We start from the raw sequence: 112,500 nt of genomic DNA on the forward strand, positions 1-112,500 counted from the left end.
GACCTGTTTACTGGGATGCACTGAGGCATGGTGGGCACCAAGCTGGTCTGAACCCAGCAGGCCGTGCCGCGAGAAGGCCGAGGAAGGAAACCCATCTCCACCCTCTGTGTTAACAAAGGCTCTGCCGCCGACAAAACACACTTCCTGCTCTGAGCATGCAGGGTCACTGCTGCTACGGCCCATACACACACACACATGCCCGCATACACACACATACACACACTCACATGCTTGCATACACACACATACACACACACATTTGTGTATACACACACATACACACACTTTTTTATACACTCACACACACAGACATAAATACACCCCCCACACACACACACACACACAAACAAATATAAGAACACACACAAATATGCACATATATCACTGCACATGCACACATACCCACACACACTAGTGTATATACAATCACACACACACACACACACGCACGCACGCACGCACGCACGCACGCAAGCACGCGCACACACACACACAGACACACACATAAATATATATACACACACAGACTTTGTATGCAGAGTATATGAAATCCAACAAATAAAATATAGCAAATATTCATGTCCTTCAGATTTCCTATGACTGCACATCAAGAAAGGATGTCCTTGTGTGGATATAACTAAACACTACTTTGCTGTTCATACTGAATCATGACACAAAACGTCTGAGGAAAAATCGGGCTCCTTGATAACTCGAAGCCTGAAAAGTCAAAGAAATTAAAATGATAGAAAGTGTTTGAAGAGGAGCAACAGGAGGAGAGAGCGAGGGAGAGAGAGATGAATAGAGAGGGGTGGGGGGGGGGGAAAGAGAGATTCATATTCTTTAAATCTAGAGGGAACCGTTTCTGTGAAATCTTCAGCGATAAACCCTTTTTCTTGTCTCTTACAGTAACATCTGTGACCCAGATCAAAGTGTAGCGTTCCACCCCTGACCCCCCCGGCTGAGGCTCAGTCTCCAGCGGCCCCGTCCACATGTAGTTCCTCAGCTGTCATAGGGTCCGTACTCCCGTGGCGATACCGACGTCTTTATATTCCTGCTCATATACATACCAGACAATGTCAAGAACGCATTCTCAAAGTCACCTTTTTATCAACCATCCTGCTTTTTAGCAACCACATTCAAAACATTGATTTTGAAAAAGCGTGTGGCTTTCAGGATTCCATCGATGAACGCCACATAACGTTGGTATTATCGTGCTGTTTAACATCAGTCTGATGTGGGGACAGGGGCGACAGAGCAGCTCTGCCCGCCTGGAACAGGACAGGCGCTTCAGATAAACAAGCAGGGCCCTCAGGGACCTGTGGCTCCTCTCAGTGTCTCCGGACTGGAGCTAGACAGTGATCATGGGAGAACAGCGGTCCAAACAAGGATGAAAGCAGATCTCCATGGCCGGGGTCTGGGGGAAGGTCACTGTTTACGTAACTCTGTGAGACGCTCCTTGATCTCGTCTGAGTACAGATGTCTTCTTCTTCTACCGTCCAGGAGAGCAGCGATCTGGCCGCCATCGTGAAGCGGTCTGATATGAACCAGGCGTGTCTGCTTGGAGGCACGTGTACAGAAACATAGGCCAGCTTCAAAATATTCAGGATAAAACACTGAAAGGCCGTTTCATCCAGGGACAATCTAGCTCTGTGATTATCAAAGTGACCAGACGGCATTCAGAAATCACACTTGGAAAAGGTCACTTTAGAGATTGTTTATTTTGGCAAAATGGTGATTGTTTCTAATATCAACTGAAAGTCCTATTCATTGAGGCCTTTCAGCCACATTCAGATCCTCTTCCTGCTCTGCTCTCGTGGCCCTCTCCAGTGGGAGGGGGTGGGCTGTGACCATCAGTGGGGCCTGGTGTGGGTGGGGGGGGGGGTGGGGGGGAGGTTATTCTAAGGAAATGGACGAGGCCAAGGGAGGGGCGAGAGTTCCTCCTCTCTTATCGTCGTGTCCTCCTGTCTAACGGCTCGCTGTGCGTAGCTCACACCCGTCAGATCTGACGCCCGGCCAGTGAGGGCAGGGAGGGGACAGATTAGCAGTTCACACACTCGATGTTTAGGGACAGCTTGACTGCTCTCACACCTCTCCAGGCACGGTGCTTACAGACGTCGTAAAAGTAACGGCTGAGGACAGAGCTTCACACGTACGGCGCGACCGTTTCCGCAGGCTCTGCTAAGGAGACTCAAAAAGGAAAGCCCTACAGGTTATAATAACCGGGGGAATGTGAACTGATATAGGCACTGACATAGGTATGACATGAGCGTTTGGTAGCTTTCCTGGAATCGGTCGCTGACTTTTATTGCCTCGTATTGTCGGGAACTGGAGAGGCAATAAAGTGCACAGCCGTTTCAGATGGAGAGCACGGTCCAGATAGTTTGTAACTTCTGGGAGCTCTAAGTCTAGGAGGAAGGGAGGGAGTTGGGGATCACAGGGCCAAGGGGAGGAAGATGGGTTTGGAAGCAAAACAACCATTCTGACTCAGCAGGGTCAGAAGGCAGCCATCTTTGGGTCTCGCCCAGACCCTGGTCTCAGCACGTCGATCCTGTGCCCGTGACATCACGCCGGCTCCTCGGGGGAGGGGGGAGGGCAGGATTTGGGTAATTACGAGGCAGGAAAGGGCCACTGATTGGATGACATGGGATCAACCAGGCCTGGTGCATCCCCTCCCTCCATCGCTCAGACTCTTCCCTGGCCAACGTTCCTGGAAAAGGGCTGGAGCCCAACCTGTCGGTCCACGAACCCATACCCACAGGTGCCCCCTCTGATGGGATGTCCGGACCCCCAGACCTCTGGCTCTTGATGTCCACTCACCACTCAATCAGATAGGTTAAAGATATCGCTCAACATTGAAAATCCCAAAGGGAAATTCGGTGTGAAAACAGTGTTTTGGTAGACCTACAAATTATGAAATAAAAACATAAGGAATATAGGTAGGTTCCCGACCCGTCTTCTCCCAGTTCAGGCATCTGGTAAGGCTGCCCACTGTGTGCCCCCCTTGGGAGGTGTTCCAGGCACGTCCAGCGGGGAGGAGTCCTCTGGGAAGACCCAGGACTAGGTGGAGAGATTATATCTCAGCACTGGCCTGGGAACGCCTCGGGATCCCCCCGTCAGAGTGGGTCAATGTTGCCGGGAAAGGGAGGTCTGGGGCCCCCTGCCAGAGCTACTGGCCCCGTGACCCGACCTCCGCTAAGCAGTTTGAAGAGGAGGATGAGGGCAGGTTCCCACCTTTTCTGCCCGCTCCTGAATGTCAGAAGGCCAGGGGGCATGTTGGAGTCCAACTTTCATTTGAGGAGACTTAGAGAAGCACGCGAGATCATTGGGTGTACAGAAAACATACAAAAATGTACATCTAAAAGAAAGACCTGGTACTTTTTCTACTGCTTATTGAACAATTGAAAAAAAAAAGTATATAATATATATAAATATATAAATAAATACGTATATATTTATATGATATATAATTGTGCCTCATTAGCCATGCGTGCCATGGAAAACTAACTTACTGTTTTCTATATTCCTGAATAATTTATTGAATAAAACTCTAAATAAAACTAAAAATAAAACTGCATTTCAAATAGCATCTGAGATAGTTTCTGATCTAACAGACTCTCTAACAGATCCTGGAACAATGTTTTGCTTTGGAAGGACTTTTTGCTCACATATTTCATCATATAATTGAAAGAATGTGTCACTGGCAACAATTTTCAGCAAAGGGTGAATCACTGTACGCATGCACGCACACACACAGACACATTCAGACAATATGATATTTAGTGTTTCTATTTTCTAATACTGTGTACACTGTATCTGATCCACAACACTAATGCCATTAATAGTTTCAAACGATGCAGTCGCGTTTCAACTTCAACCCACTGTCCTCAAGGTTGTATTTGTTGGCGCACACGCACCCACACACACACTCACACACACACACACACACACACACACACACACACACACACACACACACACACACACACACACACACACACACACCGCTTCCTTCCTCTTGTTTGTGCTTGTTATTGTTCTGAGAGGGTCACATCTTGCTGGAACCAGAACTGGCAGGGCGCTATCATCCAACACAACGCTCCTAACGAACCAAACAACGTCCCCCACTGTTCCCAGTGCCCATCTCTCAAATCGATGGGTAGACTGGAGCTATAGCTGGCTCCTCACAATGATGACGTCCCTTCGTTGGCCCTGTGCCATGTAAAAACGTTTGGTGTATTCTCTGATGTAAACCATTAGTTTAGACCACTAATTACCATTAGTAATTAGTGGATGGCAATTCAAATTGTTTAATATCCCCCCCCCCCCCACACACACACACTGCTTGAGGCATCCTTGCTTCGTTGACTTGGACGAAAACATGTTAACCATGTTTAGAAAAAGCTAATTGGAAAAATGTGTCACAATTGGGTGAAGTGAGCGAATAGAATGCGGCCGTCCCCACCTTCACTATGCTGAAAGGACGCGAGGAAGGAAACACGCGGCACCGCCTCCTGTGTCTTATTGTTGCTTTATTTATTCCGAGAACAAATTCAATCCATCACATAAATATTAATATCCTTCCAAAAGCACACACACAGCGAAAAGGGTGAAAATCGGCCACAGCATAAAAACCTTTATTTTCAACATTAAGGCTTCATTTGAAGCAATATTTCCAATATCCTTTTCGTATTACAACCATATACAAAAACTTTGCTGAATTAAAAGTTCAGAGTAGGGCAGGACCGGTAAAGTGCATTTTGATTTGCTCTCTCTCTCTGGCTGGGAGGGATGACAGGCCAACTAGAGCCGTAGAGAGTGAGGCTGGTGATAAACTCACACCTTGCAGTCTATCTGAGACTATATCCTGTGATATGAGATACATCGAGGCTACAGACAGCTGGAGGACCTTCCAGCGAGTCTTCCAATGGAATGTAAACATCTGGTCTGTTTATAGTGGACAACATGGAGGCCGTTCACCTCGGGCTACAATGATTGACATCTGCAACGTTTAAAGTCCGCTCTTAGTTTTGCTCCCGTCTTGTGCAATCTCCGAAGAGCTTTGGTAAAAAAAGAAAAAAAAGGGTCTCTAAAAATGCACCGCAGGTGGGCTTCTGAACCCTCTCTCGGACGCGTGGGACACCCCAGGGTGTGTTCTCCATGGTGGGCACCGGGGACCAACAAGGGGCTGTGTGACAGAACACTTTGGCGTACTCATGGAACATGAGGTTCAGCTTCACTGAGTCTGCTCAATCAAATCAAAACATTGAGGCCGAACAAAATAAATCAACACTATCGGGTTTCAGAGAGCAGAAGATGGACAGTGTGCTGTTTGGCCGGGACTAACAGCATTGGACCGGCTCCAACCAGACCACAGGGAGGGGGAGGGGGAGAGGGGGGCTCTGGGTTCCTCAAAGGCAGAACTGATCTGACTTCAAGGGGTTGATCTGTGGATAAAACAGGAGAGCCCCTCCTGCAGCCTGTTCAAGAGCTGCACCAGGTCACGTTTCTCCTGCTAGGGGGGCTATAGGTCACGTTTCTCCTCCTAAGGGGGCTATAGGTCACAGTCCTCCTCCTAGAGGGGCTATAGGTCACGTTTCTCCTCCTAAGGGGGCTATAGGTCACAGTCCTCCTCCTAGGGGGGCTATAGGTCACGTTTTTCCTCCTAGGGGGGCTATAGGTCACGTTTCCCCTCCTAGGGAGGCTATAGGTCACAGTCCCCCTCCTAGGGGGGCTATAGGTCAGGATTAGTCTCCCTCCCTAAGGGGGGCTATAGGTCAGGATTAGCCACGTTTAGGAGGCAAAGGTCCCCTTGAGCCCAAGGCCCCCTTCCCGGATGTCAGTTCGTTAACTGTTATCATCAGAAAAACGATGTGTCCCATTTTCCACCCTTTGTGGGCAGGGACAAGGGGGATGGGGGTGGGGGTCTTAAGCAGCGAAGACATTCACCCATCCAAGCATTTCCAACGTAGCAAGATCTGTGTCTGGTCCTTGCGCCCTGGAACTGCCACGGAAAAGCGTGAGGAGCCCCAAAGCAAAACGCCATCCCCGCCGGCGCCACCACCGCCGCCGCCAGCACCACCGCCATCATCTGGTCTTCTTCTTCTGCTGCCGGAGGGCCTTCCTCCGCTTGGCGATCATGGCGTGCAGCTTGTCCACGCCCTCCCTCAGGCCCTCCCCGATGATGGCGCAGGCGGGCTGCAGGTGCCAGGGCGTGGCCGCCCCTAGCTCGCGCAGCGCCAGCAGCCGCTCCATCTCGGCCAGGCCCAGGGCGTCCCGCAGGTCCTGCTTGTTGGCCACCACCAGCACGGGCACGCCCTGGTTCTCGGCCAGCCGCGTGATCTTGTGCAGCTCCGTCTTGGCCTCCTCCATGCGCTCGCCGTCCACCGAGTCCACCACGAACACCAGGCCGTCGGCGCAGCGCGTGTACGAGCGCCACAGCGGCCGCAGCTTCTCCTGGCCGCCCACGTCCCAGAAGTGGAAGGACGCCGACGGGGTCGTCCAGTGCCGCCGCCGTTCGCCGCCGCCGCCGCCGCCGCCGCCGCCGCCGCCGCCTCCCAGCGAGAGCTTGATCTTCTCACTGTTGAAGCCCTTGGTGGGCACGGTGTTGACGAACTCGTTGAAGCGCAGGCGGTACAGGACGGTGGTCTTGCCGGCGCAGTCCAGCCCCAGGATGACGATGTGGAGCGGCTGGAAGGACGGCAGGCAGGGCAGGAGGCGGTCCGACGAGAGCCCGTTCCCCATGGTGGGTCTGCTGCTCCGGTGTCACGTCCACCGTGGACACCAGAGGCTTGAGGCGGGGGGCGGGGGGCGGGCGGGGGGAAGCAGGGCTCACAGAAGATCTTCAACAGTCTTCACTTATTACCAGGGCACTGCTGGCGCAGCAACAGGGGCCTGCAAAAGAAAATGCCAACACTGTCATTGACATTTAAATACAAGCAGCATCCACACAAAACATATGCTGGGTTGGTTCTTTGTTGCAATGGGAGAAGTAAATGATTCGTGAATAAGATTCGGATATCTATTCGTCGTTACAAAGACAGCGCTGGCGATCCTCGTCTCTCCTTTCAGTGGAGATGAATGACACGTTTAACAGTGGGGTGGACCGATCCCTCATTTGCACATGTAGGCGGTGGAGCAAAGGATTTCATACGCTAATTTCTATTCACTGGGTCACATCAGAGGGCCAGGCGGTGGGATGGTTTTTTTTGGGAATGTCTGTTTCGACCACAAGCGTCCACCCTCGCATCTTGAACGGAGGTGGTGCAGGGCACCCGGAGACAGGCATAGAGGTGTTGCTCGGCAACATAGACAGAGGCTGGGCTTCATTAAAACAACAAGTGTTACAAAATAAAAGCCCAGACGTATGCCACGGGGCTGGAGCTCAGTCTGAGTCTTATGATGAAACAGCACGCAGCCTGACAGCACACAAGCCCACCCGATAGCTTCTTAGAATGATTATTAAGGGTTGGTATGTTTAATAAATATTATCCTATCCATGTTGGGAGGACATAAGAGACGAGATGAATCCGAGACACTTACCCTCATGGTGCTGCTTCAGCCATCGCGAACAGAAACGGATCGATAAAAGCTGGAGACCTGCTGGCTGATCCGCCCGGGTCCGTGAGACCACCGATCATGGGGTCCGTCAGACCACTGGATCATGAGGTCCGTAATACCACTGTTTCATGGGGTCCGTGAGACCACTGGATCAGGGGGGTCCGTGAGACCACTGGATCATGGGGCGCGTGAGACCACTGGTTCACGAAGTCCGACGGTCGGCGCTCCTCTCTCCGCACGAGGGGGAGCGCCCGATCATCAGCGCGAAGCCCGATTGGCTGCTTCCGAACATCCCCCAGGATCCCCGTGATGTGATTCGACAAAAGTGCCGCCTGTAGCGCTTCTCCGTGCCACGCCCACACGCAGCCACCTGTCAGTCAACCCGCTCCGAGCAAGGGCGCGCGAGTGTTGATGTGCGTGTTGATGTCCATATCAAACATCAGAGCTCTAAACAATCATGATTCCGATTCCCTTCTGTATAAAATTTCAGACTTCTTAAAGATTATGCGTTTAGACAAGAGCTAAGAAAACGATTTAACCATAGAGGCCGACTTCTTATCTTTAGAACAATTAACAAAAGTTATTATTATTATTCTTCATATTATTAACTATTATTATTGATGCTGAGTAAGAAGTCCTGAGCTAAGCCCGCATCAACCTGAAACACACATCCTGACACGTCTTTAGCCAAAACTTCGAGTGTTGTATGTGGTTTGTAGGCCTATGTGTTTTATGTGCTGTATGTGTGTTATATGAGTGGTTCTTTGTGTGTTGTGTGCTGTGCTGTGCTGTGCGTGTGTGTGTGTGTGTGTGTGTGTGTGTGTGTGTGTGTGTGTGTGTGTGTTGTATGAGTTTTGATGTGTGTATGCAGATCAGCATGTCTGGGGTTAATGGCTTTTGGTCGACGCTACTTTACAACAAAGACAAGTCTGCCTCAACAGTTTATTCCAAGTGAAGCACCGGATACCAATACTGGCATTACATTGTTGCAAACATGCTGGCAATTTCAACTCAATAAACAGTAAGTCACAAGAAGCAGTAAGCATGCAAATAAACTGTGAAGAAAGTACAGTTTCAGCAAAAGAAATCGCGGAGCACCAACGAGCCATGCTGCTCGGGCGCCACCCTGTGGTGACTGCCCTGCAACGACAACTTAGCGATGAATTACATATATATATATATATATATATATATTATATATTATATTCACCGCGCGCCCACAAGCACGCAGACACACAAACACAGGAATGCGCAGGAATCGGCTAAAAACAGCCAACCTAAGAATGCTTCTACATGCGCTTTTTTTGCTCCCAAACGAACATTCCAGCTCGTTCATATTAAACATATCCCAGATCCATTTTATACTGGATTCCTCCTTTAACACACATATATATATATATATATATATATATATATATATATATATATATATATATATATAAATGTTGATTACATAATTATAACATGAGTTTACAACATACGCAACACAACTTTGTCATTCCCCTGGCAGTGCAGATCAGATGGAGCCCATGGCTCCTTTGTCCTCGCTCTCGTCGTCCAGGCGGCGTGCTCTGCTACAGCTTCAGGGAGCTGAAGGCGGTGTAGCAGGGGTCCCAGGCCAGGAACCAGCCGGTGAAGGTGGCGGGCTCGTGGCCCTGCTTCACCGTCACCACGGGGGTCCGGGGGTCCCGGCCCCCTGGGTCGGTCTCTATGTACTGTTGGGCTGCGAGGGGAACGGTACAAAACACAGGTTAGGAAGGCCCTCTGGACCACCCAGACCTGCTGCTCATAGAGGGGGACGCCTCGTGTTTTACTTTTTGTTATTTCATCTTCAAATCAAAAAAAAAACCCAAAAAGGTTGGGTTTTCTGATTGAAACAAATAACAATAAAAATAAATAAAAACATGAATGAAACAGATTCAACTTTGTCGAGTACTAACCCGATCTGGCGGACTCAGTTCTTTCCAGATCGTTGGCGTCCTTTCCAAACCAGAGGAACACCTGTGAGGAGCGAACATTTGACCCGTGAGATATGAGGGGACTGAATGTGATTCTGTGCTCATGGGGTGTGTCCTCCCGGTCCTGGGGCCGGACGTCCCCCTACCTGGTCCCCCACGTCCAGCAGCATCACGTCGTCCTCCGCCAGGTCCTCCTGGGTGAACTCCCCCGGGACCTCCTCCACCTGGGGCGCAAGACGGCCAGGTCATATGGAGAACCACGCCCTTCTCTTATGCATGAATACACACACACACGTGCACACGCACACACGCATACGCACACACACACAAACACACACACACACACATACGCATACACACATACACGCACACGCACACACACACACACACACACATGCATACCCACACGCACAAACACAAACACACACTCACACGCACATGCATGGCCACAGACACCCAAGTGCATACCCCCCCCCCCCCACACACACACACACACACACACACGCACATGCATACCCACACACACACACCCAGACACCTAACTTACACTCACAGACACACACACTGACACGCACATGCATACCCCGCCCCACACACACGCGCACATACGCACACACACGCACACACACTCTCTTTTACTTAAAATAATGATTAAATCAGAAAGACAAGTTGTTAGCAAGTCTGCAGAGCCTAAGGGGCAGCTGTTTGATGAGGCCAAAGGAGCTGTTTTGATGGGAGCAGGCCTACAACATATTTGCCAGAGTACAGATGTAATTATAGGTGTCTTAAGGCTACCCCACACCCTGTCATCTGTCAACATGACAACAATATCTATCCCAGTTTTCTAAAAGCCGATTGCCTGATTTATTTTTCGACGTTGTGGCAGTTGGCCGTGCAAATTAATTTCATAATGGCTGCCGCAGTGGAGCTGGCAGGGTCTGCTCTATGGCATAGCGTTGTTCACAGTTATTTATAGAGCACTATTCAGCACACTGGCAATTCTGGCTCTCACACACAAGTTTTTCCCACTTTGATCATTTTATATAACTTGAGGAGCATGGAAATGCTCATTTTAAAAGTCATCCTAAATAATTGATTGGTGATCAAACTTTTAGAACTGAGGTGGACGGCGTATTTCTCCCGTAGCAGCAGATCAGATGTTAAAGGATATAAGTATGTATAGATATATATATAACAATGTACCTTTACTATTTATAATGGTCCCCCTCATTCCATAGTCGGATTTATAATGGAACCAATGATGTGGAAAATGAATACATATGAAAATAATACTAATGAACTCACCATAAACCTGCCGGTCTTGTTGGAGCAGCCGAACAGACGGACAGGATGACTCATGCTCTGACTCTGCAGGTTCTCCGAGGTCTGATAATCAGACTTCCCGCCCAACGCGTCCCAGAAGTCCGCTGTAATGCAGGAACACAAACTTTATGATCATCGTCGCACACTCGCTTACACACACACACACACACACACTCAAGCGCACATACGCACACACAAACACGCACAAACACACTGACACTCACACACACACACACACACACAAATACACAAACACACACATAAACACACACACACCCATACTCGCACACACACATACACAGACACTCACACACACACACACACATACACAAACACACAGTCTGAGCATAGACAAGACACAATAAAGGTTCTGCAAATTGGGTCAATATATATCGCCCTCCTAGCACCGAACACTGTTTGTGTTCAGAAAGTGCGAACAAAAGCCGGATGGAAAGGCCTCCAGACAGACGGGGGTCCGGTGCCTTACCTGGCTCCTCCCCCTCTGCTATGCGCTTGCTGTTACACACCAGCTTCTCGCTGATGTACTGGGCCCCCTTCTCCTCTTCCCAGCTGGCCCCTTGGCCCACCCACAGATACCCCTGGCCCCCGGGCGTCCTGAGCAGGAAGGCGTCGTTGGCGTTCAGACTGGAAGCCCTGGCCTCCACCTGATGGCCACAGACAAGAACACATTCAGGACCCCCTGAAAAGCATCTGTTGTACTGAATCAACTATTCTTATCTTAATCTTATCTAGTTTAACAATGTACTGAAGAATAGTGTCACTAGAGTTTTTCCCGCATTGAGGATTTATGAATGGAGTTACGTGCGGGGAGTGGAGGGACCATGAACAGTCTAGTAGTCTGTCTGTAAGCAACCGGTGAAACAGGCCTGTCTGTGAGCACCCTGTGAAACAGGCCCGTCTGTGAGCACCCTGTGAAACAGGCCCGTCTGTGAGCTCCCTGTGAAACAGGCCCGTCTGTAAGCACCCTGTGAAACAGGCCTGTCTGTGAGCTCCCTGAGAAACAGGCCCGTCTGTGAGCACCCTGTGAAACAGGCCCGTCTGTGAGCACCCTGTGAACCAGGCCCGTCTGTGAGCTCCCTGTGAAACAGGCCTGTCTGTAAGCACCCTGTGGAACAGGCCTGTCTGTAAGCACCCTGTGAAACAGGTCAACCCTGACCTAGACTCATTTGCATCTCTGAATTCACTGGAATTGTGCTTCGCTTGAAGAAATATGCCAGATGTAAGTTATTTTGCTGAAACCGTCACACCAACCCAGGCCACACCCCTTCCCTAATGAGATAAACAGGCTCAATGATTTGTTTGTGATGCGTTCAATGTTCTAGGAATGTGTATATGTATTAGGAGAGGGTTCCACTAGCTTTGCTTTTCCATTGGACGAATAGTGAAGTACTTGTGAGGGGGTCACTCTCAGAATGGATGAACCAGACATTAAATACATACAGGGCCGGACTACCGGCCTACTTTCAATTTAAATAAAAACATTGTTAATAAAAAAGAATACAAACAAATGGGAATTATAGTTTTTTTAAATGCTTACCTCTGCAATTCTTGTAATGGTGCTCAGATTCCTCCGCACCTGGAAGAGGCGGGTTGCAGGTGGGGTGGCCTGACCCCCCAGGCGGGACGTACCATTCTTGAAGACTATCAGGGGCTTGGTCTTAAAGAGGCTCAGAAGGTGGGGGGGCTCCTTGCCCTGGGAGACCCTGACCTGAAAACACAGAAGAAGAGCCCATTTAGTACATTCTCACATAACACTACTACTACTACTACTACTGCTACTACTACTACTACTATATGACCGTTACTGCTACTATTACTATAAGTAGAACTGATAGTGGTACTGCTTCTACTAGTACTACTACTGCTACTACTGCTACTACTATACTACTACTAGTATAGTACTACTATACTACTACTTCTACTGCTACTACAACTCATTCACCTAATACTAATTCTACTGCTAAATACTACTATGATGAATAATATGTGGATTACTACTACTGCTATAGCTCATAATAAAGTAGATACAGATAATAGATAACAATAATTATCATCATCAACAAATAAGATTAAACTCAAACCTTTTTGGCCAAAAAAAACGTGTATACCTATTTCTATACCAATGCTTGTTTTTAATGAATGGTATCATTTCTAATCTAGCAATGTTGGATAACAGGCATTGTTAACCAAGAAGACGACAGATTCAGGCTATGCCTCTTCTGAATCGTCCTCCCAGAGTCACCATCACAATGTGGCGACAGGAGAAAGAGCACAGTCTACCTAGTTGTGCTTAGCGCTGCTTCTTGCACACGCTGCAGCCTGAGGGGACATATCCCCTGAGTGCACTAAAACAAACCCGCAGTCAAGCTCTCCAGGCATCTGCATTTGCATTTTCCGTTGGATTACAGTCGCCCCCCCCCCCCGGCCCACCTGGACGGCGTTCCCTCCCAGGGACCGGTCCAGCTCCACTGTCAGGAAGGCGGAGGCTGTCAGCTCGTCCAGGGTGCAGCTGGCTCCCTGCCTGGAGGCCGGAGGAGGGAGGGAGGGACATGACAGGACAGCTTGCACACAGCTTGCATATAGCCTGGCAGCGCATGCATCAACACGTGGACACATGGTACATATCGTGTGTGACGGGTGCTAGATGCCTACCAGGTGTAGATGATCTGGCCCTTCCTGTATGTGTACAGGATGATGTAACAGTCTCCGCCGTAGAACTGACCATAGGTGTCAGCGTCCACCGGAACCCGTCCGCTGCTCTCCACCCTCCAGATCTGAAAGGAGATTGAAAGAAGTGTTTTTTCTTTAATGTTTAGAAGAGTATCTGCACATCGGACACACTTGGTGAGTTTGCTGCCATCTACAGGTCACAGGGCGCTATGGATGCGATCGTCCGGTAAAGCGGAGGAAGACGAGCCCACCTGGGTTTCCCCATTCCCGTCGTCCACCATGTTGTACTGGGCCGCCATGTGTGTGGAGCTGTGGAGCTTCGAGGCGTCGAACTGGGTCTGCTGGATCTTGGCGATTCTGTTGGTGACATAGACCTTCCCGAAGCCCTCGCTCTGGTCCTTCTCCCTCCAGTCCGAGAAGAACTGTCTGAAGATGGCTGTTTCCCCAGCCTCCGGAAGAACCTGGATCTGTTGGTTGGGAGGGAAATGCACATGATTTACGGCCTTGACATCATGCTTGGGGAACCATCAGGCTTGGCTATTTTCGGATATAAGAGAGAAATCCTTCATGTGCATGTTGTGAAAAGATCGTGGGCTACAAATTCAACTCTGCTTCGGGAGAAGAGCATTGAAAAGTTGGAACATTGATTTCATTGGTCCGGGAGTTTGGTTCTCTGGTCTTATTCCGGGAAATGTATGATTCTGCGATGATGCAGATGTGTGAGGGTAAGGAAACAGCTGGCAGTACTCTGTGGTGAACCAGTCCTATCTCCACACCACTGTGTTCATGTGCTACACTGTACCTCTCTGTAGTGTACCAGTCCTCACTATCTCTATACCACAGTGTTGAAGTGGTCCCACAGTCCTACCACCTCTCTGTTGTAGATGTATTCTATGTTTGTAAGTCATGAAAAATATCTAGAATCGGTTGCAAAGTGACCGACTGGCAAAGAGACAAGCAAAGAATCTGTGGTGACTGGTTTGGTATGGACGCAATACCTGCCCGTCGCCCAGCGGCCAGGTAGGCACAGTGCTAGCATAGAGACTATGAAGGCAGAATGTTCCTAACCTGTGTGTTTGGGTCGTAGCCCATCTGTTTGATGAAGCCCTCAGCTGTTTTCATAGCCTCTCTCCTCTCACTGGGGTTGGCGTTATGTCCTGTCCAAAGCAAATAGGATCATTAAATAAGTAAGTATATCTTTGTTTATATAGCACCTTATTAAATGATGGATTATGAAGTGCTGCAGAAGCAATACATATACACACACAAGGCAATAGATATACACATAAGGCAAAAACATAAGGGTAAAGAAAGTAAAGAAAGAAGGACGTGTAAAGGGCAGGCGATACAGATGCTATACAGAAATAAGGTTTACATTTACTACGGCTTTGAGAAGATACCTTTCCACACAAAGATCTTCTTGTTCTTGCCATTGTCGAGGATGAAGCATTCGTCTGAGAGCAGTTGCTCCTGGTTGAAGGGGTTTTCCTCGGACACAAGGGACACCTTCATGTCCCCCGATGCGTCAGACACCTGCAGACAAATCACAGAACTAATGTAAAACGTAATGTCTACCAGTGAAAGTGAGTCTTGAAGTGTAACTGGATTTTAGATGCATGTGTGTATGTATGAATGGGTGAATGTCTGTACGTTTTTACATATGTACGTCGGTACGTATGTACGTACCGACGTACGTACGTAGGTACGTACGAATGTATCTATGTACTTACGTATGTATGTATGTATGTTTAGTGTTTGAGACTGCATGTATATCTTGTACCATGTATAGTTTTGCGATCTTTCTATTGGCCATGTCGGCGACTGTATCCTCGCTGTCATCGTCCTCCGGTAATTCTGGCTTTCTTCCCAGAACCTGCCATGTGAAAGGAAGCGTTAGGAGCTTGATACATGTACACAGCACACAATACAGTTAAAGGACCGCGAAGGCTCTGCTGCTGTTTGTGTGATTGGCTGCAATAAGTAACGAAGAGGTCAACAATAACAGCATATTTTTCTATTTATTATGTTTCTCTTCAGAGGTCCACAACGTACGGCAGGAAACCAGAGAAGAGGTTACAGAGTTACGGTCATGGTGGAAGTAGTCTAGTCTCATTAGTCTGTAGTAATATTGCTGATTTGAGAGTAAGTTTTTGGTTAAGAAAGCATGACAAAAACCTTACCTCTGTCAAACTCGATGGCTCACTTCCCTCTTCCACAACCACAAGCTTTGCCCTCCCATTTCTCTCGTTGTCACGGATACCATTCGCTACTTGCATCGCCTTTAGTCGCTCAAACTTGTTGCACATGGAACCACACCATTGGTAAATCACCTAAGGAAGCAGACAATAGAGATAGAAGAGACAAAGTGAAGCTAACCCCAGTGTAAACATTTACTTTTACTTGAATACATGCCTTGCTCCTCCTTTTATAAACATGTAGCAGGAGTTTGTTTAGGATGCCTTCAGGTAAATATTAAGCATTACCATCTTTAGGTGACAACAGCAAACTATTTAGAAGCCCACTGCAATAAACCATTCAAAAGAATTCGGGCATGGCCCAATGGCTTGCGGTGCACAATTAAGAGAAAACGTGTTTGTTTCTCAACCCAGATGGTTAATACAATTCATGATTTGGGAGGACTTTTACTTTGAAGTCTCCACCTCTTCTCTGATATTGAGTCGATGCTTACCGCTCCGAGGTCAACGATGAAGCAGTCGCCCTTATTAAAGTTGGACCAGCTGAGCGGGACCTCAGTCGCCCTGACGACACGCCGGCCCTTGATGTGGAAGAGCCTCTGAGCAGAAAGGTCATTGGTGACCACATGGTGGAAGCCTGTTGACACTCCTCCTGTCTGTCAGGCAGAGAGAAGTCAACAGGGTTAGCATCAAGCATGTAGCCTTCAACACAGTTAGTATACAGTAAGGGAACCAGATATCTGAAAGGATAACACGGGGACATTTTAGTTTGTCGGCCCATCAGCAAAACCTCTGCTGTTGAAGGACTGACATTTTTCCATTTAGCTAAATCTAGTAATTGACTATGCAGTTCTGTAGAACTGTACTATGATGTGTTGAAAGCTTTAGGAAACATCATAAATTGTATATACAGTATATAGCTTTCTACACAGTTAGCATACAGTAAATATCCTCCTTCACAGTAAGTGTACAGTATATTGCTTACTTTGCCCTCAACACAGTATGCAGTATTAAACAGATGATCTACAGTTTATTACTTGTTTGCACCTTTTTTTTTTAACCCATGATGAGTAACTACTATTCCGTGCGCGGCCGCCAAACATAACTGGAGCAGTAATTATGGAACAAAACAGCAACTTAAGGGATATTTTGAGCTTCAGCGTCACTACTTGGGTGTGTTTGACAGGAGCCATGAAAGGCGTACCTTGTATGTGATGCCGCCCTTGAAGAGGCTGGTGAACGCGGTGGACTCCACTCCCTGGAGCTCCCGGTACTGCACCGGTCGGCCCCCCAGGAAGTCGTCCAGCTGGACGCTGAAGATGGCCGCGGCCGTGCTCTCGTCCTGGCTGCACTCCTTCCCTGGGAGATAAGAGGACCTTTTTTTATTCTTATCTCCAATAAAACCGAATCATAAAGCGAATGATGGGAGTGGACCATTTCCGCCCTTCTGTTACCGCAGCAACGATGACCTTGCAAAGATTGAGACAATACAAAACCCGCGGACACTTCTGTTTTCCCGGAGCCAAAGGTCATGTTTGCGTAATATTTAACTTTTTATTTTTTCATATGTGAAATGTTCATAACATGTATGAAAAGTTCATTTTAGAATGAATGTCAGATTTACATTCACATGATGTTATTAAGGGGACAATGTGTGTGAATCTCCCAAGCTCTCTGTATGGTCAGGCTGGTTAGACCGTAGTGTTGATCAGTCACAGGTCGTCATGCCGACCTACAGGCCAATCAGAACCGCTGCTTCTGTAGCACTGGTTCTAGGCTTTGGTCCTGTAACTCAGAACATAGACAGTTCATTCAGACGACATTGTGTACACGTGTACACGTTCCAATGGGTCCGGATAACTGACTAATTTCATGAATCGTAGATAATCTATTTTCTGTTAAGTATATTTTCTGTTTTAGAAATTGAAAAATGTATTTGAGTACTACATTTACAATACAATACAAGTATTAATGATGGACACTCAAATGCTGTAGTGTAGCCTAAAAAGCCTACAAGTCACAACAAGTCATTTATAATGACCAATGGTTTTACGGTAAAGTGTTCCTGTCCAAAAAGCCAGCATGGTATACCAGCATTAATCTGTAGTGAGGGAAGTGTTAAAGAAGAGAATCAAGATATGTGCAGTTTAACTATGAACAGATGCTCTTGATGGTTCAGTGGTATTCAGGAAGGGAGAGAGACATGTGGTTAGAGAGAGAGAGAGCGAGAGAGAGAGAGAGAGAGAGAGAGAGAGAGAGAGAGAGGATGTGAAAACCTCTTAATGTTATTGACTTCAACCGAAAAAGGAAGTTATGTGGGTGGGCTGGGGGTGGGGGTGGGGAGGGGGGGGAATGCATTCAGTGCATTTGCATCTTTCATCTTTCAATAACTCGTACTAAATTCTTAATTGGATTGAGTTTGATTCAGTTTAATGACGTAATGACAGAGCAGCTGGTATTTTGAATGATCAGATTTAATTTGGGAAATTCTAACGTTGGTAGCTAGCTACTTATAAATCATAAGTCAGACAGCTATTAATGGTTAGCTATTTTGATTATGGCCTCTGGCAGTAAGATGTCAGAGCAAACCTGTATAACTGGAGTCCTCTTTCATGTGTCCATCAACACTTTCAAGAAGGAGACTCTTTAGAGTAAAGAGGCAGCAATGTTTCTCAAACATCGCCGACATTCCACAATCAAATTCCATCATCATATCATGATTGTTTAATCCTCTTTTAATTAGATAAATGCTGCTTTACCACACTGCTTTCATAAGATATATCCATATGGAATATATTTGCAATCATTGCTATACACAATATTAAACAAACATTAAGCATGTGGTTTGCGAGTCAACTTCTGGATTTTAATGATGATCATAAAAGCTTAATGGCTTATTGCTTTACTGCCTTGATTGTCTGGTATGCAGAGGTTCCATCACGCCTATTCTGATGTAGCTGAGGTTAATTTCCCCAATACGGTTCATGTTTACATATAAACATATCCATCAATACTGCCTTTCCTGCAACACTCCACGGTACTAAACAGAGGATACACATAGTTGATCAGATATCATAAAATATATCAGCCATACTCAATAGCATAACCAATATAGTCTAATACACAGTACAGGGTGACATCAAATGACTTGCCCCGTCATGCACAATAGACACATTATCATGCCATCTGTCCAGGCCATAGAGCAGCCTCCCATGACTCACCGAGCCAGTAGTGGAGGTCGTAGAACGAGTGGTTCTTCTGCACCGTCGTCCGCAGGATCAGGTAGGCGTCGCCGGTGAAGAAGCTCCCGTGGAGGCCCTCGGGCACCGGGGCCAGCTCCAGGCTCTCGATCCTCCACACCTGCAGGCCGGCCGCGCGGCCAGCCTTCTCAAACTCTTTGTGGTGGAGCACCATGTCTTCAGTGGGGCTGGAGGGTCAGGACGGAGGGCCAGGGGCTGGGCTTGGGGGGGGGGGGAGCTGAAGGGTCAGGGGCTGGTTGAAGGTGGTGTCTGGAGGGCTGGAGTACAGTGCAGCGTCTGTCAGCTGTTGACTGGGGAGGACTGTAAAGGCAGCGCTGTAGGCTGCAGGCTTTTTCGCTCTCAGGAAGCTCAGCAGAGGGTGGGTGTGTCCCGACGTTGACGAGGTACACACACACACGCACACTGAGTGGGACTTGGTTAATAAACAAGACTGACTCATGATGACACGCGCTGCTTCCTTTAACTTAAGTGCTTCACGGCGATAATGAGACAGAGATATTACCACTGTGCTGTTGAACAACTTTGAATATCAAATGCTATCAGCATACCAAGGTAAACATTGCTGCAGCTTTGACTTTGATTTGTACACCATTCTGGTAGTTCCTCGCTTTAACCCTATGGTTTCTTTAATCGAATACCCCTCGTAAATACATAAGTGGATTCACTTTGATGTTTTACATGGTACTGTTTCTCCGAGCATACCGCTGTGTGGGAAGACGCAGACTGCCTCAGCCGGTAATGGAGACGTGTGCAGTACCCAACGTGGTCCCAGGCTCCTGGCCCGTCCTCTGAGGCTGAGTGCTGTTCAATTAGCTAACAGCTTTCATCTCTAAACTCACTCCTCATCTGGGGAGGGGATCTTTATTAAATGATTTATACTGCAGGCAACATACACTTTAGAAGTTGCACAAAATGTGTAACACCCATAGAAAAATGAAATGTTCCACATTCAACACATCAATGACAGTTTGATTTCACTTCCCTTCCTTTTAATTATTTTTAAAACGGGTAGTGAAATCAGACATGCTGGTGGTCAATCTTTACAGGAGACAAGGAAATGGGAAGAATGACATCAGCAGTGTGCAGTCAAACACATGATGGACGGACGTCAGCCGCCTGTGGTAACATCATGGTTAAGTCTGGTGCTTTCATTTTAATAATATATCTCATGTCATTTCGACTTCATTCAGGTCTCTGAGACCTAGTGAGGGATACCAGATGACAAAGAAACACATGTTAAGATAAAAAAACACTTAAAACACATCAAAATGTATAATAATATAATGGATAAAATAGATTGATTCTGTGAAATGGTCAATTGAAAGGACCACATTTGTTCGCAAGGACAGAGCTTTGGTTTGAGCTTTCCTGGGACAAAGAAACCAATTTGCAGAAGGTAGTCAGTAGTTTTTGGATATAGTTATGGGATATTAGAGAATCATGCTGAACAACATTAACCGATTTACCAACCACCACAGCCTACATGTGTGCCTTCATACCAAATAAAGCTTTTTACATATGTATGGTTTATAAACAATAGTATTCCCACAACACCATTATTCCACAACCACCATTGCCTCATCATCATGTTATTGTAGGTTTCAGCTTATTTTGAGAAACAATCATCCTTCAATGAAACTGTTGAAACGCAGGGTAGTACTGTCTTTACTCGTGTTATAGATTCTTTAACAGTAAGTTGATGGAGCCTCTTTAACCATTATCAAAGTTAAATTATCCTCCGGGCCTCACAATGGACACCAGACACCTTTGGTATGGCTGCAACAGTGTACTGCACATATTTCGTTGTTCATTAGTTGTAAAACAACAGCTTATATACAGTGTATAGGCATATATGAGCTCTATAGAATCTGCAGCAAAGGTGTAAGTTTGATAAACTACACAAAATACTGATATGGTTCAACAGTGGAATAAAGAAGAAGGAATGGGATCTAGAAACATACATTAAAAATGGCCCATCCTGACATGCAGATAATTCACGTGGTAATCTTACGTAAATAAGCGGTGTTTACAGCCTTCTCTAACAACATCAATATATTGACAAATAGACACATATTAGATTTACTGGTAATCAACCTTTGAGAAACATGACTTCTGGAGTGTTTTTGTAAGTCACAAATAAGGAGAAAAGAATCTGAGACTGTAGGCCTACTTTACTTGAGTTTTTATCTTTGTTTCGACTTCCACTTTAACATTTTATATTTTAAATTGAATTTTACTTTTACTCCAATGTATTTGAAGTAGACTCATCGTTGCCCGCTACAAATTAAATGTGAAAGGTTAGTCTATGGTGCTAATGTCTGTCAGCTCCAGTGATAGCAGCAGTATGAGGGCCTCCTCTTCCTCCACTAGACGATGAACACGAAGACAAATGCTGGGGACCAGAGGCACTGACAATATTTACCTAGGCCTGGTCATGTGCTTTTTTTTACTTTTACTGTTGATACTAAAGTGCATTTACACCCAGATAAATACTTTTGGTAATTAGGTACATTTATTAGTGATTTTCTAATGCAACATAAATTGTTCTAATGGGACACACATTCTTTGGATTGTAATGCAATGCCTACTGACACAGCAGACCAGTAGAACTAACTGTGTAGACTAATTTACTATTTGTAAATATAATACAGGCTAATTAATAAAATAACAACAGGTTGGTAATCTAATAAACATAAATAGAACAGTGCAATGTTTCCTCATGTTTTTCAGTCATATTTGCCAACAGGTTATTGATTAAACATTGAAAGAGCTTTATTGACATTGAAACGTACATTTACATTAGAAAAGCACCAAAAGTAAAACAACTAATTGTATGTCTCTTACTCTCTCTCTCTCTCTCTCTCTCTCTCTCTCTCTCTCTCATTCTCTCTCTCTCTCTCAATAGGGTGTAAATAAAATAAAATAAGCCTGTGTTTGTGATTCAATTAATTGCTAATACAATTAATAATTCACTTTCAACAGCACATTGACACTAACATATGTATAATTTAGGAGAACAAAACAATTAATTAAATACTTTTTAAATTAAAATAAGGTAACTAGGATTAATTTACCCTTGACTTGTTATTATAATCAGCATGAGACTACTTTCCCTGAAGGTACAGTAGGTATCACAGACGTAATCCTTTACCCTCATCATGTTGTCATATTTAACAATCCCACTCAGAAGTGCCAATAAATAGGAGTGTTCACACTGCTTAGCTCTGCTTAGCTCATTCACTATAATACTACATATGTATTTGCATGGTATACATACTCTAGATTCTACAATCACCAACGCTGACCTGCAATAAACCCCCTTAACGCCTGAAGTACAACAGCGCCCTCTGTTGGCCTCAAGTGGTAGTGCTAAGGTACCACCGTCTAACTTCTATGCAAAACCCCCCATTATGGGGTGGGGGGGGGTGGGGGGGGGGGGGGGGGGGGGGGGCGTGGTGGTGGCAGCCCTGGACAGACAGAAACAGACTCAATAAAGTGGTTGAGAGGGCTAGCTCTGTCCTGGACCGCCCTCTAGGGTCCACTGAGGACGTGGGGAGAGGAGGGTGTTAGCCAAGATGGTGTCAATCATGGACAAGACCTCTGACCTCTGCATGAGACTGTAGGGGCCTGTGAGACCCTGGGGACCAACACTATACACTTTGCTGCACTGCGCTGCTGTCACCCTCAAACTCCAATTGGGAGTCAGTAGGGGAGCCTCCAGGTGCAGTCTCTGTACCTCGAGGGCCTCAGCCTCCTCTGGGCCTCAGCTAGGGCCTCTTCTAGGGCCTCAGCCTCCTCTGGGGCCTCAGCCTGGAGCCTCAGCCTCCTCTGGGGTCTCAGCCTGGGGCCTCAGCCTCCTCTGGGGCCTGCTGTTCATCACAGGCTTCATATTCACCGGGCTGTCGCCCCCTTGGCCCTGGTGACTGGAGGTATGGTGTGGTGCTGTATCGAACACCTATAAGACAATTATCAAATTAAATCTGGAAAATGATTTAGCCTTATACGCTACAAGTGATACATTTTATTTATTATACATTTTTATCACTCAAATAATAATTTTTGTAACCAACAAAAAATAATAATCACAGCACCCCGTTGCTTTCTCTCATCCAATTTGAAAGTGTGAATATGAAAGGCAGACGGTCTGAACAGGTGATCTCATCCTCACTGAAGACAAATACTTATTCATTATTTATAATAATTATAAAAGTGTGCATTTGCTGAATGTATGAAGTTGACTCGGATAAAGATGGGTTAAAATAAAAGAGAGATCTCTAGCAAAACTCAGACCCACATAAACACCTACGTAGGATCTTTTCTTTTTTGGTCTGATGACCAAAAGCCACTTCTCTATTTGATCCGCAAAGTTCAGGGGCTATATCGGGATTTCATTTTTTATTTAAGTACATCATAGTACGTAATACACCTTTATAAGATGTGAACAAAAAAGTTAAACTGGTATCAAAACGTTGTTTTGTGAAGAGAGCAGAAGAAGTACTCATAACCTCACGAGCACTGTTTATTAGATCTGCCCTGTGCCAGTGTTTCACAGAGTACATTCCAGGGATATTCGACCTTAATAAGTGGATAACTGAAACGTGCCAAGTATTTAGGGGATGTAGTAGAGTGTATCGCCAACAGGTGGCAGTATAGGACTATGTGAATGATGACTGAGATAGCGATGCACACGAGTGACGCAATTACAGCGTCTTTGGGCAAACAATATTTATTGGTGATATGACAAAAAAAGATGTAATGGTATAGGACGAAGACCTAAAATCGTCTATGTGGGATCCACTTTTAGTTGCTTATAGTTTTTTAATAGATGAAGATATTAGCAAAGGCCTACATGATTCTAGCCGAGATAAACTGGGCCACGCTATTGTCCAAATGTCTACTGGAATAAATTAAATCACATGCCAAATGAAAAATGTCCAGAGATTGTCTTATTTCAATGAAATTCTAAACGTCTATACTTTACAGCTTTTATAATCTCTTAACCAGCTTTGTTCTCTTGATAATCTGAACCTCCCACCACACTGGGCACATCACACAAAGGTAAGTCTTTTAAATCACATCATGGGGCAGAGAGCCCCTTGTAATCTTTGTTTTATAGCCCTGTTAGTAACGCCGCTGTTGCGGTTGTATGCTTACTGCTAATCCCTGTTTGACACGGAACACGGAGATAAAAAACACATCAAAACGGAGAGTGTTTCTCCCACTGAGTGTTCCTGCTGTGGATTTCGGTCTCAACGGTGACAGAACCACCGCTATACTGTGATGGCTGTCAAACGCGTTTGATTTGTCCTTGACTTTAATTCACACCTCCAGCCAATCAAAGCTCAAATTACAGTGTAGGTAATGAAAGTTGGCCCCAATCAGACCCTCTTCATCCAGTTAATCAGTCTTTACAGGGCGCTAAGTCAATGCTCTTGAGGTCACACACACACACACACACACACACGCACACACACACGCACACACACACGCACACGCACACACGCACACGCATACACATATGCACGCACTCAAAATAGACACTGCCGGCTTGGAGATGTTTAGGTAAAAAAATTCAAATCACTTTTTGCTTGTTGACATGACTTGCAATTCACATCAATTCATGAAACATACTGCAGTCAGTGATCAGGAAATGGCAACCGCTAAAAATAATAAAAAGCTTTCATTTCACTACTAAAACACAGAGGAATATAATATCCTACTACATTTTCATATTTACATTCCCCCCTAGACACATAGACACACACCTCTCTCTTGTGTTTCAAATCTGTCAAATATGCACTATAGGCTAATGTGTGACTGGTGAACTGGGAGGGAGGAATCCCCCCCCCTCCTCTCCAGGGACGGGGGGCAGCACACTGGACAGACAACCGTCACATTCAGCTCTTTGTGTGTCCGTCTCCGTCTCCAAGGTCCATTGTGGAGAGTGGACAGGAGTACCACACACTAACACACACACACACACACACACACGCACACACACACACACACACACAAACACACACACACGCACGCACACACACACACACAAATGTAAACACACGGAGACACACACACAGACACAAACACACACTCATGCATGCACGTACGCACGCACACTCACAAACAAATTCACACACAAACACACACACACACACACACACACACACACACACACACACACACACACACACACACATGCAAGCACATACACACACACACACACAGACCAGACCGACCCCCTAAATGCTGCACTGATCAAGGAGAGGAAGAAAGGAAGGAAGAAAAGAGAAAGAGAGAAGGAGAAAACAATCAACTGCCCTTTTGTTTTAGCGTCTGTAGGAGAAAATAACCGTATGCTAATGAAGGCTTATCGGGCGCCTCAGACGCCAGGGTTGTGATGCGACCGTCTCCCCCCTGCCTCTGTCTGCCCCCTACCTCTGTCTCCCCCCTCCCTCTGTCTCCCCCCTCCCTCTGTCTCCCCCCTCCCTCTGCCCCCCCTCCCTCTGTCTCCCCCCTCCCTCTGTCTCCCCCCTCCCTCTATCTCCCCCCTCCCTCTGTCTCCCCCCTCCCTCTATCTCCCCCCTCCCTCTGTCTCCCTCCCTCTGTCTCCCCCCTCCCTCTGTCTCCCCCCTCCCTCTATCTCCCCCCTCCCTCTGTCTCCCCCCTCCCTCTGTCTCCCTCCCTCTGTCTCCCCCCTCCCTCTATCTCCCCCCTCCCTCTGTCTCCCCCCTCCCTCTGTCTCCCTCCCTCTGTCTCCCCCCTCCCTCTATCTCCCCCCTCCCTCTGTCTCCCCCCTCCCTCTGTCTCCCCCCTCCTTCTATCTCCCCCCTCCCTCTGCCCCCCTCCCTCTGTCTCCCTCCCTCTATCTCCCCCCTCCCTCTATCTCCCCCCTCCCTCTATCTCCCCCATCCCTCTGTCTCCCTCCCTCTATCTCCCCCTCCCTCAGTCTCCCTCCCTCTATCTCCCCCCTCCCTCTATCTCCCCCCTCCCTCTATCTCCCCCATCCCTCTGTCTCCCTCCCTCTATCTCCCCCCTCCCTCTGTCTCCCCCCTCCCTCTATCTCCCCCATCCCTCTGTCTCCCTCCCTCTATCTCCCCCCTCCCTCTGTCTCCCTCCCTCTGTCTCCCCCCTCCCTCTATCTCCCCCATCCCTCTGTCTCCCTCCCTCTATCTCCCCCCTCCCTCTGTCTCCCTCCCTCTATCCTCCCCTCCCTCTATCTCCCCCCTCCCTCTATCTCCCCCATCCCTCTGTCTCCCTCCCACTATCTCCCCCCTCCCTCTGTCTCCCTCCCTCTATCTCCCCCCTCCCTCTATCTCCCCCCTCCCTCTATCTCCCCCATCCCTCTGTCTCCCTCCCTCTATCTCCCTCACTCTGTATACACCACATGTTATATGAGTTAATATATTATACATCACAAGTTATATAAGTTATATAAGTTAGTGCGGGGAGTGAGACGAGTGGGAGGAGTGAGGGGAGTGAGACGAGTGGGAGGAGTGAGGGGAGTGAGACGAGTGGGAGGAGTGAGGGGAGTAAGACGAATGGGAGGAGTGAGGGGAGTGAGACGAGTGGGAGGAGTGAGGGGAGTAAGACGAATGGGAGGAGTGAGGGGAGTGAGACGAGTGGGAGGAGTGAGGGGAGTAAGGGGAGTGGGAGGAGTGAGACAAGCGGGAGGAGTTAGGGGAGTGAGACGAGTGAGGGGAGTGAGACGAGTGGGAAGAGTGAGACGAGTGAGGGGAGTGAGACGAGTGGGAAGAGTGAGACGAGTGAGGGGAGTGAGACGAGTGGGAGGAGTGAGGGGAGTGAGACGAGCGAGGGGAGTGAGACGAGTGGGAGGAGTGAGTGGAGTGAGACGAGCGAGGGGAGTGAGACGAGTGGGAAGAGTGAGACGAGTGAGGGGAGTGAGACGAGTGGGAGGAGTGAGGGGAGTGAGACGAGCGAGGGGAGTGAGACGAGTGGGAAGAGTGAGACGAGTGAGACGAGTGGGAGGAGTGAGGGGAGTGAGGGGAGTGAGACGAGTGGGCAGAGTGAGGGGAGGGGGAAGAGTGAGGGGAGGGGGAAGAGTGAGGAGGGTGGGAAGAATGAGAAGAGTGAGGGGAGTGAGATGAGTGCGGAGAGTGAGGATAATGCCCTGGGGTGTGAGTGGTGAGGTCCAGAGCCATGTCCCCCCCCCAGCCTGAGGCAGCCCTTGCTAACGCGCGCCGCCCAGCGCTCAGCAGGCGTGTGGGAGCCAGGGTCAGCACCCCCAGGAAAGCTGGTGTCATTTGTACAAGCAGCGAGATTACAGCCTCGCCTACGTGTGTCTGTGTAACGTCTGTGCGTGTGCGCAGCGGTGTGAGATGTGTGTGTGTGTGTTTGTGTGTGTATGTATGTTTGAGGTGTGCGTGTGTGTGAGTAGGACACTCCTCTCGTATAGCAAAGTGTGAAAGCGGGCCGGGAGATAAAGATGAGAGAAGGTGGGGGAAATTACAGTGTGCCGCGGCGCTATCAGCCCTCCACAGAGCTCCAGGTGAGAGATAGACCTGTACTAAAAGAGGAAAAAACATTCAAGCAAAGAGGAATGACCTTTCACAATATTATACACAGCGGCGCCGCAGCGTCGTATCGGCCCCGCTCCCAGCGCCACTTAGAGGCCTGCCCTCCCTCACTGTCACCCCCTACCCTCACTGTCACCCCCTCACTGTCACCCCCTCCCTCACTGTCACCCCCTCACTGTCACCCCCTCACCCTTACCCCCTCACCCTCACTGTCACCCCCTAACCCCCTCCCCCTCACTGTCACCCCCTAACTGTCACCCCCTCCCCCTCACCCCCTCACTGTCACCCCCTCACTGTCACCCCCTCACTGTCACCCCCTCAGTGTCACCCCCTACCCTCACTGTCACCCCCTACCCTCACTGTCACCCCCTCACTGTCACCCCCTCACTGTCACCCCCTCCCCCTCACCCCCTCACTGTCACCCCCTCATTGTCACCCCCTACCGTCACTGTCACCCCCTCACTGTCACCCCCTCACTGTCACCCCCTCACCCTCACCCCCTCACCCTCACTGTCACCCCCTCCCCCTCACTGTCACCCCCTCACTGTCACCCCCTCCCCCTCACCCCCTCAATGTCACCCCCTCCCCCTCACCCCCTCACTGTCACCCCCTCAGTGTCACCCCCTACCCTCACTGTCACCCCCTACCCTCACTGTCACCCCCTCACTGTCACCCCCTCACTGTCACCCCCTCCCCCTCACCCCCTCCCACTCACCCCCTCACTGTCACGCCCTCCCATTCACCCACTCACTGTCACCCCCTCATTGTCACCCCCTACCGTCACTGTCACCCCCTCACTGTCACCCCCTCACTGTCACCCCCTCACCCTCACCCCCTCACCCTCACTGTCACCCCCTCCCCCTCACTGTCACCCCCTCACTGTCACCCCCTCCCCCTCACCCCCTCAATGTCACCCCCTCCCCCTCACCCCCTCACTGTCACCCCCTCAGTGTCACCCCCTACCCTCACTGTCACCCCCTACCCTCACTGTCACCCCCTCACTGTCACCCCCTCACTGTCACCCCCTCACCCTCACCCCCTCACCCTCACTGTCACCCCCTCAACCCCTCACTGTCACCCCCTCACTGTCACCCCCTCCCCCTCACCCCCTCACTGTCACCCCCTCACTGTCACCCCCTCCCCCTCACCCCCTCCCACTCACCCCCTAACTGTAACCCCCTCAGTGTCACCCCCTCACTGTCACCCCCTACCCTCACTGTCACCCCCTCACTGTCACCCCCTCACTGTCACCCCCTCACTGTCACCCCCTACCCTCACTGTCACCCCCTCACTGTCACCCCCTCACTGTCACTCCCTCACTGTCACCCCCTACCCTCACTGTCACCCCCTCACTGTCACCCCCTCACTGTCACTCCCTCACTGTCACCCCCTACCCTCACTGTCACCCCCTCACTGTCACCCCCTACCCTCACTGTCACCCCCTCACTGTCACCCCCTCACTGTCACCCCCTACCCTCACTGTCACCCCCTCACTGTCACCCCCTCACTGTCACCCCCCACCCTCACTGTCACCCCCTCCCCCTCACTGTCACCCCCTCACTGTCACCCCCTCACCGCCTCCCCCTGACTGTGACTGGTGACAGTGAGGGGGTGACAGTGAGGGTAGGGGTGAGGGGGAGGGGGTGACAGTGAGGGGGAGGGGGTGAAGGGGTGACAGTGAGGGTGAGGGGGTGAGGGTGAGGGGGTGACGGTGAGGGGGTGACAGTGAGGGTAGGGGGTGACAGTGAGGGTGGGGGGTGACAGTGAGGGGGTGACAGTGAGGGTAGGGGGTGAGAGTGAGGATAGGGGGTGACAGTGAGGGGGTGACAGTGAGGGGGTGACAGTGAGGGGGTGACAGTGAGGGGGTGACAGTGAGGGGGTGACAGTGAGGGGGTGACAGTGAGGGGGAGGGGGTGACACTGAGGGGGTGACAGTGAGGGGGTGACAGTGAGGGGGTGACAGTGAGGGGGTGACAGTGAGGGGGAGGGGGTGACACTGAGGGGGTGACAGTGAGGGGGTGACAGTGAGGGGGTGACAGTGAGGGGGTGACAGTGAGGGGGTGACAGTGAGGGGGAGGGGGTGACACTGAGGGGGTGACAGTGAGGGGGTGACAGTGAGGGGGTGACAGTGAGGGGGTGACAGTGAGGGGGAGGGGGTGACACTGAGGGGGTGACAGTGAGGGGGTGACAGTGAGGGGGTGACAGTGAGGGTAGGGGGGTGACAGTGAGGGTAGGGGGTGACAGTGAGGGTAGAGGGTGACAGTGAGGGTGAGGGGTTGAGGGTGTGGGGGTGACAGTGAGGGGGTGATAGTGAGGGTAGGGGGTGACAGTGAGGGTAGGGGGTGACAGTGAGGGGGTGACAGTGAGTGGGAGGGGGTGACAGTGAGGGTGAGGGGGTGAGGGTGAGGGGGTGACAGTGAGGGGGTGACAGTGAGGGTAGGGGGTGACAGTGAGGGTAGGGGGTGACAGTGAGGGGGTGACAGTGAGGGGGTGACAGTGAGGGTAGGGGGTGACAGTGAGGGGGTGACAGTGAGGGGGTGAGGGGGTGACAGTGAGGGGTTGACAGTGAGGGGGTGAGCTGTCACCCCCCTCACTGTCACCCCCTCACTGTCACCCCCTCACTGTCACCCCCTCACTGTCACCCCCTCACCCCCTCACTGTCTCCCCCTCACCCCCTCCCCCTCACTGTCACCCCCTCACTGTCACCCCTCACTGACAGTGAGGGTAGGGGGGTGACAGTGAGGGGGTGACAGTGAGGGGGTGACAGTGAGGGTAGGGGGTGACAGTGAGGGGGTGACAGTGAGGGGTTGACAGTGAGGGGGTGAGCTGTCACCCCCTCACTGTCACCCCCTCACTGTCACCCCCTCACTGTCACCTCCTCACTGTCACCCCCTCACTGTCACCCCCTCCCCCTCACTGTCACCCCCTACCCTCACTGTCAGTGAGGGGTGACAGTGAGGGGGTGACAGTGAGGGGGAGGGGGTGAGGGGGAGACAGTGAGGGGGTGAGGGGGTGACAGTGAGGGGGTGACAGTGAGGGGGGTGACAGTGAGGGGGTGACAGTGAGGGTAGGGGGTGACAGTGAGGGGAGACAGTGAGGAGGTGACAGTGAGGGGGTGACAGTGAGGGGGAGGGGGTGACACTGAGGGGGTGAGAGTGAGGGGGTGACAGTGAGGGTAGGGGGTGACAGTGAGGGGGTGACAGTGAGGGTAGGGGGTGACAGTGAGGGTAGGGGGTGACACTGAGGGGGTGACAGTGAGGGGGTGAGGGGGAGGGGTTGACAGTGAGGGGGTGAGGGGGAGGGGGTGAGGGTGAGGGGGTGACAGTGAGGGGGTGATAGTGAGGGTAGAGGGTGACAGTGATGGGGTGACAGTGAGGGTAGGGGGTGACCCCCTACCCTCACTGTCACCCCCTCACTGTCACCCCCTCACCCTCACCCCCTCACCCTCAGTGTCACCCCCTCACTGTCACCCCCTCACTGTCACCCCCTCACTGTCACCCCCTCACTGTCACCCCTTCACCCCCTCACCCCCCTCCCCCTCACTGTCACCCCCTCACTGTCACCCCCTCCCACTCACCCCCTCACTGTCACCCCCTCACTGTCACCCCCTACCCTCCCCCTCACCCCCTCACTGTCACCCCCTCCCCCTCACCCCCTCACTGTCACCCCCTCAGTGTCACCCCCTACCCTCACTGTCACCCCCTCACTGTCACCCCCTCACGGTCACCCCTTCACCCCCTCACCCCCTACCCTCACTGTCACCCCCTCACTGTCACCCCTTCACCCCCTCACCCCCTCCCCCTCACTGTCACCCCCTCACTGTCACCCCCTCACTGTCACCCCCTCATTGTCACCCCCTCACTGTCACCCCCTACCCTCACTGTCACCCCCTCACTGTCCCCCCCTCACTGTCACCCCCTACCCTCACTGTCACCCCCTCACTGTCACCCCCTCACTGTCACCCCCTCACTGTCACCCCCTCACGGTCACCCCCTCACTGTCACCCCCTACCCTCACTGTCACCCCCTCACTGTCACCCCCTCCCCCTCACCCCCTCACTGTCACCCCCTCCCCCTCACCCCCTCACTGTCACCCCCTCCCGCTCACCCCCTCACTGTCACCCCCTCAGTGTCACCCCCTACCCTCACTGTCACCCCCTCCCCCTCACCCCCTCACTGTCACCCCCTCCCCCTCACCCCCTCACTGTCACCCCCTCAGTGTCACCCCCTACCCTCACTGTCACCCCCTCCCCCTCACCCCCTCACTGTCACCCCCTCCCCCTTACCCCCTCCCCTCACCCCCTCACCAAGGCGGACCACACAACCCGACCTGTGTGATGTTACTGGGGGAGGACCAGATAGATGCTGTTGTGTACATTTGGTTCATTCTTCTGGTGTGCAGAAATGTTTTACGATGGATGCCGCTTTCTGTTCTCACCGCGCTAGCCCCCCCGCCCACCAGCGGGTGGACGGGGGGCGGGGGGCCTCCGCAGTGTGTCCAGTCTCAGCGTCTCAGCGTCCCGGGGCGGGGGGACGGCTGGGGTGTACGTAGCGCAGGAACAGCGCCGCATCACTCAAGACCCCTCGCAACGCAATCACCCTGACGACGCAGCAGCGGACCCTCGGCTGATCCGTCAACGCAACGGTAGCGTGTAGGGGGGGGCGTCCCGGTTCAAAACCACCCAGTCACTGTTCTCGGGGCCTTGTCAAGCTGTCCCGTACTAATTCAGTGAGGAATCTCAGCAATTGTGTATTTTATGGCCCCCGGAATGAGCCGGGGCCCGCGGGGAAGGGAGTGCGGGCCGCGGGTGAGCAACAAGCCGCTCATAAACAAGAGCCTCACTGACAGATCAGCCAATTCATGGCAATGCAGGAGCACTATTACCTCCACTTGTAAAACCAGCCCTGACCTTTAAATATGTGCCGCGCCGCGCACTCTGCCGCTGCTAGATTGTTATAGATTGCCGACTTTCTTCCGAAGGATCTGACTTTATATTAGCCATCGGTAAGGGAGGAGGGGGGGGCTTCATTACTTCAGAGGGCATTTCCAAGTATCATTCATTTAGAAGATTGTATACCTCAGCTTTTGAGCCCTTCGTGGCAAAAAGGAAGTCATTTTTTGAGTCAGTCAACCTGCAATTAGAACTGGAGGACTATTAAACACACATTTATGTACCCTGCTTTCATCCTCAAGTCTTTCAAATAAGGGGTGAAATAAAAAGTACTTCATTATTCATCTTTTATAGCAAAACATATTATGAAACATCAGTGGGCCTTGATACAGGCCCATTTAAAACATATGCCAAACTGGCTTGTTAGCGCAGACAGAACGGCTTTGCGACAAAGATGGATGAGATCCCTCACGGGGAGAAGTTTAGCTGAGCTACTCTCACTTTCCCACATGTCCCACAATGCACCACTGAATCGGAATGAACAAAGCCACGTGAATGGTTGTGTCTTGTGTTTGTTAGTGTTCAATTCCAACCTTGTGTATCTACCAAAGCGTATGGCGAGTATCACCGTCATCTTCCATTAAGGTTGGTGAAAACTAGGCAATATCTTTCAACCGGTTGGACATATGGGCCACAACTTTAACAACGTGTTTCGAGTTTCCTAATGTTGTTTTACTCTGACAACATATATTTGCGCAAAAAACAATTAGTTTCCAAATTGCCAGCAACCCCACGCTTAGAGTTAAAAGCTTTGGCGGGATGTGTCCCATGTCACGCTGACCCACTTAGTTTCATTCTGGAACCGCAATAAATGTGCTAAATATAGTCTGAATCCCTCCATTCTCCATCGTGGCCCGCTTATTAGACTTGGAGGGTGGAATCTCGAGAGATTGAGAGTACAGAATGAGAGCGGTAAAACTACATTTCAGAGGCCTGTTTGGGCGTTTCCAATGAGATGAGTTCCCCCCCGCCTCACACTCAATTACTGAACTTCAGTGTTCAATCACCTTGGTTTAGTGGGGGGATGGGGGAAGGCTTACTGAAACAGTCGTCAAATTAACAACTTCAACGTTGTTGGGGTACAGGAGGGAGGCGGGGGAAGAACAGCGATAGTCCACGTAGAGTTATGACCAAGGCTTGAGACGTTCTCCAACCAATAGCGAGAGCCGTCCCACACCCCACCTCTCCCTCCTCCTTCTCCTTGGGAGCCAATCAGAAGGGCTATTTTTAGACAGGCAAGTGCATGCGTGGTACTGCTTGGGCGGCAGATGGTATTTCAGAGAAAGAGCGGGGGTGCAATTTACAGTAAACAGATTCTTTATTCTTGGCAGGTCATGGCGAGAAGCTCTGACGCTGCGGCGGCCATTTAATTCCAAGCATGCGAGCAAACGCTTGTACGGGGATCTGAGTTGAGTGAGACAGAGCTACTCGCCTAAGGCTCTGAAGGTGCACTCTCTGACCACCCAGCGACCAAAGCTGGCACAAACTGCTCTCCATTTTGTTTTGCACTAATAAGGATTCTAGGCCTGCTAGTGGGTCAAAAACACAATAAAAACAGATGTGGGAACCAGTCATCTTGTCACTTTGCCTCCCACTTTTTCCAAGGGATGATGGAAACGTCTGGTGGTTAAAGTAACTTCCGGAAGGCGCCGGTTTAGTGTGGTCGATGGGGGGGACGGACATCTTGTGCAGAATCAGCAGCCACCACTCCGGAAGGCATTTACATCAACATCACACTGCTGTTGGCTAAATCATGTTGAAGGCCTATTCCCCCCGCCGTAAGCAGATTGAAACCTGTAACAAAAACGAAAAACATCCCATCATAGTGCGTGTGTTTGTGTGTGTGTGTGTGTGCGTGTGCGCGCGTGTGTGTGTGTGTGTGTGTCCCGTGCTGGTGCTTGGCTCCAGAGCAGGGCAGTGGAGGCGTGCAGCTGGGGAGGAGGCGCGGTGCCGCAGAAAGGTGACACAATAGATGGCTCTGCCCTTGGAGGGAGGAAGAAAGATGGCGGTTATAGTGTCTCTGTCCGCAGAACGGGGGGTTTATGTGGCCGTGATGATGATTTGTGTGTGTGAGTGTGTGTGTTTATGTTTTTGGGGTGTTTTTGTGTGTGTGTGTGTGTGTGTGTGTGTGTGTGTGTGTGTGTGTGGGGGGGGGGGTTCTGACTATGTGTGTGCTCTTTTATTGTGTCAGCAATTTTAACATTTAGTATGAGCTCCTATTTTATTATCTTTATTTATCTTTTATTTATTATATATATATATTAATTCATTACGTATGTTCAATTTCACCTGTTTCATGAAAATTAGGCCACAGCTTACAAAACTATTTCTGTCATATTCAAAGCATAAGGACAACAGGACGGCAGGATTCTTTTGAAGCCAGTTACCACCTTAGCTGGTGTGGAGTTCAACGTTGTTCAGCCGGCCTGCCTCTTTAATGAAGGGTGTCTCACGGTCACGGTGATTCTCCACCATTTGCTTGGCGTTTTAGAGGTTCCTGGGCTCGGCAGCCCTGCTGGGCGATGTCTTTGTGAATTACACCTTCCATAAAGCTGTTGTAATAGTGGGGGGCAATCAGCACTTTGTATCTGTGCAGCCTTGCCATGGTATTTACCTTTTTATGTGGGTGTAAATTCGACACAGACCAAGGACAAGCCCTTTCCCTCCCAGATATCTTTCTCGTTCTGTCTTGCTTTTCTTCCTTCTTGAGTCGCTGGCCTCATGACGACACGTCGTTGAAGGGTTGAAAGAAGCATAAAAACGGGAGTATTAACGACGCAGCAAGGGACACAAGAGAGCCATTGGACAGTCCAGTGTCTGACTGCACGTCAGTGTGCCCCGACTCCTTTGTCCGCCTGCTCCATTTTCCTTCCCCCCCGTTTAATAGGAGGGCATCATACCTGAACATGTTGAGAGGGCCTTTAAAAGTAACAAGACAAGGATTTATAGAGCAAACTATTTCCCTTTTTGTTTTTTAATATCCATAAAACATAAAACCGTTCTTATGCAAAGCCCAGCCCCCTCGAGCCCCTTGGAATACGGCGGGCTCAGCCCTCACCTCTCCGTGTAAGTGGGCTGATTGCTCCTTGTTGCAGCTGTCATAACAGCGCAGGTAGAAGAGCAGACTTGAGCGATGGGCCCTCGCACTAACGAGCTGGGGTTCAGCGTGAGTTCCGTCCGCGCTGCGCGCAGAACAGAAGAGAGGCCCCTCCATTACTGCAGCCCGGAACACGCCGCACGCAGCGGATGAGCGTGGGTCTCTATGGAGATCGCCGTGCGTCATTAATGTCTTTCCATTAATGCGTTGGAAAGTGTTTTCAACCGATCGCTTCAGGACCACTTTCTTAACGAGGGTGTTTGAATCTCAAAGAGTTCGCCCAAAGGGAGATCAAAGAAGACCACATTATTATTTTTTATAACTGCACGCTTGTGTAGTAGACACACACACACGCACGGCCTGCACATACAGACTCACACACACGCACGCACACACACACACACACTCAAAAACAAGAAAGACAGAGATTATGAACACTAACATACAAACATTCAGCTCATAAAAATATGACGTCGTCATATGATGACGTTTGGAGGCGGAGAACCAAAACCAACCCAGTCAGTAAAGGTTAGGTTCTGGGAAATCACACAGAGTTCACTGCTATTCTGGGTCTGGAAAATGTACAGGAGGTTGTTGATGTCCTTTCTGAGTCGGGGGGGGGGGGGGGGGGGGGGGGGGGGGGAGGAGCAGGCAGTGACCCAGAGGGCACCAACGCACAGGGTGCAGCTAGAGGGCCCCTGCAGGGACGCGCCCGGTGACGAGACCCCGGCCAGCTCAGGCTGTTCTGGATCGGACCAGGATGCCGCTTAGTGTGCTTAGAGAGTCTGTGCATCAGGGATTCACAGAGTATCTGTGGGTCCCATGGACCCATGATGGTACAAGCCTGTCATTAGTACAAGACCAGGCTTCACCGTCACCTTCGTCTTCACCGTCGTCTTCGTCTTCGTTGTCACTTTTGTCTCCGTCGCCGTCTTCGAAGCCATCGCTGTCTTCGTCATCGCCTTCGTCGCTGTCTTCATCCTCACACCCATCGTGGCCTTCGTCTTCACCGTCACTTCATCGTCACCTTCGTCTTCACTGTTAACTTCGTCTCCGTCCTTGTCTGCTTTGTTGGGGAGAAGTGTCTGATTAATCCAAACCACCAACGTTACTTTTCAATTTCAAGCTGGTTGGTGTTTTCTAATTGCACTCTTGCTTCAACACAGTGTTTTCTCAGCCACTTCCAATTCGATTTATTAACAAATAACTTTCAAATAAATAATTTTCAAACTAGGACAATGACGTACAATAAACCAAAGTCAGTGTAAAACTATTGATTTGTGCTGCTCAGTCCTGTAGGCTTATATATAATTAAGCATTTAGAATTAACTACTATTATCAAGTAACAATTGTTTTTGATCCAAACCATTGATTCGTATTTGAGGAGAATTGGAGAGGTTCTCTGGGTGGAAGTGGAGGTAGAATTGAGTTCTTACAGCCTGAATTTCCACCGCGGATTTCCCCAGGGTCTAAATAAAGAACTCTTATCTACCTTAAAAAAGTAATTTCCTTAAGAGGAAAAACCGGTGGAGCAATTTGTTAGGAACAGGGGTCAGAGACAATACAAGTGTACCCCCTGTTCAGGCGGGCATTAGCCCCAGACGGAGGGGTTGATTAAGACACCATTAGCCCAGTGGTGTGGGAGCCAGCGGACCAGAGAGCAGGTCAGGGTGGAGCATTTGGAGGTTTGGGCACAGAGAATTGTTGCTCTGTTGGTCCCTTTTTGGTTACACAAATGGACACGATGACCGGTCTACGACTGTGTTCAACCCATGGACCAATAGGAGAGGTCCATTTCAGAGATCTGGACGGACAGAACAGTGTTCCTGATGTAAAGATCTTCCACATAGACTTGTCGTGGAGGATGAGAGGAGTCACAGTTGACTTCGTTTGCCCACAGACCAATCAGTTCCAACATAAAAGTAAAATGGCGTATGTTCTCTATTACCCCTTTTCCACCAACACGGTTCCACTGCGGGGTCGGAGCCAGTGCCAATCTCAAACTGGTTCTTGGCTTTTCCACTTAAAGAATCTTGGCCCCGGGCCAGACAAACAGGTCCTAATCAGCACCAACTCCACACTGGCCAGAAACAAGATAAAGTGACGTCTAGCACTGGGTTAGCTTATTTTTAACATGTTCATTTTACCAGTAATTTGAACGTCCTGATGTGTTTCTAGGGCAACAGGGTCGTCTGCTCTGACGCATTGACGTGGCTCTACTCTAGCCCTAGAGTCTGTGGGAAATCAAGCTGGTTCTTGGGGAGTTGGCGTGCAGCACCAACACTGAACCAGCACCAGCACCAGCACCGGGTTTGCGATGGTGGAATATATGAAACAGGCCCTCCAGGTTAACTGTTGCTCAGCACGCCCTGGAATCCTATGCTGTTGTTGTACATCGGACACGCTTAACTGGGTACTGAAATGTAGAAGAAACGTAATAAAAACGGTTAAAGCATGCATAGGAGTGTTTTATCTGAGTGAATTCAGAGAGAAGCCCTCCACATCGCCGCTAGCCATTAGCGGGCTCTGGCAGCGGCGGAGGGCCGTGGCGGCGTTCAGCGGCGACCGATCATAGCCTGAGTGCGCTGATGGCGGGGCTATAATCCGTGAAGTCACAATGAAGACTTTTCTCCTCGTAACAGCTGGCTGCGGATCGCTACTCCGTTTCCTTTGTGTCGCCAACATTAAGAGCTACTTAGTATGCGGCGGGAATGAATAGGAGATTAGCGGGGGCACAAGGTGCCAGAACGGCCCGCTTGCGCCATTAATGCACCCATCGCCGTTATCGCGCACTTAATGACATCCGCCTCGGATGGCGTGCTGGGAGCGCGGCGGCGGGGAGCCCGGCTGGAAAGCCCGCCGGCACAGCCGGAGCCTTCCGTCAAAACACATCCATTTTATGCGAAGGTTCTGCGAGGGAGAAAATAAATAAATAAAGCACACAGTTCCCTGAATAATGTGTTTCACGGTTCAGTCGTCTTATCGGGATTCCCTCCCGCCCGCCCTTGAAACAGGCAAATGAATAGTTACAGTGAAACAAATTGATATCTCAGCCCTCCACAAGACTGTGTTGTGTCGAAGGTTACCGCTCTGTATTGACGTACACATTTTGTTATACGCTGCGTTGTGGAGATCAAATTTTTTTCTGGATCTGCAATTCCTTGACAGATGTCAGCCGGCTGCTGTATATAAATTGGTGTATTATGTATTGAGTCTGCATCACCAGAATGAGTATGGGCCTTATCCAATATCTGTGTGTCTGGGAAGTTGGAGGTCTCTCACGAAGGCTAAATATAGATACAAAGCATTTAAGGGACCCCTGCTAGCCTTAAAGCAGAACCATCAGGCTCAGCTATGTTCTAAAATAACACAAAACTGCGTCAGACAATTGATAGGAAGACATCGGCACTGCAACATAAAGGGCCGGACAAACCATATGGGCCCCGGGGCCAGTGCCAAGGACCCCGAGATCGCTGAAGGACTGAGGCAGCATGTGTTGTTAGATCTTGTTTGAAGTTAACCTGCTTTACGCCTTTGCGCCTACCCACAATGCAACAGACTGCGAGCTGAGGGACCCAAAATGAGGCCAGATCAACGTCAAGTTGAAACGTGACTCAGCCCACAATCACGTAGCACCAAAGAAAACGATGAAAGAAAACGGGGGCCGGGAGGAGGGTGAAGTGTGAGCGCCAAACAAAATGCTGTAACTGTTATGCATTAGTGTGAATCATAAGCTGTCTTCATTTAAAAGCACTTTAGGAACATATTGAATTATTAGGCCTACAGTATGCCTCTGCATTGAGTTCTATAACAAAGGCTAAGTTGTTGAACGTTTCATTGTAGTTCATCAATAAAATGCACTTGATGATGATGTCCACAATACGATTATTCTTTGGGGGGAGGAGGGGGGGGCAATTTAATGTGGTTGCCCAAAAGTCCCTGGATGTTTGACGGTTAAACGGATGATGTTGCTGAGCGCATCTTTTCACAACACCCATTTGGACCAGTAATGTGATTCAAGAAAATAGCGGAGCTTTAAGATCCTGCTTTCCACTGCATACAACAGCGCTCCAAAACCACACACCCGTTACTTAACTGCCTATTTCACACAAATCCCTATTTAATGTTTAACGTTTATGAAAAATACGGCGTATTTTTAAGTTGTGAGAATCCAGTGTATGTTTATACTAGAGAATTTAAAGTAGTGGCAAAAGTTTGGGGGAAAAAAAATCACACTTCAGTAAACATTTTGGTTAAGCATATATATCTTTAAATACAACAGTGACACTTAAACATACTTACTTCTCAAATGCTGATCTGATCAAGTTACATTTTAGATGTCAAAACTGCATACCCTTCATCTCTGTTAAGTACCTCCCTTTATATTTGATACAATTATTCAGTCTAATAGAAACGTCTCGATAGCAAAATGCTCTCCCAATATAATGTCTGGAAGCTTCGGTATAAATAACAGAGCGATGAACAATAGGCCTTAGAGATTTATTAGCATTTCCAATGAAACAATGAGGACTTTGATGGCCTAACATGTCTAGTTTGGTGCTCTTGTCTGAGCCACTTGAATAAACAGAATCAAAGTGAGTCTCCTTGGTGACATCGCAACACATCCTGGTTCAGGCTGTGGTCAAACTATTCAGAGAGATTGTATAGTGTTCATTTAGGGTGGCTCACAAGATGTTCCCTTAAGTGTGGAGACATGTTGCCTCACCCCTCCACTCAGCGGTGGAGTGTCAGTAAACATTGCGTCTTTGGAAATATCCTCAAGCTACCGCCATGTGATGTAACCCACATGAGCTCACATCGGCCAACGTCAGGCCAGGATAAAAAAAATATCTTCACCTCCTCCTATCACATTTACATCATATCTAAATACAAACTCTGGGATACACAGTTGGGAAAAGGCTGTGTGTCCAATCAAAGCAGCAGTGAAAATAGTATTTCAATCAACGGCAAAAATCAAATCATCAGTTAAAGGGACTTTAAAAAATCAAAAAGGGAAACCAAAAGCCAAATAAAAAGTGAAGCAAGACGCAAACAAGCAACCAGCGACATGAACTAACACATAGAGGTCAGAGGTCAGCTGGGGGAACACATTTAAACTGCGGACATGGTAGTGTTCTCGGCTGCGTTGTCTTGTAAACACGCTGGTTAGAATACTTGAGGGCGTGGCCGCTGTGTAGAGGTTAGTGTAAGGACATAGAGTGAAAAAGGTCTGGTTTACCAGAAATATTGCTTTGAAGGCAAAGCTTGAGTGTCTCCTGAAAGCATTAAAATGTGTATAGCTTGATGTCTCTCAGGATGAAAGGACAGGTAGATCCCTTCGGATTGTGTTGGTCCTTAAAGATGTTAATTGGAAATAAGAAATTATTTGCCCATCGATTCCTCTCCAGCCCTTCAGGCTTGTACCCCTTTGTTTTTAAAAAAATATCATGCTCTCCCCATTTCAAGAAGGCGTAACCATACATTCTGTTCTAAAATATACTGTTCTCTATGGGCTATGTCTGTCATACGTTTCTGATGTATGTGAAACCAAACACTGCTGGTTCTCCAGGAACATGACTGTCCGGGGGACAGCAGTAGAGTAGAGTAGAGTAGAATAGTGTAGAGGAGTGTAGATTAGAGTATTGTAGAGTAGAGTTGAGTAGTGTTTGTGCCGTCATCGGAGAAGGAAACACTCTGGTGTTAGCACACTAGTTAGTCGTGCTCACGAGGATTCACCACTGCCACGGCTCAGATTGGAATCGGTTGCTCAGACATCTCCTCTTTCACAATGCCCGCCTCCTCTTCCTCTCGCTCCTCATCCTCCTCCTCTGGTCGCTCATCCTCTTCCTCCTGGAACCAAAAGAAATACGGTGAGACACCTTTAAATAACAGTTCGGACCTGAGCCATCCTAGAGCACATCACACAAACACGAAATGGTGCCAAACTGTTTTAAAAGGCAGCCCCATGAAATGCCTCCTCTAAACAAATCTTAACAAGAACAAAACTAAGCAGGCACCAACCAGAGCATAAGGAACATGTATAAATACAAATATTAGTATGTTCAGAATAGTATATAATCCAATGCAAATAAGAAGGGTTGTGTTTTTGTTAGGTTAAAGTGAGCCCTTCATATCTACATAGCAGGCCATGTGGCGCCGCCATGTGTCTAAAGTAGCCAAGAACCAACCGGGAGGCTCAAGAGAGTTTATGTTTATGTTAACCTGACGCGCCGGAAACTGTACTGTTGGTTGAACCATCTGTCTATCACCGTCTATCCACCGTCTCTAACTAAACACACAAGCCTGGCGAGATGGATTCCGGCGGGATTGCGATCAACAAACGCGGCGATCGATTTGATCCTCAAAAGAGGATTCAACAGTTCGTAAGCCAAATCTGGATTTGACATTTGTCTTATTGTAACTAATGCGTATGGACTTTTTTTTGCATATGGTCAACTTTTATGTATTTGTGCAAAATGCAAAACTTGGATTCATCTACCTTTGTCCTGAACTGTAGGTCACGACTAGCGTGTTAGAAAGAAACAACTTAACAGGTCCATTAATCTTGGCTTTACTCACAGGCATACCGTCGCTTGATATGATAGTCTCTGCTCGGTCAGGAAAAATGAAAAATAGAACAAATGTTGCTACTTTCCCCCCCTGAACCCTTGAGGTCCTCCCTCCGACTCCATGGAAGGTATAAATCCAGCCCTGGGCTCTGACACCTCATGAACTCCAGCACCATGTACCCTCACCCATCCACCAACTCTCCTCCCTGACAAGGCTGCCAATTTTCCAATTACTTGTAGCGCAATCTGTTATCGTGGGGGGGGAGGGAATCTGGGACTGAACGGGGAGCCAGCAGGGGGCCGCATGCTAACCATCTCGTAAAAGAGCCAGTCCTCACGCGCCACCCTCCGGCCTGCCTGATTAAGTGTCCCTGTTTGTGGTCCTCTTTGAGGTGTCAGGAGTCTATCACCCCGCTCAGCTTTGTCACCTCGGGGCTCACACAAACACACACACAGGGAGGGAGCTCTGCTAGCATTGGGGTGGGACTCCATCGGAACGCTATCAACTGGCTGGTTAAATGATGTGAACCATGAGTAAAGCCCTACATGGCTTTATCATCCCTGAGGTCCACTCATGTACATGAGTACATGTACTCATGATTCATCAAATACATCATCAATCTTAGATCGTTTTGCTAACCTCTCTCATGAAGTCATCAAGCCAGCAATTGTGTCATGTTTTATTTAAGCTTTTTCTGGCGTTATTAAATTGAAACCTTTGTGCTTTATTGTTGTTTTATTGTGTATGGACCTGTTTCGGAAATTAAAAGGAAAAATAACTATTTAGTGGATTCAAATGATTGCCTAACTGTTCTGGACAGCACTACCTGGTTCTGAGTAAGACGGGATGGCTCTGATACGTGGGGGCTCTGACTGAGCCGGGATGGCTCTGATACGTGGGGGCTCTGACTGAGACGGGATGGCTCTGATACGTGGGGGCTCTGACTGAGACGGGATGGCTCTGATACGTGGGGGCTCTGACTGAGACGGGATGGCTCTGATATGTGGGGGCTCTGACTGAGACGGGATGGCTCTGATACGTGGGGGCTCTGACTGAGCCGGGATGGCTCTGATACGTGGGGGCTCTGACTGAGACGGGATGGCTCTGATATGTGGGGGCTCTGATACGTGGGGACTCTGATACGTGGGGGCTCTGATACGTGTGGGCTCTGATACGTGGGGGCTCTTACAGTGGGGCAAAAAAGTATTTAGTCAGCCACCAATTGTGCAAGTTCTCCCACTTAAAAAGACGAGAGAGGCCTTTAATTTTCAGGCCTCAAAATTTCAGCATGACAATGACCCAAAACAAACCGCCACGAAGGAGTGGCTTCGTAAGAAGCATTTCAAGGTCCTGGAGTGGCCTAGCCAGTCTCCAGATCTCAACCCCATAGAAAATCTTTGGAGGGAGTTGAAAGTCCGTGTGGCCCAAAAACATCACTGCTCTAGAGGAGATCTGCATGGAGGAATGGGCCAAAATACCAGCAGCAGTGTGTGAAAACCTTGTAAAGACTTACAGAAAATGTTTGACCTCTGTCATTGCCAACAAAGGGCATGTAACAAAGTATTGAGCTGACCTTTTGTTATTGACCAAATACTTATTTTCCACCATAATTTGCAAATAAATTCTTTAAAAATCAGACAATGTGATTTTCTAGATTTTTTTTTTTCATTTTGTCTCTCATAGCTGAGGTATACCTATGATGAAAATTACAGGCCTCTCTCATCTTTTTAAGTGGGAGAACTTGCACAATTGGAGGCTGACTAAATACTTTTTTGCCCCACTGTATATGTGGGGGCTCTGAGTGAGATGTGGAGGCTGGAGATCTTCACATTCAGGTCTAGCTGTGGCTGAACTGGTTGGGTTACTGGTTCTCAGCCTTCGCCTGGCTGGGGCTGAACTGGTTGGGTTACTGGTTCTCAGCCTTCGCCTGGCTGTGGCTGAACTGGTTGGGCTACTGGTTCTCAGCCTCCGCCTGGCTGTGGCTGAACTGGTTGGGCTACTGGTTCTCAGCCTTCACCTGGCTACGGCTTAACTGTTTGGGCTACTGGTTCTCAGCATTCAGCCTGCTACGGCTGAACTGGTTGGGCTACTGGTTCTCAGCCTTCGCCTGGCTGTGGCTGAACTGGTTGGGCTACTGGTTCTCAGCCTTCACCTGGCTACGGCTTAACTGTTTGGGCTACTGGTTCTCAGCATTCAGCCTGCTACGGCTTAAATGGTTGGGCTACTGGTTCTCAGTCGTGTTAACGCACACGCAGCCGGAGGCGCAGTGGGGGGACGTGATGGGGGGTTGCGTTCAGAGTGGCGCTCTCCACCAGCAGACCCCTGACCGAGTGATATTTACTCTGTTATAACAGAAACAGCCTCGGGCAGGACCCCCTACCAGAGAGAGGGGGGGGGGGGAGAGAGAGAGAGAGAGAGAGAGAGAGAGAGAGAGAGAGAGAGAGAGAGAGAGAGAGAGAGAGAGAGAGAGAGAGACAGACAGACAGACAGACAGACAGACAGACAGACAGACAGACAGACAGACAGACAGACAGACAGACAGACAGACAGACAGACAGACAGACAGACAGACAGACAGACAGACAGACAGACAGACAGACAGACAGACAGACAGACAGACAGACAGACAGACAGACAGACAGACAGACAGACAGACAGACAGACAGACAGACAGACAGAGAGAGATGGAGAGAGGGTAGGGAGGATGCTGATGATTGGCTCTGGCATTTTGGGATATCTCCATCAGCTGGCTCCAGGGAGACAGGTGGGTAGACTCCCAGAGCCTGCGGCAGCAACGTGCACATATATGATGATAAAATGTCATGTCCTTCATATCCTAATCGAGTCTGGCTGCTTGTGAAGCGCTCCCACCGACAACACACACACTGGGCCCTAGGTGGCAACAGAGACCAGCCAGCACTGCTGCTGCTGAGATGGAAGGCTGTGGAAGTTATACTAACCCTGCATTCACACACACACACACACACACACACACACACACACACACACACACACACACACACACACACACACACACACACACACACACACAAACACTTGATCAGCCAGACAAAACTGCCTACGCCATACAGTATGTTTATACAGCCCCCACCCCAAAAAAAAACACACACACACAAAACACTTTAACACCGACCACAAACATCCCACAACACATCATGCACACGCCACTACACACAGAAGCACAAAGCTCACAAAGTCAACCGCATAAAGCAGGATTAAAATAAACGCTTGACAAAGAATTCCCATTCACAGGGAAGCGTGTACTTTAATAAGCCCGGCCTTCTTTATCAAGCCAACACAGTTCTCTAAAGAATTAGCGGCTAATTAGCACCAGTAATATCCTTATCATGGGCTGCTGGCTGCGTTGTTTTTACATGAGAATGCTGTCTACAGGAGAGGCTACTGTGGTGTTTTCCCACCACACCATACCGGCAGCCTCACACACACATCAGGGCCTCTCCCCATCCAGGACCCGATGTTCCCATCCGCTGAAGGAGAACCGGTCCACCACAGCCAGAAAGCTCTGGGTCTTTTGCAGGCCAGAGAACATCTCTAGCTCTAGATGTAGTAGCTACTATGTAGACATTACATTTACATTTACATTTAGGGCATTTAGCAGACGCTTTTATCCAAAGCGACTTACAATAAGTGCATTTGTTACAATTAGTACATTTGTCATAAGAAGTGAAACAATATATCGCTGTCGGTACAGTAAAGATGTTCATAGAACCAAGTGCAAGTATTACAATCGCTAGGCTAACCCATTCCCCGTGTAAAGCAAAGATAGCAGCTACTGTAGATGCTACACAATTAAGTACCTTGAATAAGTGTATGTACAAGTGCCAGGACGTACAACATTCAATGGTGGCTGTGCATTGGTTTCTATGCAGAGTCGAGGTGAACTCTGAACAGGTGAGTTTTGAGTCTTTTGCGGAAGCTGGTGAGCGACTCTGCGATCCTGACATCGGTAGGGAGCTCGTTCCACCACTGAGGTCCCACAACAGAGAAAAGTTGTGACTTCGCTGATCGACCTTTGCTTGCTCTTAGCGATGGCGGTACCAGACGTCCAGCTGAGGTAGTTGAGCGGAGGGATCGAGCTGGTGTGTGTGGCTTTACTAATGCTTGGAGGTAGGCAGGGGCAGTTCCATCGACTGCCTTGTATGCCAGTACCATCATCTTGAATCTGATGCGAGCTATTACAGGGAGCCAGTGGAGGTCGCATGTCTATGCGCATGTCTATGCACACAGATCGTTGGCACTAGTTGTAACCAGAAGTATTTGATCCTTGATCTGTTCTGAAATGCTCTCTACACAGAACAGCTGTGTTCTGTCTGTGTGTCTTTGTGTGTGTCCGTGTGTGTGTCTGTTCTGTGTGTGTGTGTGTGTGTGTGTGTGTGTGTGTGTGTGTGTGTGACACGCTGGCTGAGTGCCTTGCTGCGTGTACGTGGCAGCGTCTCTCTTGCCCGCTGCAGTGTTCCAGTGATGTTCCCTTGGCTCTGGCCCGTAAACAGGCCGCTTCCATTAGCCTGTTCACGCCGCGGCTAACGTGCTACATTTAACCCCCCCCCCCCGGTCCTCCGTCCACCACGTTGGACCGCCCCTCGCTCTGCCGTAGCACAGAACCCAACACAGCTCCATCAACAATCACCACTGGCTTGTGCCTCTTCCTGCTCTCATTTCTAGGAAATGGTATTCAACCATATCATGTTTTCCCATCCCTGTGTGTTTGTTTTGCCGCACATCAAATGGATTTCATTTTAGGGAGGAGATTCAAGCTATGGCTAATTTGATCAGAGCCTAAATGCACAAGCCAGGATTATTAATGTTTTCTTATGTGAGGCCGCTCCTCTGATGAGAGCCAAAAGTAGAAAGGAGCGCACACCTGTTCAGAGCACTCTGCTGGCCGTGTGTGTGTGTGTGTGTGTATCTGGGACATTGTATTTAATGTTCTTTACAATGTGATAGTAATGGCCGTGCGATGCTGAATCGTACACAGGTCTGATCTGGAGACGATGGGGTCGTTTAGGATGTTGGTCCTCCAAATGATCTCCACGGGACGCAGTGGACTGAGAGAGGAGGGCGTAGGGCCAAGCCTAGGAGACCCCTTCACCCCAGAGACCCCTTCACCCCAGAGACCCCTTCACCCCAGAGACCCCTTCACCCCAGAGACCCCTTCACCCCAGAGACCCCTTCACCCCTTCACCCCAGAGACCCCTTCACCCCAGAGACCCCTTCACCCCTTCACCCCAGAGACCCCTTCACCCCTTCACCCCAGAGACCCCTTCACCCCTTCACCCCAGAGACCCCTTCACCCCAGAGACCCCTTCACCCCAGGGAGACGGGCTGCTGGCTCATGTTTCTCTGACGTGAAACAATGTCCCTGTGTGTGTTACACCATGCAGAGAGGAGTGTGTGTGTGTGTGTGTGTGTGTGTGTGTCATTGTGTGAGTGTGTGTGTGTGTGTGTGTGTGCGAGTGTGTGTTTGTGTGGCAGGGTGTGAAGGTGTGTGTGATTGTGTGTGTATGTGCGGGTATGTGTGTTTGTGAGGGTGTGTGTGTGTGAGTGTATGTGAGGGTGTGTTTGTGTGTGTGTGGGTGTGCTAGAGTGTGTGTTTGTGAGGGTGTGTGTGTCTGTGTGTGTCCATGTGTTTGATCCAAGAGGGATGTTAGATTTTGCAGGCTACAGTAGAATAGAGGCTTGTGGAGGCTAACAATCTATGAAGCGTCTCTGCTCCCTCCACACAAACACACACACACACACACGCACACACACACACACTCCCCATTAGTATGATTTATGGTGTCAATGAGGCATACATCCTACACAAATGCGTTGCGTTAAATGGTACAGACTGCGAGCGTGAGAGCTTGCGTCGTGTGTGGGCACAGCGGTGCTTCAAGATAGATGAATTGTTACAAAATTAACTATATTCAATAGCACAGAGAGTACCCTCCGTCTGCTGTACGCTGCGATTCTAACATCAGGCTGACCACGGCCGGCCAGCGCACACTGACACAGACACGGCTCTCTGAGAGACGGCTGAATCACATCTCACACGGCTCGTCAATTAAGTTTAAGTTCACAAGAGACCGTTTCATTTGTGAAAACGACCGCCACGGGACGAATAACTAGTACCTCATCAGCTCATCGTCTCGTTGTTAAAGTGTGTCTGATAGAACCGCTCCCATCCTGCAGCGTTTCCATCAGTCGGGCCGAGATGATAGAGATCAGTACAGATCTACGCACTTATGGTACACTTTGCGATTGAGTGTGACCTATACCCCGTTTCCTAACCTCGTCATTAACGTGAACGTATTTCATTAGAACGGCAAGAGCATGTCTTCAATATGACACCTTCACACCGGCTGAAGAAATCATCAGTGGATCCGAAAAGGCATCAACACTTTTTGAAAGCCATCACAGGAGAGCCCCCATGGAGGGGCCTCACAGCTCCGCTGTTCCAACAGCAGTACAGATGAGCAATCAGACTCTAGAAAGACCAGGAGCAAGGAGCCGGCTGAAGCAGGAGGAACCGTGGGCCAGCACGGCTCTGAGGAGCAGGGAGTGAACTATGTGGCGTGGTTCTGCCCGCTCAGCAGGGGCTTGTGGGTAATGTGGTGTGATGGAAGGGGATGGCCCCTGGGGGTCCGGGCTGTGTTTACGCCCATAAAGAACAGGAAGGGGGTCCCGGGTGTGTTCCCCTGAACCGGCCCCCGTTAAAGGAGGCTTGTTAGCGTCGAGCCGTCCTCTAGGTGATGCGGCGGGGCCCCCGACGGCCCCCCACGTGACGCTGTTTACTGCACAAATTGGCCCCGGAGAGGGAGCGGGTCAGCGGCTAGTTACCGTGATGGAGGTTAGCGCTCAGCATTGATTGCGGCTCCCTGCTCACCGGTCGGTTGGGCTCCGCCCCCCCCCCCTGCCGGTCGCCTCAGCGAAACACCGCTCTTTAAATCAGCTCACGCTGCGGCTAACTGCCTCCGTGTCCGAGGAGCACCGCGTCGGCCACGACTCTATCATGACTCTCTCCTTAGTTAGCGTGCATGCCGGAGTGCAACTCACTCCCTATATGAGGAGGCAGCCTGCTCCTGGTGGTGAAGCGATGACGTCCCCGTATCACTTTAAAACAGAGGGGAGCGCTGATGAATGGGAGCGGACCGCGCGCTGAAAGACACCCTCTGAACAACAGGCTGATGATGAACGCCCCACACCTCTATCGACACCCTACTGTAAGCACCGGGGCGTCGACTGAGTAATGGCACCCATTTCTCTCCCACAATGGAAGCCGACCGAGTGTGACACTACGCTAAGTTAATTAGGCTAACTTAATTACACCGTTTGGCCGCTCGAAGTCTCTGATTGATCGCACCGCTCCCACAAAAACACCAACCGGGGACCAACGTGAATACCTACAGGATCACCTGACTCAACACTTACAACAAGGGAAATAACACAATAAAGAGTATACAGGACTAGCCACCACACACACAGTGCAACTAATGAAACAAGAACCCTCAATCCTCCTTTACACACACACACACAAACACGCACACACAGACACAAACACACAACCTCTAACACTCACACTCACACACACAAACACACACACACACGCAAACACACACGCACGCACACACCCCCAGCCCCCCACGCAGCTGAAGACATGGGGGTCACAGTAGATTGATTAGGTGCTTGCCTCCCCCGGTGTTTCGGAGTCGGCCTTCAAACTTGAAGGATTTAGGGGGGCAGCCATCCTGACAGTTGCCAGCGTTTCTGATGACACGTCCAGAGCCCGGCGTATGAACCACGGTGTGAGCATCCCACGCAACAAAAAAAAAAAAACCCGAGCTACTTCTAACACAACTTTAAGAGCTGCCGGCGTCGCGCTAGCGTCTTCCCTCTCGCTCTGCTCCTCACCGGGGCTCCAGGATTCACCATGGAAGCCCACGCAGCAGCAGTCAGCGCCATCAGGCTGTAAATAAAGGGTAAAACCTGGGGCCCTCTGGCCGCTAACCAGCCTGCGTTGAAAGGCCATTCGTATATTATGCCGGGACTGTCATTTTATTGCTGGAATCAATTGGACAGGGCCCCCTGGTGACAGCCCTGAGGAATGTGGCCTTGGTAGTAAAGTGTTTTATCTGAGCCAGGCAGGCCCAGAGAAAACACAGCCGGCATAATGAACTTGAGCCACTCCAATAAAGCCCTTTAGTGGCACCGCGGCGTCGCCACGCAGAACGTGTCGCCACAGATAGGTGGCGTCAGGCAACACGCTCCTCAATAAACACGAAGGAGCGCTGTGTGTCCAGCCTGACCTTTTAATGGCCGCAGTACAAGCCCATGGCTAATTCAGAGACAATGACCGGGACGAGATGGCTTCACAGAGTGGTGTGGTGGTCAATCCCAACTCGCAGAGAGATGTTGATGTGGTGTTAATGGTTCAAAACCACTCTCTATGGCTAATGAAACACATGTGTAGATTTAGCATACGCTTTAATAGGAGGACATGCCGCTGATCCGCAGTCAAAGCGACACCATATCTGTAAACTGGTATGAGACACCTTGTGTGGTCATTAGCATGCCAGGCACTGCTATCGTACACAGAGTCAGAGTACTGCGGCACAGCTTTCAAATCAAGCTATTTTACAAACGATTATTTTACTTTCTAACGTCAAATCTCTCTCCTTAGACATGACAGTGTACTGCTGTCTTGTCTAGTGCTATAACAGCTTTGACAAATCACCTCTCTCTCTCTCTCTCTCTCTCTGTCACTCTCTCTCTCTCACTCTCTCTCTCTCTCAAGCAGCACTGCCGTTACAATGGTCAGGTAGTTCTCACCACTTAACATTGGCATTTAAGACCCCCTCCCCCCCCCACACACACACACACACCATCACACACACCCCCTCAGCCCCCAACCACAGGCAGAACCCTGTGTGTGGCTTGGCATTTGAAAGCAGATAATAAAACTTTGCTTAAATACAGCTCTCATCTCTGAGTGCTTTTTAGATGCCACGAGTGGACTCCATTATCTACCGCCCACACACCATTAAGGATCCAGGGTCTGTCTGCAGCTATCTCCCCACCTTTCTTTTCTTTTTCTTTCTACAAAAATGTCACAACTTCCTGCAAATAAGAAAGAGCAAAGCGCAAGAACAATGTACCGTGGCGCAGTGCCTGCCGAACGAAAGCTGTTCCCTCGTCCCGATGGAATAACCAGCCGCACTGTTCGCCTGGAACCCTCAGGAACATCTGATCCATCCGGTGTGCTGTTTGGGTGTGTAAGTGTGTCCGTTTGGCTGTGTTTGAGTGAGTGAGTGAGTGAGTGTGTGTGTTTGGGTGTGTGTTTGGGTGAGTGAGTGTGTGTGCTTGGGTGCGTGAGTGTGTGTGTTTGGGTGAGTGAGTGTGTGTGCTTGGGTGCGTGAGTGTGTGTATTTGGGTCAGTGAGTGTGTGTGTTTGGGTGAGTGAGTGGTGATGGGGGGGGCTTTCATTCTATAGACATTAATTCCCTTCCATACATCGTTACAATGCATTTGAACCGAAGCTAGAACATGAAGAGAGGGTTACATTTTACACTTAACGTCCCACAAGCATAAATGAGTCAAGGATGTCCTGGCCAGCGGACGTCTCTTATGCGCTGGGTGCAGGGGATGGCTAGCTGGGTGGGTGGGGTGATTATGTGTATGTTTTGGGTGGACTACCTTTACACTAGAGGCAGGCAGTAAGGACAACGGTAAGATGAAAAAGACCTGCTTAATCTCTGTGTTCCCAACACCTGTACCGCCATAATAAATACAGAAACCCTGCTCCTTACAGGAAACGCAGCCTGCCTTTTTTATGATTTGACTACAGAGAAGCACAAATCCCTGCATATGAACGGCAGGGAGGCAATTTAAGGGCTCCTTACCTTCTCTTACTTTGAAAGCCCCATTGACTTACAACCCACGTTACATTTATGGGCTCCAACGCCCAGAGGATTGCAAATGGACTAAAGCTGGATTTGCGCTCGCTGCTATTATCCTCAACCGCTGTCGTTAGAACATAGTATAAAATTCAATGTCATTTATGCCAGTGTAAAGGAATGGCAAAAACGGGAAAAAAAACAATAATCCAATATCTTTTCTATGTATTTTTTTTCAACATAATTTCCCATCCCCAACGAGCTTCAATCGGCCCCAAACTATGTCTCTAAGAGCGGGAGAACGTGCGACCGGCGCCTCTAATGATCCACCCTCTCACAGTGGAGGAGTTAGTGGGCAGCCTTCACCGTTTCACTGCTAATGAAACGCTTTGCATCCTCCACCAAGCATCTCCAGTCCGGCTTCATGCTGGACTGGAGATGTCTTGTCTTTGGCATCACTCCGCAAGTAGTCCGGTAACTTATCAAACCTGACGTATTCGGTTGCTAAGTGACGTCAACGTCTTTGGCGGACTATTTGTCTGCTGATCAACACTATACACTATACTACACTACACTTGTAATAAGCGGGATAATGTATAGAACGTCGCAGGTCATTATAAGCCCCTTCAGAAAATAAGCCCCTGTCGGGGCTTATTTTCCCGATAATGACCGGCGCTCTTTACATTATCCCTTACATAACTCAGCTTGTGGAACATGATGGAAACCGTAATATTCAAAATGGGAGGGGGTGTTGATGGTCATGATATCATTTCTGTACACTTTGTCTTTAAAAAGCCCCCACCCCCCCCCCCCCCCCCCCCCCCACCCTCCACAGCAAGGTGAGGTGGAGAAGTGGAGGTTACCCAGGACAATAAGACGATCTGTACTCTATCCAGGCTAAGAGTGGGACAGCAGGAGGCTGTTCTAACCTTTTCTGTCTTCCATCAGAACCATGGGGGGCCGTGCTCAGCATTTGAAACGTCTCGACGTCTGCGTCGGAACACGCCCTCCAAATTCTGAATCACACCGATTCAAACCCTTCCCGACGTCCTACAGCTGTCTGTTTACTGACTATGGTAACGACAATCTCAGGAGAAGAACGTCCTTGCTATTAATCATGACGTTCCTATGCTCTCTAGACCGGTGGTTGGGAGGTAAAGGGGGCATGGGGAGAATGGTTGAGGTCAGAAGGTTAAGGAGGAACAGTCTGCTGTTCTCGATTTTATCAGAGTAATGCTTCATACGCAGGCTGGGAAAAGATAACAGCCGACACCAACAATAACGTTTCCGCAGAAAGACTTCGGGAGAAGTTGGACCATTGACGCTATCAGACCATTTTCCGAATCAGACCAATGCTGAACGCAGATCTGGGAACCACTGATGTCAAAGGTCAACCTTCTCTACTCATTTTTGTGTTCATGCTCCGGGCCGCGACTATTTTCCAACCCTTCGACAAAGCAGTGCACTGCATCAGCACGTAGCTGAGCGTGACCCACTGACCATTACCACCAATACCACCATCCCCTTCTCTCCTCCTTCTCCTTGGCCAGCCCCTACCACCTACAACCAGCCTTGGTATCTGCATGTTCAAACACGGTCACGCCTTGGGTGACCAACCGCTCTGGGGTCATGGAGGGGTCCCAGTAGCTGGGCCCAGGGGTCATGGAGGGGTCCCAGTAGCTGGGCCCAGGGGTCATGGAGGGGTCCCAGTAGTGGGGCAGGGGGGGGGGGGCTCTACTCACCCTGGAGGAGGAGTTGTCACACTCCTGGCAGATCCAACCGTAGCCCGTCTGCTTGGGGGACTTCTTCAGGGGGGGGTCCAGACAGCCAAAGTGGTAGCAGAGCAGGCACTCGTCACACCTGGGGTACGGGGGACACAACACACACACACACAAACCACGATCAGGAACCTTAGGCGTTACGGTGTAAAGATGGATTTCCATACTGCTTATTTCTTCCTGAAAACATCTCAACTTATGCTGAAGGCCAAACCGGAATGGTGCAGTTTCAATGTTTCAATTAAATTCCATTGTTGTACACAGAATAGCAACCCTTCCTGTTGGGACACGTACATCACATATCTATCCCGTACATCACCGCGTTCCTCCGTTCCATTCCACTGAACATCCTAGAGGCAGACGCTAAACCAAAGCTACTGTTTGTGTGTGTGTGTGTGTGTGTGTGTGTGTGTGTGTGTGTGTGTGTGTGTGTGTGTGTGTGTGTGTGTGTGTGTGTGTGTGTGTGTGTGTGCGTGCGTGCGTGCGTGCGTGAGTGCATGCGTGAGATCGTGTGTGTGTGTGTGTGTGTGTCCCCAGGGCAGGAAGGGGCCTCAGCTCGTAAATCCCCGGCGGTCTCAGCGGGCTGACGGGACCCTCTCGTGGGGCGTGATGGACGATGACAAGGCATTTAGTTGTCAGTCATGGGATCTTCCCTAATAGATTCCGAGCCCCCCTAACGGCGCTCTACCTTGACCCCATGAGCAGGGCACAGAGCGCGGTGCCACTTCGATGGACAGATAAATACAGACCTTGTTAACGTCCGATAAAAAAGGGACGTCATGGACGCTAAAACCTGCCCAGCGAGGTGTCCTCAGGTAATACGACCGCAGACGACCAGAACATCACGTACAGTAACGACCCCGCACACTTTGAACAGCTCAGGTTTGGCATAATGGATTTATGTGAGGCACTGGATTCATATTTCATTTGAAGTGTGATTTCTGCCCCCTTGTGGTCAGAATTCAATTAATGCAGCTTACACACAGTTTACTTCCAGGGTTTAAGGTGCCTAAATGTGCTTTGTATAACATTATTTGAATCTGAATCTGTAACTTTCAATATTTCAGTCTATACACAATTACTTATGGAAAATAAATGCTACCAAAATGACTTATCCTAGCCTATCAATGTATACTAGCCTCCTAGCCTAGTATACAATGATGATGAAGACAATGTGTAAGACAATGTTTCAAAAAGAGTCTGCACCCACGCACGCATGCACACGTGCACGCACACGCACACACACACACACACACCACAATTAGAACTAATTACGTGCTTATCAATGCGGGACCTTCAGCCAGCTCAATGAGAGATATTGATCAAGGAGATTGCGGTTGGACAGGTCACTGTGTTCCGGCGCTCTATCCACTCCATTATGCGCAGGACGGTGTGTGTGTGTGTGTTTTTGTGAGTCAATGTGGAACCACAAGTCTGCTTTTTAATGACGACAACACACACAGACACAAAGCTATACATCAACGCTGGCAGTATTGTACGCAAATTAATACAGCAGATGGCCACTAAAATAATTGAAAAGAAAGAGTAAAAAGAGTGGAGCGAGACCAGAGAGCGCGAGCGTGAACCCTTGTGCACACACGGCACCGCAGCCCTTTTCAAAGACGGCCCCAACCGACGACCTCCAGCTCTGATGTAAAGGACAGCACGGGCCCTAATGAAGACCCAATAAAGGACACTCTCTGCTCCCGTCAGACGCCAACGGTAAACACCAGGGAGGAATAGCAGAAGCCAAGTCGGCCCAAGTCGTTATAAAGTTATTTTTTAGGAATAATAGGTTCAGAGCAATATTAGCAGATAATCAATGTGTACTTTTGTTGCCTTGCTGAATTTGTTTCCCCCTGCTTCTAAGGAGTGAATATCACTAATGTTCTTGTTTGAATAACATCTTTATTTATAAAAGCTAGGTCATTTAGAGTAACCATACAGAGGAGGATGGTTTTTGAAAGAATCAAACTGAAAAATAACTCATAGCTTCTCTCCCAGGACACAGGACTAGCTCGCTAGCTTTAGCTAGCTTTTGTCGGTATTACCACAAATATGAAAAAGAATGCTTCTAAAATCACTTGACAACCCTCGTTTTTTAAAGGGACACCGTGTTGCGTTTTAAGTAATGTATTAGCTAAAATCAATTTCATAACACATTCATAAATATGTCCTCATTGGTGCAAATACCTCTCCCAATGATAGGATTTATCCTCCCGAGCGAAGAAGACGTGTCAAGTTGTCAAAGCTTCTTGGCACATACTGCCTACCGTAGTTGCAACCAGGTTGCGAAGCACATTTGACAAAGCCAGGCACTTGAGAGCACTAATGCAAATTACAATTTTAACACAAGATGGGAGAAATTCCTACACAGTGTCCCTTTATTAAGCGGATTAAACTAACATTTTAATATACATTAGCTTGAAGCTAATCCCTATAATTAATGTCCCATACATGTGGCCCTTTTGCGTTTGCAACATAAAATCTTGGATCATTCTCTCCAGACCCCCCCCACCCCCCATACGTATACTAACATAATGACCCTCGGCAGCGTGAAGACACGCTCTGTAACATCATGCCGTTTCTGAGAAACACATAATTGGTGCCAGGGTTTGCGTTCCCCATAGGTCCGATTCTGAGGAATGACGCAACGGTCCGACATTCCTGCCACATTCTAAAGGACACAGAGCTGATGTTGCAGACCGTGGTTCTGGCAACCGGCAGATGACTTCTCTTATATTAGAAGATGGCTGAGCGTGACGGTTCCCCTTTAACGCTGGAGCACCACCCAGCGCTGGCGTGAGGATGCCGTCCCTCCGAACCCAGTGCCCCTCCAGGAAGGAGATCATTAAGAGAACCCTCGGAAAGGCCAACATTCACTTTTCTGCTGCAGAGTTGCGTGAAGTGAAGGCAGTACACTTTATTACCAAACACGAGGGGGTTGGTGAGAAAGAAACCATTAGCAAACCCGGGCTATGCTTTGGTTTGTTTAGGAAGAATCCTGATTCAGCTCCACTGATGATGTTTGACGACAAGGTATTATGGAGTGGGGAGAATCAGCATTCGACATGCTGCGGTCCAAACTAACAACACCAACGTAAATGAGTGTGAAAAGGATGTGTGTACTTTTAGCAGGACAAAGGCCCTACACACAAGGTGGAGTTGATGCAGCGCTGGTTCATAGAAGAAAGGTAAATGGTAAATGGACTGCATTTATATAGCACTTTTCTTACCAGTGGCCACTCAGAGCCCTTTACAATAATGCCTAACATTCACCTATTCATGCACACATTCACACACCGATTCACACACCGTCAACCATGCAAGGTGACTTTCTAGCCTCCCGGCTAGGAGGAGATGGGGATTGAACTGGCAACCTTATGGTTACCAACAAACCCGCTCAACCTCCTGAGCCACACGCCGTCCCAGGTAAAGGGCATACAGTGGCAGCATCAAAGCACAGATCCCATTCACATCAACACTCTGTGGAACTGTTTGTACAAGAGCCATGTCAGCCCACGGTGCGAATGACTCGCGTGTAGGGGGAATAAACTAATGCATCTGCCAGATTGACCCCCGTTTGAGCAGGGCTCTAGTCATGGTGCTGGTTCAAAAGAGGACGAGGCGTTTAAGGTTGGGGAGAATCTAGTACAATCTCAGCTGATCCCGTTCCTTTGCTTGCTTCCAAGGCTGCAGAAGGCTGTGTTTGTGGGCCAATTTGATTAATATCTGGCAGCCATATCTGGGTACTCATTCATACCACACAGGCCAAACTAAAACCAACACTCAAACCCTTGACGTTTCAGAGGGGAACAAACGGGCAGGAGCGTTGTTGTTGTTGTCGTTTTAGGAATGAGTACAGTACAATTGTTACGTATAGCTCCTTTAATCTAATTTCTAAAACCAATTTTGGATTGAAAAATGCTGTTAATAGGACCGTTCTTTCTTGCTTTAAGGTTATGGTTCCAATGGTAATTAACCAAACCCGGGTTTGACCACCAGTATTGGAGGCTACTTTTAATGTCTACTTTCAAATCACCCAGATAAAAAAACACAAGGGAGTAACCATAACAACGGCTCATTCGCCCAGCCGGCTCTTGGTGGGTAGTAAATGGTAAATGGACTGCATTTATATAGCGCTTTTCTAACCAGTGGCCACTCAAGGCCTAAAATTCACCCAGCTCGTCGAGAGCAGTTGGGGTAAGGTGTCTTGCTCAGAGACACCTCAGCACTCAGCTAGGAGGAGCTGGGGATCGAACTAGCAACCTTCTGGTTAGAGTCTTCCACAACATGTTGGTCACGAGACCATTGATCCAGCGTATGACAGGCTGGCAAGGGGGGGGGGGGGGGGCACTGTTCCTAATGAGTACATTCAATACACATGTCCAGAGACCAGGACACCATTATTCACAACTACCACGCAATTAGGGGACAATTCACCCTTGTTCGCTGGAGTCGTTCTGGCATGCTTCCAGTGTTTTCAGTAAAATAACGTTTATGATTAATACATATTCCATAGCCAATGCATTGGAATTCATGTTTCTGTTTCAGATGATGCTGAGGTTCTGAACTGTACCAACAAAAGGGGGAGATGGTGTGAATGAACTGGTTTTGGGGGAAATACAGACTGGCAGATAGATGCGCTGGGTAAGAGACGTTACAGTGGTTTATTTATGTGTTTACATTTTAGAATAAAGGCCAAAACAGCTGTTGCTCATGGGATCTGCGTGTTGGTTCAACTCTTATATATAAAGAAGTCTTATTCGTAGTGAAAAGCACAAACATAGTAATTTAAAACACAAATGAGCTTAGTGCCGGGGTAGCCTGTAGCTGTTTGTATAAAAACTATAAAAAGCCAAAGACAAAAGCAGAAGAAAACATCAGCGTTATTATGAATCAAGCAAGGTAGATTTACTCCAAACACGAACAGGCACGTTTAATTGGCACAGATACTCAGTGGTAGAGGCAGGATCTACCAGCTGCTGTGCATTAGCAGGAATATATCCAGAGAGGCACTCCGAAACAGACACACACAAAAACAAGCACGCACTCACACAGAAACACACAAAAACACGCACACACACATGCACGCATTCACAAAGACACACACATACTGACATGCACACAAACACAGATACACACACGCATTCACACATGCACACACACATTCAAACACACATACGCATTCACACACAGATTCACACACACACACACACACACACACACACGCACACACAAAGCTGAGTGTGGGCTTGGATTGGCTGAGCAGGCATATCTGCCTGGAGATGATGGGGAGTTTAAAAGGCCCTGGGGCCCCCGGTGAGAAGTAGACAAACGACCAGAGTGGGCGGCTCCGCTAATGAGCTCAACGCCATTGTAGAGCCCAAACCGCCAAGAGTTAGGAGAAACTCCCGCCAAGCCAGAGCCAGAACAAACCGGTCTTTCCCTTGGATAGGAAGGCCCGTCAAGCTTGCAGGGCTGGGTGTGTGTGGAGGGGGGGGACCTTACAATACGCCTAATGTGACAATGCATAATTATTCTACCTTAATGAAGGACATTGTAGTGTTGTAGTGTGTTAAGGACCCGCTGGGAATGAAACGCACATTGGCACTCGTGTGTGTGTTTGCTATCATGCTACACTTAATTAGAAGGAGCAGAGACAATACATCAGTCAGTCCAGAGGGTAAACTCAACTACCAGAAATACAATTACGCCGTTGCTTAAAATGACAATGGACTCCGTTTCTGGTGACGTCCCCCCCGACTCCCTGATTCCACAGAACAGCAGAACAACACAACAGCCTCAGCCTCCCCACGACGTCTGTGTCACTCTGCTACGGTAGCGCGGCGCTGGGCTGTTAGCCGCGGCTAGCCGCTCCATCCAGGCAGCCGCTCATCCAATTATCAGAACTCTGGGCCTGTACGCTCAGCGACCTCCAAGGGCCAGGGTGGGACCCATCGCCCTCCCCCTCAGTCACTGCAAGGTCCTTGATGTTATCAAAGCAATCGGCCCCTGGTTTAATCGATGAGAAAACGGACCGCCCCACACACACACACACACACACTCCTCCCCCCCACCCCCCACCCTGGAAAAAGACACAATCCAATCACTCATAAGAGGGGGATCGATTGATGTAATCTTACTGGGGGGAGGTGGGGGTCTGAATGTGTGTGGCTTGGGGAGGGGCTCGATTTACTGCTTTTGTCAGCTACACATGTTGCTCTCATGCGTCCCACGATACGAGTCATCGCCTCGTCGCTCATGCGCTGCTCTGATCTCTGATCTGGAAGGACTCTTCCTTCTGGCCAAATAGGGGGGAGGAGACCCCACACCACATCCTTCCCCACACCACAACCTCAATAACAGGTTATTGAGGTTTGGCTGTTGTACAAAGGTTCCTACTTGCATAATTGAAGTAAAACATGCGTTTCCTGTGACTTATGAGTAGCTGCTAAAGAATAGATTGATTTTGATTTGTTGTTATCATGTTTATTGTTTCTTATTCACAGCGGTCAACTATGGCTTTTTCACCGGTTTTCAACGGTTGGCTGAGAGGCTCTGGTCTGTCTCTGATATACACGTCTATCTGCCGTTCCCCCTCAGAGGAGAGGTCCGTAGCCGCAGCTACCTGCAGTACCCCACATCAGCATCGCTGTGGAACGGGAGCCAAAGGTCAGCTGAATAAAAGACCCCACCAACACAGACCCAGAGACCTGGAGAGGAAGGGGGCTCGGGGCAGGGGACGTTACCGCGGGAACAGTAATTGAACCGTCCACGGGGTCTATAAAAACCCTAAAGGGGTGACAAATCATATCGATTGGCTAGAAGTACTCAAGCCACGTTATAATTGGATATTTAACAGGAACCAGGAGAGCTGGCGCTCTTAATCTGCATAAAATCTTCCGCTTCTGCGCTTCTGTGACTGTGGCACCTGCATTACCCTGCTGTACGCCCACCTTTATTAGCCTGCTGCAAGCCCAGCTGCATTAGCCTGCTGTTAGCTCACCTGCATTAGCCTGCTGTAAACCTATCTGCATTAGCCTGCTGTAAGACCACCTGCATTAGCCTGCAGTTAGCTCACCTGCGTTAGCCTGCTGTAACCCAACTGCGTTAGCCTGCTGTAAGCCCACGTACGTTAGCCTGCTGTAAGCCCACGTACGTTAGCCTGCTGTAAACCCACCTACATTAGCCTTCTGTAAACCCACATGCATTAGCCTGCTGTTAGCTCACCTACATTAGCCTGCTGTAAACCCACCTGCATTAACTTGCTGTAAGCCCACCTGCATTAGCCTACTGTAAGTCCACCTGCATTCAGCTCCTCTGTAGCCTGTGACGACTGCTACTGATTGACGCCCGTAGAGAACACATCAAACCTCCATTAAGTCCCTCCGATTGGGTTTGTGGGAGACGTAGAAGTAGTTTGTGAGCAAACAATCAGCGAATATATACAATAATGCACACCAGACGTTGTTCAGGAGTGCACTTGATTCCCCCTGAACCACACCGAGGCCCACAGCCAACAGAACGTAAACATCAGCCAAGACGCCGCTTGTTAAATTCAGGACGTGGCGCCTGGGAGCAGCTTATTGACTCTCTTATTTTACACCTGCTTTTGTCCTCTCATGCAGGGAAGTCCAGGTATCGATGGCAGGGCTGTGCGGCTCAAAACACTTCCATTCTTTGGGAAAGCTGCTGGGCCCGAGCTGAGCCCGGCCAGCTGAAAGAGGAGCCGGTGAATTATCACGAGCGGGGACGAAACAATTACCCTGGGAGTGGCCATGTGAACAGAAATCGATATGGTACAAAGCGCGCCGCCATTGACTAGGCTGCTACGAGCGATAGTGCAGGTGGACTCCCCGAGCGCCTCCACAGAACCCCGGTGGATTATTGGACTCTGAAACGACTGCGCCGTCTCTTAGGTTCTCTGTTGGGTGGGACTGAACATTATTAAGGAGCCATTGTTCTTCCACCAGAGGGAAGTAATGAATGGGCAGAGCTAAGATGTACGGTGGGTGTGGTGCCAGGACAGCTGCCTTTGGCCCTCGTTTGGATGCAGCTCAGAGGGGGATTGGGGCCGGGTTGGGGGGAGGGCTGGCAGGCAGACAGGGTTTGAGTGAAGCCGTCCTCAGAGACACAAATCATTTAACATGCATGGCTGCCCTGCTACCTTACGTTAATCAGACACAAAAACTACATCTGGAACTGAATCACCAATCTAAAATAATGACTTAACCCTCTGAGTTTTCAGTGAATCAAACCCTTTCCCATAGACACATTAAACCATGGCTTCAACAGTTGGAATGACGGACATCATTTGTACAGGACCATTTATGGTCATAACGTTATTTTTCTTTTTATTAATCTCAACCGGTAAACACTATCTTCATAAGAGCCCCGACCCACACTCGGCTGGCGACGGCTTGCTTTTGCGTGACTGATGTCTTCCCCGAGTTGGCCAGCAGGGGGCCCCAGTGAACTGGTTATGCAAAAGGTTAGGAAAGGAACTCGCTTCTCTGACAACAGCAGGTCCCGCAGCCCACCTCTCTGCCCTCTCTGACCGTAGAGCTTCGTGCACCCCTGAAACACCTAGGAAGAACCAGGTGTCTTACCCAGCATGCACTGGGCTGTGGTCGGTACATTAGGGGGCCTCATCACTGCCGGGCCCTGTAGCACATCATAGCCAGACGGTGGTTCTCCGGCTGGTGTTTCAGAGAGCAGCAGAGAGGCTGGCATGTAACGGCACAGACTCAGTTAATTAATGAGGAAATGAGGCAGCCCATTTTTTTTTTATTCTTTGTTCCTACTCTTTAATGTGTAGTCACTGAGAAAGGAAGGCAATGCGCCACCACGCTGCCATGGAGGAAGGGGGAGAAGAGCAGAGGAGCCGGAGGAAGAGGAGGAGGAGGAGGAGGAGGAGGAGGAGGAGGAGGAGGAAGAGGAGGCAGCGGAGCAGAGTGCTGGAATCTGAAGGGGATAAAACAGGCCGAGGAAGGAGGCTGGGGTGTAATAGATTTTAGCTGCTTGGACACACTTGCGACACAGCCTCAGACACCGGGGCTAGCGCTGTTTTCTCCTTTAATGGAGCCGGGCTAGAGGCTGAGGAGGGCTGGTTTTAGGGGGGAGAGTGGGAGGCAGAGAGAGAGGGAGGGAGAGAACGAAAAGGTGAAGTCAGCAAAAACAAAATGCCGCCATTAAATCATCTCTCCGGATCCTCTGTCAGAACAGTAATGGGAAACGCGCTCATCGTGGGAAAAGGTTAGCGCTCTTCCAGAACCTCCTCCCGGCTCGCTCCGATGGCTGCACTTCCTCTCTTCCCCCTCCTTATTTCAGCTCCTCCTGAACTCCCAACACCTTGCCTGGCTTAGTCCCCCCCTCCTCCCGTCCCCTCCCAGGAACAAGAACAGCTCTCTCCCCCCCCCCCAGCCCAACACACACGCACACCAACATCCTAATCTGGACCCAGCGCGGGGCCAGGGAGGAGGGATTAGGGCGTTCTCCCGGTCCCCCCCCAGCAGGCTGAGGCCCATCTGCTGCCTGGGTCTGGCCAGGCCGGAACTCTGCCCTCTGAGGCAACTATCGCTACAGCAGATCCTCCTCCTCCTACGAGAGGTCCTCCTCCTCCTACGAGAGGTCCATCCGCCGTCCGATGGACAGCGCAGGGTTAATGTGACGCGGCCCCCCCCCAGGCTGTCCCTGAAGGGGCTCTGAGGAGGCTGGGGGTGGGGACAGAGGAGGAATGAGCAGCCTGTCCCTGAAAGGAGGTCTGAGGAGGACAGAGAGACAGAAGGGGAACGCAGGGTGAAGTGGACGAAAGAGACGTGTTCGGGTGGTGCTGTTGGTGCGGGTGGTGGGGTCGGTGGCGGTGGCGCCGTAGACGTGCCCCCAGACAACGCCCCCCGCGCTAGCGCTGAGCGTCGTCTCAAAGCTAACCTGCAGACGAGGGAGGGAGAGGGTGGGGGCGGGGGCACTTCCCAGGTGATAAATCAAGTCTGACAGAGGGCATTACACGCACAAGCGGACCGCCGCCACCGCACCTCTGGAACAATTAATTAGCTGGCTGACACTCACTTATCACCGTGGCAATAAGGTGGAAAAAGTCAAGAGTTTATTAAAGCTCCGCTTAATTTGAAGAGCTGGTGGAGGCCAGGGGCCCGGGACACAGGACAACAGCAGCCATGCGCACGCTCTTCACTCTACAACGGCACCAAACACAACGTCAACCAACACCTCTAAAACACTAATGAAAGGTCAGTCCACGGGTCACACAGAAAAGGCATGTGGAATATAATCAGAGAATAAATACTGTACACTGGATCACACCATCACAACACATGGGAGGGCATTCAGACTCAAAACACAGAATGTCATTCATGCTCTCGCTACAGAGAACGGGCTATACAGAGTCAGATAGAAAACAAATAGAAAACACACACACACGCGTACAAAGCAACCCGCAACCGGGCAACCCTGACTGGCAACCCAAGTGGGGATGGGGACCGCCCCAGGAGGGTCCGGGGTCAGGCTGGGGCGGGGAGCAGGGCCGCGCGGACACAGAGAAGTGCCAGTGCCGCTCTGAAACGATGCAATGCATCCTGGGGGTCTTGTGGAGCTGGCAGCCCGCCGGCTGAGTGAGTGACACGGGGGGGGCAGGATGTGACACGCTGTCAAGAACCTGACAAAACTAGCAGGCAGCTGCTGCTGCTGTCCAGGCTGCTGACTGTGTGTGTGTGTGTGTGTGTTGCGAGTGGCTGTGTGTGTGTGTGTGTGTGTTTGTGTGTTGCGAGAGTGTGTGTCAATGTGTGTGTTGCAAGTGGCTGTGTGTTTGTGTGTTGTGAGTGGCTGTGTGTGTGTGTGTGTGTGTGTGTGTGTGTGGCGAGTGGCTGTGTGTGTGTTTGTGTGTTTGTGTGTTGCGAGAGTGTGTGTCAATGTGTTTGTTGCGAGTGGCTGTGTGTGTGTTTGTGTGTTTGTGTGTTGCGAGAGTGTGTGTCAATGTGTGTGTTGCGAGTGGCTGTGTGTTTGTGTGTTGTGAGTGGCTGTGTGTGTGTGTGTTTGTGTGTTTGTGTGTTGCGAGAGTGTGTGTCAATGTGTGTGTTGCGAGTGGCTGTGTGTGTGTGTGTGTGTTGCGAGAGTGTGTGTCAATGTGTGTGTTGCGAGTGGCTGTGTGTTTGTGTGTTGCGAGTGGCTGTATGTGTTGTGAGTGGCTGTGTGTGTGTGTGTGTTGCCAGTGGCTATTTGTTTGTGTGTCTGTGTTGCGCTCGTGTGTGTGTGTGTGTGTGTGTGTGGGGGGGGGGGGGGGACTTTGCAGACTTTGTTACATCTTCAATCCAGCGGGTTTGACTGACAAATTAAAAAAAAAAGAACGAAAACAAGCACATTTCTAAACCTCTACGGGCATTCCCCTACTTTAACGTCTGAGCGTACTACAGCTATTAGTAACATACTAACACTCTACTGTTCATCTTTATGCTTAGCTTTATGCTATATCCTCCTCTACTAAATAGTGACGGTTCCCCGGGCTCCGACCAATGGGGAGGCCCCTGAGCCTCTGTGTTGAGCCTCATGACGGGGTCTGTCCGTAGTGACAGGCCTTCATGTTCCATAGAGGCGGATTGGCTGCGATCCGATTGGCTGTGATGAGGAGGAGCCAGGGGGATATACTGTACACAGGTCTAACACTCCCAACTCACATGGAGAGCGGCTCTGTGGACGGGGTCAGGGGGGCGGAGGGGGAGGGCTGGATGGGGCGCATGCTTTCTTCGGGGAGAGTCCATAGTCCCGTACACGTACCGGTACACCTCGTCAAGAGAGCTGTCACGGCGCCTCACTTGTTAACCCCTGACCCCTAGTGTCTTGATGGAGGATCAAACACCGTCCTCCTGTCCTTTGTCCCAGAGTCTCATTGGTCGTTGAAGGTCCTCTTTTGGGAGGTGGAGTTAGACGTCGTTGGTAAAGGGCGAGGGGTTAGAGGTCATTGCTTGGGGCAGAGGTCAGGGGTTGTGGTAGGGGCAGAGGTGGGGGGTTAGAGGTTGTGGTAGGGGCAGAGGTTGGAGGTCAGATGTGGAGGGTTAGAGGTCATTGGTAGGGGCAGAGGTGGGGGGTTAGAGGTCATTGGTAGGGGCAGAGGTGGGGGGTTAGAGGTCATTGGTAGGGGCAGAGGTGGGGGGTTAGAGGTCATTGGTAGGGGCAGAGGTTAGAGGTTGTGGTAGGGGCAGAGGTCAGAGGTCGTGGTGGGTGCAGAGGTTTCAGGGGTGTGTGTGTGTGTGTGTGTGTGTGTGTGTGGGGCCAGGGTGGCATCTGGTTCTCCCGGCCTGAACCGAAGCGTCAGTCTTCAAACGGGCCAATTCCTGCTCTGCTCTGAGTGTGTCTCCCTCCCCCTCTAAGCCCGGGGCCACGGGGTCATCGGTCCCGTGTTTCTAGGGGAGCAGGTGGAGGTGGCTGCCGCTGGGACTCTCACAACCTGTGCAATGCAAAGATACAAAGAGGTCAGGGCAGCACCCCTCACCCTACCCCAGCCCACCCCCTAAGCCTTCACACCCTCAAACGCTGCCTGAGGCCAAACTACTAGCCGGGTACAAAGAGAGGACACATACTCATGACATCGTTTCTGTGTTTGCCGAACAAACCAATGGAAATGATGGGTTTCTTTTATCACAGCGGTGAGGGGCTGACATGTCGGATTGTTTCAGAGAGGACCGCAGCAGCAGAATCAGTGCTGGCGGACTGCAGGTCTGGCTTTGTAACAACTTTACACTGGGTGTGTTTTAGGAGAGAGAGAAGGAGGGTTCAGTCTGCACACGTGATCTGTGGTCAGACCTAGATTTCTGTTGACATTCTGTTCAAGGCAACATGCAAACTCAAGCCTATGGTAAATATCTATGGTTTGGGTTCTAAAGTTATTTCTCAGTGAGAAAGACGTTTAGAGGCATGTTGTACCACGGGGTAGGGTGCTGGCTGTGGAACCCTTTCCTCCTTAAATCAGCGGTGCAGGTTCTGCGGGCCAGCTGGCTAAAGCAATATGGGGTTGGGATGTGATAATAGAGGACAACTGGAAGACAGCCACGGTGTTAGAAGGAAGCCTGAGCATAAAAGGAGTTTTGTTGTTGTACTTCTTACACAGCTTTAGGGAGTCAAACTATTCTTCCCGTCACATTACTTTGTATTCCTTATGTATTCATAAAAAAAAAAAAAAACTTTGCGCCCCAATCGCAAAAAGAAATCAACTTGTGATGTAATTAACGATTTCACGATACACTGCATCGTTTTCCGAAATAATCATAATATCGTAATGGTGCTCGTAATCAAATCGCTGTGAGGTCACAGATGTACACCCCTTATATTTCCAATTGGAGCGGACAATTATCCATTTGGGAACCAAACACATCGCCAATTCAAAGTCAGTGAAGAGTAAAATGAGAGACTTGCCCATATGTACAGAGCCACACAAACACAAACACAAATAAATGGAGGTGGATGTCAAGCGAGCGGTCTAGCGCCAGCGGCTGCCTCCCCAGAGCCCAGATAAAAGTGCATGTTTATAAAGAGGTCCCCGACACCTGAGAGCCCCAGGCAAAGGAGCCGAATAAATTGCACTGTTCATTACGTCTTAATGAACTGTGCAAATGTATGTGGCAGTCCAATAGTGGTGGAGGTGTGGTAGTGATGGGGCTGGGGGCGGGGCAGCTAACCCTCCCCCCCGCCCCCAGCTCTCTTCTCTAGTCCTGTGGCACCGAGGCAGCGCTCCCCTAATGAAGACTGAACTTTAATCATCAGGAGGATGTGGATCCCTAGAGCCAGCCGCCGCTCCCCCCTCCTCCACCCCCAGACCCCCACTTACATCCCCCTCGCGTGCACTGAACCCTCCCCCCTCAAACAACCGCCCGTCCATTCCCCCAACGCAGCGCTGCACACACACACACAACACACACACACACACGTGAGCGAGGCTCACCTGACGAGGTTGTCGTTGTCGCCCGGGCCCTGGCACGTGGCGCACTCTGTGCGCGTGTCTTCTGCTTTGGGCGGCTGCTGCTGCTGCTGCTGCCTCTTCTGCAGTGCGGACTGCCGCTGCCGCCGTTCCCGTGGCGCCGGTTCCTATGGAAACAGCGGATCACCCGTGAGGAGAGGAGAGGAGGCGCAGGCGTGGCTGAAGCCTGTCTGTCTGTCCGCCTGTGGGGGCCTGTTGCTGGGGAGGGGACGGGGGACGTTCGGGGGCGATAATGGGGCTGCGTGGCCGATGCGTGCCCGGTATGTCATCTGCTATGGCAGTTGCCCTGAACCAAACGCAGCGGCCAGGAGGACATGCTACGCACAACAGTGTTCTCTTTTTCGTCCTTTATTGAGCCAGGGAGATCCCGTGGAGATACCAGATCTCTCCTTCAGGGAGTCCGGGTCAACACGGCACCACAAACAGTGACTGAGATAAATGGAGTTTCACATCAAAACTATTTCACACGACACAACACATACAATACATCAAAGGAACATCTAAAAATACGACATGAAAGCTACCAAGGAAAAGAGGGAGAGGAAGTGAAGCATTCAGGCCAATGTTTGATGCTGGTTATTTTACTTCCACAAACCTCGATCTTGTCGTCTCGGTCCTCACACATGGGCGGCCTCTTCCTCTTCTGCCCCCGTGTTCTCTGAAAGAGAACCACACACTCATTTTAAAGCAAAGGCAGACCCAGCTCTTCCTCCTCTGGCCCGGTTCTCTGAGACCACACACCTTCAGAGCAGACCCAGCTCTTTCTCTTGAGTCGCACGCGAAAGGATTTGGACCTTTTGGCCGTCAAAGACGGGACCTCACGCCTCCTCAACGCTGAGGCCTCTCGTCACACAGCGGGGGGGCTGAATCACCCACGAGGCTAAAGGAGCAGTGTTGCCCTGCGTGTTTGTGTGTGTTGGTGTGTGTGTGTCTGTGTGTGAGTGGCTCCTAGGGGGACGTGGCCAGAGAACGGACAGCTGCCATGTGTGTGTGTGTGTGTGAGTGTGTGTTTGCGTGTGTGATCGTACAGCGCGGCTGCCAAGCGCCCGGAGGAATCAAAAGCTTTTCCTCTCCGTTCTCTCAAAGACTGTTGTGAGAGGGAGGAACAAAAACAACAACAGCACCACCGCTGCCGCGACGTCTTGATGCTATCAAGCACGTGACGGAGCTTGGTTTTTTTTAAAAAAGGGGGGGGGGGGGATAAAATCGACAACATATTTAAACAGATTGTGAAAACAATTCCATCTGCCTCCTTTGGCTTGCCACCAGTCACCAGATGGAGCACTTATCATTATGAACGCTAACCGTGAGAACTCTGCCAACTGGCTGCCGGAGACCATTTTGCTGTTCCTCTCCAGAAACGGTTTGGTGGCAGCGAGCGCCAGACCAGCCGTCCACACTGACTCTTTTATCAGGATTACGCATTTAAGATATTTATGGACAACGTCAGCATCACACGGGATGCATGAGTCAGCTGATACAGGCACACACACACAGACAGACAGACAGACAGACAGACAGACAGACAGACAGACAGACAGACAGACAGACAGACAGACAGAGAGACAGACAGACAGACGGTAAGGCACTAAGACGTGTGGGTAGTTCATAATACTGGGGCTACAATAAATCAATCTTTTAATTAAGTACACCATTGCATAGTTAACGAGCAGGAGTCATTGCACGCAGGATTAGAGAAATTAACAGAGCATGGGATCGGGCGGTAACTAGATGCATCAACGTGATTCTGGTCATTTTTCATTGACAAATAGCAGAGGCAAGCTCTGAGGTGGCAGGTAGCAGTGCATCATGCTCAATTACTGCAGGTCAGGATCAAATGAATGGCTGTTGTTTCACCAGGTTGACTGCGCTCTTTAAACTCTTTCTAAGCATTTCTCCAGATGGATTTGTGTTTTGTTGAACAAGCTCTTATGCTGTGCAATGTTCCCTTGCAATGTCCCTGAAGTAAAAGTATTCGGACATTCGGGATAGGTAATGTTTTTATGGTTTTCAGTTATATGAGGGTAATTGTAGGTAATTATCGATCACGAATTGCATTGTAAACCCATTTGTCATGAAGCTTGGCCATTGTTCTTGAGACCTATGCCCACTTCTCCACCAGTGTAACCACCAACTTAATAAACTGCATAGGATGCTTTTGGCTGAGCAATGTTCAGCCCTTGCTTATCTGTCCACCTCCATCTTTCTTGGTTTCAATTAATGAGCAGAAACGACTGCTTGCCGCCGTTAATCTCAACGTCCAGCACCCGAAAGTCAGCGCGGAAGAGGAAGGAACGCAGACATCCTCCCATGATGCACTGGAGGCTGAGCCGTGATAAGACGAATCATTAACAAGCTATGCTCCGACTTTCCTTTCGCCATTTGCGCATTAAATCTGTTCGCCCATGTGTAATTCCTCATGTAAAAATGCCGGGCGATATCCCGCCTGCACGTGCTGACTTGAAGATAAGGAGTGTGTGAGGCGCTCCACACACACAAACACACACACACACTCCTCCCCTCCGCGCCGTAGCGGGGATCAGCGAGTGGCTGTGGCGCGCGCCATTAACTCCCTTTACTGCTACAACTTCCCCCTTGTATGCTAAATAAAACCCGGCTAACAGGTGGACATTAAAGGTTCCCCTCGGCAGGCTAGTACCCACCGCAGGGTGTAAACACACCCTGTGGGGGCGTGGCACGGGCAGGATGGGTACTAGCAGTTAGCCATGTGAGCCCCTAAAAGAGAATGTGTACCCATTCTGCGCGCGTGCACACACACACACACACACACACACACACACACACACACACACACACACACACACACACACACACACACACACACAGCAGCGGGGGGGGGGGGGGGCGATCAGCTGGCCCTGATAAATTGAAACACGACTTTAGAGAAATGCCAGCGCCTGCCCGCCCTGGTAGAAAGAAAGTCGTAATAAAATAAGAACGCATTAAACATGCAAAGCAGCCCCCTTCAGCGGTGGGGGGGGGCGGAGAGGGAATAAGCAGCTTAATGCTCCAGAGGACCCCCACCGGGGGGCTGGGCGTCTCGTGGCCCGGGGCTCTCAGGGACCCGGGAGGGGGTGGATACATAAATCCACCATTAACCACGAGAGTCTGCAGAGCCTCACCTCCAGCTCCTGACTTTCAGTCGGCTCTCGGCTGCCTCGGAGACCCTCGGGAGAATAAACAATACTGGTGTTTCAGTTGGGGACAGTTGGGCGTCTAACGTACAAGCAACTGTACATGACGGAATGTATTGGTCACGTAATGAAGTCATCTAATAAGACAGTAAAATGGATCCGTTGTTTCATTTTTAAAACATTTCAAAATACTAGTAAAACTGCGATACAACGCTGAATTAATGCATAGCATTACAATATGAAATAGTGCATTCTATATTGCATTATGTATAGCATTGCTACTGTAGGGTGACATATTGCCAGATTCTTGCATACACCCCCAAACAAAAGACACACAAACAAAAGCCCAGAATGGGGAGGAGAGAGAGCCCCCCCTCCCCCCGTCTACTGAGATATCATCTGGAGCTCTCCTTTGGGAGGCATGGAGGCTGGACTGTATCGTGGCATCGGAGCATGGCCAGCCCCGATAAGGAGGATCTGCGGTGGGGTGGAGAGGCTGTATATCCACCACTCCCACCGCCGACAAACCCTAAACTACAGCCCAGACACGAGTTCACGCAGTGCGCTGTGTGAGTGTATGTGTGTATGTATGTATGTATGTATGTATGTATGTATGTATGTATGTATGTATGTATGTATGCATGTATGCATGCATGCATGTATGTATCTATGTATGTATGTATGTATGTATGTATGTACGTATGTACGTACGTATGTGTTTAAGTGTGTTTATGTATTTATGTGTATGTGTGAATGTGTGTATGTGTGTGTGTGTGTATGTATGTGCATGTGTGTGTTTCCGTGAATGTAAGTGATTTAGGAAAAGTTAAAGAATAAAGTTCAGTCAGTTCAAACATGCTAGAATACAAAATATATTGATAAAGACCACACAATGAGGCACATTAGGCTACATACAAAAAGCTTGCCGTCTATAACTCTGTGAATGGACCAAACGCTATAGCGTTCTTCTATATCGGCTTTGTTTCTGAGTTCCTAGTTGTGTTTTCATCAGCCTGTTATCACCACTGCAAAGACCCAGTTTCCGAGCCAATCGGAAACTGGGTGATGAGGCCAAGTATTGTGTTGAAGTCGGGTTCAGAGAAGAATGAAACTATTTTTAACCATCTGACGCACACAGTAGTGTGTCTGAAATAATATTTACACAGTGCAATATTTACACACAGTATTAAAAAAAAAGAAAATAGTATAAATAGATAACCTAAGTAAAGCAAAGTATCACAGATGAAATTAATGTGGTGTTAAGCTGCTGAACATGCAGACATCGAGCCCATGAGAGCTAATGGTTTGGGTGTGATGGGCCATCTGACCTAGGAAAACCGTAGCACACAATGTGTGAGTGCCCTGCTTACAGGCCACTAGCATCACTAGTGGTCAAGATATGTAACCTTGGCACTGCAACTGGTGACCTTGAAAAAGGAGGATCATCTTGAAACCCAAGGGGCAATAGAATTGGTCAAACCAAACCCAATGTAAGCTTACATATATGCATGAAAATGCAAGAAACACAGAGTCTAAAGTCATATCAACTATATATGTGTTACATTTGCACTTGGTTTTCTGCAGTTTTTGAAGTACTATAAGAACAGTGGATGGTATGGAACTGAAAGTGAGGGTGAATTAATGCAGAGACATGCAAGCAGGCAAACCATCGGAACAAATGAGATTGGCTGGTCCCTGGGTGATTGCACTATTGAAACACAAGCATTTGGAAGAAACGCGGCAAAAGGCCGAGCGTGGAGAAAAGACTCAATGCAAAAGTGCTTTGGTAAGCTTTACTTGCAAATGCTGTATTTTCAACCAAATAAACCCTGCTGTATTATTTGTTGGTAAATTCTCGTTTGCAAACCATGGCAGTGAACAGTGGTTTGTTGCATAGCAGGAGTTTCTATGTTACGCTACGGTTTGACTCATGTATCAAGGGCACAGTGGAAACGTCCCTGTTACTAGAACCTCCCCGGGACACTTAACGTTGTACGTAGCGTGTATATACACCACACCGTGAGCCTCACCTGATGTTTCTTAGGCTCCGGCGACATCTCCTGCGGGATGAATTTGATTGGTCCTTTTATCTGCCTCCTGGACCTCTTGGTGCCGTCGGGCAGCGTCTCCATGGCGATGTCCGCCTCGTCGCTGCTGGCCTGGTCGCACTCGGAGCACTGCCTGTGGGGGAGAGAGGACGCTGTGAGACCACCGCTCTCTGGTACCACCTATTGATTCTGTTATCTCACACATCTCTGCTCTTCAGCCTGGTAAACACACTTTGATGGTGTCATCCTGATTAAAAAGGGGGAAAAAAAACTCAAGACTTGGATATAATTCAGGAATAACACAGGGTATTGACAATCTGACCTAAAAACTAAGAGAGTGTCCTCTTTGGATGTACTTCATTAGAAAAAGAGCGTACCTTAAATGCTACCCTCCGACCTTCAAGTCAATGTCATATTTTTGAGGAAACCCTTCCCTGATGTGTGGTGAATCGTGTAGGCGCTGTGGCCCAGTATGCTGTAGCACTTGGAGGAAGCGGCAGTCCTTTGGAGACCCAGAACTCTTCCTTCCTGCATAGTAATGGGGAGCGGCAGGAGGCGCCTGCTTACAGGTGTCCATGACTCCCAACCCCCGCTGCTCAAAAACAATCACCATACATTCATTCATATTAGAGGGTGACATCATCCCCGCAGAAGGACTGCTCAGCAGCGGGGTACCGCGCTGGAGAAGCTGCCTGAGAGGAAGGTGCATTATGCCTCTCGGAGACAGGCTGGACGCTCAGAGGAAAGGGAAGATGAAAGCAGCACAATGGCAGACAGAGTAGAAAGTGGTACTTTTGGAATTCTATCAGCACCATTTTGTTACCAAAATTGTTACCAGTTACTCACAGGTGATCAAGGGAGATGATTACAGAGTGATTACGCAACACCTAGGAGGAATGTGTTTTGCTTCCCTTTAATCATAGCATGAGAGCAAATGCTGTATCTAATGCATCAGCGATGGATTGGCCTGATATGCACCTGTGGTTTCTGGCGTGCTTGGTTGTGGAGGATTGTTTTTACGTTTGCTGGACATTATTACCCACGTGGAGAAATTTTTGTCCTCTCTTTAACTGAATGCTCTGCTTGTTGTATTGTTCGTCCAGAGGTCTTTGCTCACCTATATCTCTTTTAGCCTTAATTGGACCCTGATTTCACGAAAGAGTTACTTATTTTTTGGGGGGGGTTGAAGATTGGTTGAAAGGACGTGAAAATGTGGTTCCCCAAATAGATCCATTTGTTCACAGCCTGTATTGGTGATCCTTTATGTCCCTGCCATGACTCTGATGTGCATGTTTGTGTGTATGTGTTTCCCTGGGCCCTGCCCCCTGGGGTCTCACCAGTAGCTGTTCTTGGTCTTCTTGGGCATGCGTGTGAGCGGGGGTTCCAGGCAGCCCAGGTGATAGTAGAGCTTACAGGTATCACACAGCAGCAGCAGATGCTGGTCCTGGTTCTTCTTACAGATCCCACAACTGTGGGGGGAAATAAGTCTTCAGTCAATGTAGTCGCGGTGGCCATTTTGAAACGGGAGGTTTGAGAAACGTTTCAGAATGTGACCAGGGGCCAGGCGTGCATTATTTGCATGAGGCATCTGAATCCAGGCTATAGGCCTGCATTCTTCTTGTCCCTCCCCAGCAGGGTGTGACATGGTCAGGCTCCTGGTTACCTGTAGAGGATGGCCGGGAGGCTGGAGGACTTCCCGGGGGCCCCCCCGCCTTCCTTCTTGTTGGGCTTCCTCTCTTTAGGCGCTTTCAGAATAGCCGGGGCGTTCAGCTTCTACAAAGAGAAACAAACGCAGACGAACGCTGTGGTGAGGCCAGGACTCCACCCCCATCCTCATCTGTTCACCTTGAGGGGGCTCTGACCGGTGGAGTTGGACGATGCATAAATACAGTTTGATTGATTGATTTGCCAAGTAATGGAAAACTGGAAACCAAATTAGACGCAGTATTCCAACAACAAAGAGAGAACAATAGGATTCCATTTCATCAATGGTAGTCCAAATAGCTCCCGGCACCCCCTCCATCATCCTACGTGTGTGTGGGCTCCTTGACTTGCATGAACTAAAGAACGCAGTAGCGTAAAGTGCTGCAGCAGTAGCTTAGGTGGCCCTCCCTCTATATGCAGAGTGTACGGAGTCACTACACAGACAGGCACCGCCCTCAGAGAGCCGCTAATCAGGGAGCTCTGAATCTGCTGCCTGCTCGGGGCGAGGCCCCCCTCAGAGGTGTCTGATAGAAGCGGGGTGGGGGGGGGGGATGCCCCGGGGAAGTACAGGGGCTATCTCTCGCCACTGTGGACGCCAGGCACTCTGCGTCTGAGGAGCTGGGAAAAGGGCTTCCACAACCTGATACGGAGCCGCCTCATCTTTAATTAATCAAGTTTAAAGGGGGAACTCAGCATCCCAATCCTGAATTTCCATTCCCGGGATTAATAACGTGTGATCTTATCCCGTTATATCTTCGGTTCATCCTCGGGTTTAAACGTCACAGGATACAACTTAACGGGGAGGATATTGCAGAGCGTTTTAATGAAGAGCCGTGTAAGCCTGGGCGACACCAGACTAGTTATCATGTGGGATTTTCCCGGGCCGTAACATTGAACTTCCCCCATGTCTCCTCCTCCCTGGTACATTACAGTGAGCCATGAACACCTCAGGCTGCTAGCGCAGGAAACATTTCTTGTTTCACTTTCCTAATACTGAGAAACCCAACAAAGTCACGTTGGCAATATCAAGCGGCAGGGTCAGAGGCCCGCGATACCATCAGGGTGGCCACTCCTGTCCCTCAGTCAGGGTACCCGCTACAAGCCCTCACTCAGTTCCATTACCCATCTCCTCACTCAAAATACTCTCATCCACAGCAGCATTAAGGGACTCCTTTCCTCATTTATATGCAGTGGGAATGGAAATGTTTCCTAATGTTTTCTACTTGAGTTGCGAGAGCAGCCAGAGCTCCCAGGGGCGATGCGAGGGGGAAACAGCCACTGTGCCGGCGAATGAAAGATGTGGGGCCCGGTTGGGGACATCAATAATTTCTGGTAATGCATGTGGCCAGGGATGACAAATAGTGGATGAAAATGTATCAGATAGATGACGGACGAAAAAAAATAAAGCAAAAAAAAAAAGCGTGTGGCGTTCCTGAGTGATGTGGCTACTTAAAAGTGTGCATGTTTCTAATTAGGTGATTTATGGCGCTCATTGGCAGATTCACCGTCTCCCTCTCCCACCGATCCGGTTCCCCCCCTCGTATCCCTCCATTTAACTGCACTGCCCATGGTCTTCACACCACACTTTTAATCAAGTCCCTTTATGCATTTGGGGAGATGGATGTCCAGACGAATGATTACACGTGTGGTTCAGGGCGCCGAGGGCGGAGGTAGGAGAGAAGGCGTGTTCGCCTTAAATAACCTCCTGTGAAGTCCCCGCAGTGAGGGAGAGGGGGAACACACTATTACCTAGCTGCCTGGACATGCTGGTAGGGAGAGTTTGCCAGCAGGATGGCTGGTGAAACGCGGCCCGGTGCAGAACCCTTCAGCAGGGCTGCCAGGCTGCAAGATCGCCGTGGTAGGTAAGACAATGGCAGCTCTGCTTTGTTGAGGTCTTGAGGTTGAATGAATGTGACGGCGTGCCTGGTCGAGCGCTGACAGACATTGACTGACCTAGCGATTGCACGCCGCTTGCGGACTGGCCGAAGAGCATGTCTGGCTTGACTTGCCGACTTTCGGAAGATGAATGAATGGCATGGGTGGCAGCATCAGCAGACGCCGTCGGAGCAAAGACGAGGTCTCTGTCAGACCAATAGGTCAGAGAGCCGTTGTGGGGGGGGGGGCTGTCAGCTGTAGAGCAGCTGCTACGTACCTTGTTCCTCTGGCCCCTGCCCGTGTAACGCTGCATGTTACGAGTCCTTTTCACCTGGTGACAAAGCAGAGAGCCCCGACCATACCTCCACCGGAGACAGCCCACCATGTCCGGAGCAGGGCCGGGTCAGAAGAAGAGCCCTAGCTCAATATGCTAATCCCTGGCTCCACATATCAGACAGGTGCAGCACTCCTGGAGGTGGATCCCTCCGTGACAGAAGCAAGAGAGATTCTGCTTCCTGTCCGAGCCCCTTTGCTTTAATATGCTTGGAGGGCAATTGCTCTTTCTTGGCATCATTATTGAAGGAATATATATTGTTTCGTGGTTCACAGTGACTCGCTGTCAAAAAAATGCAATTGTTTGACACAGACAAACAATCGATTGTTAATTCATAGGTTCCCTCGAAAATGGCACAAAGATAGAATAGAGCGAAGATAAAATAACTAAGCAAAAAAAAAAAAAAAAAAGAGAGTTCTGACTATTTCTGAAGATTGCATTTTGCCCTCATTAAATGACCCGTCAGCTGCCATGAGGAATCTTCACGGTGCGGTTGCCATGGTAGCAGGAAGCAGAAGACAGCTTTTACCTCCACAGTCAGGTCTGACTTCATGGCAAATGACAGGTCAATCAGTTAGTGCAAATGAAAGGATTTTTACAAACAGCAAGGCTATTACAGACTGTGGAATTACCCCCACTGTGGGCCTATGTGGGTTGCTACTAGCAATCTGGATTCCTCTCCATCACAAATCGTTACCTTGCTCAGTATGGATATGCAGAAGGGAAGATTGTCCCTTCCCATCGTAGATTATAATTCTCTTTTTTCCACCATCGCTTACAGGGGAAGGAGAGGAACAGGTGGGGACGTGTTGGCCAGGGAACCAGGAGGAGAAAACACGGTGCGAGGTGGCGGTGGTGGTGAGAGACTTAGCCGCGGATGCGTTGGCCACCCTCCTAGCGTGTTCAACGCCACCATGCGGCTATGCTAATTAGCACCAAAACAGCCACACAATGAGTGACGCGGAACATCATCTCCCATGGAAAATGCAAAAAAAATAGAGGGAAAAATACACAGCGAAATGCCAGGACATTGTGAACCTGGGATTGTCCCCTTCTGAAGATAAGCCGAGCGGTTATCTGGGCGTACCTGGCCCAGAATGTTCCCCAGCAGCGTCCACACCGTCTGGCCTTGGCTCCGCAGCTCTCCATTGACATTCAGCAGCTCCTCCAGAGACTCGCAGAGCTGCATGGCAGATAGCACGGCAGGAGAGCACAGATAACATTAAGGCAAGGACGCCCCCATTAAGACACACACACACACACACACACACAAAGACAGATGCATGCAAACACATACTCACAGACCTACAGGCTGGCAAACACACACACACACACAAACAAGCAAAGAAATGCGGGCACACACATGCAACTTTGGAATTCCATGACTTACATTGTCCTATATTTAACACAATTTAACTCTCACTTATTCATGAGCAAATATCATCATTGTTTTCCTAAGACCATATGGCATTTAGATTTATTCACGTAGTCTCCCTTCTGAAGCGAACCACAGAAATAGGCCTAGATAAGAGGCACAGAGAGGGGAGATAAACAATGTGCAGGAGTAGATTCTAGAAAAGGCTCTTCAAACGAATCCCGATCTGACACAGAGAGGCTATGATGTGCCATGCTGAGTCAGAACTCTTCCAAACGTCAGCGCGATGAGGACCACAGAGACTGCAGCCGCGGACGGCGATCAGACATAGAACCTCAGGAGTCAGACACCCAGTGAGGCACCACACTCTGGATCTAACACAGAGGACCGAGTACTGTCCACCCGATAACAGGAGTAGGTCAAATATGACACCGCAGACGTTGAACATAAACGTATGTCAAATGTCAGCCAGAATGTAGAATGAATGGAGTCAAGGTAAGCGTATTTGTCAAAATACCAACCTCCTTGAACTGAAGGGTATTCTGATAATGCCCCCCCCCCCCGCTCTCTGCCTTCGAAGGCCGGGCGTCTGCGTGGGGAGAGCGGGAGAGTTGAGCGGCACAATTAGCAACGCACACTCCATTAATAACGGCTAACACGCACAAAGCGGACGACTGAACGCAACATTAACTCCTCTCAAGCTTTTAACTCCAGCGCATTCTCCTTAATACCCCCGGTGCCCCGGGCAGACGGAGCGGGACGTGGGGGGGGGGGGGGGGGGGCTCTCTTACAGGGAGGGGGACCCGAGTCCGCCCGCCTCCTTGTCTTTGGCCGGCTTTATTACCGGCACATTGCCCCAGTGAAACGGGGTTGATGTGGCGGAGCGTCGCCGCTGCACATGACGTGGCCCTGTGCGCGGCTCGCTCGGCTGTCACCGCACACGCTTGACGTGGGGGAAGATGATGGAGCGGAGGGCCAGGGTGTCACGGCGCCACGTCTGATTTGTTTACTACTGGATCAGAACGTGGCCGTACCATGCCATTGCTGTAGCACGGTACAGCTTTGATTGGGACTACATACGGGGCGGGACAGGACTGCGCTTGGCTGTTGGTGGATGGACCATAACAGAATAGGCTTTGCATCATCCGAATAGTAAAGTGGATGTACATGAACTAATAGTAGTTATGAAGTTTAAAGTTGCTGATGTTACAAGATTGGAGACTAGCCGAGTACAATTAATTCATTAAGGAATGCCACAAACACAACAACCATCGCAACAACCAGCCTCACACATCCAAATCAATACATATTATTTGTCTCCATGGGCCAAAACTTATTGTTTGTGTGTGTGTGTGTGTGTGTGTGTGTGTGTGTGTGTGTGGCTGTGTACGTGCCTGTGTGTGTCTGTGTTTGTGTGTCTGTGTGTGTGTGTGTGTGTGTGGCTGTGTACGTGCCTGTGTGTGTCTGTGTTTGTGTGTCTGTGTCTATGTACGTGTGTGTGTGTTTGTCTGTCTGTGTGTCTGTCTGCGTGCGTATGTCTATGCCTGTGTCTATGTGTGTGTCTGTGTGTGTATGTCTGTGTGTGTGTGTGTGTGTGCGTGCGTGCTGACCTTGTTGTACTCCACATGCAGCTTCTCCTGCTCGCTCTCCAGCTTATCCTTCAGGCTCTTCTGCTCCGAGATGTTGTCCTGGATCTGGATCATGCGCATGTTCCTCTCTGAACGGACCCCGGAAAAAACAAGTTCAGAAACGGAGACGAAACAAAAGAAGTCAATACTGCGATCACAATCTGTGTACAAGGGATAACAGAAAACAACGGGAGCATGGGAGCGAGCTCAGCGATGGCAGATAGGGGTGCATGGCCTAATGGAGTGTGTTCCCAAGGTTACTGGCGTACCGCCGTCTCCTCCACATCTGGCATCATCATCCTTCATGTTGCTGGAGGTGGGGGGGATGTCTTTATGCGGCTACACGCTGAAAGCCCCTACAATGCTCTTCTTTTTCTTTAAAGGGCCAGTCAACCCTGCTTTTGATGTTTTAAACGTTCCAACACGACTTATATGGTCGCCGACAGATTGATCTCTATACCATGTTGTCACCGTCAATCAAATAATAGGGTGATGGAGGGATGACTAGGTTCTGGCCAGTCCCAGCCAACCATTGTGTGAACGGCTCTGCTCCATATACTTTCCGAGGCCCTTCCACAAAGGGAGAGGTGTGAGCGGATGTGTGGAGTAGAGTATGTGTAGAGCTGGTCTGGGCACTGCTGGATGTGGATGGCTGCGTCCAAGAGGGTTAAGCTTCTCAGAGACTTACAGTACAACGCACAGTGCGTGTGCGTGTGTGTGTGTACACGTCCATATAGGAAGCTATTTAGTCTATTTTGATGTCCAGATCGGAGTTAGAGTTCAACTTGTCGGACACATAGCATCACAGCATTAAGCCATGGTGTGTGGCTTCATTTACACTTCAAAGGGAAACCAAACTCTAAATATCATTTGACATATTTTACAACAACCCATCCTTCGCATCGCAGGCATCGCAGAAACACAGCCAGCAATCAGTGGATCCCTGTTCGAAAATGAATGTCTCAACAAACAAGGGCATTCCAAGGTGGAGGGATGAGGTATGAGACCAATAGAGGAGCTGGAAATAAATGTCACTCTCGTGACTCTCGTGTGAGTGTGCGTACCAGTGTGAGTTTTTGTGTGTGTGTGTGCACGTGTCTGATCGTGTCTGTGTGGGTGTGCGTGTCAGTCACCACTCTGCTCGTTCTTCATCGTGTCTTGGCTGTGTTTGGTGTTTGGTGCTGTACGTCTGTTGGTGCTATACGTCTGTTGGTGCTATACGTCTGTTGGTGCTATACGTCTGTTGGTGCTATACGTCTGTTGGTGCTATACGTCGGTTGGTGCTATAAGTCGGTTGGTGCTATACGTCGGTTGGTGCTATAAGTCGGTTGGGGCTGTAGGTCTGTTGGTGCTATACGTCTGTGGGGCTGAAGGGCCCGCCGCTCAAGAGGGTTCCAGGGGCCTCACCCAGGTAGTAGTTGACGAAGTCTGCGGTGAGCGCCGGCTGCTTGTGCTTGCGCCGGCCGTCCATGCTGGCGTTGGTGTCGGCCGTGTCCACGGGGAAGATGTCCGTGCTGATGCCCATCAGCTCCGCCTTCCTCATCAGCTTCCGGATGGCCGAGGCGCTGGAGGTCAGGGGCCGCGGCAGCTTCTCCCTCGGCACCCAGGCCTGCGGCCGTGTGTTGCGCGACAGCTCCGCCTTGGCCCGGTACTGCTGCAGCCGCGTGGTGATGCGGGCCTTCACACGCCGACCCAACACCAACGCAGACACACGCACAGTGAGTTGACCTGCCTCGGTGCCCAGGTGGTTTTCTACATGGGGGTGTACATGCGTGGACACGGTGGGCGCTCTCTGCTCACCTGGGCTTCAGGGGCCAGCTGCTTCTCCCTCTCCTGCAGGGACACTTTGCAGTAGGACTGCAGCGCTAGGTAGTTCTTCCGCTTCCACTTCCTGTCGAAGCGGTCGGCGTGCTGCTTGCAGTAGGCGAAGAACGGGTCGGCGATGTCCTGGGGACAAAAAACAAACCGCCTTTAGAGGTACAATTAATGTCAAGCAACCACAAGGACATCTGTTTTCCCCCAGTCCCGGGTCCCCCCCCCACCCCCAACACACACTGTGGTGTCCGTGTGTGTGCGATTGGCTGAGTCATCTCTCACACTCCTTCCCATACATTTGTCACTTTATCATAGTCCACGACAAAACGCTGTTGCCATTTTCTAGCTGCTGGCTTTGTGAAATCGTTTAGGGCTTAAGGTGTTTTAGATGATGCTATCAGCCGTTTCACCTGTTGATAGAGGGGCATGGGGGGAGCTGACTGGATACAGCGGACTGCAGCCCCAGTGCTGATAGAGTGCACAAATAACGCATGGTGAATACATGATGGGCGGTGCAGACAGCTGATGGGAACAACCGATGCCTCGGTGATTAATGAACCCAGTCTCCGTCACCACGTCCAGCTGTCCAGGCCTTTTGCCGGGTTTACTGGTTAAGTTGGCGTTGTTAACTTATTATGTTTGGTCTTTGTGAGGAACACAGCATAGCAGGTCCACGTCGGTCTGGACGCAACGTTGAATATCTTGAAAGAAAAAGGCCCTCATACTACGATTTCTAAATAAAAGAATGTGGCTATTAAGTAGATTTCACTGAGCCCCTAAAATAATGTATCAAATACAGATAACTGAAGTAGTTTGAAATAAATTAACATTTAGACTATTATATGATAATTTCAGCATGATTAACCCTTTCCAACGGGGTTCACTTTGTAATTGCTTTTGCTTTTTATATTTTAAATTTCACTAAACACTTCACAGAGCCCTGAAGTGGAGTCAGTTACACATCATTGTACGTAAGAATAAATGGCCGCTATCTTGGCTCCCGTTCCGACCGCGGGCACAGCCTCCAGGCGGAGGCCAGAGCGCGGGCAGGGGCGATGTAAACACATGTAGAACGGGGATGTGCTCGTTTGTGGGCATCTAGTGGGAAACGCTACCTAGCAGGGGCAGTTGGTACGCGAATTGCTGTGTTGGACAAAACAAAGATACAGCTGTGGGAGCTGCTGGACACTCGATGGGAACAGAATGGAAGTCAATGGCCTGCCAACTGCCCAAGAGGAGGCTAGTCTAACGATTTAAACCTGGACCCCGTCAGTATCAACAATCAACCTGGGGTCTTAGCAAACCGGCCAAATGCTAATCTAATGCGAGTGTGAATCCCTAGCTCAGGCTCTCCCCCTGTGCTAGGGATCACCTCCTGCAGGCGCTTGGTGTCACTGGTAAAGGTTCAAACGGGGCCAGGCCCCCCGGGGCTGCTCCTCCTACCTCCTCTGCAGCCGCCTCCGACAGGAGCCCCTCCCTCTGAGCACAGGTGACGTGGAAGTAGGAGCGGCACATGCCTGCGTCACAGCTGATGCACACGCCCGTCCGGGCAAAGCGGGCGTCCTCACAGAAGCTGCACTCCTGCAAACGGGAAGGCTATGTAAACTAACAGAAACTATTGAGTTGAGGAAGGATTTGACTCTTTCATTTGGGGAGGCACCAATTCCCAGCTTACCTGATCAAAACCAGCTTATAAAAGCGATTCTACATATCTGATACAAAGCACCTTATGATCATACATGGCAGATATTAGGGGAAAGTGACGTTTTTCCCTAGAGGAATGCTTGAATTTCGAGGAGGAAATGGTTTAATTGCCAATTTTTGGAGTAAGTGCGGTCTAGCACTAAGTGGGCCCAAAATAAATAGTGATCTTGCTGTTAAAATTCAAACTACATCACAGTAATAAATTGTATTGCAAGAGTAAGTATACCAAACCATATTTCTCTGCTATCCCTCTCTGGGCTGAAAGGTTCCACAATGAACCTACACATAACATCAACAGGTCCTAAGTAGTACTTGCCTTGGCCCCGTATTTTGAATAGTTCATCTCTGTCAGAGTGACTGGCCTCAGCTTATCAATGTCCCCGAACGCCACCCCTGGAACGTAGAGGGCGCAGACCACATGCACCCATCTGAGGGGGAGGGAAACACACACCATCAATTCATCACATCACAGTAGAACATAAACCGAACATGGACTATAGATTTCAAATTCAATCCCATTTTGATTTCCCCCCCTCACAGAATATCTTGTGCTGCTGGTTGACTGAATTTGGTCCAGCTGACACCACAAAAGGCAATCTTAAATTGAGCCAATCAGAAATAATAAGGGGGAGACCTTTAGGACCAGGATTATGTCCCAGTCTCTGAGGGCTGTGGGTTACATGAGGATCTGCTCACCAGCCTATATGTTAAAAGAGAGGGGGGGATTCTTTGATTTCTTCAACTCCGAGACTCAGGGAGTCTATACAGTCTGGCGTGTGACACATTTTCAAATGCCGACTTTAGGGAAGAGAATTGGTAGTCCAATATAAAGATATCCATCTCTAGCAAGCAGGCGCTTCACAGTTTAATTTGCTGTGTTTTTCATGCTCTAGTGAAGTAGTAAATTCGGGTGCAGCCTGGCTGAGGAGCCACTATCAGCGATAACGTGGCTGAAGCCTCCACGCTCCACATAACACACTCTTTCTCCCCTTCCCTTTCTCGCTCCTATTTTTCTATCTCTTGCTCTTCGTTCCTCCCTTCTTCTTCTCTCCCCCGCTCGCTCTCATCTCTTTACTTTAAGTCCCTTCCTCTCTCTGTCTCTCTCTCTGTGTCTCCGTATCTCTGTCTCTCTCTCTTTCTCTCAAGCTTCTTTCCAATATTGAATGTATGCACAATTTAGATAGCTATGCAGCATTTATTTTCCCACTGCAGAAGGTCAATAGCTTTACTTGTTTCTCAACACTTTCCAATTGCTGTTTCTAAAACAGAGCAGAGTGAACCCTGGGTAAACGCCATGATGCCACGCCCACCTCCCAGCGTCCGTCTCTTTGAATATCCCGTCCTGATTGGGGCAGAGCTCACAGCTGGGGGTCACCCCGTTCTTGCAGGCGTCACAGAACCAGGGTTCTGTTGAGTTCTCTGAGGCTGAGCTCATGATGGAGTCGCTCTCCCCGTCGACGCCATAGCAACCTGAAACAAACCAAAATGGCGGAGATTATAATCACTGGGATGGCAATTTTTAGCATGGCACTAGTCATCATGATTCTTCATCTAAACCAGCTCTAACTTCATCCACTTTGAAACAAGCAAAGTGTTGCGTGGTTTGTGTGCGAGTTGCACTTGGTAACTTTGAACTTTAGTTCTTTCCAGCTAGGAACAGTTTCCATCAAGCAGCACATATAAGTAAATCACACTATGATGCAATTTAGCACAACCACCAAATGGAACATTTGACCAGACAGACTATGCCCGCGGACAAGCAAGAGGAAGAAATGACCCAAAAAAAAAAACTAACCATTTCCAAGTTGTCCCTTTAATTTTCTGAGGTTGCCTAAACAATTACTTCTGCTGATGCACTTCCTATGGTGGCTATTACACCCGGAAAACGTGCTCCTTGCTACCAATGAAGGCAGCAATCAGTGTGCCGCCTCCATTGGGGGAGATAACGCACCAACTCCTAATTCAGTCCAACCAGCCCCCGGGCTCTCAGAGCAGTGGGGAGGACTCAAGAATCAAAAGCTCAGTGTTCTGCATGCACGTCACTGTGGGCCACACTGGGGAATCAGGGAGACTATCGAAAGCAAACACTGGGGCAGATGGACTTGTTTATTCAGCTCTGTCCATTGGTTCAGCAAGCGCTTGTGCCTTGTTTTCTTGATCGAGGCGAACCCTATGCTGCAACTTGTGTGACTGAATTGAAGACGTTTTCATTTCCTCCTATGTGAAAATATAAATTCAATGTGAACTTAGGAGGTCCAGCCTTGGTTTGATCTTTTACTCTTAAAGAATATTAAAAAAAACAAATCCGATCAAAACAGAACATTTGAAAGAAGCTCATATTTGGCCTTGGTGAGGCACGTTGCTGAAGCATGCATACATGGGGGCTACAGACGTTGGGGATCCAACCCCAAACTCTGGTGTGGAGATGACCAATACATAGAAAGACGAATATCCAGAACATTCAAATTTTGAATGTTTGAAGGCTTAGGCATTTAAATGAAGGATCCATTATTTTAAAATGGTGGATATATATAAAGAAAGTGTTTCTCCACAGTTTCTGAGCTTCCGTGCTTCTTCTTTGGGCTAACAGCTGGAAGTCCGGATTACACCAATCAGGCGGCTGATTACTCCAACGGGGCAATTAAGGCACAGCTGGGGCTTCATCCTGACCTTCAAATGGAAATAACCGCTTTAGAGTCTTTACCGCCTAAAGAAGGGGAACCAACACAACACGCTCACCTCCTCTCCCCCTACAGCATGGGGGGCCTGAACGCAGCCCCCCAGTAGGGCTCCACTTCACTTAATGTATTTTCTTTAGCAAACGTATTGCTAAATATAAGATGGGAAAACAGTCGGAAGCGATTGGTCCAGGCTTGACTTTGAGCCAGGGATTTGTTGTGGTTGAAGAGACTGGGTGGTAACCAACGCAGGAGTAGAAAGCAACCAAAAGCCCGGAGAATCTTCCAGCATCTCTCTCTTTGAAGCACCACACAAACCTCAGGCCACTAAAGCCCACGGGGTGGTTGGCTAATATGAGCTGAGCTGACGAAATGTTGGCTACAGGACACCTTTTACCTATAATCCCCGAGGTAAGGATTACCCCTCGTCAGAAATGACGAACATGGCAGTAAAAAAATATATACCGGTGAAAAAAATGACAACGTACGGGGGAAGGAAGGGATGGAAGCTGTTATCCCAGATCAAGATTGGTACCTTGCAACCCTCTCCACTGAGGTTTTCTAAGAGCTAAAGACCATCTAGCACAGCTATCATTACTGCGGCCAGCAGCGTTAGCGGCTCATGAGATGTGTGTCTCTTAATGTGTGTACATGTGATAATACAAAGTGAGGATAATGAAGAGGCTTCTTTTTGTTGCTGCGATGAAGAGAGAAGTGATGAGCGCCTCATCACGGTGAGAGAGCCATCTGTTATTCTGACAGCACATTGACGGTTCTCATTTGGTCTTGGCAGCGGTCTCCCACTAATATCCTACCTATAGCGATCAACACACACTATAATGTGTCTGCCTCAACTGTGGTCTGGCAAAGCAACATTTAAGCACTGCATCAGGTAGGCACGTCCATTATCAGTACTGGTCAGAAACTACGCTCTGCGCAGCGTGTTGTTACTGCAACTAGTCATCTGTACAAAAAGTACTCAGAGGACCACACTGTCTGGTCAAACCATGGCGCTCTCATGGCTCCTCTGAAACATCCGTCACCAATATATCCGTCCACAACAACCTCGCTAGGCCGGTTGTTCTCAAGAACATTCAGCGTGAGCACGTCTGCCACAAACAGAAACAATAGCAATAGCACCTTGGTTTTTGTGATCAGAATGTATTTTAGTGCATAAACTTACAAAAACTCACCTAGGGTTAATAAGACAGTGGTGTATTGCTATTCTTAACATCTGTGGCAAGAGCACGCTTTCGCTAAATGATCTTTGGTAGAGTCAGTACAACAAAGTTATTGTGACGTCGGAAATGATACGACACCACGAAAAACGACAAAGCGCAAGTCATTTCCTCAAACATTTCATTGATGGGGCATATGGGTACAGCTAATGGCTGCTAATTAGTCAAGTTCAATGCTTAAAGGTAATCTCTATTGCACATGTGCATATTTAATTTCACTTGATAGTCTTCAATTATGAAGAAGTACATTTATGAAGAATTGATGCAAGAGGAATTATTATTATTATCAAAAAGCTGGTCTGCAGTCGCAAATACTATGTATTTGTGGAGTGCCGATAGATAAAAGTGCTCTGCTTCAGAGATGAAACTTAACAGAGGGTCACTCAGCATAACAGAGGCATGTTGGAACCGTTTCCAACCTGACAGCACCACGGAGGAAAACACACTATTGTGCAAAATTCATTTCATTTTCAGCACACACAAAAACACAGCCTTTCACATAGACGGTACGACGGTACGGTTTATTTGTACGGTTTATTTGCAGTGCAGTTGTTGTGTTGTGAGTCGTATTCTGCTTGTGCAGTATAGTATTTGTGTAGCGCCATCTCGACGTAGGAACTTAGCAACGTAAACAAAAACTCAAACATTCAGGAAAGCTGTTAAGTTTACTGTGCAGAACTCATTAAGATCGAGACAGGAGCAACGCTGCATTCACTTAATTGACGGAGGAATCAGTCAAGAGATTCGTCCGCGGAGAGATAACCAGGCACTTGACCTTGACTAACAGAGCACAGCATTACACTTTAATGACAAATAAGACTACAAACTAAAAAAGCCCTGGCAGATATATTTTAAAAAAGGCAAACACAAAAAAGCTAGTTATGACAAGAAAGAAACGTAATAAGCATTGGGGACCGAAGTAAAAGCGCTGAGAGCTGTCGGGATGTCTAATGATGTCCGCTTGGGAAGAGACGCCGGAGAAAAGAGGGAATAATCAGCGTCGCGTCGGCCGGATACAGCACCTCTTCTACAAGGGAGAGCACATGGAGAGCCTGGCTCACTGCTGCTTTTGAACCTCCCCCCCTCCCCTGCCTCCCTTTCATCCTCATGTCTTCTCGTTTGTTAGGGAGCGTGGCTGACTAGATGACGTGAACAAAAGAGTGGAGAACGGTGGAACACACTTTCATTAGCTCCAGCAAACGCCGGCCCCGTCTCTCATCTGTCCCTAACCAGCTCCTTCAAGTTGTTTTGCCCATTTCTGAACCACCCCCTGCTATTGAGTTTTCGAGCTCGCCTTGGGTATACAATCTCCATCTCCCTAACAAAATAGTTTCATTGACGATGTATATTGGTGTGAACGAGTGGGGCTGGGTTTCAGCAAAATGTTGTTGCACACTGCACTCCTGCTAGAATACAATGAATTATGATAGCATCGATGCCATTTGGACAAAGAGCAAAGGAAGAAAACAATGGCTGTTATGGGGTGCCAAACAAAGAAGCTTACGTGAAGCCACAACACAAGCCTGTCATCATTTGCAGTAGTTTGGTTGGCTAACAGAGTGAGACTATTTCGGAGCACCATGCACACCTCGTTTTGTCTGTTGTCACCCTTACATGGACTGAAAGTAGGGCTGGACCCTAAATCTATATTAATAAAGTAGTAATCAGTAAATACATTTTTGATATGTCCGATATAAATTTAACAGCATGAATAAATTAGTCGGTGCCATGGATTCAAACAGAGAACAGGCTAGTCGATTCATGATGACGTACATGCACGCAGCACCCTATAAACACACTGAGGGAAATCCCCATATGGTAATCCCAGTACTCCTGGCGCCGTTCAGGTAGTTGACGCATGTTTCCAGCCCCTCTCACTCACAACAACACAGGACGACCTCCTGTGTGGAGTAGCGGACTACTGTTCAGAGCGGGGGCGAAACAGAGTGCGAAACTGTCGCTAAGTAATTGTACATAAGAAAGGTCATACCACTTGGGTTATTTGGAAGTAGTTCGGCTCCCTGAATTCTGACTAAGCTCAGACTAGCATTAGGTGCAAAATAGGTTGGCGACCACTCGTCAGCAGAACGGATTAAATGTATGCCATTAAGAAAAGACGTGACGCCATGTAAACGGAGAGCACTGCGGTCTAGTTTGGAGTGGACAAGTTAAGGAAAGGAGCCATAACGGATAATACCATCGTCTGTAAGGATCATACACCGACAACCCATTTAACCCCAGTCAACATAAAATCCCATGTGATATGCTTTGTACGTATCAATACATACAGGCAGAGAAACGGACAGCTACGCTGGTTTCTGCCCTCTACCTCTATTGTGGTTATTAAGCTTGGATAACAAATAACGAGTTAGACAGTTCCATTCTCATTAATTCATTGTGTGATTGTATAGAATAAATGAAGATTTGACTGCATGGTTCTGGATTGATAATGAGAATCAAAAAACGCTAATTACACGGCTTGTGCACCCGAGGCCTACGGTTACGCAAGGAAGGATATTCATCTCCACAGACATTTCCTTAAGGTTAATACGCCCAAAATAAAATAAAGATAGTTCACGAGTTCCAAATCTCGAGTCGAGTCTTTTGACGTGATGGAGGCTCAATCAAGTCTCGAGTCAGTGTATGTGGGACTTAAGAGCGACTTGAGTCCAAGTCTCAAGCTCAAGTCCCCATCTCTTATTGTACGTGTTCAAGGCCCAGGAGTCAGACCAAGGTGGAACTTTCTCATAACTATTCATAACCACACTGACACCAAACATTTTAAAATGTAAGGATTTATTAGTATGGTTGCAAAGCAGGCATGTCATTTATTTTATTTTTTTTTATCGTTATTCCGGCGCCTCATGTTCTTTACTCCGTAACCGATACCAAAAAAGCTTGGCATATATCAGTCCAGTGCGTGTCTATTTCTGTTATAATACTATTCATTGTGGATAGATCATGTGGATAACGTGAACATCTTGCAGTTGTCAAATTTGCCACACATTGAAACTGTAGGGAAGAAGGTCTCCAAGAGGCTTAGTACAGTCTGTCAAGTCAAAGGTTATATTTAAAGTTTAGAGGTCCATATCAATAAAATAATCCCTTTAATTATTAATTCTTTCGGAGTCATGTACAGATGGTGAGAAAACATGATTCAGAGATGAGCTTTAAAATAGACATAAAATAGCTCAAATCAGGGCCAGACATTATTGCCATAAGTCCATACACTGCTTCATAAAAACAACACTATGCCCCACTGATGGCATCGGCCACCTTCCTATATGCGCTCACTCTGTAGGCACCGCTCAGTGAAGCCAACTGGTTTAAGGATTTATTATAAGTCTATCTAAGTCTAGGACAGGAAATTGTTCAGGCATCTCTGCCCCCCCCCCCCCCCCCCCCCCCCCCCCCCCCTGTATTGGTTGTGTAAACCTGTATTGCAGGTTTACACAACCTTCCAAATGGGGAATTTTGCCGAAAGGTGAAAGGTTTGCGTGCCTGATACTATCCATTGTACATACTAGGGCTGGCCCGAATACATCATTTCAAGCTCTGAATATTTGTTAAATTTACACACAAGCCACTTATGCTCAATATTCAAAACAACAGCAATTCAATGCAATTTACATACACCATTTAAACATGCGTATACATGAGGGATATCCATACACATGACACCAATGTGGACCTCATTCAAAATGCAAAAGTACTGAGTTGCGGTGACAATATGTTGTCATGAAAGCTATGCACTCCAATCCCTCCCCTTACCCATCCACTCACCCGCCGCCCAGTTATGCATCCTGGGGGGTTTTGGCACCAGGGTGCAGCTGGCACATAAGGGTGTCAGGCACCTGGCAGAGACTGGCCGTTTCAGATTGCACAGCTGTCCAGCTCCCCTTAAGATGGCAGCAGTGCTGGCTCCCCCCCCCCCCCCCCCCGGGTAGAAGTGTCTAGATCTTGCAACTATGCCATAGCAGCGATGAAGCATCATTCTCCTAATAGGGTAATAAATTAGATCAACCTTTGTATGGGCTGCTCTCACTGCAGCGCAGTGGGAGCATGCAGCAGAAATCCATTGACGAATGCGAGGCTGTATATTGAATTTAAGAGATGTATAAACTAGGGATTCACCAATATATGAGTTAGGGTTAGGAATGTACAGACATAAGTGTTTGGTGGCTTTCTTGTCCAGTCTTTTTTCTGTACTACTACAACTCCAGTATGAAAGTAATAAATGCTAAAGCGATGATACTCCCACCTGCCCTGCCTCTCTGCCAGCATTGTGCTTGCTTCATTTCCAAGTTGCTTCTTGTGGAGGTGCCAACTTAACTTTGTTGCTCTGTTTCAAAGACGTACATCATCGCGTTTTGAATTGAGTTATTTCTTGGTAATGTGGATTTATTTTTATCTTCATTGATAATATATAAAAGTTTGTTGTTTGTGGTTGCTTGTACTAGCAATGATTCTCTTTTTTATCAGCCACAATAAGCCTTTCTACTATCTTGCAGAAACAACGTTTGATTACCAAAAGACATCAGGAATTAGGCGGCGAGGCCTTGTCTTAAAAAGGCTTTCTTTATCAAAAGGTGGTGGCGCTTGTTTCATGTTTGATTTTGATTTGATTTGATTTATTTGGAATAAAGACATTTCCAAGGAATAGAAGAAAAACATGACAAAGTGCAAGCACTTATTTCCATCATGGTCCCTAATGTTACAAGACAGGACATATATCCACATAAAACAAAACATTAAACATCATAAAAGATTTACTATGAGAGGCTAAACATATAAAAGAATCTTCCCTAACCCTTACTTACTGTATTAAAGTGCAAAGTGCTCCGTCTTCATGTGGTTTCTTCATACTAGCAGATTGTTGCTCAATACATTCAGCCTTAAAAATATGAATAAATGACATTCAACCTTTACATTAAATGCCATTATTCATTGAGATTTTTTCCCTTCAATTAAAGAATTACAAATCATGGAGCTGAATGGGACTGTACACATACAACGCCATTTCAGTTTTGCAAAGAAGTTATTTGCATCGAGGTCGATTTTTAACAGCTCTAGTCATAAGTAAATCAGTTCAACCAATCACGACGAGGTATTTTTTTGTCCTAGTCACCATGGTCTATTTACTTTGAAAGACCGGAAGTTACAGCCTGTTTATGTTTTACAACATACAGTACTTACTACATACAATACTCTTATTGCATCCATAGTGGTAAACTACATGTATAGACCTGATTAAATTAATCTCTTATATGATCAATTAATAGATTGATCATTAATCTAGATATAAATCAGCACGACAAACCAATGTTTACTTCACCTAGGTACGTGAGTATAGGTTGCTTTTGATAACCTGATGGTGTGCAGCTGTATGGCTACAGTTTGTTTTGAATACAACTTTCTCCAAAAGAGTGAGAGACAACTTTTAGTTTTCAGGTTAACAACCTGAAAAACGAACATCTCAAAAACATGGATGTATTAAAGAATGCACACCAGCTTATCATAATTCCCTCATCTGCAAACTGCAATTCACTACACTATTTAACAATTGGTTAACAAATTTAAACTCCAGTATAATTGAATCCTGTAAATACAGAGGATATTTGGTGAAAAGACGGAGCATAAGCTCGCATTCACATGGGTAGGTTGAATAGCCCATCTGTCACATTGGTGTCGAGGCTGATGAAATAGTTTGGAAGCCACAATTTCGTCTTTCGACTTGGGTAGAAGAGTTTCACTGTCTGTATGTTGCTCATGAACTTTAATGTTGGTCTGTGAATCTATATTTATTGGACAAAATGTATGTATATGTTCTTTTCTTATTTATATCACCCAAGGGTACTAGCATTCTCCTGAGAAGATGTGTGGTTTGTTGGTTTGTATCCTGTTCTGCGCTGGCATTAGCTGCCTACTGTTCTCTCATATGGTGCACCACGGGCAGGAATGCTTGTTACAATTAAGGCTATTATATAAATTACCCGGTCTTTGTCAAGCTCGGATATTTATCACTTGCTTGGGTGCAGCAGGTCAAAGCATATTAGCATTTTACTCAGCGAGAAAGCTTGCCGAAAATAAATATCTGGGTTTATTAAGGCAGCTCAAACACACAGCTGTTGATAAATACCTGGTTCTTGTCAATTTGTAATTGGTTGTGCTCTGTACACAAGCCTGCCTTTGTCCCCCGTGCCGCTCATGGGAGTGCAGACACCAGGGGCTGTTGTCCATGCTTTCTGCGTGATTGGCTTACAAAGCTTTTAGCTTTTACCACTGATCAGTCACTTAGACGCACCGGAGAGGCCTGCTCCCATACAAAGGATGAGGACATGTGCTGGATTAGCCTAATAACACATTTTTTCCGAACGCTAAATGATGCCAGGAGATTCCAGTTCCATACTGTTTGCATGTGTGTGTGTGTGTGTGTGTGGTGGACCCATGTAATGCAGCTGTACGACTCATACATCACCACATAACCTTTATACTAATTCCAGCTAATGGCATCAGATGAGCTGCATGGTACAACCAGAAAAATTTGTTTGCTATTTCAACAAACATACTTTATCATTTCATCCATTAATTAAAAGTATAATATATAATTACTGCAGCTAGGTTTATCTCAATCGAAACAATTCCGAAATAGTTCGTTTTATGACGACTTTTGTCTAAAGTAGTGAGGAACATGGGCGCCATCATAGACAGTGAACATCTATCCGACGTGACTCAGGCACAAATTGCTATAGGGAGTGAACGCTCTGATTTGCAGCGATCCGGCGCAGGGAACTTAACACTTGAACACGGGTATGAGTGTAAGTGTGTATCGGTGTATACATGCCAAGGAGACAGGCAGCAGCACTCCTCTCGACAGAGAAATCATTTGGTCAAGATTTCAACAGGCATGTTAAAAGTACCCTGCACAAAACAAAATCCCGACTAAAATACCAATTAGTGCAGCGGAGCTCTCAAGTTTCAAAATGTTCCTAATGAAATAAAATGGCTTTTCAGAAGTATATCCCACTAGCTGTACAACAGTGAAAAGCAGCCAAATAACTGCATGGTCAGTGGAGCTCTAGTGCGGTTGTAACACACATATACTGCATATGATACAGGTTCAACTGAGTTACCATAGACTGTATATAATACAGGTTCAACTGACTTATCATATACTATATATAATACAGGTTCAACTGATTTAACATAGACTTTATAATACAGGTTAAACTAACTGAACATATACTGTATATAACGCAGGTTAAACTGACTTAACATAGACTGCATAAAATACCGGTTAACTAAATACACGTTGAGCTTTAGCCCGTGTATTTAAATCAAGTTTTTTTGGTATTCCTGGCATGCCTAATACTGATTTGTCAACTCCAGATTGATGCTATTAATGAAGTGGGAAATCGGTCTCAGCGAAAAAAGCCAACAACAATCATTAATCCTGTGCATGTTCTGATTCAGAGCTAGCACGGAGAGGAGAGGCTTTCTACAAACGGGTCTGTTGTCAGTGTGTTGGTCAGAGAGAGAGCAACAGCAAGTCAATGTGTTGCTGGCCATGCCACATGTGTTGGAATCGGCGATGGCGTTTTTCTCTTGGACGGACAGGAGATACGTATTAAAAACAAAGCCTCTGCTTGGGAAACACTACACCAGCAAATGGCTGGTGTGAGCCACCTGCCAGAGGAGTTCATCGTAGTAATCAAGATCGATATTGAAATATCACATCAATAAACAAGGTCTCTACTGGAGACTGCTGGGGCGTGTTTCCCCAGAGGTTAGGGGTAAAGGGCCGATGACGGCAGTGACACGGGCCCCAACTGTTACGGACCGTTACCGTGAATACAACTTTAGATTTATCTGGGATTCAACGTTGTTGGAAACATTGGTAAAATATTAGTGTAATGTTATATTTATAGTTATAGTTGTTTTGGGACATTTGAATGCGGATATGTTACATATTATACCTTTAATTCTTATGACATTGTTGTTTTAAATTTTAATTGGATGAAATATGGATAGATACAAAGGACTAGGAAAAAGATGATCAACTGCAGAGCCCAGCGCTACAGAGGGCGTTGGGGCGAAAATGCCACATGCAAGAGTCTCTTCAAAATATGGGAAAATATGGATACATTTTGTGTAGTATTTTATATTGTAAGAGGCACAATAAGTTGAAGCCAAGAGCTAGTGAATGTATAAGCCTGCTCCAGTCTTTACCTGCTCTACATGCCGATGAAAAGATGAATCATTTTATGGATCCTTTCCCCTTACATTGCATTTCACCAGCTGTCCCGATTTCTGATTAACTTTTTGACACATAGCGGAGTCAACTCCTGCAAGGCAACAAACCGACTTGTCTGAAGGAATTACTTTGCGTTATCTGCCATGCTCAAGGACAGATTGACACTTATGCCAGGAGAAGACGAGGTGTAAAACCAGCAACTCTGTAGCTGTAAGAGAAATTAATCAAAGAAGTGATATGCAAAGGTTTTTGTATCGTATAGATTGTTCACACACACAGCTATTTAGATAAAGGATAAAAAATAAAAAGTAAGTTAGCATCACCTGCATTCCATGCTGTTCCAACATGCTGTTTTAATGCTGGTAAGCTGTTCAACAAACACTCAACAAACCCTTGTCTAGCAATAAATAAGCACATTGTAGAGAGGACTGCTACCATATGAACAGCTGGTAAACTGGCAAAACATTTAACTAGTTGGGAGTTTGGTTTCTACATTTATAAATTATTATAAAAGGAAAATGCCTTCCAATTCATACCATTTGGTATAATTGAGCGTTCAACATTTTCCAATGTTTTGGCCATGGTTTACAAGGCAAAAATACCTAGGTCTGTAACCCGAATTAAAATTTGAATTCTGTATTTACATTTCTCCGATGGAGAGGTTTTTGGATTCTATTGTCACCCACTATTTCCTTATTATGAAAAGACTATTGTGTTTGAGATGTGATCTGCTGTCTGCATTCCCCTTCAGGGATGATTCAAGTATCTTCGGATTCGTCTATCTAACAACGGTAACGTTAAACATATCTGGATATCCATGAGGGAGGAACTAATGGCTGCCATGCCAACCCCATGCCGGGAAGCCCATGATGCATGTGCCCGTCGCAGATACGGCGAGTCAACAGGTGGCCGCTCACCTTCGTGCACCGTCACGCCACAGTTGTCACACTGGATGATCTCGTCGGCGTCCTCGCTGTTGTCCCCCAGACACACGCAGCAGATCAGGATATGCTCCATCCGCTGGGCGCTCCAGGTCTGGGCCAGCTCCAGCGAGGGATCCTGCCGGAGACCGGGGGGAGGGGAAGAGACAGCGAGAAAACCAGTGAACCACGTTGCACCGCGCCCCGGCCCATAACCCCCGATTTGCTGACCGCACATTGGGCGCTTGGCTTTGGGTAAATCCCATCCACAATGATGATGGACACGGCTCTAAGTCGATTAGCGCAGAGAGCCCGGGTTTGTCCTCCCGGGATTGTCCCTGATACCATCCAAACTTTCACCGGGATTAGGAGTGGACAACTTTTGTGCCTCGTTTGTTTGTGTGTATGCTGTTATGTGCTGCCAAACAAAGTAGCTTACGTGTGAGCCATAACACAGCCTTGTGATCGTTTGCAGTAGTTTGGGTTGGCAGAAAAAGGGAGTTCTTTTGGCAGAAAACATGCAAACCTTGATCAAGGTTTGCTGAAATAGCCTGGTGTCTCCTGAATTGTGACTGGGGAAAATCCTACACAAGACATTAGGACATTGTAAATCTATTCTATATTTGCAAACATCTACGATATCTAGTCATGTATAAGAGCTTCTAAATGCTATCAGCTGCTTAATCTTTGATCTTTGCTCAGTTGTACCAGCAACAAAGGGTAGAGTCAAGCCCATCAAATAAAAATACACAATTAAACAATGCATGATGATTTGAGCCATAAGCAACGGGAAAAACGGGATTGGTTTCCCACCTTGTTGAACGAGTCCTACCTGATCTCGTTTACATCATCTACTAGCCCAGGAACACACTTACCTTGTTGCCTTTTTCTTGGGACGTGCTGTCATTGGTCAGCTCGTCGTCAAAGGAGCTGTTGTTCTTGGCCTTCTTCTTGGGTTTGCTCATCTCCTTGTCGCTGTCGCTGCTGCTGCTGTTGCCCTCCTTGTCCTCATCCTTGTCGTTGTCGTCATCGTTATCCCCGTCTTCGTCGTCATCGTCGTCGTCATTGTCCCCGTCGTCATCATCATCGTCGTCTGTCCCGCTCCCGCCCTCCTCTCCCTCGGTGCCGCCGAGGCCTTTCTGCGCCGCCGCCTTGCTCTTCTTCTTGCCCGCCGCCGGCCGCCAGTCGTTGTCGTCCTCGCTGTCGTAGTCGTCCATTTCGTTCAGGTCCTCCATGGTGGTGAAGTCCAGCAGCGGCCGGTTGCGGCGGAAGTTCCACTTCTTGGGTTCGGCGGCGGCCCCGGCCCCGGCCTCGGCGCTGACGTCCGCGTCCCCGCTCCCCGAGCCCGGCCCCGAGCCCTCGCCGCCGCTGCCCGCCGCCGCCTCCGTGTCCGAGCTCTTCCTGCTCTTGCGCCGGCCCTTGGCCGCCATGGCGGCGGCGGGTTCTTTGCCGGAGCCGTCCGAGGAGGGCCTTCCCTTCTCCTCCTCCACGATCACGCAGTCCGAGGTGACCGGCTCCTTCCCTGCCTCCTCCGCGCCGCGGTGGGCAGATGTGGCGTTGTCCGAGTCGCTGTCGGAGCCCGCCGCGCTGCCTTTGGAGCCCTCCTCGTCACTCCCAATGCCCGTGATGTCTGAAGCTGAGGAGGAAAGGGTTTTACAACGTCTCCTCTAAACATATGAACGAGCCTTTACCAGCTTCAGTAGAGGGCCGTGGAAACAGAGACGCTGGTCATCCTGATGTGCGTCGGTCATTGCCTTGTAGTTCAGGGAGTTTATCAAACGGATGCCCATTCTTGTCCGAGGGGCCTCCCCATTGCCCAGGTTTCATGCAGTATAAAGAAGTGTGTTCCTTTCTTATTGCAAAAGATTACAGAAAAAATTGAAACACGACACCATTACACATCCTAAGTGAGTGCACAAGATGAAGGAGGCGACAATAAAAGGAGAATCCGTGTGAGCCGAAGTGTTAGGAATGACACACGCTGTGGTTTACCTGAGGCATCGCCCACTTCAAAGTCACTGTCATCCGAGCTGTCATAATCCAAGGCATCCAGCAGGGAGGCGGCGAGGGGCTTCACCTGCCGGCGCTTCAAGCCACGGTCCACTAAGTCAGGCAGAGAGACGTTCAGTGGATGAAATGCAGCGTGGCAGAAACATACAGCCCTCCTACTCAGCTGTATTTAAATATCATCGGAAAAGCATGCCAAAGTGCAAAACATCTGGCTGGCAATTAAATGGCTGATCATGTCTGTGATATTCTGCTGAAAGGATGCCCTGAGGTTGCATTACACACACACACACACACACACACACACACACACACACACACACACACACACACACACACACACACGAAGTAAGGGCTAAATAAATGCATTTTCATATGTTTCAATTCATATTTCTGTAGTCTTAAACACCAGCACAGTGAGGACAGTGAGGAAAAAGTAAATTGACCAGTTTCGGAGGCTAATTATTGTTTGATGTTATAAAATGTGCATGCCATGCATGTTAACCAACACACAGAATCCAGATGAATAAATTACAGTAGCTGCCTTCAATTAAATAACACTAAGGCAACCTCCCTGATGCTTGATTTATCCTGGGAACGTTACAAAATTGAATACATCTCAATCATCCTCGTATTACTATTAGGTATATTATTATTATCAGTGTGACATTCCTACTTATGTGGTTGAAATATCTACTAGTGTCAAACGTAACTATATATTTATATTATACATGAATAAACCGCAGTGGTTTCTGTACATCATCACATCCTCATTTGTAATTTAGTTGTAAGCTTAATGGAGTAGTAGCATCATGTTTTGGTGCCTTTGGTGTTGAAATAGTACATCCTATAGTGTTGTACGTATTGAACGGCCCTTGAAGCATATCATTCAACGTCTATAGACGGCTCGTCTGCTGTGTGACTGTAATCAGCTGCTAGCAGACAAAGACAAAGCAGCCTGTCTTCTGATGTTCCTCGCAAGCTAAAGACTGCTAACAGACCACGCTAACAGAATGTTTATGAATGTCAATGTGCAAAAATCAACCTGTTTAAACACTGTGATATACTGACACACAACGTTGTTTATGTGCACGGAGGATAACCGGATGAAATATCGGAACGTTTAACTTTTACATGCAGCTAGCACTAGCCAGCGGAGCTACTAGCCCCGCTACTAACCAGCTAGCCCTGTTCGACTGGTTAATGGGAGGAGCAGAGCTAGCCAAGCTAGCTTAGCCGTTAGCATGCTAATGAAGCAGCAGAATCCCTGCAAATATTTCATGCTTCGGAATGCAAACACTCCTCCGTTGAATAACGACACGTTTCATCTCCACGAAGAATAATAATATCGAAAGCGTCACTCACTTTGTCAGTTTTGGGTCGTTTTTACTGAACGGAACAAAGGAGGTCTCCTTACACCATGGTGTGTGCACAGCGTAGCCTAGCATGCAGCATCCCGACGTCCAGTCAACTGGAGGAGGTTGTCATGGAGACGGCGAGGATGTGTTGTTGTTGTTTTTTTTCCTCAGATAACAGTGAGTCATAAATCCAGTGAACGCTAATTAATAACATATCAAGTCGTCTTATTATATTCTGCGACTCTGCCGATCTCTGCTCCAAAAGAGACTTACATGTTTTGGTTGTGCATCTCATTCTCATATTGTAGTAGTAGGTGTGTTTTAAAATACATATCATACATATTTGATAATAAAGTATATAGATATACATATAAATGTTTTTAGATTGAGCCCCATCCTTTAATTTTAAATTGCTTTTATTTGTACTATTATTATCAATAAATCATATAATTGATATATTCTACAAATAAAACGTGCCGGTCAGCCCGTACCACTGTCTTTGTTTAAAGAGAATCTCACTATATATATACTCTATTGTGTGTACAAAAAATAGATGTTGAATGCCACCAGATGTTTGGATGAAAATGGAAATGAAAGTATGCATCATGCAATATAATGGTGAAATAAGTATGCATCAGATAAACACTACTCTAACAGTAAGGTATATAAAGCAGTGCATTATGTATAGGGATGTGTACACTCCATCTGGACTACAAAATGTTGATAAAAAGGCTGGTCAGCTGTACCACTCTCCTTTCCCTCTTTGTACATAAACCGTAATATTGACACCCCTCTCCCTCACGCCACCCAGCAGGCCTGGCTAATCAGTTCACAGCCAGTGAGAGCACACAAAACACTGTTATTGAGTTTTTGAATTCTGAAAACTCCCGCCCACAAACTGTGAGGAGCTCAATCTTACACATTGCAACCTCGAAGGTGCTTTAAGGTTAGATTTAAGAGCTTTTTTTTAAAGGAAAACCTTACCAATGGCTTAGCCAGCAGTCAGTTATTTGTGATTGAAATGCCTTTGAGAATACCGCTTTTGAGTTGACTGCACCTGCCTCTGTATTAGCCAATTTAGCTTTAGGACCACTTCCAGTTCATTTCTGACCAATCAGGACATCTTTTTCGTGATTGGTTCGGGGAAAATGTATTGCCTGTCAATCACAGGTGCATAAAATGCAGCCTTCCTCAATGGTGGAGAAATGTACAAAGGGAGGGAGCAGAGCAGCTTTTTTAGGTTTGTTTCAATGCCTTGCTCTCTTCCACTCTTTTCTGCTCTTGAGTCATACCTAAAGAAACTTTAATTTAACCAAGATAAAGGTGGGATTATTTAAGTTAAATTGTATTATAAATTTGTTTAAAATGTCATTGCACACTTTAAAATATTAGGAAAACAAATTTCCCAGTGCACCCAGTAAATGGGGTTTGAGTGGAAGACACTTGACGCATTCTCAGAAGGTCATGACTACCATGTCCAATCAGACGCAAGAAGGAGGAACCATATATATTTGAACCAATGCTGATGGCAACCAGAGCCTTTGGTCTGAGGGATTCTGTCCAGGGTTCTGGACCCTCTGATGCCACTCTTCACGATACTGGAGTCTGGTTCAAAGTCATTCACTTGTTCACTCATTTCCTATTCCTTTTATTTTGGACACTATATACTACAATATTAAGGTAACAAGGAAGGCAAGGAATAGGGGGATTTTGGATAAATGACTTATAAATATATATATGTATCTGTTACAAACAAACAGACACGTGTAGATGTCACTGGATGTATGGATGAATTGGAAATTAAAATTGGTATGCATCACAGGATATTGTGGGGATATCAGATCAACACTACTTTTACAGTAATAGATATACAGTAGTGAATTATGCATTGGAATTAGTAAACTCAGATTTCTTCCAACTGCACTACAACATGGTATTTTGTATAATATATATAAAGGTACGCTATACAGGGAATGAGGGAACGATATATGGACAGGGCCTTGGGCTCCACAGAATATCATGTGCTTGATGTGGTCAGCCAGGTGGGGAGTGTTAGCTTAAAGGGCATTGAAGCCGCCCACAGCTATTATTCCAATAGACAGGTAAGAGACGGACGCATTTAGCTAGATTGACAAGCTGTTTGTTACAACATTGCATCATAGACCTCATACCAAGAGGCAAAGCCATCGAGGTAAACCTAAGATAGGATCCTTAGCCCGATGAAGAAAACAATCAAAACAATAATTCTGTCTCTAGCATGGTTATATTCTGATAAAAATATAAATCAATGTTTTTGCCGCTGGCAAATACTAATGGCATACAAAACCAATTTCATTGTGACAATTGGACTTAAAGCACAGCTCTTTGTTTAGGTTAGGTTTGTCTGTGAATCCATTTTCCCATCGATGCCAATCCCCAATGTTTTGCAATGCTTAAATGCAAAACATTTGTTTATCGTTGAAAAGCCACAATGAAAATTAAGGTTACTGGTTTAGTTAGTTAAAGAAAGTCTTTCTCTTTTGTTTACATGTGAACCAGAATGAACGGTTCTAATTGGTTTCATTCTGTTTCTTATCGTCACAGCATGGAATCATTCTGAGGGAATCCTGTGTGTGGGAGAGCTTGAGTAAAAGTTAGTCCAGTAATTAAAAATATTGATTGATTTGGGTATTTGGTGTGTTGCCAAAGAAACATAAGCTTTACTGCAAAGAAATGCAGATCTGCTAGTGCACAGCATGTAGATATCCGATGGCATAATTACTGAATGTGTGTTTCCTTTCACATATTGATTTCCTTGTGTCTGTGTTTTGCTGTTCAGTAAGTTAATATAGTTGAAACAGCTTTTCTATCCCATGTGTTGTGCCAAACAAAACTAATACAAATTTAGCAAACTCTTTGTTCACATATCATTTATTGCAGACTGATTCATTCATTTGTTATGGTTGCATGTTGTGAGATAAAGTATCATTTGAAACGTATTTGCTACAATGTATAATTTAGTGTTTAATATTCAAGTGTGTTTCGTTCTCTAAGCAGTGTTAATTCCAACAGTTGGCTGTAAAGAAAACTCACCATATTGTGTCTATTTATTATCCGCTGCCTGTTTGGATCTTCCCCTTGCTATTGTGCACCACTTTTGACTTAGAGGTTGTTGGGCTAACAACAATGATGTGCAGGATATAAGAAATACCGAAATACCTCCCATGGCTCACTTTCCAAATTAGCCTCTTTGCTATTGTCCTCCATTGACTTTGCCAGTTTAGCAAACACGAGACAATTAAAATAAATGAGGCCAGATTGATGGTGATACAGGCTAAAAGGAAGACGGATGATGAGGCCAAGCAAAAGGGATGATAACAAGCGTCCTTATTTGATGACAAATGGCGCTGTTTTGTTGCCAAAGAGTTTGAATTTCCTTTTTATCACCTTGCCATCAGAACCATTGGGTGCTGCCGTATCAGTGTACTCATCGAGCTGCTTATCTGCATTGTCATTTTTGCACTTTCATTTCTGATCTGTTTTGTAATAAATCACATGCCAGAAGAGCAGGCTGACAGGTAGTGGCTCTGAAATCACATCCATTATAAAAACAAGCATGGCTGGTTCTTAGAAGGAAGAACCCATACTTAGTTTGCAGTGTGGTGGCAAACCGAATAATGGCTTCACGGTGTTGAGCAAGCCCTTTCAATTAATACTAAAGTATAACGCTTACTGGAAACTTGGAATAAACTGGGGAGAATATTATTTTTCAGTACTCGTGTTTCCGGTCAAAGCACCTTCTTCGGCCTTTGTAGTATGAATACGGAAACCACCACTTTCTTTAGGAATACCACTGAACATTTTTTAACATTGAGTGTGTTGTAGAATGGCAGTGTGGGAGAATAGCTGTCCATGATACAGATTGTGATTGTGGCCTGCGGACGTAGACCAGAACAGGCCGGTTTATAGAGCTGCAAGTTATTTTCCGAGGGGAAGTATAGGAACGCATCAATAAGCATACCTATGTTTGGAAAATAAAACTTCAGCTTGTCTGTCCGGATGGCAAGAGGTTGGGTGGGTCTTGAGATGAAATACAACCACTGATTAAACTTCGATGGGGGCTTACAATTTAAGAAGAGGAATCGCAGATATGAGGCATCTCGGGCCCACAGATCTTTGGAGGATCTCCTGCGCTCTCCGTACTGCGCTAGATATCCGTCAGCTCAATGAACCGGCGGACAGATGCAATTACGCCGCAAGAAGAATATCACAGGGGGTAGGAAATCAAAACATGAGGATGTCCACACGTCGGGGGTAATAGTTAAGAGCACATCTGAACAGAAGTCATTATACTCTGTGTTATTTACGAGCTCACAGGGTGACGCGATGTAACCAAACGGTTTCTGTTGATCAACAGCCGCACTCCACCCTGCATTTTGCATTTAAATTGGCCCATTTATTCATTCCTATGGTGTAAATCATGTGTCACCATGTTGTGCATCTATCTTTTCTGTGTGTGCTTAGACTCTCTTCCTAAATTAGCTCCCTGGGCTAAAACTGGGGAGAGGTTTGAGTTGATTTGTCCTTCAACCCCACCACTGGCAGTGTGTGTGGCAAATACTTTCATTTCATCATTATCGTCACTCACTTAAGCATTGACAAAAAAAAACAGCAGGCATAACATAATAGTGTGATAATTAAGTGCTTAAAAACAAAACCTCATTAATAGTCAGATGTCCCCATGCGTGGATTCCATAGGTGCTGCTGACGAGACACAGCCTCCAACAGAGGAGCTATGCTGGAGGCTTCTGCTGGGATCTTAAGTCTTTAAGGGCCTTGAGAGTTTGGAACAGAGGCTTCTTCTTCTCTGTGTCGTGTTTGCTGCTCACGGTGCTGTGCTGAAGATGAAAGCGTGTGATGCCTCCCCCTGTGCCCCTTAGCCACCACAAAGCTACCCCAGCTGGCTGCCATTCTCCACAGCAAGGCAGTACACTTTGAATCAATGACTGGCCACACGCTCAAATTGATTTGATTTTATTTACAGCAGGGAATTAGACACAGTGTGTGGGATGTCTTTTGAAGTGGTTTTAACTTTGCCTCTGATGTTAACAGCTTCTTTGACCACTGACTCTTCCCGAGTGTATGAATTTATTATGTGTGTGACTGCTTAAAAATGGATTTCATTAGCTTACTGTTCAAATCACAGTATTCCGTCGCTCTTTTTTACTTCTTATACTGTGCAGGGTGAGAGTTTCAGCTCCATCTTTAGATCTATTATTTGAATTACCTTCCCTCTTTACATCACATCTAACCTCTAATCTCATGAGGTGCGCTTGTGTTTGTTGGTTAACAGTGGCAGGTCCATGCTATATTGCTCCAACATTGAATATGTCAATGTTGGAGCAATATAGCATGGACCAGTACTAATGCTGTTGTTCATTTACTAGATAATCTATTGCCTGAAGGAATGTACAAAGAATATTCTAGAACATTTTTGCCATCGACTAAACTCAATGCGTCATTAAAATGTATTGTCTCATTCATGGGATCACAATCATTTTTTTTTAAATCGAATATAGGCTCTTGACCTTGACAACTAACACTTGCATAATGAGGTAAAATATGATGATAATATATTTTATAAATATTATGCAGTATATTATATCATAACATAATTTATATATATTGTGTATATGTATATATGTAATTATATATGTCATAATTCTCTTAATATGCTTCCTCTTTATATGCAAAGCTATGTCCAACCCTGTCCCAGGAGCTCTGGGGAACTAAAAGGCACTCCCCCCCCCCCCCCCCCCACACACACACACACACCCCAACACTGATAAAAAGGTGGATGGCACATGTCTGACAACTTCCAATTTCCTTTAAAAATGCGCAACTATTTATAAAGCGTGTGGCCGCCTCCTCTCCGTGGTGCCGCAGACAGAGCCTCCGTTCCTCTGATGGATGGGCTGTCATGGGGAGACAGTGCGGTGCTTCTTTTACTTTATGGCCGTGTCCCCACTCCTCACTGTGGAGTGCGCACTATCGCTCCTGCTCCTCCCTTATCCTTTCTCTCCCCCGTCTGAATTCCTGGACAGGAAGGTACACACAAGCAAGCAAATTAAATTATTTGGTAAGGATTTGGGGATTGAGGTTTTTTTTTTTGTGATGTCACTTCACACGCAGTCAAGCGCCCGCAACGCACTCACACGCAGACAAACACACACACACACGCACACACGCTGTGTTTGTAGGCAATTACCATCGCCTATGGTCCCTCTAAAGGTTAATGACTACACTTCATGTGGAATTGGTTGTCAAAAGGGACAGCTCACGGTCGGTTCTGATGATGGTTGTTTGTGTGAGTGTGCATGTGTGTGTTTTTGAAAGATTATTTGACAAACTTAACTGGTTTAGGTAGGCATTTATTTTGCATGCATGAATGCATGAAAGTAGGTATGCAGAAATATTTGGCGTGTCTGGTGTGTTTAGTACAGATATGTTTGTCTGAATGTGCCCGTTTTGGTGGTCTGCATGTGTTCATGCAATTGTATAGGTTGTGCGTGTGTGCGTGCATGTGTCTGTGCATGCCAATGTCTGAGTGTGTGCCTATGTTTGGGTTTGCTTCTCTCTCTGGGTGTGTTTGTGACTGCTTCTGTCTGTCTGTCTGTCTGTCTGTGGGAGAAAGAGAGAGAGAGAGATTGTGTGTGTGTGTGCTTGTGTCTGTCTAAGAGTGTCTGTGCGTCTGTGTGTGTGGGTGTGTGTGAGTCTATGTGTGTATGAGAGTGTCTGTGTGTGTGTTTGTGTGTGTATGTGTGTGTCTGTGTGTGTGCGTGTGTGTATCTGAGTGTGTGTGTGTGTGTGTGTGTGTGTGTGTGTGTGTGTGTGTGTGTGTGTGTGTGTGTGTGTGTGTGTGTCTGAGTGTGTGTGTGTGTGTGCCTGTGTCCAACCTAGTGGACATTGTCTTTCTAGCAGATCTGGTCCCTGCAGCGCTCCTGCTTGCGAGCAGAAGCTTATCAGCTCCGACCAGAGACGCCCTCGTTCCTCAACCACCTCCACAGCCTGCCAGCAGAAAGAAACTGCACCCATGCAGTTAATAAGGAATAAGAAATATTGTGAGTGAGTCTCATGCAGCCATTAAACAGCCCATAGAGACGGCGGAAGGTTAGTGGGTTTGTTCGTCGTTGGGTGGGTTTTTGAGTGTTTGTATGTGTTTGTATGTAGACAATGGGCAGGCATATTTTGCTGTGTTTTTTGGGCCTGAGTGCATGTTTGTGTACATTTGTATGTGTGCATGCGCGTATGTGTGTGAGAGACAGGGTGAATGGCGGGTTGGCTGGTGTTGTTTATGCATACATGTGTGTCGTTAGTTCTGCATCAATGTGAGTGTGTGCCTGCGTGTGTGCCTGCGTGTCTGGCTCTTTTGCATCATGAGACATTTGCATGGCTCTCATGATGAACAATATAAGGTGGTTCCCCTTCCATCGTGAACAAACATATATTTCCCCTCACGTTAGCAGAGCCAACAAACATCGTGGGCCGTATATTGAATTCTTTGACAACCTTGTGGAGATGTCTGTGGAAGGTAATTACATATTGAATGGACTTTCTTCATTCATTTCCGGGGAAGGGAAAATCCATCATTTGAGCGGATGGATTTTTGCGGAGAAACATGTTCCCTTCACGTCTCGAATACAGCCATCTGCATCAATAGCAAACAAGTTAAAGCAATGCAGATATCTATATTCGTCGCCATGCTTGATTAGCGTTTTCTCTCTGACGGACGCCACAGGTATTTTCCATTTTGATACGGAGCAAATTGCAATCACCCTGTATTGAAAACAATTGTTTTAGCCTTTAAAAAGCAATAAGAAAAAACCAAAGCAACCTAAACTTTAGGTTGAGCATGGGGGGTTTCAGAGTGGGTGGGTTTCTTGGAGACGGACAAAGTACTCACAACACAGGGTCCAAAATCAGCACCTGCCACCGGCAAATGACAGCTAAACTTGATAATTAGACAGGTACAAGATTCAGGGGTGCATATTTATACAGTTGCTAGGCCGGCAGATCTTTCCACTGCACTAAATCCTAAAAGTACATTTTGAACCCTGATCAGAATTCATCAGCATTGTAATGATTTGAGGCACACAAAGATGGACAGGAAAGGGTAGGCTAAAGGATAATGAAATCACAACATATGGGCTGGAGCCGCTCCAGCTTGTCCAGACACTCGTGGATCCCTGCATCAAAACAGCTGTGTACCCTAATATGTTAATAGAATCGGGTTGTTTCAAGCTTCACTCTGTGCATCAATTCTGCATAGCATAACCTAACCTCACCAAATGTTATTTTATAAAAGATGCATAATATATTCATATAAGATATACATAAATATATATATTTTATGTATATAAGTATAACATACTTATATCCCCCACTCATCCCCCATTCTAAGTCATCCTAGAATGAAGATATATGGTATAATAGTTATAGATAATAGTTATAGTCTTGCATATTTAGGATATTTATATTTATATATATTTAGGAAACCATTCGTTCAACTTAAGGACTGGGTCGATAGGCCTTATCATAATTTCCCTATGAACTAATTCTATGAACTGTTGTTATTTCTTCCACTCGACTGTAAAATCATTGTCTTTCTTATGGCGTCCAGCTGCAACCAGAAAAGCATCTGTGTGTGTGTGTCTGTTCTTTGTGTACGTGTTTGTGTGTGTATGTGCATGCAAACACTGTGTGTTTGTGTGTGTGTGTGTATGTGCGTGCGTGCGCGCACTGTGAATGTGTGTGTGTGTATGCATTTACTGTACGTGTGTGTGTGTGTGTGTGTGTGTGTGTGTGTGTGTGTGTGTGTGTGTGTGTGTGTGTGTGTGTAGCACCCCTACTGTCAGATTCGAAAAAGAAAGCCATTGTTCTCGGATGTAAAATCCTCCGCTTTGCCTGGAAGGATTAGCGGCGGTAATGCCCTGTCTTGGCAGGCTCTTGCTTTGGTCTTTGCTGCACTACGCCACGCCGTCCTGTTTGGTTATGGCGCCCCTCCCGAGAGCCAGATAGGTGGTGCTGGTGGGGTCGGGGGGGAGGTCGGGGGCTTAAATTGGTGGACAAAACTTGGCTCCCCATGCGTCCTCATGCATGTTACGCTACAGCTACTGTGGGGCTCTCCGGGAAAGAGCGACCAGGGAGGTGTGTTGTCCCGACCCCGTGGCTACGAGCAGCACGGCCGGCTGACGGAGGGGACGACCACGCCCTAACAGAGCCTCACCCCCTGACCCCCAGCTCACCAGGATACTGGTGGTCTGCTCTTTATGAGCTAATGAGTCGTTTAGCTGAAAGCCGCTTACACTGGATTCACAAGTCAGTCAGATGGTATGGTCACCACGACTACTGGACCCCCATCAACACCACTATTAACCATTACTACTCAACCCCATCACCACCACTATTCACCCCTGCTGCTTAACCCCATAACCACCGCCATAAACCAATACTACTAAACCCCATCACCAGCACTATTAACCACTACTACTAAACCCCATCACCAGCACTATTAACCACTACTACTAAACCCCATCACCAGCACTATTAACCACAACTACTAAACCCCATCACCACCGCCATAAACCAATACTACTAAACCCCATCACCACCGCCATAAACCAATACTACTAAACCCCATCACCACCACTATTAACCACTACTGCTAAACCCCATCACCAGCACTATTAACCACTACTACTAAACCCCATCACCACCACTATTAACCACTACTAAACCCCATCACCAGCACTATTAACCACTACTAAACCCCATCACCAGCACTATTAACCACTACTACTAAACCCCATCACCAGCACTATTAACCACTACTACTCAACCCCATCACCACCACTATTCACCCCTGCTGCTTAACCCCATAACCACCGCCATAAACCAATACTACTAAACCCCATCACCACCGCCATAAACCAATACTACTAAACCCCATCACCACCACTATTAACCACTACTGCTAAACCCCATCACCAGCACTATTAACCACTACTACTAAACCCCATCACCAGCACTATTAACCACTACTACTAAACCCCATCACCACCACTATTAACCACAACTACTAAACCCCATCACCACCGCCATAAACCAATACTACTAAACCCCATCACCACCGCCATAAACCAATACTACTAAACCCCATCACCACCACTATTAACCACTACTGCTAAACCCCATCACCAGCACTATTAACCACTACTACTAAACCCCATCACCACCACTATTAACCACTACTAAACCCCATCACCAGCACTATTAACCACTACTAAACCCCATCACCACCACTATTAACCACTACTAAACCCCATCACCAGCACTATTAACCACTACTACTAAACCCCATCACCAGCACTATTAACCACTACTACTAAACCCCATCACCACCACTATTAACCACTACTAAACCCCATCACCAGCACTATTAACCACTACTAAACCCCATCACCAGCACTATTAACCACTACTACTAAACCCCATCACCAGCACTATTAACCACTACTACTAAACCCCATCACCACCACTATTAACCACTACTACTAAACCCCATCACCAGCACTATTAACCACTACTACTAAACCCCATCACCAGCACTATTAACCACTACTACTAAACCCCATCACCACCACTATTAACCACTACTACTAAACCCCATCACCAGCACTATTAAACACTACTACTAAACCCCATCACCAGCACTATTAACCACTACTACTAAACCCCATCACCACCACTATTAACCACTACTAAACCCCATCACCAGCACTATTAACCACTACTAAACCCCATCACCAGCACTATTAACCACTACTACTAAACCCCATCACCAGCACTATTAACCACTACTACTAAACCCCATCACCAGCACTATTAACCACTACTACTAAACCCCATCACTAGCACTATTAATCACTACTACTAAACCCCATCACCAGCACTATTAACCACTACTACTAAACCCCATCACCAGCACTATTAACCACTACTACTAAACCCCATCACCAGCACTATTAATCACTACTACTAAACCCCATCACCAGCACTATTAAACACCACTACTAAACCCCATCACCAGCACTATTAACCACTACTAAACCCCATCACCAGCACTATTAACCACTACTACTAAACCCCATCACCACCACTATTCACCATTAGTAATAAACCCCATCACCAGCACTATTCACAAAGACTGTGAGGAAGTGAAGAAACTAAAGAATCCATCTATCGAGCATCAAAAACAAGATTCCATTTAAATGATCCTTTATTGTTCCCAGAGAGTCCCGTTCCAGACGTCCCACCCTGGAATGCTCAAGAACTCTCTCTCTCTCTCTCTCTCTCTCTCTCTCTCAATCTCTCTCTCTCTCTCTCTCTCTCTCTATATATATATATATATAGTAATGGTGTTTTTTCCATTGTTTAATGGCCAAACAAAGTCTTTATTAGTTACGGTATGTTTATGTTAATTTAGGATTTGAAATTACTTCTCTCTCTCGATCACCAAACGGCAGATTATCGCCAAAAAAATCCCATGAAGCACTCTGATCAAGCGTTCAAGCCCTTTCATCAATGTATTCTATTGTAATAGGCGGCTTGATCAATACAATGCTGAACACCTTGTGAATGCAAAATAGTCATCGCATTTACAGCCTATACATTGATACATCTTGTTCCATTGTTTTATTTTTTTGTTTGGACACTGAAAGTCAATCAGCCTTTTATTTGTATTCATTAAATTACCGCTTGCAAGGTCTTCACAGACCAATAGTTTCTCCCACATCACACGTGTCGGTTTCCCGGGCACAAAGGGAACCTCCACGTGCTTCTGTCATCTAAATGGATCGTGATGATGATTGCCTCACTGGTGAGCAATAGCAGCTGATGTTCACAAACGGAACGGCTCCATTCTTTAGATGTTCGTCAGTGAGGAAGAGAGTCGCACCTCGTCTGAATCTCACCGGTGCTTCACTCTCCAGTGGAGAGAGGACCGCGGACCTGAGACCTCAGCGCCGGGGCGCCGTGTGGGCTCGTGAGCAGCGCCAACGACGACGGGACCGGCGTCTGCTGACTTCAGGTCGTCTTCATTTGCCGCTGATGACGTCGTCGTCCCCGCGTCTGTTCCTGTGATCAGTGTCACGCGCGGGCCCCGCCGGGGCCAACTCATTTCGGAGTACATCATAAACAATTTACACGTCATTAGTTTTGTTTGGATCATATTTGTTTGACAAAATGTCTCCCCGCATGCCACGCACTGGGGTTATTTACCCCATTTAGAGGCGGAGGGAATCACCAGCCCCGCGCTGTGTGCCGCAATGCATTGTGTGATTAATTAAGGCTTATTTTGAACAACTTTGAACTCGGATGAGAGAGGAAAACATTTGAGTTTGATCGTTTGTTTACCCGCACTTACGTGTGTGTGTGTTTGTGTGTGTGTGTGTGTGTGTGTGTGTGTGTGTGTGTGTGTGTGTGTGTGTGTGTGTGTGTGTGTGTGCGCGCGCGCGTGTGTGTGCGTGTGTGTGTGTGTGTGCACTCAAACC

The 112,500-nt window shown here is 48.0% G+C and overlaps 3 protein-coding genes across 4 annotated transcripts; all 3 read right to left on the minus strand.

Annotated features, from left to right (window-relative positions):
• Positions 1-4,534: 4,534 nt before the first annotated feature.
• On the minus strand, positions 4,535-7,748 carry arl4ab (ADP-ribosylation factor-like 4ab). Its single transcript, XM_079749716.1, has 2 exons — positions 7,540-7,748; positions 4,535-6,891 (listed from the first exon to the last, which is right to left on the minus strand). The coding sequence occupies exon 2, from the start codon at positions 6,739-6,741 to the stop codon at positions 6,085-6,087; it is 657 nt and encodes a 218-aa protein (XP_079605842.1). The 5' UTR covers positions 6,742-6,891; positions 7,540-7,748; the 3' UTR covers positions 4,535-6,084.
• Positions 7,749-8,975: 1,227 nt separating this feature from the next.
• On the minus strand, positions 8,976-19,274 carry scin (scinderin). Its single transcript, XM_079749928.1, has 16 exons — positions 18,946-19,274; positions 16,929-17,083; positions 16,219-16,380; positions 15,710-15,859; positions 15,310-15,402; positions 14,930-15,062; positions 14,598-14,686; positions 13,781-13,996; positions 13,512-13,633; positions 13,290-13,380; positions 12,397-12,567; positions 11,326-11,503; positions 10,821-10,942; positions 9,662-9,739; positions 9,498-9,558; positions 8,976-9,280 (listed from the first exon to the last, which is right to left on the minus strand). The coding sequence occupies exons 1-16, from the start codon at positions 19,136-19,138 to the stop codon at positions 9,132-9,134; spliced, it is 2,163 nt and encodes a 720-aa protein (XP_079606054.1). The 5' UTR covers positions 19,139-19,274; the 3' UTR covers positions 8,976-9,131.
• Positions 19,275-39,944: 20,670 nt separating this feature from the next.
• On the minus strand, positions 39,945-100,005 carry phf14 (PHD finger protein 14). 2 transcript variants are annotated; one of them, XM_079750137.1, is made up of 18 exons: positions 99,918-100,005; positions 98,538-98,648; positions 97,421-98,181; positions 96,543-96,684; positions 84,766-84,925; positions 83,772-83,883; positions 83,195-83,332; positions 81,737-81,883; positions 81,344-81,614; positions 79,919-80,025; positions 78,021-78,116; positions 74,684-74,793; positions 74,358-74,489; positions 73,003-73,153; positions 68,413-68,475; positions 67,782-67,924; positions 53,795-53,912; positions 39,945-41,415 (listed from the first exon to the last, which is right to left on the minus strand). In XM_079750137.1, coding segments are annotated over exons 1-18 (2,865 nt in total). In that variant the 5' UTR covers positions 99,919-100,005; the 3' UTR covers positions 39,945-41,313. The 2 variants fall into 2 exon arrangements, with proteins under 2 accessions (XP_079606263.1, XP_079606264.1); XM_079750138.1 differs by lacking the exons at positions 39,945-41,415; positions 53,795-53,912 and adding an exon at positions 63,978-66,290.
• Positions 100,006-112,500: the final 12,495 nt, after the last annotated feature.

Source organism: Pollachius pollachius, assembly GCF_949987615.1.
Source record: "Pollachius pollachius genome assembly, chromosome: 13".
Taxonomy (NCBI): Eukaryota; Metazoa; Chordata; class Actinopteri; order Gadiformes; family Gadidae; genus Pollachius; species Pollachius pollachius.

Bases quoted from the DNA above. Each gene is read 5' to 3' on its own strand.
- arl4ab (XM_079749716.1), bottom strand. From the start codon at position 6,741: ATGGGGAACGGGCTCTCGTCGGACCGCCTCCTGCCCTGCCTGCCGTCC.
- scin (XM_079749928.1), bottom strand. From the start codon at position 19,138: ATGGTGCTCCACCACAAAGAGTTTGAGAAGGCTGGCCGCGCGGCCGGC. The intron at 14,687-14,929 runs GTATCTTCTCAA...TGCTTTGGACAG, and splicing joins GAAGATCTTTGTGTGGAAAG to GACATAACGCCAACCCCAGT. The intron at 12,568-13,289 runs GTGGGCCGGGGG...CTGTGTTTTCAG, and splicing joins TGGGAGGGAACGCCGTCCAG to GTCAGGGTCTCCCAGGGCAA.
- phf14 (XM_079750137.1), bottom strand. The intron at 96,685-97,420 runs GTAAGTGTGTTC...GGTCTCCGGCAG, and splicing joins CCCAAGAAAAAGGCAACAAG to GATCCCTCGCTGGAGCTGGC. The intron at 78,117-79,918 runs GTCAGCACGCAC...TCTGCCATGCAG, and splicing joins TGCATGTGGAGTACAACAAG to CTCTGCGAGTCTCTGGAGGA.